This window comes from Pleurodeles waltl, chromosome 4_2 (assembly GCF_031143425.1).
Source record: "Pleurodeles waltl isolate 20211129_DDA chromosome 4_2, aPleWal1.hap1.20221129, whole genome shotgun sequence".
NCBI classification, from domain to species: domain Eukaryota; kingdom Metazoa; phylum Chordata; class Amphibia; order Caudata; family Salamandridae; genus Pleurodeles; species Pleurodeles waltl.
Genome location: NC_090443.1, coordinates 606,037,823 through 606,182,001, shown reverse-complemented (window position 1 = coordinate 606,182,001; position 144,179 = coordinate 606,037,823). Strand labels below are relative to the sequence as shown.

Here is a 144,179-nt window from a genome sequence, read left to right as displayed (position 1 = left end):
CAGACAATAATCTGGTTGTTGTCCCCAGTTTGATAAGACAAAATGGGAAGGCAGAACTTTTTCAGTGACAGCAGCTAAGCTCTGGAATTCTCTTCCTCGCCGCCTTACCTGCCTAAAGATGTATATGCCCTTTAGAAAGGCTTTATAAACCTGGCTCTTTACTCTGTAAGGAGAGAAACACTAACTGCATAACTTAAGCCAGTCTTCAGCTGAGGTGTACCTCAGGATTAGCCATTGCACCTTGACACCTTGGGGCATTTGGGCGCTCATATAAATTTTCTTCATTTCTTTATACTAGTTTGTCTTTGCTCATATGATTTTGAATTGCTTTGGGTATATTAACCAGTGGATTAATCTACAGGCTATTGAATTACATCTAATCCTGACTAGTTGAGTTTGTAACTTTGCAAATCTTTTAATAAACATTTATGGTTTTGAACTTAAACATTCTGGCCCTCATTCTGACCTTGGCGGGCGGCGGAGGCCGCCCGCCAAAGTCCCGCCGTCAGGTTACCGTTCCGCGGTCGAAAGACCGCGGCGGTAATTCTGACTTTCCCGCTGGGCTGGCGGGCGGTCTCCTTCAGACCGCCAGCCAGCCCAGCGGGAAAGAGGCTTCCACGATGAAGCCGGCTCGGAATCGAGCCGGCGGAGTGGAAGCTGTGCGACGGGTGCAGTTGCACCCGTCGCGTATTTCACTGTCTGCGCAGCAGACAGTGAAATACATGTAGGGGCCCTCTTACGGGGGCCCCTGCAATGCCCATGCCAGTGGCATGGGCACTGCAGGGGCCCCCAGGGGCCCCGCGACCCCCCCTACCGCCATCCGGATCTCGGCGGTCCGACCGCCGGGATCTGGATGGCGGTAGGGGGGGTCAGAATCCCCGCGGCGGTGCAGCAAGCTGCGCCGCCGCGGAGGATTCAATGGGGCCGCGGTACACTGGCGGGACCCCGCCAGTGGTGCCGGTCCGACCGCGGCTTTACCGCCGCGGTCGGAATCCCCATTGGAGCACCGCCGGCTTGTCGGCGGTGCTCCCGCGGTCCTCCGCCCTGGCGGTCAAAGACCGCCAGGGTCAGAATGAGGGCCTCTGTGTCTTACTTGTGGGGCCAAATGTGAATCACATAATTGAAATGTATCATATTAGATGTCAGTCGGAACTACAGGGTCACCAGAAGATGATTAAAAAAGGTCATAAATTGCTAGGGCACACCAAAGCAGTCCGTCCAAGCCCAAATCAAACATGCAGTATGTTAATAAGAGTCTTAGGCATGTCCTGTAAATGTAATAGTTTTACTCTTTCCAAGTCACAATCTATCCAAAGAAAACAGCTGACACGTGTTTCATCATCTAGACATGTTGGTGTAAAGAAAAAAATAAACACATACACACAGCTTAATGATTTCTACACAATCTCTTTTGTTTTGATCCCACCTCTTGAGCCTGACTCTTTCACAATAGATGAGCATTTTTCTGCTGTAACACTGCAAGCACACATGTATGCTCTCACCTTTTCCTCTTGTGGTCACTCAACACATTTGTGTTCCTAACAAAAGGGAATCCGGTGCAAAAAGTTTTCCCGATGTGAATCCCTGTTAGTGCCATTACACCCAACTGTATATGTTATATATTGTTTTCTGTACACCAACTCTTACAGCCTTGAAAAAATCTAGATGACGATTACTGTGGTTGATTGGTTCCAGTAGACACCATCTACAACCTTGTTGGTTGGGTGTAAGCTACCAGTGTGGCACCCTTGGAACAATTTTTCATTGCACTCAAGACATTCTTATCTCGGGATACTATATGGACACGTCGAATGTGCGAACATAATAGCATAACCACCTATCTGTATTTTGTTGAGGATTAAAAAAGGCTTTGCATCAGAATGTGCATAGAGCAAAGTTCCCAAACACTTTCCAGCTTGGGAGAAAGCTGAGGACGTTCAGGTGTTCAAGAGCTAAGTGGCTTAGGAAGTTGTTGCTTGGACAGAAAGCAGACTGGTGTTCATTGGTTTCATATATACTATGCTAATTTATATAACTTGCACTAGCTAGGGTGTTTCTATGCTAATGCACTGGACACCAACTTTAACCCCTCTGAGACTCCCCACCTGTGTTCCTGTTGCTCCAGTCCTGCCCTTTATCAGTGCTCTGTGTGAAGGGTGGCCTTTTGTGTCAGATTTGGGTGGGAGAACTGGAATGGAGCTTCCTGCAGGAGTAGTAGGATCTACAGTATCTCCTCCATTAGGATTGTGTAAATGACCTTTAGACAAATTGTTTATACGGTCAAGAGCTTCTGACAAATTCAATAGCTAGAGATATTGCTAATGTGAGAAACTAGTCAAAAATGCCTGGCAGAGATTTTGTTATTGTAAAAAGCTTGTGACAAATGCAAAAGGCAAAGATCTTGCCATTGCGACAAGCATGTTGCAATCACAGTAGGAGTGAAAAAATGTATATGTTGAAAAACATATGAATACCAAAAGCACTGATTGTGTATTTGTCATTTTGTGGGTAGTATTTAGCTGTGTGTGAATTAGAGTACTTTGGGGGCATATGAGAGAAAAGTGCAGTGCCACTTTTCTTGCGCTCTTTACCGCCCTCCTACCGACATGGCACAGGGTAGGGGGCAATAGCATCATTTTTTATGATGCTTTTGATGTACACTGCAGAAGTAGCACCAAAAATTTGGAGCTACTCCTGCAGAGTACATAGGGGCCCATTATAAATATTGGTATGCCCCCTTTTAACACCTGCTCTGAGCAGGCGTTAAAAGTGCTGAAAAAATGGTGCAAGGAAAACTCTTAGATTCCCTTGCACCATTTTTTGCCCTCCCCCCCCAACAGGGGAACGCCCCCCCTTGCATACATTTTACCTGGCGCAGGCATAATGTGACGCAAGAGTTGACAAAGTGGTGTAATGCAGGCATTGTGCCACTTTGTAAATATGATGCGGGGACTTTGGCCATCTAACGAAACATTAGCATCAAGAAAATTACGTTACTGTGTTGGTAAATAGGGCTCTTAAATATGCCCCTTTATATTTTTCAAGATGAAAGCTTAGATGGACATTGGTTTAATAAGTGTTATTAGTGTGTGTTGATGAATTATGATTATGTAGCCGAGAGCACCTCCTTTGGTAAGCCTTGCTCTACTCCAAGTAGCTACTGTCAGAACAGAGTGCTATATGGGGTATTTTCGGGGGCAAATTTACTAATATTTTGTGCTGAGTTTGAGTCACAAAAATGATGCAAACCTGCGCAAAATGTTTATCTTGAATTGCCATTTCAGTGCAAAACTTGTTTTGCGGTGGAAAGTTGCCTGAAATTAATCCAAAACAGTACTTTATGCTGCTTTGCGTTACTTTGCATCAACCTCCCATATCCAAGGTGGGAAAAGTTTTAAACTTGGGTTAAGCATAGTACCTTGTACAGGAAGGGTAACCTTCCAGTGCAAAACCTATAGTAGACATAGACACCTTTGCACTATTGTGCAAAACTGTTTGCCGCTTACTAGACAGCTTAATTGTGCCCAAGAACGATGCCATATGTTAATCATTAGCACTTTACTGCTATCTCCTTCTCATGCAATGCAGTGCAGCAACTTTGGTAGCTGTGCTGTGTTGCATGACTTCTTTGTAGATATGGTCCTTGGTATTCTGTTCCAGTCCACCAGTTAAAGAGGCTCAGGAGTAAATGACACCAATTGTCACCATTTAGATACATTAAATTTTGATTGCCCTAAACTCCCATGGAACCACTACGCACATACAGGAACTTTAGTTATTGCTTAAAGATAGTAAAGTTTCAGCCAATGTGAACCAATGGGCCACTGGATGGTTTATTTAGAAAGGAAAACTGTCTCATTTACAAAATATTATGGTTTAGTAAGCCAACAATTTTTGTAGCATGCATGCTTGAAGCTTAATCATAACCAATGCTTGTCTTGAAGCAAATAACTTGCTTTTGGACTTGGCCCTTTCTGCAGGGTAATCCCAAGATTTTTTGCCTTCAGTCCTCCAATTTTGCTGAATTTCTTTTGTTGGCCTTGGGACTCTGTGCACCTAACCAATGCTAACCAGTACTAAAGTGCCTGTGCTCTCCTATTGAAACATGATTGAATTGACTCCTACCCAACAAGCATATTTAATTTACTTGTAAGTCCCAGGTGAGGTGGCACTACTGGTGTCTAGGGCTTATAAATTAAATGCTACTAGTGGGCATGCACCACTGATTATGCCTCCCACTTAAGTATCCCGTTAAACATGTCTCTGGTCTGCCATTGCACCCGTGTGTGCAGTTTTATACTGCCATTTCGACCTGGTAAAATAAATCTTTTGCCAGGTCCAACCTTCCTTTTTAATACATATAAATCACTTCTAGGATGGGCATGGACAGCGCAGAGGGCAGGGTGGAGCGTATTGAAATGGTTGGACATATATGTTTAAGTTTTACATGTCCTGGTAGTGAAAAACTCAAATTCATTTTTCACTACTACAAGGCCTACCTCTCCCATAGGAGTTACCTTTGTACATTTAATGAGCTGTAACTTCCAAATAGGATGAATGGAATACTTGAATTCATCTTAGCCACTGGTAGTTACTCGGGCCTCATCCCAATCCATCGTAATTTTGCACACCATGCCACCTTAGTATGGACCCAGCGATATGCAAATCGGTCTTGTCATTTGTTAGAAATTGGGTCTCTAGTTGGCAGAAGTATGCATCCTGTCCAAGTAGGGACAACAATCTTAGTCAGGGTAAGTCAGTTACACACCATTTTTCGAACCTGTGTGGATTGTTTTTGTGTGGTGTTTTCACTGTTTTACTGTTCTAAGTGTGGCACAAATACTTGACGTATTGCCTCTAGGTTAAGGCGGACTGCTCTGTGGCAAGCTAACAGGGCTGTTGAGTACAGGTTACTTTCAGGTTGTTTTATGCCTCACCGTGATAAAGATTTTGGTTGCTGCTTTATTTATTTATTTGTACTTATACATCACGTCAAACCCAACAGGTATCCACACACTAAGGGGCATATTTATGAGCACCTAGCGCAACTGGAGGGTCACTTTATGTGATGCTCTAGTGTCGTTAACCTCTGCTCCAGATTTACAAGGAAGTGTAGCTCCACTTTTTGTGGTGTTACACCTCTTTGTAATATGGGCCCCCTCCGATGCAGTTATCTGCATCAGAGGGGCGTGTAATGGGTGCTGCTGTGGGTGTGCCACAGCAACACCCATTGCATTTTGACGTTGCTTCAGATTTACAAGATTTCGTAAAGTTGAGGCAGCGTGAAAATCTAATGCCACCCTCCTTGTTTTTTGCTCTTTCTATGCGTGCTGCAAAATGCAGCACGCATAGAAAAAGCAAATTGCCAGAAATTATTGTTTATGTGCGGAAGGTGCCCCTTCCTGCACATAAACAATCATTTGAAAATGACGCTTTGGCACTTCTGTGCATGCTGCACTCTGCAGCACACACAGAAATGCCAAAGCTCCATTAATGATTGTTTATGTGCGGGAAGGGACACCTTCCCACACATAAACAATCACACCCCTCAACGAATACATCCTTGCACGATCGTGCAAGGATGCCTGCGCTGGCAGCTAAATTTAGAGCCAGCACAGGGGACAACACAGGGATGCGCAGTATTCACTTAAATACGGCGCATCCCTGCGTTGTGAAAATGACGGAGCGTGGCGCTGCCAAATATGGCGCAGCATCGCGCTCCGCCATTTTCCCATAAATATGGGCCGAAGTGAGTGAGTAGAAATCCCTCAGCACAGGGCTGCAGCCCTAACTCAGGGACTACCTAGTCTGACCTAAATAGCCAAGTTTTGACTGCCTTATGTGATTCCAAATATGAATCCAGCCTTCTAATATACAGCGGTTGCATATTCCAGAGTCTGCCCGCTGCCACTGAGAAGGCTCTCCTCCAACCTGATCTTCCCAAATGTTGGGATATGCACATTCTAGTTGCCAACTGATCTCAAGTCTCTACTGGGGGCATACCTAGTAAGAACGGATCACAGCTGTCCAGAACCTGTCCATTGCAGTGCCTTATGCACAAGGTGTACTGCTTTGAAACTGACCGGCTTCCTGATTGGGAGCCAATGCAAGGCTGTAAAGCCCTCCCTTACCGGGTCGCTCAGAGGGAGCCCACAAATTAAATGCACTGCCCCATTTTGGATCAAATGCAGCCTATTTAGGAAATACTGGACAACATTTAAATAAAGGGCATTACAATATTTCAAGCGTGAGACAGTGAGTGCCAGAACTACAGGAACCCTAAGCTCCTCAGGATGAACTGCAAGATCCTTTTCAGCATTTCAAGGATCCAATGGCATGTCTTCACTGTTTTACTCACCTGAGACTCAAAGGTCAATTCATGGTCAAAAACCAAGTTATTTACTTCCTTTACAGGAATAAGTAATAGGTTGCAGGCCTCAGGCCACCAGCTAGTATTCCAAATAGGTCTAGTAGACCCCCAAAACAGAATCTCTGTTTAGTCACCATTCATCTTAAGCCAAATTTGCTTGTTCCAGCAACTGATCTCCGACATGTAAGACTTAAATCTTGTAGCCACCTATGTCCAATCCTTACCGATTGGCACAAATATTTGTGTTTCATCTGCATAGCATGCCACCTGAAATCCCCAAGACTTTATCAATTGTGCCCATGGAGTGACGTACAGGTTAAACAGAATAGGACTGAGGGAAAAGCCCCGTGGCACCCTGCATGGCAGCTGAAATGGAGGTGCCCTAAAATGTCCACAACTGACAATATTCATCCTGTTCCTAAGGAAGGAGTCAAGCAGCTGCATAGCCCTTCCCCTCAGTCCAGCCTGCCGCAACCTACTCACCTCTAAAGATGAAGAAACTGTGTCGAAGGCTGTGGACAGGTCAAGCATAATGAGAATGACTGCATCTCCTTGATTCACCTGACGACAGATCTAGTCAGAAGCTGATAGTAATGCGGACTCCATTCTGAAGCCATGCTGTGATGAATCTATGCATTCTTTCTCACCCCTAAAAAAGGACAATTCCTTGGTCAGATGTTTTTCTAGTATTTTGTCTGGCACTGGTACTAAGGAGATGGGTTGGAGATTCTTCAAGTAATTTACATCTCCACTCGGTTTCTTTTTCAGAGGGGTGAATGATGGCTTCCTTCCAGCTCTGCAGATATTCCCCTGTGGTCACCACCTCTTCAAAGATTATCTCTAAGGCCTCTGCTATTACCACATGGGGTCATTTGAAGCACTCTTGGTGGGCAGGGGTCTTCAGGTGATCCTGATCTAATTTGAATTAACCGAGAAACAGTCGCTTGTGTGAGAGGAGTGAAGGCATCTAATATATTCCTGTTGGATTGCTCAGATTGCCGGTCACCCAGAGTCTCCTCCCTCTGGGGCTCTTTTATAGCTGGGAATTCAGAATGAATGGTAAGGATTTTACCTCTAAGGTATCCAGCTACTTTATCACAGAACTCCTGTCAGTTCTCTAAGTCTAGTTCAGACGGTGGGGATGATAGGACCTTTACTGATTTAAACCGTTCACTTTGAATAATTATAGCCCTGCTAAATTTCTGCTAGAAACTGGGGTCGATTCTCCGTCTCCTTTCTTACTTGCTACACTGCCTTTGCAGGTTTTTCAAGTCATCTGTAAACCACTGCGCTGAGCATTTTTGCTTCTTCCCTTTTTTATTTCTCTGACAGGTGCATAAACATGAAGTGTGGCCTGTAGCCAATCTTTAAAACTTACTGCAGGATCGATCTTCCTATCCCAACACTCCTGAGCATTCCAGCCAGTCTCACTCTAACCCCCTGCTTGAGAGGCTTTCCTAGAGACCACGGTCCCGCCAGCTGTTGGGTTTTTTACAGTCTTCCCAGAAAAAGACCCAAATATTGCCAGATGATCAGAACAACTAACAGGCAAGCAGTTCCCAACACACACAGAATCACTATTTGTAAATATACTGTCTAGCATGTGACCTGCAGTATGTGTAGCTGTGTCCACGATTTGAGAAAATCCTAAGTTCTTCATCAGGTCCAAAAAAAAGGTAACTTCTTTTTTTCCCTCTGTTTCTAGGTGCAAATTAAAGTCCCACAAACATATAAGGTTATTTTTAGTAACGTCAGGACCTATTATTTGGTACCAGTGTTCAAGAAACTAAGCAGACCCCCCTAGGTTCCAACGTGCACCTTAACTCCTGATGAATCACCAGCACCCCTCACACCCTTTCTCTGTCCAACCTGACAATAGCATACCCCTTGGGAACCGCAATCACCAAGTCCGGGCCTCAGTCTTCCCTTATCCAAGTTTCAGTGAAAAATAGACAATTTAGGCTGTTGTCACACATGAAGTCATTAATCTTCATACTATGTTTCGGCATGAACCGAGCATTAAGCAGAGAGAAAATTGAGTGTATTTATTGCCCCACATGCTCACAAGATATTACTATCTTGTTTTTTAGCTGAACTCTCCTCCTGTCCCCATTCCTTCTTCTTTGTATACCAGTTGCACGCAGGACAGCAAAAGCTCTCTGTATACAGGGGGTCCCATTTATCACAGGCCCCCTGAGTGGTCAATGGACATAAATCCCAAATCTGCTTCCTGGAAACCGAAAACTTCATGTTACCTTTGACCAAACCGGCATCCTCCCTGGCAACGTCCTGGTGTGGACGGGCAGAGATGGGCTTGCCTTAGGTGCGTCTTTGGCACACTAGCGGTACGCCTGCTGTGCATTTCCGCACATCAGCGCACCTAAATACAGGCCTGGTGGTCATGTGACCCAAAAGAACTAGTGCAGTCCAAAATAGCCACCACACCAATCACTAATAATCTGGCTCTAGCAGGCCCACACAGAATGCACAAAACATGGACTCCTCACACTGCCAAACAATTAAAATCCACTCAAAAAAGACCCAGAATCAGACCAACATAAAAATAAAGAAAATATTCTGCCTCCCGGGAGCTTTCATACGTTCACCAGTGGAGTCTGTGCATTGGCGCGCTTAAGTACAGGCCCTGTGGTCATTTGACCCAAAACTGGTGTGCAGCCCCCCCCCCCCGTCTCCTGTGGCGCATCCAGAATGGCCATCACACCATTCACCGATAATCGGGCTCTAACAGGCCAACATAGAATGCATAGAATGTGGACCCCTGCGCGCTGCCAAACAGTTTAAGTCCCTTAAAGATAACCCAGAATCAGACCAACATAAAAAGAAAGAAAGTGTTCCACCCGCCTGGGGCTTTCACACACTCACTGCTGCTTGAGTAGGGTTTATCTCCCCCCTCAACCACTAACCCAATTTCTTACACTCACAATGCCATTTCTTTCACTGGCGAAGGTAAAAGTGAATGTCTGTGTTGTACTGCAAGCAGTGGCATTTGACAGAACACCTACCTGCAACAGCAGTCTGAAATGTTAAAGCCAAAACCTCATGGAGGCTTAGAAGTGAACTGTGTTTGAACTAGACTATTTTCAGTTTGTTGTTGCTAGGAATATCAACAGCCATGCGGTACTGTCATCCTTACTATATAGGAGAGAAACACCTATTCCACGGTGACACAAGAAAAATCTTTCCAATATGAACTTTAATATCAATCCCCAAAGTAGGGCCAAGGGCTGGGAAAGGAAAACAGAAGTCTGTGTTCTGTTGTTTCCAATGTATTTGGGCTTCAAACTCTAGTGTTTGTCATTGGAGGTTATCAGCCAAAGCCTTAAAAATTGTAATTCCTCTGCTGAGAACACTAATTGATACTGGGAGAAGAATGAATTAATTGTGGTTGGCTCTAACAAGCATCCACAAACTTCTAGTCTTGTTAATTCCATAGAGGTTGAAGGCCCATGATTCCACAGGAGACAGTGAATGAGGGATTCAGGCTCATCAGCAACTGTAACTCTTCTATTCACTGGCACAGCTCTGTCCTTGTGATTCTACCGCATTTTTTCCTCTTTTGTTCATTCCAGGCCATATGGGATGTAGATATGCTAGAGCAAGCTCTCTCCTCAAAACCTATTCCACTTATGTGCAAGAGAGCTGAGCATTGTGTTTATCTTTGAGATCAGGACAGCTATGCAACTTTCTGGGCAGAGTAGCAGTTTATTTTCTAGTCAGGGAACAGTATTGGGATAGAGATGTGGACTGAGGCTTGGCCCCTTCTTTGGCGGAAAAGCAACATTTAATTGTATCCTTGATATAGCACTCTCCATTCAGTTGGTGCTTCACAGTTTAATTTGAAGCCAAGGGAACTACAAACTATTAGTCTTGGAAAAACAGTACTTATCCAGAGCCGTTCAGAAAGTGTGCCACTCCAAGTATGTTCAAACTACCAGAACAGAAATAATCTTCACAGAGTTTGACAGGGAGAGGTATGACGTGCAAATCTGCAGTGTGAGAGGATGTACTTCCAACGTGTGGTTAGACTGTTTTTCAGCAGATCTGAGAACTGGATGTGGATCTGGTCTCACAAGCACAAGAGTCTAGAATTACAAACTGGTGCCTGTTCTGGCTTAAAAGATTTTTAGGTTAGTACTGGGCCAAAGACCAACCTTCATAGCTCCAACAGGAACATAACGATTTGTACCCTTCACATAAAGGTCTACAGTGCTCACACAGTATAGTACCAAGTGGTAGGGTGGCAACAAGGGAAGTTAGGTTAAGAATAGAAGGAATCAAAGCTACTATAAGCTTGGAAGCATCTGTGGAGAAAAAGCTCCTAACCTATGGTGCTTCCGATCTGATAGTCTCTTTCTTCGCAGAAATGTGTTTTATCAGATGCAGGGGACAGTTCAGGCTTTACACAGGCAAAAGTGTTATGGGGTATTGTTACAAGTCTAAGATGCAACCAACACACTGAGGAGGCAGAAGCACTCTCTAGGTGCAGGCCTCGAATTTCTAGGTGCTGACTACCATTGAGCAGAGGTTGCTCTTCTTAGAGGGCAGAGATTCACACATCGCAAAAGCCCCTCCATCTTCTTTTAGGCTAAAAAGGTCCAAGGATGGCTAACTAGAGCTCAAAGACACATGCAAGAAAGTTATGGGTACTGCCCCTGTACTCTTTCTCCAACCACTAACCCACAGAGGAAGGATTCTGGCAGTGTTTCTTTTATGTCCTGACATCTACTATACCATATCAGCTTGTGCTCTGATATCACTGTTCTTTGCTGTTAAGTGTATGATGGTGGAAATGTTAAAGTAATCATATCTGCAAAGTATCTTTTGGTTGCTCAGTTGGACATGACGTGGGTGAAAGACAACAATACTCCTGCTTGGGGGAATACAAAAAACGATGTTCCTCCTTATGACCCTGGTAGTCACCAGACCGCCAGGGTCATGGTCGTGGACAGACCGCAGCCAAAGTGGCGGTCAGACTGTGACATTATGATGGTGGCGGAGCCGCCACAGTCCAACCGCTGTCACCACCAGGCAGCCGCCAACCTGCAGCCTGGCCGTCCTGGCAGCTGTACGAGTAGGATTACGAGTAGCCATCTGCCAGCCTGTCCATGATGGTTTACATTGCCATGGAAAGGCTGGCGGAATGGGGTACTAAAGTGGCCCCTGGGCAAAGTGCATGGGCAGTGTAGGGGCCCCCATGCACAGCCCATTGCGCATTCCACTGCCCAAATTACAGGCAGTGGAATGTGTGGTGGGTGCAGGAGCTGGCTCCATTAGGAGCCGGCTGCAATGTTAAGGCCCTTTTCCCCGCTACGTCGACAGGCGGAAACACTGTTTCCACCTGCTAGCCCTGCGGGGAACTCCAAATAGGGCCAACGGGGTTCAGGCCACACAGATGGCCTAATGGTGGGAAGAGTTTGAATGAGGCACTATGTGCCCCTTTTACCTTGTCAATTAATCAGTTTAGTTTACCTCTCATGACCTGAACAATAAATTTAATAATTCCTCAAGAGTTAGAAAATCCAAGTTACTACAGTGCAAAAATCTCAATGAACATCCAGTTAGAGCTGTAGGTAAAATGGAAGTAGAAACAATGGCCCATCAGAGCTTTATTTTATGCTGGGCAAAGATTCACAAAATGTAGAAGAACTGATATACTCTGCCAGGTCAAAATGCTATAATAATGATGAGCAGGAGGGCCAGAAGGCCTGCAAGTACTTTCAGGGATGCTACACCTGGAGGGAAAAGCACTGACCAATGGTCAGTTGCTCCCCCTGCCCATAGGAATACTTCCATCAGTCATGGGAATACTCCAGTGCTGCCAGGTGTAAAAATTAATTCTGTAGGATTTGGAGTCCAGATCACCTGCAGCCAATCCTGGTCTGTTCTGCTTTGCTTCAAACTAGCGGAAAATGACTCAAAGGAATGTAGCACTCCTAGTTTGAGTAATTAATTTATTAAGGCACTTCCCAGATATCAAAATAAAACACACGGAAATATGAAAATGAGCATTTAACTTGAATGCAATAAAACGTGTAAATGCTAAAATATCGCAGTTAAAAAATGTGAGGCATAAAAAGGTGCGATTAATATATGCAGTGAATATATATGTGCACACCGAAGCCAGATAATTAATGATAAAAATGCATCACCATGGGAATCGAATCCAAAATCATCCTTGCCAACATCAAGCTGAGGAACCCTGGACAGCCGAGTCAGGAGAAACCTTTCCCAGAGCGATTATGTTCTGGGCAGTGCATCCACCACCAAAATGAGTTCCTTCTGTCTCAGTGCCATGCTTCCCCACCTTATATACCTTAAACAAACCCAAGAGGAAGGTTCTTCAAGTAAGTTATGAAATTCAAGCGCTGGCTGTACTCAGTCTGCGTCGGGAACACGCAAAGGAACAGGCCCTGCCCCGATGCGCATTTCAGAGACAGAGGAACAGTACTGTTCCATAATGAAAACATTGAAAACATCCCCAAGCTGAGATGTGGAAAAATCCTGCACCACCAATGAGATAGTAAGCACATGAAGCTAAACTAAGCACAAAATGAAGTCAGTGGTCAAGATGGAGTCAGTGGTTAAACACAGATAGTATTATACTCCACCTTTTGACCAGTGACTCTCATAACATACTGGTCTAAAAGTAACCCTTTTCGGTCTAAACATTGTAAGCTGATTAGGTATGCACATTATTAAAATTCAAATCACTATCAGTACTCCACCTAGAATAGTGCGTAAATACCGAAAATCAGGCAACTAGCTAAATACCCAGACCCATCACCCTTTTGTGTACATCTTGTTTTGCTCCTTTCACCAATTCATGTAAAGCATCAATGTGCAACTGAAAAGACGTGGAATGGTTTGACAAGTTAAAACAACACATTCTCAAATTCTGAGCAGCCATGGTCATGCTTCAGGAGCAAGTAGTCAATGGCTCTTTTCTAGTGCCTTGTTTATCTAACAATAATTCAGACAAAGCAATGGAAGTATGATTAATACTCTTGACCAGCAAACATGCTAACTTGTTAATAACTCGAGGATTATAAACAGCTAATCCTGAAACTCCTTCAAAGAAATACTTAAGCTTACATACTCTGACTGTGATAATACCTGAATTTCAGAGTCACATTCTTCACTAAATTGAACTGCATCTCTTATGAGTCGCGGATATGATACAGAGTGAGATGGAAACATCATAAGTCTTAACCACGTAAAAGCACACGGTTCTCCAGTTATATTGGCACAAAATGTATGTATAGGTGGTGTTTCCACAAGAGAACAACCACCCCATCAGTAGTTTAACATGCTTGATGTGACTACCAGCAGTCACGATGTTTTGGCAAGACATGCTATTATTCAGGTTTTTACACATTTTATCATTTCTGTGCTGACACACTACTCGTCGTTCGCATGGGATCTCTTGAGGAGGCCCTGTTGTTGCTTCAAGGTGCATTTGAGCACATTTTCCTATTTTGTGAGTGTTGCAAGTTAAGTTGTAGCAGACACCGCCGCTAGTAATGTTGTAAGTAATCACATGTATTATGTTATCCCATTTTTCATCCGTTACCTCTTGGCAAAACTTACAATATTCGTAGGGGGTGAAGTGAGTCAGTACATGACTTTTTCTACTACTTCATCTTTGTTGCTGGCTTTAAAAGGTTGCAGCAAAACGCTGTCAGGAGTCGGTATGGTGACTAAACATGTTGAAATAATGTCAGCAGTACTTTTCGTATTCGTTGTGCAGAAATCAGATCTGTTCAACATAGTATGCGCCGAATGAATCCACAGGATCTAATTTTGATGCAGTTAAGGTGTTGGTCGGTGCAGTTGGTCAATCACTTTGGAGCTAAGGGATTTCAGTCCCTCCCAACACCACATGGAGATGCCCTAACACCCACCAGGTAGTACACACAGCACAAAGACACCTTGCAGTATGATCCGTAAAAGAGACAAGTATGATCATTCTTGCAAATAACATTTATCAGCTGGTACGTGTTCCCACTTTTCCTGTCCTGGTTTCATGACTAATAATATGTGGTCCCTGCCTTTTGCTATAACTTCTGCTGGTTTAGGAAGATGATTTGGGGATTCTGATTCTACGCATACCTTAGCAACAGGAATTTGTCAGTTGAGCCAAAACCTCCCTCCCGCTGCACTGTAAGAAGGGCTGGGGCAGTCCCTTTTTTCACTATTCCTGAATACACTGGCATATTGATAACCTGAGCACTTCTGTCTCCCTGTTTTATTATCAAATCAGTATGTCTGATGTTTAATAGGATGGCCTTAAGTTCTCCTTGGTAGTCTGCATTGATCACTTCCCCCAAGAGCTGAATACCTTTGAGTGCCAACCCAGATCAAGGAGCAATCAATCCGAAGTGCTCGGGGGGAAGTTGTATTTCAACACCTGTTTCGAGAAGTATCATGTCACTTGGTTTCAATCTTTACATATTGAAAGCATGTAAATCAAGACCTGCAGATTCTGGTGTGGCTCAGTAAGGAGCTAAGACTCCTGGTTGTATCTCCCAATCCAGGATAGTGTTTGTTGCTACATGGGGTTGTTTCTGAAATGCTGGGGTCAACATTCGCAATAAAAGGGTCTCTGGATTAGTCAAAGGTCAATTATTCAAAATTTGGCGGGCTTCATTTAAATGCTCTTTCCAGTTTCTCAAAGTTCCATCAGATAATTTTCAAAATTGCGCTTTCAGTAAGCAGGTCATTTTCTCAATCAGTCCAGCAGCTTGTGGGTAATATGGAATGTGAGAAATCCACTCAATATTGTGTTGTGAACAATAATCTTGCACCAATTTACTTTTAAAATGTGACCCATTGTCAATCTGGATTTGGAGTGGGACTCTGTAATACAACACTAACAAGTCCAGAGTTTTGATAGTATTAAACTGAGTAGCTCTTTTGCAAGTAACCAGAATAAGTGTCCACCACTGTGCAGGCGTATTGTATTCAGTAGTGGCACAATGTAATCAATCTGCCATATCTGCCCAGGAAAATTCCCACTTCTCAACTGACCTCTGACAGTTTGCAGGACAGATCTCCGTTATGTGTGTTGACAAACAGGACATTGAAGAATGACTGTTTTGATGAAATCTAGGGGAATGTGAATCCCTCTGATCTCTGCCCACCTATTAGTGGCCTTCTCTCCCAGGTGTCCACATTTTTGAAGCGCCCACTTAGCCATCCCCACCAAGTCAGAATCCTTTTTCACCACTTCTGCCTCTGAGATTTTGGCTTTATCGTCTGCAAGGGAATTAAACCATCATTCTAGTGAGTCGGTGGGATAGTGGGCAGCTGCATGATAAACAGTAACAGTACTTTGCTCTAACATTTCCCAAGTTTCTTGACAATTTTTTTGTCCTTGGAATGTATTTGCCAGTTATGTGCATGCCATGTGGGAAGCCGGCTGGCTAACACATTGGCGATGGACCAAGAATCAGTATAAAGGTGGCATGTCCCAGGCAATTCTTTTTTCAGAGCCTGTTATACAACATACAGCATACAATTGTGCATATTGACTACTCTTCCCTTCTCCTGTAGTGGAAAGCAACTTCTTGGTGACTGGGTTATATGACACTGCCTTCCAATGTCTTTTGGCCCCCACATACTTGGCTGACCATCAGTAAATCATACATGCTTCCTATCCTCGGGGGACAAGGATTCAAATGGCTAACCCACCTCACTGGTGACTCTCTTATCTCTGGTACCTCCTGCACCTTCTTTTCATCCTGCATGGGGGCCTGTGCTATCTGTTCATGCAGAGCTGCTGTCACTGTTGGAACCACTCGGGCTTTGTCATGTATGTATCACTTCCATGTTGTTATACTGGCTTCTTGTGCATGTCCTATCCGGTGAGTTTTAGGCAAACTCATCACCCACTGCATTATTCGAATCTCAGGTCTCAGAATCACGGTATGACCCAGGGTCATTTGCTCAGTATCCACTTGAGGCCAGTAACACACTAGTAACTGTTTCTCAAAGCGAGTATATTGCTCTCCAGCATCTGGTAGCTTTTTAGTCCAGAAACCCAGGGGCACCCTCTTTCTTTCCTGTTTTTGTCACATGCTCCAATTTGCATATTGCACCTGAATGGTTACATGTAACTCAATGTCTCCTTCCTGTACTGACCATAAGTCTAAAGCCTGTTGAATTACCTCCTTTGCCAATTCAAACGCACACTGCTGCTGCTCTCCTCATTCAAGCTCACGCTTCTTTCTTGTCACTTTGTACAAAGGGGCCAAAATCTGACTAAAGTGCAGAATATGCTGTCTCCAAAAAACAAACAATCCAATGACTCGCTGAGTCTCCTGCTTCTTACGGGGTATGGCAAATTCTAATATCTTTTGTTTTACCTGCAGCAACTCCTCCCTATGTCATTGATTCCACTGGATTCCTAGAAACTTCACATTCTGAGAGGGTCCTTGCTTCTTATCTGGATTGATAATCCACCCTTTTCTCTGCAAGAGTTCAACAACCCTGTCCAACTGAGTGTGCACCTGTTCTTGTGTCTCTCCCTGAATCATCACATCATTGATATAATGAGACAATTGCACCCCTGGAAGGACAGATATTTCATCCAGATGTTCTGCCACCAGCCGGTGCCAGATGGTGGGGCTATGTACATACCCCTGGGGAAGCCTTAACATCTTAAATTGTCTACCGCTGTGGGAAAAGTAGAATTGCTCCCGACTCTCAGGGGCCAATGGAATGGAAAAGAAAGCATTGGCAGTATTATTGAAAGGGTATCAATGTTTTGTACCCTTTCAATTAAAGTGATGGTGTTAGGGAATGCTGCATCCTCACAGCGTAAGGGCCATAAAGGATTATTCCACTCAGTGGTGACTGGAGCTACCACACCTGCCCCTATCAACTCCTGTATAGTCTTAGTTATTTCTCATGCCCTCCTAGAATTTGGCATTATTTCAAACAGACCACTTTGGTTGCTGGGGGCACCTTCACTGGGGGGGTATCTTTAGATGACCCATCCTCACGGCTGCCACTTAAGTGTATCGCTTTAATCCAAATTGATAACAACCATCATCCAAGTATAGAGTCATCCCCTTCAGAATATCAATTCCCAGTATATACTCTAGGAGGGGCACAAACAAACCAGTGTATTCTTTTTTAGGCCTTCTCCCTATTTTCATTCGAACATTAGTCTGCACTGTGGAGGTCTGCTTTCTACTCAACTCTGTGATGGTGTAGTACTGACCTGTGGACCGTTTTTGATTTCCATAAATTAAAGAGGCCTCTGCCCTTGTGTCCCCCAAGGTCCAAACATTTTGAAAATTTCTATGTTTCCAATGAATTTCTAAATCAACATGGGGTCTGTTACCTTTAGGAGCCCATCCCTGTACTGGAGCTTGGCCTGTTTCCTAGTCTGATTTACACAGTCTGGATATATGGTCTCATATCTGCGAGGAGATTCCTCTCCTTCCCTGTGTTCAGCAGTTACCCATTCAGTGTCCAAATCTTCCTCCTCCTTACCACGTGAAGAAACATTTTTCTTCCTCTCTTTTCCTTCCTCCTGCATCTGTGACTTGCCCTGATGCAATGATTTGTTGTCCTGCTTATCACTTTTCTGCTGCCCTCCTTTCGGTCTTGTCCTAGCTTACGGTACATCTCCCACACACTCTTAGTACCTATCCCATCTATCTGCTCTTTGTTAACACCATCCTTCACCAGCACCATAAACATATCTCCCCTAGATATCCTGTCACTGTCGTGCGACCCTCAGACCTTAAGGCTCTCTCAGGTTTCATACAGTCTCCGAGCTTCTCTAATTCACAAACTGCCTCCAGCACATCTTTTAAAGGATTACCTGTCTGATTGATTAATAGAGTCATCATCACACATTTGTAAGCTGGAGGAGCAATGCAAATTATCTTGTTTCGCACAGAGTGGTTCGTCTAGCAGATGGTGAGCATCACCCAGAAAAATAGCAGTTTTCACTCCCTCGTCCGTAATTCTCTGCATTGCGTCTCTTAATGTATACCAAGGTTTATCATTTTTTGGCCAGTCCGATTCTGTAGGATACTTATGGCTACATCCTGTGACGGCTAGCTACAGAAGGGTGCTCTGTGGTTCCCCTGAAAACCCCTAAACTGCTCCTGTACAGGGGGATCCAGAGGCTATTGTATCAAATAATCGCACCATCCATGTAAGAAATGTTTCCCCAGATCTCTATCTGAATGTGTCTATTATGTAATTAACTTTCTGTTGTATATAATTCTCTACAGAATCCATAGCTGCGCCCCTGTAGCGGGAATTGTGGTCCCTGCTGTAACTTTTGTGTATGTATGGGCTAAGCCTGATCTATTTTCTGTTCACCTGTCTGAAGCTGGCCCCCACCTCTTTGAACAGACTCTTCGATGGAATAAAAAAAAAATATTGGTGGAATCCAAAATATTGGCATCCCAAACATCAGGGCTCCAATTTAGTCCTGCTTTAGCAATGGCTAAATGAACTTTCATTTGATTAACTCTACCTCTGCGTTTACTGTACTTGTATTGTGCAAACCGGATAGCTGCTTTCTCTGCGACAGACTGAGTATCAACTCTATCCTGCAGTAACTTATTCTGACAGGACAGCATGGTTACATTATTTTTGGCTTCAACTACCTGCCTCTCCAACTGCTGATTTTCTTGTTCTGACTGATCACAATTCTCATGCATTTTTCTATAAGCAGATAACAGGATCCAGCCCCACCTGCCTAAAATACATAAATCACATCCCCTCTCTAGTGGCACTGTTTGCAACCAAAGTAATACTGTTTTTGGTTTGGCATCGACTAGACATCCACTCCAATTCTCACATAACCCTGATCCCCATGACCACGTATTCGCAAGAACATCATAGGGTGCTTTTTCCCACCCTCTAACATCATTTGGCACCTGGGAAACTGCCTTTGACTTTTTGCCAAACATTTTCCCTTTTAAATCTTTTACTGCATATCCTGCAAACGACTATGCCAAATTGTTCTGCTTTGCTTCAAACTCAGAGGAAAACAACACCAAAGAATGCGGCATGCCTAGTTTGAGTAATTAATTTATTAAGGCACTTCCCATATATCAAAATAAAGCACACGAAAATATGAACATGAGCATTTAAGTTGAAAAGGAGGTCCTTTCCTGAATGCATAGCTGTACCAGAAGCCATTTTATTTGCTGGTTGTTGCATCACTGCATGAGAGTCACTGCTGAGATCTGGTGATTGGGTTGTCCTGCAAATTATAATAAAGAATTACCTCAGCTTTTTTCCAGTTTGGTCAAGAAGGAGGACAGAAACAGTGCCTCACATGATCTATTACCTTATGCACACAGATTGACATTAGACTTAGTTATCTTCTTCTCCACTACAGGTAAGGTGACAGAGACCACCTGAGTCTCTAACATTGACTACATCAGGCTGCACTAGCTGGCCCTCCACCCAAGAGGAAATGTTTTCCAGGCAGCACCTATAGCCTTAAGATCACCAACAAGGATTAACTCAAAGTGCCTCTCCCAAGTGGGTGAAACATCAACTAAAGCTTGACGGGACTCAAGTTCTGTCAACTAGATGAGCAAAACCAAATCAAGTTACAAGCTCACAATGTCTGGAGACGGTTGAGATCGCAACCAAATATCAATGTAGATGCCTGTTACAATTAGAAGATATGCCAAAGCCCTCATTGAATGCCCAGGCATGTTTGGAGAAGGAGGACGATGAAGAGAAAACAGGCTGAATTCTTTGGAAAGACAGGACATAGGAATGTAGAAGATATAAGTTTAATGAAGCAGAATACAATTACCCCTGTTCAGCTCCTCCTTCCTAGCAACTGTCAGGCAGCTTAGCTTCTCAGAATCTACACACTGAATTTCAGAAGTAGAAGCATTCTAGTTGCCTGGAAACAGCATCACTGAACTAGGGTAAACTACAATACAGAATATAATATATCTAGAATACAACACATCCCCCTTCCTTAATAATATTTTCTCCCAGAATAAAATGACACAAAACTTTAAAAGGGCTATGTACAAATGTAATCATCTAACACCTTGGGTCTGGTCTCTATACGTGCTCTGAGTTCTCTTTTTACCTTCCTCCTCTCTCTACATCATGTTCTGTTAATTCACCACCCAACCTTAACAACTGTTGTTGCTCCATATCACTCTAAGCAGACACCCTCCTAGCATTCCACCATTTGCCATCTGACAATTTGATATTGTTGCCCCTCACTTCCATCACAATTTTCGGGGAAGATAACTTGGAGCAACCCTTTCTCACCCAATTGTCCAGAGATACTCTCAAGTAACATCCCTGACACAATTGTCTTGCAGCCTTTCTTTATCTGTTCATTATTTCTTTGTCCGTGGGCAGCTTGATAGTTTTCAACTCTCTCGCACAACCGTCGATAGTCAAGTTTTCTCTGACCCAACCTGGCCATACATGCTGGCACCGCTACAGTACACTGCATTTTACCTTTGGGTAAACAAAAAGGCATTTCCCCGGTCACAGAAATAAAAGTGGTTCTGTAGTTCCATAGCAGATCTTTGACTTGACATCTCCAACATACATTGTTAGAAATTACCAATTGAATGCGTTTCCCTAATATTTTTAAAACGCTCAATTAGACCATTCTCCATGTGATGATATACTGGGGTTTTACAATGCGTGATTTCCCACCTTTTGAGAAATGTCTCAAACTTCTCAGACACAAATTAGGGGCCAACATCTGTCATTATCTCTGTAGCGCATCCTTCCCTATGAAAGATATCCTCACAAAATGCAATCCCGATACTCGACATCATGACTATGGCGTATTTCTCACTCACGTTCAAACCACGTATATTAGCCATTGCAATCCTCTACCATGGATGTTTGGGCAGTGCTACAGGACATATGGTTGTTCCCTGAACCACATGTGACTTATCACTACAAGGACAAGGAATGCAATCTCACACAAATTTGTCTGTCCATACCCAGCCACCAGAAATCCACTCGAGCTTTCCTTTTCATTGCTGACATGCCCCTATGTCCTTCATGAAGCAGATTTAATAATCTTTCCCTCAGTTAAGTAGGGACTACCAGTCTTATCTCTCCTCACCACTACTCCTTCCACATACAACTCTGCCTAGACTTTGTTTTAACAATTCCAGATCTTGTACCAATTTCCAACTGTGCACTTTTGGCAATGCTTCTATCAAACTCACAAATATTGGATCTTCCAAAATGTATTCCTTTAAACTCATCTTCCCCAATTGTCCCACAGACATCTGTCACGTCCGAAGTCATCTATTAATCCTCTTCATATTTTTTATTGTCTTCTAATGGAAATCAGGATAGACAGCATTGATGTTCTTTACACCCAGCACTTACCTCACTCATGTATTCCTGGAGGCGATACAGCCACTTTGCTATTCGAGGTGTGGCTTTTCCAGTACCTGTTGCAGTAAAGAGATCTACTAATGGTGTGTGATCCATTCAAAGTTCGAAACTTACACCCGATACAAAAGTTAAAAAGTGCTGTACTCCCCACCAGCAGGCCAGTGCCTCCTTTTCACTCATAGAATACATGTTTTCCGTCCCTTTTAATTTACATGAAGCAAAAGACACACTCTCTCTTTACCTTCATGAACTTGCATTAGGACCGCACCTAGGCAATGAGTACTGGCATCTGGCACTGTTACTATCTTATTGTCAGGATCAAAAGGATTTAAAGTTACGGCTTTTGCTATAGTCATTTTCACCCCATCAAACGCTTGTTGGCATTCTTTTGATCAATCAAATTTTGCAACCCTTCTTCATCAGTTTCAGTACAGCTTGAACCTAATCCGTATAATTTGCATAATATTCTGTGGGAGCAAGAAACGATCTCAGCTGGTCTTTATCTCAAGAAGAGTGAGCCCTCTCAATGGCTTCAACCAAACTGTGCTTTGGTTTAACCCCTTCATGGGTGAGTGTATGCACCAAATTTCGACTCCCTTTAGGCTAAACTTGCACTTCTCCATACTTATATTGTGCCCCGATTTTTCCAACGTTTGCAGCATATTCCTCAAAATTTCATCATGCTGGCTTTTAAATTCACCCCAGATACATTCAATACACCCTGCATTACCCTCTGAAAGACAGCTGAGACAGGGGCCAGACCAAAGGGCATGCAAACAAATTGGAACTTTCCTTCAAGTATAATGAATGGCATCAAATGCATGGATCCCTCCTGTAAAAGCACCTGATGGTAGGAGCTCGATAAGTCTAACCTACTGAAACAAATTCCTCCTATTACACATGCTAAAATTTCATTGATACGAGGAAGGGGATGGCGATCAATCCAAATATTATTGTTTAGATCTCTTAGATCAACACACATTTGAATATTCTCATTAGGTTTTTTTGTAATAATGATCTGACAAACCACTCCAAAGTCTCCATAGGCTTGATTATTCCATCATTGCACAGCCCTTGTAGTTCCTTCTTCAACATGTCCCTCAGGTCAAGTGGAAGATTGTGCACCTTGGACTCCACCCCCTGTTTCAGCATGATGCAGTGCTCAAATTTCCTCAAGCAATATAACTCTTTCCTAAATAACTTAGGAAACATATTGACCCATTCACTCACCTCTTGTGACATTGTTAACAATACCTGCTTGGGTTATTAGGATTAGGAATTATGACTAAAACACATTGCTCTTTCCACCCCAACAAAGACCTTCTTTTCACAACCTCATATACCTTTCCTTTTGCTTTTCTATCCCAAAGTCTAATTCCCCTACAAAATAACCTAGAATTGGCAATTCACTTCAACAATAATCCTCTGGTTCCATTTCAGCGGGACATAATTCACCAACTCCAAGACCTAACTATGTTAGTTTATCAATGAGGTAAACAGAGAACAGGAATCTGCTCAAACTTGCACATCTCTTCCATTCACCTTGACCAAGCACATGGGAGGACGATAACTGTCACCCCTCTCTTTGGACACTTCATTCAGTGGAGGTTCCATTCCACACACCACCAATATTCATACATCTTCTTCTTTACTTTTGCATGAAATACCATCATAATTTGCTGTTTCTTTCTTTTCTCCAAATATTCCTTTTTTTTTTTTACTTTGGTAATTCTGACATTTTACAAACACTATAAACATGCCCCATCTTTTTACTCTTATAACCCTTGCTTTTGGCAGAAGAACAGCGGTTTATCTCAGTTGTGTCTTTCACACTTCCACATCTAAAACAAGCCTTAATTTTTATCCCCTCATGATTTCTCCCCTTCTTCTTGTTTTCAGATATATATTGTGATGTCTTTCAGTCAACACGTTTTTTTATTGATATACATACTAAGGCGGTCATTATGAACACAGCAGTAAACACCGCTGACCGTCGTGCAACGGTGAACAGAAGACCGCCATTGGCGTTGAACAGAAACCCGCCATATAATGAACCAAAAACCAGATTCCGTCAAAAAACACCAGTCCACCAGTCTCCGCTAGGACCCTGTCGGCGGAAATGCTGGACCTCCCACCCCGCCACCGCTGAGCACACCCACATACCGCCCTCCAAATAACGATGCACAAATCACCTTGGCGGTCAGTGGAAGCCGAATGACCATTGGCGGTGCAGACCGCCACGGGCGGCAAGTGGACCCAACAGTAAGAAGTGCACACATTGGATAAGTTAGAAACCCACACACCTGACACACTTCCACAACACCATAAAAACACTCACATACACACCCCACAATCCGTTGCAACTAAAGTAGGCCAACGAAGACAGAGAACACCAGAAGCAGACACCGAACGCCACAATACACAAGAATCACACCAAACCACAGAAGAGCACCCTCACTGCGATTCCACCCCCGACACCATTCACCACACCTACCATGTCACCCCCCAAACATCCACGCTTCACAGAAAGGGAGCTAAGGACCATGGTGGATGAGATCCTGAAGGTGGAGCCACAACTATTCGGGGCTCAGGTGCAGCACACACCCATCGCCAGGAAGATGGAGCTATGGCAGACCATTGTCAACAGGGTCAATGCAGTGAGACACCATCCACGCACCAGGGACGACATCCGCAAGAGATGGAACGCTCTGGGGGGGGAAGGTCAGGGCCATGGCATCCAGGCACCACATTGCAGTCCAGAAGACTGAGGGAGGACCTCCACCAGCACCACCCGACTACACTGACTGGGAGGAAAAGGTACTGGCCATCCTGTACCCTGAGGGACTCACTGGACTCACTGGAGGAATGGACTTGGATAAGTCATCTACATTTACCCCATAGCCATCACACCTGGAATGCATGCACCACCCCACCCCTCCAACACCCACCAGGACCAACACCCCACCCAGGCCACAGGCACTGAATCCACCACCCCTGCATGCTCACAAACCCACTAACAGGCCCACATCCCTCCCCCTGTGCACAGCCACCCACCCCTGAAAGGAAACACAATGGCCTATAACAACCACAATGCACCTCCACATCCTAAGTTAAAAGCACTGTTAACCCCACTAAAGCATCCTGCATGGTCCCAAAGTGTGTAAGCTGCACAAACCCGCCAAGGACTCTGCACCACATCGGACTATGCGAATGTAACAGACATGTCCATTTCCCCCAACAGGCACCACCACCCATGCCACCCTGATGGACAGGACAAGGGGTGCCAGTGCCCTCCTGACACTGTGGATGGAACCCTGGACACTGATGAGCAGGTTGGCCCCTCACACAGTCCTGGACTGTCACCATCTAGCAGCCCCACCCAGGATACCACTGACACCCCTACCACCAAGCCAAGAACATCAGCCCAGGGCAACTGTCCACACACCTGTGTATCCAGGCCACAGACTGATGGAACACAAGTACAGAGGCCACAGTTACCCCCTACTAACAGGCAGGAAGACGATGGCCCCAGTACAAGTGGCACCACCAGACCTGTGCAGGGGACACAGGCACAGGGGGCTAGGCCCAGTGGGAGGGCATCAGTGGGCCAGGGGGGAGGCCACAGGATGGGTGCTGCAGCCCAGGACGTGATCGCTGAGGTCCTGGGGGTGTACCTGCATACCCATGACAGATTGGCCCAGATAGTATCCACCCTGGAGCAGAGTCAGAGGATGCAGCAGGAACACCACCAAGAGGCCATGGAGCAGTGGAACATGCACAACACCACAATGGCCAGCATAGCAGGTGCGCTGTTGCAGCATGCACAAACCCAGCCTGAGACCCACACAGTACAGGAAGCCCCCACTACAGCACAGGAGACAGACCGGACAATGACAGCATCAGCAGCAACTTCCCAGGAACTACCCTCAGAGGAAACACAAGGAACAACCATTTCATCCCCTATAGGTCAACAACAGGGGCCCAAACGGACACTCCGGCCAAGATATGAGACTGGAACACCTGCGAAAAACAATGTCCCCTCAAATAAGTGACTGCAACAATCTGTCCACCAACTATCCCACACAATCAACCACCAAACAGTGCTAAAAATGTAAGCATTGGTGGACCTACCAATACTTATAACAAGGCTACCACCATGTTGGCATTTAGGATAACCACCCATGACCAGCTGCCATCACTGCAATTTGCACGATTCAATCGCTGCACCAAATAAAACACATATCACACCTATAACACTGTCACCTGTCATAATGTGTGAACAAAGTGAAGAATGGATGCAACTGGCTGAGAACTACTTTATTTGTCCCTGCGTAGCATGCAAGTACCCACTCGCCTTACATGTTGTTGTGCCTAAATATGTTGAGAAAAAGAACCACTAGTATTCTGTCCTATGCAGACCTGGACACAGTTGCAATTAGTACATTCAAACCCCCCCTAGATGACAAGGCACACTGACAGTATGTGTCACAAGCACCAATCTCAGCCCTTAGTCCCACATAATTACTGGAAGTAGAGTTGTATCAGTTGGGTCCTGGAATTGGCATCTTCCCCTTCCCCATCATCACCATCACTCTTGTCCCCTCTTTGAGGAAGCTGGTCTGGATATACAGCACCCTCCACCTCCAAAAGGGGGATAGAATTTCTCACTGCCATGTTGTGCAGCATGCAGCAGGCCACCACTATTCTACACACCTTTTCAGGCCCATAGGCCAAGGAACCCCCAGAGATTTGTAGACAACAAAATCTAGCCTTCAGGAGACCTATTGTACGCTCTATCACCCTCCTAGTATGTCCATGTGCCTCATTGTAATTCCTCTCTGCATCTGTCCCAGGATTCCTCACTGGTGTCAGGAGCCAACGCAAGTTGGGATAGCCAAAATCACCTAGAAAAAGGTGCAAAACGGAACTGTCATTGACAAGCCTCAGAGGCAGACAGCCTGGCTGTCTGCTAGGTGGCAGTTAGTGACAGAAACACCTACCTATGATCCACCCTCTGTCCATCTTGTGTCACACACTACTGTTCCTCAGCACAAAGGAATCATGAACTGAACCAGGGAACGTGGCATTCACATGTGAGATGTACTGGTCTGCAGTACATACCAATTGAATGTTCATGGAGTGAAAGTTCTTCCTGTTTCTGTACACCTGTTCACTGACTCTTGGGGGGCTTATAGGTTTGTCTATGCCATCGATGGCACCTATAACATGGGGTATGTTGGCAAGGGCATAGAAGTCTGACTTGATGGCAGCGAGGTCAGTTCTTTGGGGAAACCTTACATAAGACTGCAGGTGTTGTACAAATGCATTCAGAAATCTTGTCAGTATCATGCTGAACATTGGCTCTGAAAATCCAGCAACCATGCCCACTGTCACTTGAAGAGAGCCCGTGGCCAGGAAATGGAGTGCAGAGAGCACCTGCACTTCAGTAGGGTTTGCATGCAGATTACGATTTGCTGGAGTCAGTACAGGATCCAGTAATGCACAAAGTTCGAGAATAGTTGCATGGGTGAGTCTGTAATTGATTATGATGTGACGCTCCACTATGGTCCGCATATCCACAAGTGGTCTGTACACCGATGGGGCCCTTCCTCGCCACAAGGGTCTGTACCTAGGGGGAATTTGAAACACGTGTGAGGAAGACACATACATCGGCACTCATTGTCAATCATTGAGCACTGCTGACTTGATTGTTGGGACCCAAATGCTAAATGTGTTTGAGATAACATCAACTAGACCATAATTATTGATCAGCGTTTGCCAGGTGTGGTATTATTAATGGCCACATGCATAGGTGTGTTAGGTGAACATTAGGGCCTGCATTGTGCATATAGCAGTATTATAAATGCGCAGTTATTGGCAAAATGACTGCCCCCTGTAATCCAGAACTGTCGTGGTGGAAGTGACCTCATACCGCTAACGGTTGATGTAACAGCGTAAGGTGGTGTTTACCGCTGTGTGCACAGTCATTGGTTAACATGGATGTCAATGGGGAATCCTAGCATATCATGATCGCCGCCAGCAGTGACGGTGCACACCACCGGGGTACGTACATGAAGTTGTCACCCCCAACTTCCCTGGACTCCCTGATCTCGTGCAAGCAGGTACTCCACTGAGTGTACTGCTGTGTCCTGCCTCTGGTCATTGAAGTGGCTTGTGTTGCAGTGGAAAGGGCCCTGGCCTTCACCCAAGAGGAATTGGAGAGGCTAGTGGACGGGGTCCTGCCCCTGTACGCTAAGCTCTACGGACGGCCAGAGGTACAGGTGAGTCGGGGGATTGTGGGCAATGGTTGTGTGTAATGGATGGTGTTGGCAGTATATATGTGTGCACCTCTGACCCTGGATGGGCCATGGTTCCTGACATGCTGCGTGTGTATGTGCTGTTAATCTGTTTGTACTGTCCGTCCCGTAGTGGACATATAGCCAGTTGTATATGTTTGCCAAGTGCCTGATCTCTGTGTTACATATCTGTGTGTCCCTTTTAGGTCAGCGCCCACCAGAGGAAGGCACTTTGGCATGCCATCGCCAAGGAGGTGCAGACCCTGGGGGTCTACAACCAGCGGAGCACCAACTGCAGGAAGAGGTAGGAGGACCTGCGGTGCTGGGCAAGACAAAGCTGCGAGGCCAGCTGGGGAAGTCCTCCAAACGGGGTAGGGTGCCCGTCGGGCACTGACTCCCCTTATGCTACGCATCCTGGCGGTGGCGTGCCCAGACCTGGATGGGCGCTTGAAGGCTGCACAGCAGTCACACGGGGTGAGTACACATACCACATTTTTTACCCTTGATGGATGTCTGTGTGTGCATTCGGGTTTATGCTGCTTAATTGCAGGGACTCTGACTGATGTCCATCTACATGATGGCCACCGTAGGGAGTAGGGGTGTTTGGGTCAGGTCTCCTACACGTCGGGTCCTTAGGTTGTTTAGGGAATGGGTGTAGAGCAGGGTTCTGGTCACTAGTCAGGGGCATGGCCATGGGTATAGTGGATAGTGCTGCCTGCTGGAGGGTCTTCTGGGTGGGTGTATGTGTGAACCACAATGTTCACTCCTTTCAGCTATTTACAAGTGTCTCTCCAGTTTTGTCTCCCCATCCCTGTTCTCTTGTGTTGTTTGTGTGCATCAGCATCATCTGGCGAGGGAGCTGAGGCACCGGTGAGTGGGGATGCAGCAGCCCACGGATCCTCAGAGGCAGAGTCATCCGACGTCAAGGGGACCAGTGGGTTGGAGGGCGAAGGGAGTACCTCGGGGAGGCAACTACCACTGGAGTTAGTGGCTTTGATACCTCCTCCAATGGGGGCTTCCTGGCTGTGGCGGACCCTAGTGGGCCCACCCCTACTGTATCATCTTCCACCACCCCCCATGCCATCACCGCCCTCCCATTTGCTCCCCACCGAGTTGCCCGTGCCCGCTCACCCAGAAAGGTAGGCGTCTCCTTCACCCCAGGCACCTCCTCCCCTGCCCCAGTCAGCCCTGCTGCCCTCACGGAGGAGGGTATTGACCTCCTGAGAACCATCTCTGTAGGGCAGACAACCATCGTCAATACCGTCCAGGGGCTAGCATCAGACATGCAGCAGACCAATGCCTATCTGGATGGCATTCACAGTGTTGTGTCTGGCCTACAGAGATCTTTTCAGGCTCTGGCCTCCTCTTCGACGGCAGCCAGTTTCCCTGGTCATTCCGTCCCCCCTCCAACCTCCTCGACCCGTTCCAGCACCCCACTCCCTTCACCAGTCCAAAGCACACATTCTGACACGCAGTCACACACCTCAACACACCTCAACACACAAGAAGCACACTTCTAAACACAAGCACCATACCTCCCACCACAAGCATTCACACAGCCAACATACACATGCACACACAGCAACATCCACTTGCCCCAGTGTGCCCACCTCTTCCGCCTCCCTGTCTGTCCCCTCTACATGCACATACCAGGCACTGCACCTTCATTCACTGTTGCTGAGCCTATTCCTGCACTCACCACAATAGCACACATCCATACATGCACCCCAGACACCACACTTGCACTCACCACAACTACTTTAGTTGACACATGCAGCACACTCACCAGACTTGCAGACACCCACATAACATACACTCACACTGGCAGCCTGTCTTCTCCCACTGTGTCCACCCCCCCCCTCCAAAAACACAAATGCATCAAAACACCCACCCATCACACATCCACCACACCTCAGCACATTGTCCAGTCACCTTCACCCACAACACGCACCTCTACACCACTTACGTCCACACCCTCTGCCTCCACTCCCACGCCCTCCTCCAGGTCCAACCCAATTGCTCCGAAAAAACTTTCCCCTTCCCATGCTGACCTCTTCCAACCCACTGGCCCACCCCGTCTTGTCTCTAAACATGCGCAACTCCTTGCCCTTTCCAATCCTTCCACTTCACAGCCCGCCCCTGTCCGCCCTTCACATTCTCATGCCCCTTCCCCAGAGAGGAAGAAGCCCTGTGCTGAGCCAATTCCATCTGCCTCTACCTGGTCCAAGCACACACCCCTACCTTCCAAGGCCAAACCCAAACCCCCTCCACCTTCCGAGCGCAAATCCAAGACCCACCCTCGTTGTAAATTCCCACCCCCTGCCCCTGTTCCCTGAGGTGCCTGGTCGCCCCATTGTTGCCCCTATAAGGTGGGGTACCGTAGCACTTTTGGTAGTCAGGTTGGGGCCATTGTAGCCCATGGAACTCTAGCACTATGGACTGGCCATTGGCCTTACTTGACAATCGTTTGCTCAGAGAGCTGCATTAAACATTTACGTATGGCCTGTGTTTTGCCAGCACACTCTTGATCCCCGGTCTCTCGTTTCATTGTTTGTGGGTGTGGGGCATTTGCATGTACTATGGTCAGGTTGGATTTGCCTTGTGTCGGGTAAGTACCTCTTGCATGTGGGATTTATGAGTTGTGCTGCTGTGAAGGATTGTGGGAGCCTTGAAGGGTGGGTGGAGTGGGTGGGTATGTAACTGTGCCCTTTCTTCCCTTGTTTCGTAGGTTGCTGTACTTACCGTCGTTGTCTTCGTCAGGGGTCACAGTCGTGGAGTTATATGGCAAGGAGAAGGGCTGGCATGATCTGCAGGTCTCTATCCATGTCTGCTTCGGCATGTTGTGTGAGCCTCTGGTGAGTGTTTCCTTATATTTGGTTAGTTTCCACCTGACTTTGTGGTTCCCACCCCGGAACTGACGGCGGTCTAGTGGTTCATTATTTGATGGGTGGGTTGGGCCTTTCCGTCGGCCTGTGGGCGGCCTCTGCCGTCGTTGTCGGCACTCCTCTACTGGTGGTGGGTGTTTTTCAGGATGCCTGTGTTTCAGTTGGTTCATTATTTGGCGGTCCGGACCGCTCCTCTGTTGGCGTTTTTACCGCTGCTGCTGGCGATGCAGTGTTTCCCGCTGTGTTCATAATGAGGGCCTAAATTACACACTTGTTCACTCAGCCCACTATAAATATTTCCAAGAATAGTGCGTACAGAGATACATACACACAATAAACATTTCCCAACCTAAAACTCAGCCAGATATAATCTCTGGAAAAACTGTGCCTATCACTTGGTATTTTCCCAAAAGTAAATGAACAGATTGACAGGCAGTGTGCCTGTCACAGAAGAAACCACGTCCAGCATGCCTGTTGCTGAAGACACAGTCACTTTTAATTGAAGTTGCCTTTTAGAGACTCCACCACAGAAACCTCCTTTATAAGTCAGAAGCACTGGCCAGTAAGTGGTGTGCCTGTCATCGTGATCTGACAGGCAGAGTGATTTTATTCTTCACTGCAGTGTGCCTATCACTGATGTCAATACATATGCACGTCATCGCACAATTTAATTTTTACAGAAAATGCTCAAGATACAGTCGCTGGAGTGGTGTAGGTGCAAACAAGTTCCAGCTCTCACAGACACAGTAGCACATAACACGTGTCTGCCAGTTGGTTATTTTCTGTGTCTGGACTTAAAGGCCAAACCCAACCCCACCCGGCAACACTTAGACGTGGAAGTGTCTGACGTCAGTAATGCATATTCTGCAATTCTGACTTGAACAGCACACAAGCCTGAGAGAGAGCTTCCACAGTTTTAAAAAACACCTCCAGAAATGGTGAGTCCGTTCTCTGTTGTTCACCCTGAGGCCCGACTTTAATGGTCCTTCCGAATGTGTAGAGTATGCACCCTCAGCAGCACCATAAGTGGAAAGCCAATGTTCACTTTCGCTGATCAAGTGGTCGTACTTTGTTTAAAATAGCAGTCACCTTAGTCACTTCACATTATCCTTGGCTTCCTTCCCTCCTCCAGAGTCCTCTTCTCTCAACCCATCCTTGACGTCAATTTTGGAAAGACATGACACACAAATATAGAAGATATAAGATTAATTAAGCAGTATGTAACAATCCCTATTCAGCAATTCCTTCCTGGCAACTGTCTGCCAGCTCAACTTCTCGAAATCCACACACCGGATTCCAAAAGTGGAAGCATCACAGTTGTCTGTAAACAAAATCAACAAACTAGGGTAAGATACACTACAGAACATAACATATCTAGTGGTTTTACGTGTACCTGGGGACAATAAGTTAAATGCTACTAGTGAGTTACAACACTCATTGCACCACCACCTAAAATAGCCTTGTAAAACATGTCTCAGGCCTGCCAGTGGAGCCTTTAGAACAGGTTTAAACTGCCATTTTGGTCTGGCAATATAAACCTTCTTCCAGGCCTAAACCTTCTTTTTTAATATTTGAAAAAAATAAGGCTCATTGTGTAGAGTGCATGGTATTTTAAAAATAGGGCATGCGTACTTAACTTTTATAGTGACTCTTCATGTTGTTTTTTTACTGCTGTAAGGTTATCACTCTCATAGATGACCACTGGTGTACGTTAATACCATAAATAAGTGGTAACTTCAGTTTGGGAACAAATATAGATATTCTGTTTACCTTCCAATGAATTTTAATTTAAAATCCCCTTTAATAGTAAAGTCACATTATAGTTACTATTCTGAAAATGCCAGTTGACATTTTCCTACTCAAAATAAATCTGTCTTTCGGCCTGTGTCCAGGGTCACATGACTGTGAATGTTTCTCCTGTGGAGTTTGTGTATTGCTGTTTGTTGGGAGAACAAAGGCTTAGGTATAAGGGGAGTGGGTCTTCCTAACAGGGTGGGTGAGAGCTGTGCCTTGCCCTGATTACACTTAAAAGGACCGTGCCAATAGCACACACAAAGGAACTTGACACAAGTCCTAAATTTTTCACACTGGAAATTTTGGTGCGAAACTCAGGAGAAGGGGAACAACTTCTCAGAACTGTTTTTGGGAATAAAGGTGGGCCCCAAGTTTGAATGTGGCATCTTTAAGAACCTTTCATCAGAAGACTCTTGGGCATGTGGAAGATTCAGAAGTTGTTTGAAGAAGAGAGACTGCCCTGCTGATGGAGAGATTGGAGTTGCTTGCTTTGAACCCAAGCAATCCAGAGTGACTCTAAGGATTGATAATAGATGCGTAATAAATTACGTTTGTGTGTGCTCCACTATATGTTTTTGTTCTGATACTAACTGGTTTAAGTTTCTGATTCCAGTTTACACACCTTGGCAACAGATGTGCTTTAGTGTTTGAGCACCATTATTGATTTAAGTGAACTGTAGGGGTGTGCAGCTAAATGAAGTCATTGTTGCCTTGAGTCTTTTGACTGTAAGGGTCTGTTGGCTGGCACACCACTTACTGGCCTGCAACGGCCATCTAGCTACCACCAATTGGACGTGTCTGGACCTGCCACAGCCCTGCTGCTGGCCTTTGCTGTAGTGAGTCCTGATCACCAAGAGGTGCCCCTCATTTCCTGGGCACTTGGTTGGAATCAGTGACCTCTTCATGGTGAAAATCAACTGTCCACCATGACTGCCAACACAAAGCTCCAGCAGGACTGGATTTTTGCACAGACAGCGACGGTCCATGATGACCAGCAACTCAAGACCTGTACTTTGCACAGACAGCGACAGCCTGCAAAAAGCACCAATGCAAAGCTCCAGCGATGACTGGCTCTTTTTGCTAAAGCAAAGACTGTTTGCACCACTAAACCTGCTCTTCGTACCAACAGCATCACCCTTGTGGCCACCGCCAATGTGAATGATACCCTCCTCGCCATTCTTGAGAAGGTAACTCTTCAGTGGGACTGACCCAGTCCCGGTATTCGACTTGTCATCCTTCTCAGTCGGCCTGAACTTGTGACTTTCGCTCTGTGTAGTGTGGATAGATGACAGTGAGTGGCCATTTGCGCTTAGCATATATATATGCCTAAATTGTGGTGGAAGTTGTACTTAATCCATATTTGTTTTATTCAGATTTGGTAAATCAATGATGGCTGATCTATCTTTATTAGCACTTTGTTACATAAACTAACAATAATAGTGATTCCTATTTATGTTTCTTTAGTTTATTCTTTATCTGTATATTGATACAAGCTGACTCATTGCATGCGAGTACCTTTTAAGTCTCCTTCCACCAAATCACGGGTTAGCAGATTTTGCTTGAGAATGTTTAGCTTAAATTCTCACCAATTAGCATGTTTGGATTCCTCACTTTGCCCTTGTTTGCACTGTGACACAGTTGTGTTTCACCAAAAAACTCACAAACACTTATGTCTTAGGGAGGCGTACCATGACATATGTTTTCTTTCTTGTTTTTTTTTTTTATTATGATTAATTCCAGTAGTCCTGTATTTATTCAGGTCATCATGAAACCCCCCCTTCATAATTGGTCCTGAAGATGGTCTTGCGTACTGTTGACCTAAGAGACCAAAACGTTGATGCTATTCCACTTCTCTCAGGTGAGCTGCTGTACCTCCGAACTGAGGACTATTTACATCATTGGCATCCCAGGGAATGAGAGAATGGACGTTCATTTATTCATTAATCTATAAGACTTTCTTAGGAACTCTAACTCAGTGCTCTGGATTAATGTGTGTTGGGTTTTTTGTTGTTATACCCTATAACTAGCACACACATATTTGATAATACAATGGATTGATTTGATATAATTTAGTGTACACCTGTTTTTCCTTTTTTTGTCATGAGTGATGCTTGTTCATGGAATCCTATTCATTGGACTGAATATTCTTCTCTTTTTATGCTCTATTTTTACTTAAATCTTTAAAATTGAATATCACCTGTTCTGCTGATTGGATTTTGTTTCTTTTGCTGTCATTTTATTTATTAACATTTACTCTATATTTCTACATTGGCTTGGGATTTTCCTTGTGTTGTGTTTTCACTCTTTATTGTTTGGGTGCTGCATATATACTTTACACATTACCTCTAAATTAGCCCAACTGCTTTGTGCCAAGCTACCAGATGGTTGGTGACTTTTGTGGTTCACCCCAAAACGGCTAGTGTTTTTATTTGAGTGGGACTTTCACTACACTCAACTAATAACCCTGTTGTTTACAGTGATGCTCTGGATCAGTGGTCTTTAACCTTTTGACTTCTGTGAACCCCCACTAAATCAGTTCTGGAGTCCAGTGACCCCCTTGAAGCATTGTTGGAATCAGAGGACCACCGCTGAGTCATTACTGGAAGCTGGTGTAAAGCAACTTCAGTGGTTGAAACTGTAAAACAACACATAAACAAACATTCCAACAAATACACAAACAAGAACATTTCATCAAATCCTCAAACAATTCTCGAATAAAAAAACGTAATGGGGTAATTGGAGCTTTTCAAAATTAAATTGAGGTCACTTGCATGGGCCCACAAATTAATCAGAGGATATCAAGTTAATTTTTAGCCTCCAATTCCAAATTCCTTCATATTTACAAAAATGTTAAGACTTTGTTTTATATTTTCCTTTTTATTTATATATAATTTATTATTCTCTTAATATTATTAATTTTTCTAAGCAGCCACGGACCTCTGAGTAAGTGTCAGGACCCCTCGGAGTCGCTGGACCACAGGTAAAGAACCACTGCTGTAGACAATCAAGGTCTCTGCATTGTGGTTCTTCTGTAGTTGCCTGTTAGCTACTTCTTTATGCTGGCTGTCCTAGGCACCTCAAACGGATAAGGTTGAAAATGCTCATTGCAAAGGTGCAGTGTCCACAAAATTGCACCTGTTTGCTGCCAGCATTTGCCAACCTGAAGCATTTCTCCCATTTGGAAAAATGCTGGGGTACAGTGGGCAGCAGCACCCTCTTTACCCAGATATGTGGGCAAAACTGAACAATGGCTTCACCACCAGTTCAGACCACCTGTTTCATATCCCATGTGTATCCAACACACATGGCATTCAGGTGTCTAGGCAGTGAGAAGGAAGAGCCATGCAAGGTCACTAGAAACATCAGAATTTTCCCTGGAATACGAATGATCTTGAGCTGTATTTCAGGAAGCATCAGGAGGTATGGCATACTATTGATGACTCGGCAGGTAGTTAGGTGCAATACTTCAAACCCTCCCATGCCGAGTTTAGTTCGAGGTATGGGAAGTCAGGCAATTTTGTGTTCATAAAGGGTCGAAGCAGCCTGGTGAAAGGCTTCATGATTTAGATGAATGCAATACATGCCAGAAGCTGCCAATTAAAGTACAATTCCCGGCTGTCTTTAAATGCTCATGTTATTTGGGGATTGTGGCTTCTATCTTGGATTACTGCGTGTAACTGTCCTCGAGGATGACGGCATCCTTGTTAAGCTACCCTGTTACAATTTTGCTGAAACTAAGACTCTTGTTTTTGGACTTGTGAATCGTTTGTGGGTAACTGTAATTTCGTCAAAAGATCACTGATGATCAGGTTGAACACACAGACGTATTCTGGAAATCAACACATTTTGAAAAACAAACTCTGAATTCATTTGTGAACATTTGACTTTAGTAGTTAAAGACGTTAGGATTGCTTTTAGTTTTGAACTTTAGAAGAAACACGAAGCTTCTTACACCAAGATTACTAATAGTTATGATATGTATATATTGATGTGTATCTAATGTACGAGTAGCATTTAGTAAGTGATACATATGCTGCTAAGGATAGAAAGAAATATTAATTAATGGTAATTATTTTCCAGTTGAGCAAGTGACAAGTTAGAGCCTAATCAATCACCTAGGCACATAATTATATTGTGAACAGAGAAGGACGCATGTTGATCACATAAATAATTACTTAAATCTTCTTGTGCTCCAGTTTCAGGAAACCCAGTTTCTTATCAAGAACACAGAGAGTTGGTTATATAGAGATGCCTTTAAAGTATGTACTATCACTGTTAAAGTTAGATATATAACATATGTGGTAGATTGCTAAAATATATTTTCTTGCCTTAAGATACACTTTCTGACCTGCAGTCGTCGGTGCCCAACAAGCAACATGCTTCTAGTGTTAATCGAATAATATATTGTGTATAACCTTTGGTGGATGCAGTGAGGTGTGGAAGAGAGTATTGCTCTTGTTGGATCCAGAATACAAGCTTTATGACAGTGTCTTAGGGCACTTTGAGGCCCACAGGACCTCTAGGTTGATGTTCCCGGAGACTTCTAATCCACACAAACTATAGCTATTTGTTCCAGCATGGAAATAATTTGCTTACACAAGCTTCAAAGAGTAGCCTGTGTACATGTTAGTGTGTTTTAGTTATTGTAGGTTTCAATAATTAGGGGGGTGATTCCCAAAGACATATCCAGCTTGAAACATCACTTGATAACCAAATTTACTTTTCTTTACATCTAGTCAGAAATCCACAAAGAGAATTCTAGTGGGTTTAAATGTAATGAGGAAAGTGGAGTAATCTGCACTCGTAAATTCCACTCAATGGTTGGTAGACAGTGTGGATAGGTATGGTGCACCCTGGAGGTTATGGAAAACAAACACACACACATATATATATATATATATATATATATAGAGAGAGAGAGAGAGAGAGAGAGAGAGAGAGAGAGATTCTCAAACCTTCCGAGCCTTCCCTCCCTGGAAATAGTCAGTGATTTATTCTTGACAAAGGCGGAGGTAACTGCCCCTCTAGGGTCGGAAGGGGAACTGATCGCCCCTACTCTTGTTGGGGCTGTAAAACATGGGCTTTCCTTACTGGGAAGTATGTGATGGAGAAAGAAATGCCGGAAATTCTCCGCAAATGGAAAACTCTGCAGAGGGGGACTAGGAGCCCTATGGAATATTCACATCACATTCCCTGAAAAACTGCACCCTGGCAGATTTCTCCAGGCATGCATATGGGAATGTTTGTGAATATGAAAAAAAATTCAACTTATACTCAGCAGAGATCCATATCTCTGTCTGTCCTTTTCAAAAGGATAGGGGGATTCAGGAATACGGCACATAGTATGCTGGTTTCACAGAAATTCTATATCTTTGTTCCTTTGTGCATCTCGGCCCTAATTTAGTGAAACCATCTGGTAGTCTGGTGCTCATGAATATCGTGAGTAGTTCTGCTAATACCAGCATTTTGCCATCCATGTCCCTGCTTTACACACATTTAACTTCCAATGCAAACGACCAGTTGAATATTGTATAGAGAGTGTCTGAAAATGTATAAGGAGATGCAGTTTTCTCTGGGTTTGCAAAATAGCGACATGTTTATTGGGAGTGGAAAGTAAAATCATTTGCTTAAAACACCGTCAAAATTTCAGAAATAGTTGAAAAACAATGTATTCCGTAGTCTCATTCCTTCAAATGTACTTTTACACTCTTGAGATGCAAAGCTTAGCGCTAAACAAAACCTCATAATTTATATATGTCCCTACTGATTGTGCATAATAGCTTACAGTGTATCACAGGCTGGAAATCGAGACTGAACACTATTTATTGTTTAACAGGCGTGGTTTGATCCCACTGTGAACTATGAAAATGTCAAGCACATCTGAAAACAAATCTAGAAGAACACAGACATTTTCAATTGCCCAAGAAAGCAAAAAGTAGGATACTTTGTCTACAAGCATTTTTTGGCATTTTATTTCGGATATTACAAATATCGTGAGACACTGACAGTTCAAGAAGAGTAACATTTCTTAATGACATGCAATTAATTGACTCGGTGCATGCATTACTTGGATGCTTAAGCTGCAACAGAGATTACTGACATGCACTCATATAGTGTGCAAATAGTCATCAAGAAAACTACTGTGACTACAACAACTACAAATTATGGGCAAATTCACAAAGGTATTAGCTGCCTCACAAAAGGAATTCTAGCACGCATAAGTGGTTTCAATACTGTATTGAGAAATCTACAGTGGAAAATCTTATGCAAGGGATTGTATGAGTGAATTACAAAGCAAGGTTTGCCTTGTAAATTTGTGAATACCAACAAACATATATGTTTGTGTTCCTCACTAATTAAAATCTGAGCCTTTCCCACCTTAGAAATGGTTGGAAACCTACTCCAGTCAAGTCCTGGAGTAACTGCCCTTCCACCACAGGAAAGAGATAGGCTCAATCCCCTATTTGTTGGGGAAGTAGAACGTGGAAACGTTTTCCCAGAGGGGGGAAAAAAAGAAAATAATGTGCTTTTGCGCATGCAATGTACAATTCCGCACAAGGGAAACAGACGGCTTTTAAAACATCAATCACAGCTGCAATAGGATGACTAAAAGATTGTGCCTGAGGTGCCATTTTGTCCATCTATTATACTTGTTATGTGAATGGCAAAAAAAGTGTAAAAGTGTATTTTTCTGTATGAATTTTGTCCAATCTTTTAAAGGTAAATCAACACACAAACTAACTGTAAGCTAAAGACAACATTTCTGTTAAGTTAAATGAGACACAAAAAGGTTTATAGACATAGTCATGCAACAGCAATGTAAGAATACAAGAGCATCCCACTGGACTATCCCTGAAATGAATAAGCAAAACATAGCTTGTGCTTTCCGCACAAGACTCCAGTATCACCACCTATCCTGAAAAAGGTTGTGATTTGTAAAAATGTACATCCAGTACTTCTTATTGCCATTAAAGATCCTGACTGAAAGTCAACTAGCTGTTTCACCTATGGGAGGTTGCATGTCAGAATATAGTACAGAAAATGCTTGACATAATTTAGTTCAGAAAAATAACAACCCATTTAGTGTAGATGTACTAACAATAATTTCAGCTGGGTGATCTTTCTGGAAACAATATTTAGCACAAAATATTTACATCAGATTATATTCTAACTAAGGTATCCTCATACCACATCTTCCTAAAAGTACTCCTGCATCATTTCCTTTTTTCTTGCTGATACAACTCTCTTGTTGATCGCTTTGGCAATTTGCTGAAACTATGATGGCCACCCTACTTGTGTATACATAAATAGCACAGAATGGTCATTCTGAGGAGAAGTATGAGCCTAGACGTCAAGACTTCCACAGTAATTTTAAAAAACAATTTACAGGAGATAATTCTAAAAAACAATTTATAACCTAGAAAAACCTTTTTAAGCCAATCATCAAATCTCAAATTAACTGGTATGTTATCAAAGGTGCTCCAAAGGTGATATGGAGCAGTAAGAATGATATTTCAAAGTGAAATAGTAGCGCATCAATTATATGTACAGTGCAAATATCTACAAAGGGCGGGTATAGAAACTCAAATAAAATGGACCATACTCCATCTAAAAAGTTTTGCTATCTTTCTGTTAAATTCTTTCAGAAACCAGTCAAAAGGTATCAAATTGTCAAAGTTTTGACCCCTATATTAACTTGGACAAGGGTCATCATCATCAGGAAAAAGGAAATGTGTAGGAGACACTCACCAAGGTATGTAGCCAACACTGTAGATTAATCCTAAAGGTAGTATATGGCCCTTGCAGCAATGACATGAACAAATATCCCATGTGCAGTAATCACTCGCACATGCAGCTTTACTACTCTCACTGTGCTGTATACCCTTTGGAGCACCTTTGATAACATATCAGTTCATTTCAGATTTGATGGTTGACTTAAAAAGAATTATCCATGTTATAAATAAATTGATTTTTAGAATTATATCCTGCAAGTTGCGTGTTAAAATTGAAGTGGGAGTCTAGGCTCATACTTCACCCACAAGGACCATTGTGCTATTTATTTCTCTCATCCAGGTCCTAGGGTTATTGGGTAGTCCCTCATTTTTTGCAGTTACTTGTGTATACATGCTATTTGCTGATAATATTATGTCCACATTACTTGTAAATAAAGGTATGATATTTGACTATTAAAGTAAACTGATAAGGTCTTCGCCCGTGCTAGTATTGTGTACTTCTCACAAAAGTCAACTATATCCTTATTCCATTCCCTAACTTTAGATCAATTTCCTGACACATATTTGTCTTTTGTGGCAGGAATGTTTTCTTTTAAGTAAAATACATAGGGGGTCATTCTGACCTCCGCGGGCGGAAGACCGCCAGAAGTCCGTACCGCGGTCAAATGACCGCGGCGGCCATTCTGACTTTCCCGCTGGGCCGGCGGGCGACCGCCAGAAGGGCGCCTGCCGGGCCAGCGGGAAAGCCCCTTCAACAATGAAGCCGACTCCGGCGGAGTTGAAGGAGTGCGACGGGTGCAGTTGCACCCGTCGCGATTTTCAGTGTCTGCTTGGCAGACACTGAAAATCAATATGGGGCCCTGTTAGGTGGCCCCTGCAGTGCCCATGCCAGTGGCATGGGCACTGCAGGGGCCCCCAGGGGCCCCACGACACCCGTTCCCGCCAGCCTGGTTCTGGCGGTGAAAACCGCCAGAAACAGGCTGGCGGGAAGGGGGTCGGAATCCCCATGGCGGCACTGCTTGCAGTGCCGCCGTGGAGGATTCACTGGGGCAGGGGAAAACCGGCGGGAAACCGCCGGTTTCCCTTTTCTGACCGCGGCTTTACCGCCGCAGTCAGAATTGCCCCTGAAGCACCGCCAGCCTGTTGGCGGTGCTTCCTCCAACCCCAGCCCTGGCGGTCCATGACCGCCAGGGTCGGAATGACCCCCATAATCTATAAGTATTTTTACCTAGTTACAAAAAATATCTTTAAGGTCAAATTAAAAAAAACATACCTGATTTAAGCTTTCTTGCTCAGAGTTATTTAATGTACGTTTTCAACAGAGTTTTGTGTGTGAGTAAATTGATGCAGATACTCGTTTAATTAGGTGGCGGCTGCAGCTAGTTCTTCTTGCAAGACTTGTGGAGGGCATCAATGTGGAGCTAAGTAAACATATCAGCCTATGTTCATTCCATATTTCTGCAAATGTTGGATTGGTAACCAACTTCTCAAACCTACACAACTCTGATTTAATAAAGCATCAAAACATCTTTTTAAATTTAATTTCGACCCATTTGCCCACTTCTCTATTCCAATACTTTTCAAGCTTTTTGTCAGGTCCTTTGTTAGGGTATTATTGGATAAGTAGTCATTTTGTTGTATCCTTTTTTTTTACTACCACTCCTAAAATACTCTAACATATCTTTTAGGCATCAGAGTTCCATTGATACAAACAGTTATTTGACACAAAAGAGTTATAATGTATTGGAATTTGTCAGGCATATGAAGAGGCACTAGCATTACCATGCATATATTCTCCCACTGACTGAAGAAGAAAGTGCATGACTGAGATTTACTAATGATGACCTTGACACCTGAAGTTGTTTTTACAGAAGAGGTAGACCGTAGCAGTAATTTTACGTTTTATATGTTTATGATTAAATGCAAAATATACTTATAAATGTATGCTCACTAGAGAAGTGCTCCTTATAAATGCTGCATAGGAATGTAAAATGTTTAGGTACATTTCTTGTTGAACTAATTATTTTACAAACAGAGTCAAAATCCTCTGAAAAATATAATCAGTAACAGTAGGGTACAGGAACATAGGAGACTTTGTGCAGAAGCCTGTAATAAAGGAAAAACAAGATTAGTATTAATATCTTCTATTGTAAATCAGAAGACAGCTTTACCACTTTCAGTCTTTCTCCTTACAGAAGCTGAACATATGCATACAAAAAACTATTTTTATGTTTGTTGCAACAAGTTCCAGAAGTAAATACATCTCTGAAAACATGTCTTTCTATGTGTTGGTATGAAAGTGTTGTGATCCAACGAAAATTGTGGACACTGTTTAAATGTGATTGTTTTGCCTAATTTACGTTACATTTTTTAATACATAATTTGAATGATTAGCTTTAAAAGTAGCAGTTTATAAGGTGCACAGAAAGACACTTTTTATAGACAGTAAATGTATATGCTTAAATATGTTTCAACATTTCTTTACATTTAGCTCAAAATAAAAATTATTTTTAAGCCAGTGAACATTCATGCAGGAAGCTGTAACTACTGATGTTATGAAATAGGGAAATTTAAAAATTAATTTCAAAAACGAAATGTTTAAAAAGCAACTTCTACTGTGAGTCTCATGACTGTTTGGAGAACAAATCTAGTACTTTACAATATGAGATCTGTCTATAAATACCTTTCTGTACGTCGAAAAGAATCTTCTGAAATACACCTAAATTGAATATTTTAAAAACATTTGATGTCTACCAAAATGTTACTATTTCAAAATTAGGGAGTATTAAGCAAGAGAGAAAATAGGCATCCTAGATTGTGGATGCTAGGCATAGGTAGGGATCTCTCTAATTATTTCTAGCCCCATTAAAATATATTATGCCTCACATAACTGAAAAGCATACCTCCTCTCATATTGTTTTAATCAGCTGGTGTCTTTTCTGCATGTACACCTCATTGCTAATTTGTTTCAGCCTGCTCCATAAAAAAAGTAAATTCAACAGCCCCTATTTAATGGCAGCACTTTACTTGCTCCTTAGAGCTCTGTAGTGAAGGGGCAATAGAGCACTTAGGAATCAACTGACAGACTGCTGCTGCTGTGGGAAGTATGTTTTACTGAGCACGTCAGACTTTTATTCGCTCATTGATGAGGAAGATATTTGTGAATATATTCAAAATGTGTTCTTGTTTTACCTTATGGAGTCCCTTCCACAAAATTTATGATAAAATCATGACAAAAACTGTTTGTTCCTAAACATGCCTGATTAAATCATAGCAGCGTATCTGCATTTTATGCACAGTAAAACCACCTGAGAGACCTAAATTCCTAAAATCAGTTTGATAACACCCACAAATGAAATGTTGGAACACAAATTTGCTATCACACTTTATAGTTGATACTTTTTGGGCCCTCAAAACAAGGCATTCACTACGATTAATTCAAATAGTACACAAATGGCAAAGCCTTATACCAAAAGTCAAGACATCCCATGAAAAACACATAATCTAACAAGCATCTATGTGCATATTTCGCCACCATTTTTACAGCCTGATTTACAAAAGCAGTATTATTCAAGGGGCCGGGAAATCTTTTTGGTAGTTATTAACAGGGATGGAGTAGGAACTTGGATTCGAATTTGACTTTGGACCCTCTAAATCCTCCCTGATCAATAACTACCTCGGAGTGCCGGCCGGTATGGATTATATTCCTTAAGTGCAAAATTCCCTTTAATAACTTCTGATATATGTACTTGACATTTTGATAGGCAGATATAAAAATGTATGCATGCTCCGTAATGTATCCCGATTCCTACCATTGTACACCAGCCCAACATCATTGTGGGACTGAAGAAGTGGCTGGTGGTCAAAATAAGGCTCAAATATTTAGGAGTTCTTGACATACATTTCAGTAAAAAGAGCAAGGTTTTGGAAATAAATTAATAGATTCATGAGGTTGGGCAGTTGATCACATAAAGCTAATAAAAAAAGACTGATCCAATGGACCTCATACCCATTTAGACCAAAAGGGGCCTGTAAAGAGTTAATACAATTAGAGTGTTGATGTTCTTTTTTTAAAGAGCAATGAGCTTACAAAATTCTGGACAAAAGTAAAAAACAACCAAGTGCACTTAGTTTCCATGTGCAATACAGTGCTTTCACACTCTGCCTGTTTTAGCCCCTCTCATTTCCAGGTAGTCAGACTATGCCCTTATTGTGTTTTCCAGCCCACTGCAATTTGATATTTAGCTAAGACCAGAGCCAAATTAATTAATCTACCAGTGACTTTCTTATATTTATGAGACACATATAATCCATGGTACAAGTTTCTTAAGTCCCCACAATGGTCTTATCAGTTGTTTCTTATACAGACTTCAAGACTTCTTTACGAACTGCAGTGATCCTGGGGTAACTCCATACCATGTGATAATAACCTTCATCTAATTTGCCACATCTGGGCATCTTATTTGGGCTTCCTGGAAGAATGTATTTGTTCTCTTAGGTGTAATAGAACCCTGTGTATGTGGTGTTTTGCCAGAATCATTCATTTCTGTATATTCTTGGAGTGTTCATTAATATGCAGCTCCGGTCCACCCCACTAATAGGCTATTAATATCAAGGGCCCATTTGTTTGTAAGGTTGGTCAGGGAACATTTAGACTGCTCCACCAATGCTCGATACATAAGTGGTACCACCTTTTTTTGTGGTGCATATTATTTTTATGGACTGTTCCTACTGGAGCAGGACCAAGACTGATTTGCATATGGCTGGGTCAAAACTGAGCTGTCATAGTGGACAAAAGAATGATGATTGAAATGCTAAACCGAGCATTTGCCAGTGGTTAGGCGTATTGCAAGCACCCATCACCTTTTTGTGTGTTTTATGCATTGCATTGTGTGACATCTTTGTAAATCTGCCCCAATACCTCCAGCTTCCATATTTTCTTTACCTTGCCCATTAAACTACAACTGGTGTGGAGGTAGATCTGAATACAGTCTCTTTTTAAGTGTGCCCAATGTTACCAATTCAGTACTCAAAAGTAACTTCTTCATGCTAGAGATGGAACTACTAAAATAAAAATTATATAATCGAAGATCTTACCATTGTATTTTCTAAGCACTTGAAAATCACACTCTACAGGAAATGTATGAGTAGCAGAAAAAATTAAACACTGAAAACCACTCATTTTCAGAACTTGGGAAAACACTGCATAACTCCTACTGGCATTCACGAAAAATAAACACTGAAAACAGAAATCCCCAACAGGACTAACATACAAAAAATGGGGAGCCCAGCCAACAATGGTGACTTATAGACTGGAAATGCATTATACAACACACAACCAATCTTTTGAAATATTTTTAATGGGCCGCTGGAAGAAAACCAGTACCGGAACAAGCATCCTCTTTCATTAAGAGATGTAAGAGCACTATAAAACAGATTGAGCAAATTAACTGGCAAAAACATTATAATATGTATAATGAACAGATCTCACACACAGTTCTGTTCTGTATTACATTTGAACTCAATTGTATACAATTATTTATTACAAAAACAGTAAGTGCAGTACCAACCTTGAGTCTTTGTCCGTCTGAAGTGCCAGTACCATTATATGTCATCTTTGGGCCTTTGACATTAATCCAGTAGGTTGCCTTGTTCTGTGCAATGGTAGCCCTAAAAACCAAAAAATAAATTTCACTTACATACAAAAAACAGGGTTTGCCTTTAATTATGCTATTTCTAATGTGTATATGACTTATTTATTCCCTCCATTCTTGTTATGAAATGTCAGTGGAGTTGATCATTGCTAAGGGAGAAGGAATACCCTTATTTGTCCAATCCTCATTTTCTGATTAACTCCCAAATAAGCCACACCTGATCATGTACGAAAGTGCTCTGAGTTGGGAAATGCATTTATTCTGGCTTTTCTGTAGCTCGTACAGACCTTCAAATTATTTGCATAGTACGCTTTGTGACCATTTTTGGATTGTGAATAGCAGGACAGCGATTATAAGGATTGCCCTTTGACAGTAGATGGTGTTCAAGCAAAGCAGTCATTAGCAGTACCTGATGACAGCTGAACTTTAAAACTAGCCTATGAGAACGTTACAAAGGAATATTAATGAAAGTTGCAAATATAATGCAATATTGTAGTCCTTAAGAGAGAAAGTGTACCAAAGGAGGTACATTAGGGTGACCAGACAGCTCCATGTCACCTGGACACTACATTTCCACTCCTGAACTGTGCTTTGCATATCAGTTCATTTTGGGAGCTGTAGTCTTGGTTTGTTTTGATTGAACCAATTGGACCAACATACAAGCAAAGGCCAGGAATGTCGATGTATCTGAAGTTTTTGGCTAGAATTCAGTTAGTTTTAAGGCAGGTCAGGTATAAGCAGCTCATCCTGTCTTGTTTTCTTCTTTTCTTTCTGGCGAAGAAGTCTTGCATTAGAAATGGGAAAATAAAAAGTCCATCTGTTATATTGCAACAAAAGAAAATAGACTGGGTCGGCGATTCACGCCTGACATTAAACACATTTGTGGTTACTGGTTTTCTAAGTGAGAAAATGCTTCAAATTAACATGAAATCATATTGCTGTCAAGGGTAAAGTAATAATTAAACATTCTACAATGGATATCATTAGAACAAGCAACACATTATATCAAAGTGAATTAATATGGAGTACATTTTTTAAAACACTCAAATATTGTAAAAATATGTTCCCGTCTCTGGACATAATGAAAAATAATTCATCAGTGTACTGGAACCAAATCACAGCATGAGAGTATAACCACCAATAGTGATGGGATACTGGCAACTCCATAATTTCCGACTTTTGTTGGTAAAGCCTAGAAACATCTTTAGCTGTCTGGCAGAGTTCATTTAATGAACAAAAGAAAGTGCTAAGAGAGGATATGTGGGTCGGTCCACCTCTTTGATTGGTTGCTTTGGCTTAGTCCTCTTCTCCTTTGGAAGTGTGAATGATATTTTGGATTATCCTCTGGAATATTTTCTGTTTACTATCATGGAGGCTCACAGAGCACTTCCATCGCAATGCATGGACATTTATGCCAGCTCCTAACTTTACGAACTCCTAGTCACATGCATACTCTCACCCCAATGGATAGCTCTACTTCTGCCTGTACTCCTCTCTTAATCCTGGTCCTACTTCTACCAATACCATTATCTTTTCCTATCTCATTCATACTTACTCCAACTCATACACCTTATTAGTATGCATATTCATTTGTGCATTTTCTCCTTATTACTGCTACTCTCACTACTTCTTACTCCAACTTTAACTAATTATTCAAACTTAAAATTCTACTTACATATCCACTTGCTCCTACCTTTCCTTCTGCTACTCTTGTAAGGACCTTTTAGTCCCTGAGTTGGGCACCCCTGTACAAGCTTCGTTTCATGGCTCATACCTTATTTTACATTTACAAGTATTTTTATTTATATTTTAGCAATCCAGCTTTTAGCAGTTGTTTTTATATATTTTACCTGCTGTTTCTCCTAGGAAGACAGAGTTCATGCTGCATGTCTAATCAGCCTTGTACTACATACAATCTGTATTTTTTGTACAAGGCTAGGACACAGAGGACATATGCTAACTTGTATTTCCCAGCCCCAGCCCAGGAGTCAGTTTCTATCAACAAGACACAGCATTACATCAGAGCTGCTACCCAAATGAGGCATGGTCATTATATAAACTGAACTTAGGCCCAACGGGGTAGAGGGCATTGCGGTCATGATCATCCTGGTTTAGCTTTGTTTTTGGCCAACAGCATTGCTGATGCCGGTGCGGAAATCTCAGTTTACAGAGGACATTGCCATCTACATCACAGGTAGACCCCTGCTTTTTTATTCAGTTATGGGGTTGGGACGAAACCTTTAGTTCAGGCCAGGCAGAGTGTTACAACCACTGTGCTCTCAGATTTAGACATAGGGTTTTGGTAGAAACATTTAGGGCCTCTAGAAACACGCAAAATGGTGGGGTTGTTTATCTCCTTCACTGTTGCTGTCAGGTTTGTTACTGTGCTCTGTTTCATCTGCCTAATTATCACAGCACATGCTTTTTATACTCAAAAATGGTTACTTCAATAAATGCATTAAAATCCATTTAGCATCTTGTGTTTCACCCTGGCGTGCATGAGTAACTCAGCAAAAGGGGTATTATATGTTTCCACAACTTCCCTGAGGAGTCAGTGTGTCATGTTTAGGTTGCAGTAATAACCTTTTGCCTCACCAAGTTGAGGCACTGGGGGCTAGCCAGATTTTAGGCCGACAGCTGTCAAGCAGTGTGGGGTGCACTCAGTCTCCCACACTCAGTGGTGGTGCTGCCTAAACGTGCAGTCCTATTACCAACACGGGAACCGAATAACACTACATCTATTTAAACCTACTCTTAATCCCACTTGGTCCAATCCAGCCAATCATCCTTATAATTACACCTGCCTTTATACCTTGTTACTAAACTTTAGCCAACTTGTCTTCTTTTACATCTCTTTGTGTCTTGTATATTACTATATTCTAGTTTTGCATAGCATGAAGAGGAAGAGTTTAATGTTATCCCAACAAACTGTTTGCAGGAGATTTCAAATACAAATAATGTCACAATGCAGCAGGACCGTACGAAATAGGGCACTATGTTTTATCAGAGTGCACACTGAATCAAGGAGATTTAAATGCAGAAAAGTGTGAAGGGGGTACTCCTTACTTCCCCTATGCGCTAATCAGCTGAGAGCCCTAAAACCTTCCATTCCCTATGTACTACCCACCCCTGCCTCTTATATACTCCCTACTTCTCGTATGTACTACTCATCCTTGAGCCCTAAAATATCCTTAATATCCATATTTAGTACCCACCCCCAAACCTTGAAATCTCCATATACACTACCAATCCCTACTACAAATAAACAAACAAAAAACAATATATATATACAATTTTTATAGATTACTATTCCCTAATTAACATGTATTAATTTTCATGTAGTTTTTTCCCAATAAATACTTACATTTAATTCATAGTTGATATTGATTACTCTTAATATTTTAGGTGACAAAGCCTTAAAACTATATTTTAGTGTATTCCTACACGCATACATATGTACATACATGTGAATTCATTTGAACATGTGAAATCACTCTTACACTTTGTAGTAAATACAGTACTTGATGCTATTCACCATTTCGAGTGCAAATGTACTACAAAGTATAAACTTGAATGTCTCCGCCCCCCAAAAAAAAGAAGTGGAGCTAAACTGTGTGAAGTCACTACAGCCAAAACAACCCAGTTTAGTCCAGCACTTTACATCCCTACCATCATTACTTTCCATAGTAAGATATGGTGCGGTGTGGTGCTAGACTTACTTTAGATCTGAGCAGGACTAATTTACTATTGTTTTCGGCCCTTTTTGTCTGTAGTGACTTTAGATGATCAGATTTGTGAATGGCAGTGAGTTTACTATTTTGTGGGTGTGTGCATGTTGCTCCCTTAACACCTCTCTACCTCCCCACAAACTGCTCCTTACTCCTCCATAAACCTCTTCCATTTAGCATTAAGTATGCCTTTTTGCAGCCACTTCACCTGGTCCCTCTTGCATTTACTGCTGAGTAGTAAACGCACATGTGAGGCTCTCCCCATAGAAGAAAAAGGAGCATTGGAGGGGGAAATTTACACTCTAGGTGTGTGAAAAGCATTTTCTAGTTCTTTAGTAGTGCTACTGTAATCCTACTAGATCTACTACAAAATGCAGTTTGTGAATAGGCCCTGAAGTAGTTACCTGGATGCAGAAATCTGTTGGCAATGTGTGCTATGCATACATTTGAAACATCTTTCAAATAATTACCTCATTTGGATGTTGCTGATGTTACCCTGGGGAGGTTTCCAGTTTATTGTAATTGAAGTCTTTTTTCCATCGTCTATGTGGCTTGCAGCATCCTGTCAAAAAAGAAAAAGTAGTTATCATTCAGTAGTTCAACAAATACAAGGATGAGTCTACAATGACCAGACTCACCAACCATTAGCACATGTTCACTATTATTTGTTAGAAATGTTTTTTAAAAAAGGATTTCAGATATAAGAACGTGAAAAAATCATAATAATATTTATGATCACAACATTTCATTATACATTTGTGTAATGTAATTGTTCATTTGACTCTTGGTCATCCGACCAATACAAGCTCATTTGATTTTTTTAAATTATATTCTGGAGAATGACTTCGAGGTTTCCAAGAACACAATTGCTACCCAGTGCTTAATTTAACTTAACTGCCAGCACTTATTTTGTCTCATCAAACATTTCCCAAGAACAAGAAGGAAAACGCACAAAGGAGTAAGAAGGAGGGAGAGATAGATGGAAAAACTAGTGGTGAGCGAGTCAACAATTTAACAGGGTAAGCCGAGCCAGAACTAAACCAAGGATCTGGCTCAGATTCTAGAGCCCTTGCACAGGCCCAGTCCTGAAAATATTTTCTATGTAAATCATACAACAAACATCACGTAAATATGATGAAGTCTCTTTCAAATTCAAAGGTATTTTGTTAGCGTGTGGAAGTTTCATCATGAATAGGTCATATTATGGCACTCTAATGAGATATTAAGTTAACGTTGATCTCTTAGAGAGAGGCTAGTCTCTCAAAAGATCCAGGTTAGAAGAACAATCAAATTGGGTGAATGTGAAAGGCTGTAAAGTTGAATGCGCAGTAGGAATGTATTTATCTATGCTTTTATCACCTGACTGCAGGTCTTTTCTTTAAAGAAATCCCATTAATAAGAAAGGTGTAGGTTTTCAGAGACACACTGAATATCCTATCTTCAAATGGGAAACAGGCTGGAACTGGATCTGGAGGCGGTGTTTCTTTTTCTATTTCCATTCCCCTTTCTCCCTAGTGGATGCAGGGTCAGATAATCAGTTAAAGTCTGAGCATGCATCTATTGGAGGGGGATGGGTAAAAGGCATCTGCTCCTGTGGAAGTTTGTTTTAATGGGTAATGTTCTGACAGATTTAAGTGCCTAAAAATACTTATTTCCACCCGAGCAGAATGGCTGAAGGTTTAGATTTTAATGCCTTAGTGGCACTTATGGACAACATGCAAAAAGAGTTAACCCTTACCCTAGATGAAAAAAAAACTTAAGAGAGGAAATGAAAAGATCTAATTTTGAGACCCAACAGCTCATGGACAAATTAAATAACTTTACTTCTGGAAATACCGCAGGGACTAGTGGGGTTTCAGGTAAAACCTTTCCTACGTGTACCTCAGAAATATCCACAAAAGTCATTCATTCCATCCCCCCCACCATTCCCCTGGCCCCACCTGAACGTTTTAGTTGAGATCCTTACAAGGCGCAGATATTTTTAACCCAATGATCCTTACACTTCCTTTGTCGTCCCGTTATTTTTACAGAGGATGAGTCAAAAACAGTGTTAATTTTGTCTTATTTGAGTGGAGATGCGGCATCATAGTCCATGGCTTTGGTGTCACGAAATGACCTTATATAATATGATTTTGAAGTCTTTAAAACCGAATTCCTTCGAATCTTTGATTGCAGAACAATTTCCCAAGCCACAGATAATGAATTACGAGACTTAAAACAAGGTAATAGGGATTTTATATCTTATCTGGCCCAATTCAACAAATTAATTGTGGAGACTGGTTGACCCAAGAGCAAAAGGGCTGCATTTTTTTACTGAGGTTTACGAGAAGAACGAAAAGATGCGCTAGCCCAAATTCCAGATCAATCTACTGATGTGTCAAAATTAATTGATCTAGTTTTGTAGATTGATCATCGCCTATTCGAAAGAAAAGCTGATCGCAAGAGAGAATTTTGTCTTATCCCACCACGTTTCAATAGGAGTAATGTGGAAAGTATCAAGACCTCTGAGGTACAAGCGGAAGAGCCAATGCAAATCAGCAGTGTTAGAGGTCCCCTGTCTAAAGTGGAAAAGGACAAGCGAAGATCTAAGAATCTACGTCTCTATTGTGGGTTGTCTGGGCATTTTGTAAGAGAATGCCCAAAGAAGCTTAAAAAAGATAATTCAGGAAAAGAGAAAACTCATCTTCAGAGAAAAGAAGCTGCAGGAGGTTTCAGTGATGACTGACTCGGGAGCTATGGGAAATTTTTGCAACATCCAGTATGCCACAAAAAATGGAATACATTTTGTAAAAAAGAGACTAGCAGAGCCTGTTCGTGCTGTGGATGGAACAAACTTGTCTTCAGGCCCTATCACAGATGAAACTGAACCTATAGCTCTGAAAAATCATCTAGGACACCAAGAAAAGATATCTTTCAGTTTCATAGATGCTCCTCAATTTCAGCTCCTCTTGGGCTTACCGTGGCTTATGGAACACAACCCTGAAATTAATTGGGAAAAGAGGACTGTCCAATTAAAATCAAGTTACTGTTGGACGCATTTTTATGGTCCTCAATAGATTAGTAGTGGACCAGCTCCCGCTCAAGTTTTAGCTACTAAATCCAATGCGGTCTGTGCTCTGGAAAAGGTTGTCATTCTCCCAGATTATAAAGAACTGGCTGCAGTGTTTGACCAAGCAGAGGCAGAGAAGCTACCTCCCACACAAATCTTATGATTGCAGGATCGAACTTGATCCAGGTGCGAATCTACCTTGCAGTAGAAACTAAGGGGGTCATTACGACCCTGGCGGCCGGCGGTATGTTGGCGGTAACACCGCCAACAGGCTGGCGGTGTTCCGCCAGCAATTATGACCGTGGCAGAAAAGCCACGGTCATACCGCTGGCCCCTCCACTTTACCGCCAGGATTCCGCCGCCATTATGAGTCCCCGACCGCCAGCCTGTCCATGGCGGTACACACCGCCATGGAAAGGCCGGCGGTAAGGGGACTTGGGGTGCCCCTGGGGGCCCCTGCACTGCCCATGCACTTGTCATGGGCAGTGCAGGGGCCCCCAGGCATAGCCCCATTGTGCATTTCACTGCCCGAATTTCGGGCAGTGAAATGCGCAACGGGTGCTACTGCACCAGCTGCACATCAGCATTGCCGCCGGCTCTATTACGAGCCGGCTGCAATGTTGATGTGACATTTCCGCTGGGCCAGCGGACGGTAACACCGTTACCGTCCGCTGGCCCAGTGGAAATGTCATAATAGGGAGACAGAAATACCGCCGGCAATGGCGGTATTCTGTCTCCCGCGGCCTCGGCGGTCTTTTGAAAAGACCGCTGAGGTCGTAATGACCCCCTATGTCCTTACTGAAAAGGAGAACAAGTTCCTAAAAGAATATTTGGAAAAATATTTGGCAACAGTTTTATTCATCCCTCTCAATACCCAGTCTCTTTCCCCCTTTTTTTCATCCCAAAGAAGAATAAAGAGTTAAGAACTTGTATAGATTACAGAGCGTTAAATCAAGCTATGGTGAAGAATCGATATCCCCTGTCCTTGATTTCAGTAGTGCTAGTTCAGGTAAAAGACACAAAAATCTACACCAAAGTAGATTTTCGTGGAGCATACCATTTAAATCGAGTTGCTTAGGCCAAGAAAAATGGAAAACGGCATTCCGCACCCGGTTTGGTCTATACCAGTACCAAGTGATGCCTTATGGGCTATGTAACGTACCAGCTGCTTTCCAGCACATTGTGAAGGATGTTCTGAGAGAGTCTTTAGATCAATTTGTAGTAGTCTACATTGATGATATTTTAATCTTCTCCCAGAATTTGTGAGACCATGTAGATCATGTGAGAGCAGTTCTAAAGAAATTGCTGGAAAATAACATATATGTGAAGTTGAAAAAGTGTGCATTTCATGCGAAGGAAGTAGAATTCTTGGGATTAGTCTTATAGGAAAATGGAGTTTCCATGGATCCTGCTAAAATTCAAACAATCCTGGATTGGCCTTCTCCTAAAACTGTGAAGCAGGTGCAAAGTTTTATTGGCTTTGCCAATTGCTACCACCAATTTATAAAAGAGTTTTCTAAAAAGGTGGTCCCCATTACAAAACGTTTGAGAAAAGGAGTACCCTTCAATTGGTCAACTGATGCTGAAGAATCTTTTTAGTTCCTCAAAAGAGCCTTTACGACAGCCCGATCCTTCTCCATCCCAACCCTGAGGAGCCATTTTTTGTGGAAGCTGATGCCTCCGACCAAGCGATTGGTGGTGTATTGTCTCAGAGGCACAAGGAAACATGTCAACTTCACCCAGTGGCATTTAAATCCAGGAAATTAACTCCTCCTGAAAGAAATTATCCAATTGCTGACAAAGAACTATTGGTAGTCAAGGATGCCTTTCAGGAATGGCGGCATTATTTATTAGGGGCTCGTCATGTAGTCACTGTGTTCACTGATCATAAAAATCTTCAGTTTTTAAAGTCTGCTAAGACATTAACTCCAAGGCAATTGAGATGGTCCTTGTACTTTGCAGATTTTAATTTTACCATTCCCTATCGACCTGGTTCTGCCAATGGTAATGCAGATGCGTTATCAAGAATGAGTAATATACCTGAAGGCAGAGAAGCTGAAAAGATTCCAATTAGTCCAGCAGACAAGTTTGTTTGTACCTTACAATTTTCCAAAATAAAAAGGAAGGTTCGAGAATCCATGTCTGACCAAGAAATTTCAGTACTGGGCCAACAAAAAAGAAGGAAGAAGGGTTTTAGAAAATCTTCCTTTTGTTGAAAATGCTTTATACTTGCCAACTTGTGAGTTGCAAGAACTAGCACTACAGGCATGTCATGATGATCCTTTAGCTGGCCATAAAGGAATTTTGAAGACTACCAAATTAATTAGGAGGTATTTCTGGTGGCCGCCAGGATTCCTCAAATAAGACAATACGTTCAAACCTGTGATAAATGCCTTCGGGAAAAGGCAACACGATTAGCTGCTGAAGGTGAGCTTCAGCCTCTTCCCATATACCTGGCACACCATTAGTATAGATCTGATTGTAGATTTACCTTCAAGTCAAGGTTTTGACACCGTCCTAGTTTTTGTAGACACCTTTTCTAAAATGAGACATTTAATCCCTCTGAAGAAGGTTCCTTGACCCTCTCAGTTAGCACAGTTATTTTCACAGCACATAGTGAGAGCTCATGGCATTCCGATGGTTGTAATCTCAGACCGAGGTCCCCAATTTGTTTCCCAATTCTGTAGGGCCTTTATGAAACAACTTGGAATAGACTCACGTTATTCTACCAGTTATCATCCGGAAACGGATGGACAGACAGAAAAAGTTAACCAGGAGGAAGAAGAGTCATGACAACGCATGCTGGAACCACGCATGCCTAAACAACGCGGTCAGAACAATGACTGCGTTGTTACCACGAATGCCTTTACCACAAATGCCTTAACAACGATTTTTCATTGTAAAAGCATTCCTAGTAAAGGCATGCGTGAACAGCATGCATGGTTCCAGCATGCGACACCCCCCACCCCAACCACCCACCCCTAACACAATCGTACCCGAACACCCCACCCCCACCCCTAAAAACAATTCTACCACTACCCCGACCCCCACCGCTAAAACTTAAACTACCCCGACTCCCGCAACCCGGCCCTAAAACTACCATGATCCCCCTGCCCCGCCAAAACCTAAACTACATAGACCCCCCCACCCCTAAAAACTCAAAATACCCCAACGCCTCACCCCCACTCCTCCTCAAAAATTAAAAATACCCTGACCCCCACTCCACCCCTAATACTACCGCAACCGCCCCAACACCCTAAAACCTAAACTACCCCAACCCCCACCACAACCCACACTGCCCCTAAAACTACCATGACCTCCCAACCTCCTAAACCACCCTGAACCCCCAACCCCTGCCAGACCCCGCCACCCCTGCTCCTAAAACAACCACAACCCCCTCTAAAACCTAAACTACTGGATCTCCCACCCCGCACCTAAGAACTAAAAATACCCCGACCCCCCACCCTTGTCCCTAAACCTAAACTACCCGACCCCCAAAAACGAAAAATACCCCAACCCCACCCCTAAAACTACTGTGACCCCCCAAAACCTAAACTACCCCGAGTCCCCACACCGCCCCTAAAACTACAGTGACCCACCACGCCCCTAAAACCTGAACTGCCCTGGCCCTCCATCCCTGACCCTAAAAGTACCCCAACCCCCACCCCCTTAAAATCTAAACTACCCCAACCTCCACCCCGCCCCTAAAAACTAAAATAACCCCGACCCTCCACCCCGCACCTAAACCTAAACTATCCAGACCCGCCACCCCTAAAACTAAAAATGCCCCCACCCCAGCCCCTAAAATGGCCCCAGCCCCATTTACCTGATCACATCCTCCGGCGAAGCCGACTGCCATCTTCTGTGCCTTAACCACGCATGTGCGTTGTTCAGCACATGCGTCGTTAAGGCTCCGAACAAAGAGGTCGTGGTTAACAAAAGCTATGTTCCACTTTCGTTGTTCACAATTTCGTTGTTCGGGAGTCGTGTTTCCCAACCAGGAGATAGAGCAGTACCTACGCTTATATCTCCTGGACCAAGATAATGATTGGCCAGATTTAATTTGGACAGCAGACTTTATGTACAACAGTGCTATTCATGCCTCCACTGGTTATTCTCCTTTCTATCTGAACTCTGGTAGGCACCCAAACATTATCTTAGGAAGGTTGGGAGGCTCGGTCCCAGCTGCAAATGAATTCAGTAAGAAAATTCAAAAGACCTAACAATCCGCTAGAGAACACTTGACCAAGGAGAAGGTCTCTTCCAAGAAACATGCTGACAAAAAGAGGAGAGGCAACCCTGGTTACTGCGAGGGTGAGAAGGTCTGGCTATCCACTCAACATTTACATTAAGAGGGAACAAAAAATTCCAGCCTAGATATGTAGGACCCTTTAAAATAATGAAAATTGTAAATGCATTAACAGTCAAACTTGCCTTGCCCCCTCAGATTAAGGTTCATCCAGTATTCCATGTCTTGCTACTTAAAATAAGCCCTCCTAATTTTAGGACAACCACCCCTCCAGATCCTATTCGAGTAGATTCATATTTAGAATATGAAGTGAATAGAATTTTAGACTCAAAGTTTAAAAAGGAACATCATATTACCTCATTGATTGGAAAGCTTTTGGCCCAGAAGAAAGGTCCTGGGAAGCCTTCCAGAATGTGCATGCTCCAAGGTTGATAAAAAAAATTCACAACATTTTCCCCAACAAACCTTCTGTGGGAAGGAGTTCTTTAGGAGTGGGGGACTGTCAGGAAAACTATTGCCAGTGTTGTTAAGTTCTTCCCTCAGCAAAAACTATTCCCCTTTTCCTTGTACCCACGTTGGTTGCAGCGGCGTCCTCACTCCCTGTGGCTCTTGCGGAGGCTGTTCTTAGAACTAGCTTCTTCAGGTTAACCTGCCACTCAAGATGGGGTCTGCAAATCCTAGGGAGGTCAGCACTCTAATGTTTGTACCTTAGTCTCGTGCTGAAGATTCCATCCAGCGGTTTCTCTCTGAGAGCCCTGCACTTCAACTGCCATCCTAAGGAGAATGAGCAGTGTTCCTGAGGCACTTTGTTTCATAGAGAATTCTTCCAGTTTTGAGTAATTAATTATTTTTCTTGTTACGGTGTGCAACCAGCTACTTTTTCAGTTTTGAAGAAGCTGAATTTTTTCCTTCTTACAACAACTGGCTATCAGCTTTCTGAGGAGAATTCATTTTGGCTTAACAGAACTTCAAGCAACTGCAGGAAGGAATCCTTTTGTATGATTTCCAGACTTGCCAATATATATATGTACATATATATATAATTATATATATGTACATATATATATTATATATATATGTACATATACACATACATATATATATATATATATATATATATATTCCAGAACTCATTGCTTTGCAGGCTTGTCAGTCTTAGAGACAAATCTCAGTGCTCAGACTAATTTCCAGAGACTGTGACTGAGAAAACTGAACCTTAAAAAGGAGTTTTGGTTCCCTGTAAAAGACATTAGTAGTTTGTATATTTGTGAACTTTTGAACTGTTCTCCAGAAAACCTTGGAAACCTCTGACTCCTGGAGAAAAGAAGATATTAAGTTAACATTGTTCTCTTAGAGAGAGGCTAGTCTCTCAAAAGATCCAGGTTAGGAGAACAATAGAATTGGGTGAATGTGAAAGGCTGAATAGTCGAATGCGCAGTAGGAATGTACTTATCTATGCTCTTATCACCCGACTGCAGATCCTTCCTTTAAAGAAATCCCAATAAGAAGAATTGTGCAGGTTTTCAGAGACACACACTGAATATCCTATCTTCAAGTGGAAAACACAGGCTGAAACTGGATCTGGAGGCGGTCTCTCTTTTTCTATTCTCATTCCCCTTTCCCTATAGCGGATGCAGGTTTCAGATAATCAGTTCAAGTCTGAGTAAGCACGCATCTGTCGGAGGGAATTGGGTAAAAGGCATCTGCTCCTGTGGAAGTTTGATTTAATGGGTAATCGTCTGACACAGCCCATGTGTGCAGGTTTAAACAGCCATTTCGACCTGGCAAAATAAATCTTTGGCCAGGCCCGAACTTTCCTTTCAAATATGTATGTCACCCCTATGGCAGGCCCTGGACAACCAGGGGGCAGGGTGTATTGTAATTGAAAAGTTGGACATGTATGTTTAGGTTTTACATGTCCTAGTAGTGGAAAAACTCTTAAATTCGTTTTTCACTACTGCAAGGTCTACCTCTCCCATGGGATAACATGGGATTACCTTATTACATTTAATAAGTGATAGCTTTCAATTGCTAGCAGATAGACATATCGAGTTTTGTGTCTATAGAATTGTAATTAAAACGTAAAGTAGGACTTTTAATCACAATTCAGAAAATTCCACTTTTAGAAACTTGACATTTTCCTACCCCAACCATTAGGTGGCTGCTGCTTGTATCCTAGGTCAGAGGACTAGGTGTAGTTGTAATTGGTCTTTGTGTGTTTCTCTCAGACAGTGAGACAAAAGAAAGCTAGGTGTTGTCAGGAGAAGCAGTCACCTACGACACTTGTACATAACAAAGGCACTGGCTAAGCACTTTTAAAAGAGTTTAGCACTAGTCTATTATTATCCCCGACGTTCTGGGGCTAGGGCAGGGACACAGGAAATTCTAAGTCCGGGGGGTGGAAACATCTGAAAGCTTCTCCTACTTCAAAATGTGGGTACCAGGTATAAATATTGCACCTAAGACCCCAACTCTATAGTACACCTCTGGACCTGTGAAAGACTGTCAGGAAGAAGGCCAGTGGAAGACTGCTGGGCTGCTGGATTGCTGCCCTGCTGCCCTCCTGCTTGGGTGAGAAGGACTGGACCTGCATTTTTTACCCAGGACCACCAGAGTGACTATAAGTGCCTGTCTCTTGTAAACAGCTCCTGGAGTCTGCCAACTGTGAGTTTTGTCCTGTCAAGTTGGGCCACCTCAGTCGGGGACCCCTGGAAGTGGGCCTTAAGGTGCTCTGCCAGCCATTGTATGGACCCAGCAGAATTGACGCATTTCCTCTGCTGTGCAGTGCAGTTCCCAGCAGATTAGATGCATTGCTTCCCAAAAACCACTCACCGGAGCCAGTGTGAGACAGTTGTTCTTGCATCACAAGCATCTTGTCAACGACATCCTCAGCATGACATAAGACTCCGCATTACAAGCCCCACAGCTCTGTCGGAACCACTGTTGCATTACACATCTTTGCTACAGGATATCGGAACGCTCCACAACCAGGATTTAAAGTACTCTTGTTTAAGCTGACCTAATGGGGTCCACGTAGCTGGCCACTGCTCTATCGTGGTTGGTTTGAATATGTGGTTCTTTCCCAGTCCAACACGACCAGCTATCCACACTTGGTGCTTTGTGCTTTTAGGCACTATTCTTACTTAATTCCTTAGAATTGCCTACCTCCTGTTCTACTAAATGGATATTATTTATTAAATTGTACTCTATTTTTCTAAATTGGTGTGGGATTTTTTCTTCTTTTATCTTTTCACTTTATTACGGTTTGAAGTGCTGCATATATACTTTATACATTGCCTCCAAGTTAATCATGACTGCTGTATGGAAAGCTACCAGAGGGTTGATTGTAGGCTAATGTAGGGTTTGCTTGCTGTTTCACCCTGACAAAGATTGCGGTTTCACTCCTTTCAACAAGTAACACCATTTATTACAGCATTGTACAATTTAAGGACCTCCTTACCTATGCATAAACACAGCTCTGTTATTTCCTCTCCTGTGTCTAGTTTCTATCTTTTCCTCCTCCTCCTCCCAGGGTGCTTCTGGTTCCTTGATTATTTTTCCTCTTCTTTCTCATTTCTCCATCATCTACACAGCTTATCCCTCTTTCTCTTTCCCCATCTTTCTTATTCTCTCGTAATACCTCTTTCTTATTGCTTCAGGGAAATTTCCCCTTTTTTGTCCTGTGTCTCGTCTCTTTACATTTCTACCATTCCTGCTTCCTTTGACCTTCTAAAATGTTCCATGCACAGCTCCCCCCAAAGCAGCTGGAAGAGTGAGAAATCTGGGAGTTATTTCTGGAGGTGGGCGAGTCAACAAAATAACCGGGAGAACTGAGTCAAAGGATCTGGTTTGGATTTCACAGCCTGTGAATGAGCCAGCCCTGAAAATATGTATTCTGTAAATCACACAAAAAACTGAAAATACGATAAAGTCGCCTCAACGTTCAAAAAAGTGTATTCCGTTGACATGTGGAAGCTTCGACACCAAGAGGGCCCATTATAGCAGTGCACTGAGAAGTACTTAATAAAAGTGAGAATTGCGTGCAACTGGTAGTCTGACCTCACATATTCCAAAGCAGTGGCGCCTGGTGGCATTTCAAACTGGTGGGGCATAAAAGTTGAGGCTGAGATTTACGAAGGGAGTGAGATAAGTGAGCAAGCTCAGCTATGAAGAGGTCACAAGCGGTAGCAGGCCAGACAAGCATTGCAAGACCCATTAAATGTCACAGTGACCTTACCTTATACCCCTGACACAAAGAAAATGCATAGATTAACTATAAATATCTTGTTTTCTATGCAACACATCCAACGCTGAGTGGTTGCAAACATCTGTGAGAGGGTGGTTTGATCAGGAAGCAGTCTGTGTGCACGTAGTTATTTTAAAAAATTCTATTAATTTCATCAAGCCAATATCTCTCCTCTCTGGGTTAATTTAAATAATGCATCCGTATCCCTTACTGAATTATGGGCCACATGTAGCAAAGGTTTTTACCCATTCTGTGTCTATGGGAAAAAGTGTTTGTACATATGGCCCTATATGTATTAACGGTCTTGGAAAATGCGTGCTGTCGCATCTGACGGAATTGTAAATACTTTAGGCATGCAGCGTGCTCCAACTGGAACTGTCAAGCTGTGTGAAAAGTCCCTTTTGCACCAGCGTGACAGCTAATTATGCATGGTCCCAGTGAGGCCAGTAGTCCCTTGAAGGTGTTCTCGAGAAGCGAACGAGGAATTCAAGTAGATACCTCTCTCTCACCTCCCTAAGTCAGAGCATTGCTTGAGTATAGTGCTAGGAAGAAAGTTAGCGGAAGAAGGCCTAATAGAATGTCATGGTAGGGTGGGATGTGGTGTGATTGCACAGGAGTGGGAGAGAAGCAACAGAAGTCCTTTTCAAAAATGTATTTGCAAGGTATCTTCCCAATACTGATTGTGCAACTGCAGAATGGCTAAGCAAGTAAAAACCTTTATTTACTGTGTCTGTGCTTTAAGAGTCTGATAATAGCTAAAGCGTGTTTAGCATTTCACCCTTCCATGCCCCTTGACCTCGTGCTTTTCACACCTCAGTGACACAAACACACCCTGCCAAACTAAGGGGCATATTTAAACTTTTTTTGTGCTGAATGTGCATCATTTTTTATTTTATTTTTACACAAAATCAGTGCAAAACTAACTCCATATTAGTTAAAGTCATCTTTTGGAAGTGGAAATATACCCTGCGTCTATAAGAAGCAAGGTAGGCATTCCCATGCAAAAAATGACTCTATGGCCTTAGCACCACATTTATCCCCCGTGCTAAAATCGCGCATGGGGGGAGGAGGGATCAAATAATTTTGCACCGTTATTGAACACCTGGGTCAGAGCAGGCATTAGGAGAGCTGTGGGCCTATTTCCCTGGTGGAACACTATGGAATAAGCCCAGACGTGCCATACCCAGGCCCCAGGGACACCCCCACCCACACCAGAGGGACAGCAGAAGATGGGGGACCCCATCCCAGTTAAGTATAGGTAAGTACAGGTAAGTATGGGCCACCCTAAATGGCACTGGGTGCAATGGCCATGCCCAGGGGGTCCTGCTCCCCTGTGCTGGCCATTGGGGTGGTGGGCATGACTCCTGTCTTTTCCAAGACAGGAGTCATGTGGTATGGATGGTTTTGCTTCAGAAAATGATCCTATGCTGGTTAGAGTCATTTTTTTTTTTACTCTAGCCTGCCTAGTGTCATTTTTGGGGGCAAAACCCTCTTTCCCATACCGCCACCCCCATCCGGCTAACGTAATTTTTTTTTACGCTAGTCTACCCTTTGCGCTGGCTTGCACCATTCCATAAATATGGTGCCCGGCTGGCACCGAGAATGGCGCAATCCAGTGCAAAACTTTTTGATGCAAAACTGCGTTAATGCAGGTTTGCACCAAATAGTATAAATATGCCCCCCTAAGGGGCATATTTATAATGCTCTAACGCCACTTTGTGCCACATTAACGTAATTTATTTTGAAGTTAATGTGGCCCAACGAGGCCAAAATCCTGTGCCGTATTTACAGAGTGGCGCAATGCATGCATTGCACCACTCTGTAGCCCTTTTCACTACATTATGACTGTGTCAGGCATAATGTATGCAAAGGGGGTGTTCCCCGTTAGGGAAGCTGAAAAAATAGCGTAAGGAAATCTATTAGATTTCCTTGCGCCATTTTTTATGGCATTTTTAATGCCTGCTCAAGAGCAGGAGTTAAAAGGGGGCTTCCATTCTTTAAAATGGGCCCCTATGTACTCTGCAGGAGTAGCGCCAATATTTTGACGCTACTCCTACAAAGTACATCAATAGCGTCATAAAAAATGACACTATTGCCCCCTACCCTGCGACATGGTGGGCCATATTGTAAATAGGGACCACACATGGTGGCGGTAGGGCAGCGCTAAGGGGCGCAGGGAAAGTGGCGCTGCACTCAGTGCAGTGCCATGTTCCGTAAGTCTGGTCCTAAGACTCATACATACAACTGACGTAGACTAACACAGCAGACACACGCTGGCAGAGATTAACACAATGCACACACTCGCACATTTAACAATGCGCAGAAGGAGCATTTGAAAACGTTTCGTAGTAAAAGAAGAAACCAGTGTTGATATTACTGAATGTGTGTTGTGCAGTCTCTCAAGGCACAGCTCGTTGAGCTTAGGAAGTTAGACTCACTGCTGCACTGCACTTACAGAGGAACTGTGATGCAGCCTTTTGGGTTATATGCAGTAGCATTTTACAGAATAAGCCAAACTCTACAAACATCCATCACACACACCTTACTTTAGAAAGATGGATTTTTCTGAAAATGGAGGTCTTTACCCTCTGGTAATCCTCGCTTCTTGAGATCTGTTAACTACCGCCACACTGACTATCATAACACATGTGGATGGAAGCTATCGATCATGCATTCAAAGTTTATCTTGGTTCAAACTCCAAATAATAGACAGGCGTATCTCATATTGCTGCGCCAGACTGCTGTGAACCACCACCTCCTTGCAGAAGGTGATGGCAATTCGCTCCTGTACAGTACATATGGCCTACAGAGAGGAGGCTGTTTACAGTGGGTTGTCCTTGGTAGCACCCCCCACCCTGCGTCGGTTGCAGGAATACCATCTGTAATAACAGAGGAAGAGGTGTGGTGCTTTCTCCTTATGTTGAATTTCATGCTGAGTGTCACTCAGCTAATGTGACAAAGGAGTGAGGCTCTTTCTCAGGGACCATGAATAACTCAAGACCCTGTGACATTTACATAATTCGGACCACTCAACAAAGCACACACACACAGTGACATAGACGACACACAGTAACATCATTTAATGTTTCCATCTTACCTTGCGCTGCCAACTGGTCATGAACATCTTTCTGCCAAAAGAAGAGATGATGCGCTGCTCTACCTCTGAGGTAGACTGTCTGATCACACTGTCACCAACGCGAAACCTAACCAATCCTGCTGCTGCTCTCATGCTGTTTTCAGCATGACAGCAGCATCAGGATTGGGTGGAGCAGGCTAACCCAGCGCTCCTTTTGTGACTCAGGGCCTGTGTCTCCAATCCCCTGGCTGTTAACACAGCTGCTGGATTGGAGCAGGCAGAAGTGCGCATGTCAGGCTGGCCATCACAAGACAGCCGGTCAACCCATCTTGCGCACTCCACACTTTTTGTGTCAGCCCTCCTGCTGCCAATCAGTCAGCAGGAATAACCCCCGACCCCACCCTCTCACTTGCAGGTGGCACAGCCAAAGCACATCATAAAAATGGTAATAATGAGCCTGAGACCATTTAAATGAATTTAGTAATTGTTGGTTTACTGCTGCACTCACAGCAGGCGGGGCAGCTCGCCTCTGCCCCAAAGGAGGAACAGCCGCTGTTCGAAAGTCATTTTTGGTGTAATAAAATCTTTGGAAAAGTCCGCACAATGTATCCATGTTTTCTGGTTCATGCTGTACAAATCAGCTAGCAAGTAGGCATTTATTTGTTTTTCCTTATGTTAATGCTTTGTTTTTACCTCTTGGTGCATTGTTCTGCAGTTCTTAAAATATAGTGCAAACTCAAACCAAAGGTAATTAAGTACTTTACATGACCACCAGTTACATGACACAAGGTCACGTGCATTTTTCATAGGCACAGTGTGATTAGGTAATCGGCCCAGAATCACAGGATGTCGAGTTGACACAGTGACTCCAGCCTAGTTCCTGTGTTCCAGAGGCAGCAGCTCTGGCTGTAACACCTCAGCCTGGGAACATGGAGGGAAGCAGACAGAAGACATATGAAATCTCAGCATATTATGAGCTTGAGAAAGGGGCAGGGAGTATCTGGCAGTGGGTCAGAGAGGCCTTTAATCTTGAGTAAATTAAGTGAGCCCTCCATTCTTTCAGTGGCTCTTGCAGACCTCGGAACTTGGATTCTCACCCCTCATCTGCATGAGCCATCTGAGGGGCCTGTGGTCGGTCTGAACCCGGAAGTGAGTCCCAAACAGGTAGGGTCTTAACTTTTTCAGTGCCCCGACCACAGCAAATGCTTCTCTCTCAATAGCACTCCACCTCTGTTCCTGTGGTTATAGCCTTCTGCTAATAAAGGCTACTGTTCGGTCTGAGTCCTCCTCATTTAGCTGTGCTAGAACAGCCCCTATGCCATGCTCTGAAGCATCTGTCTGCACAATAAATTCCTGGGAGTAGTCACGGGCCTTGAGCACGGGTGCCATGCACATGGCTTCCTTCAGAGAATTAAAGGCTTTCTGACAAGCCTCTGTCCAATTCACCAACCTAGGTTGTTTCTTGGAAGTGAGTTCTGTCAAGGGTGACACAATGGTACCATAGCCCTTGACGAATCTGCGGTAGTATCCAGTGATGCCTAAACAGGCTCTCACTTCAGTCTGTGTTCTAGGTGGTTGCCAGGCCTTGATAGTTTCAATCTTGGCCGGGAGTGGCTGCACCTTGCCACCACCTACTATGTGTCCCAAGTACACCACAGAACCCTGCCAAATCTGGCACTTACTAGCCTTGATGGTCAGGCCTGCCTGTTGCAGAGCCTGAAGCACCTGCGTGAGGTGGAGCAGATGTTCCTCCCAGCTGGAACTGTAGACAGCTATGTCATCCAGGTGGGCTGCACAGTAGGCATCCTTGCCAGCTAGGACCCCGTTAACCAACCGTTGGAAGGTAGCGGAGGCATTTTTCAACCCAAATGGCATCACCCAGTAATGGCCATCAGGTGTAGAAAATGCTGACCTTTCTTTGGCCCCCTCAGTCAGGGCGATCTGCCAGTACCCTGAAGTAAGATCAAATGTACTCAGGAACTTGGCAGCACCTAGGCTGTCAACGAGCTCATCAGCTCAGGGGATGGGGTGAGCATAAGTCCGTGTGACTGAGTTGAGACCCCAGTAGTCCACACAGAACCCGAGTTCTGGCTTCGCACCGGGGGCAGCGGCCTTCGGAACCAGCACCACAGGGCAGGCCCAGGGACTACTGGATTTCTCAAAAACCTCTAAATTCAACATCTTGGAGACCTCCTCCTTGATGCTGGTATTCACCTTATCCTATAACTTTTACATTTTGTTCTTCACAGGGGGACTGTCACCCGTGTCTATGTCATGAACACATAAGTGGGTCAGCCCAGGATTAGGGGAGAACAGGGAGGAGAACTGCTCTAACAGCTTATAGCAGTCTCCTATCTGGTTTAGAGTCAGGGAGTCAGAGAGAATGACACCGTCCACTGACCCATCACCTTCTTTGGCAGAGAGGAGGTCGGGGAGAGGTTCACTCTCTTCTTCCATACCCTCATATGTGACAAGGAGCATACTTATCTTAGACCTCTCAAAGTGAGGTTTGAGCCTGTTGTGATGAAGGACCCTTAGGGGGTGCCTAGAGGTCTTGAGGTCCACTAGGTAAGTGGCCTCCCCTTTACGCTCCTTGATCTCAAAGGGGCCAGTCCAGCAGTCCTGGAGAGCCCTGGGCTCTACTGGCTCCATCACCCAAACCTTGTCTCCAGGTGAGAACTCAACCAGAGTGGTCTTCCGGTCATACCACTCCTTCATCACCTCTTGACTGGCCTCGAGGTTACTCTTGGCCTGCTTCCAGAAGCGTTGGGTTTGGTTGCAGAGGGCCAGCATGTAGCTGACCACATCCTGGGGAGGTTTCTTGGGAGCTTTCTCCCAGCCCTCTTTAACAATGCTTAGAGGTCCCCTGATAGGGTGACCATAGAGAAGCTCAAAGGGGCTGAACCCCACCCCTTTCTGGGGCACCTCTTGGTAAGCAAACAACAGGCATGGTAAGAGGACGTCCCACTTACGCCTCTTGGCTTCAGTCAGGCCAATAATCATGCCCTTCAGGGTCTTGTTGAATTTCTCAACAAGCCCATTGGAGTGAGGATGATAAGGGGTGGTAAACCGGTAGGTCACCCCACACTCATCCCACATGGACTTCATGTACTCAGACATGAAGTTTGTGCCCCTGTCAAACACAACCTCCTTAGGGAATCCCTCACGGGTAAATATTCCCAAAAGGGCTCTGGTCACCACCAGTGCAGTCACTGTTTTGAGAGGGATTGCCTCTGGATAGCAGGTGGCATGGTCCAACAAAACCAGGATAAACCTGTTGCCCAAGGCAGTTTTGGGGTACAAGGGACCAACAATGTCGATGCCCACCCTTTCACTTTTCAGTGATATCTCTACATTTACTTACTACATTGTTGATCGTTTTGACCTCCAAATATCCAGATGAATATTATATATTTTTCTAAACACTGTGTGGTGTGTTTTGTGGTGCTATATTGTGTTATTGTATGATATATTGCACAAATACTTTACACATTGCCTTCTAAGTTAAGCCTGACTGCTCAGTGCCAAGCTACTAGAGGGTGGGCACAGGATTTGGATTGTGTGCGACTTACCCTGACTAGAGTGAGGGTACTTGCTTGGACAGGGGGTAACCTGACTGCCAACCAAAGACCCCAGTTCTAACAGTGGACATAATCATAGACTCTCAGTTTGGTTTTCTCTTTAGTAAGCTTCCGGAAATATGACTCCTGATAGCTCAGTATATAAAACAGACTGTCACAGTAGAGGCATTATAGGACAAGGCCTCAGGTAGGCCCTCGTTCAGCACTCACACTGCCTCCATCTTTCAGTACAACTCCAACCTCTACCATAGGAGACTCCTCCTGCATCCACTTATCATTGGGGAACTCAAACGGACTTGCTTCCTCAGGGTACTTAAGAGAGCCGATCCCACTCCTACTGGAAGTTGCAATGAGTCATTTTTATCTTGTCTCCCTCATGGTTGCAATTCACAATTGAAAAGAGCAGGATCTAACCAGTCCCAAGAGTCTGCAGATCCACAACCATTAAAGCCATTGGCTTCAGGGGACATGGAATTTTGGGACCATAGAGGTGGAAAGCAGACCCAAAGACAGTGGTGCCAGATTGCCAAAGGAAAGTGGCCATACTAGAGCTCAGCAGAGCCAGTCACCTCTAATAAACTAAGAAGTAGATGTCTTTAGGTTTTGCTGGTTTTAGAAGCTGAGACTGCGTACATTGTCAGTCTTTGATTTTAGCATACAGCAGACCCTGGTTTTCAATCATTCTTTCTAGGTCCAGCGTAAGCATCTTTAAATACTTCTTTGTGGGCTCTCTGCTTTTTCATTCGTTTGTTTCAGTGTCCTTAAAAAATCCTTGCTTGCTAGTGGTCAGTCCTTCCTCTTTGTCCCACCTGTTCCTCAGTTGTACACTTCCCTGGAGCATGGCCTCAATACTTGTACCCTCCACTCGTGCCATTGTAGCATCTGCTTAGGGTTGACTTTTTCATTAGGGTAAGAGCATTTGACCAGAGCGCTGGATGTTTTCATAGGCTCCAGTCCATTTCTGTGAAAAGGGCTATAAATCATGTTCTTCTCTGGTTATATGTGCTGTGCTTTCAAAGTCTGAGGTCAGGTGTTAGAGGCTGTTTGCTGGAGCGCCTATTTCCGCCCCCTGCTGCCACCGCATAAAGACCATCATGACTACAACTAAGTTTACATAACGCGCTGCCAATGCATAGAGTACATGCTACCATTACAACATTTACTGTATATTGCCCCAATTTAGGATGAGGACTGCACTTAATGCACAATGACACAATACTAGTTACAGACCTTTATTTTGCCTTTTTGGGTGAAAAGTTTTGATGCTTAAGTGTGGTACCCTGATGCAACAGCGCCTCCATTAAACGTGCAATGTAACCAGAACAAAACAACTTCATATTATAGTCACGTGGCAATGTGTAGGGAAGTAAAGCCGCATTTGGCATCTCTACTTCTAAAATACTGTGCAGGGGGCAGGCAGGGTGCCCAAAATGTGGTATTTATCTTCTGCACGAGCGAATTTCGGTAGAGGGGTCGCAACGTTGTCTTTATAGGGTAAGTAAGTGGACATCTGTTTGGAGAGATGTCGCTCTAATCAGGTACGCAGGGTGCCGATAATCTTTACTTTAGAACAATCTCTGGGTGGCTGGGCTGCTACTGTTGTCACGATCCTCTTTGACATCGGAGAAGTGATGCGCGTAATACAGACCGGCTCTTATTAGAAGTACAGTTACCAGAGGCGGAACACAGGGCAAACTGTATTCTTATTGCGGAAGAGGGCAACTGCTCAGGGATCTTTCTGTCACAGACCCGACTTAAATAGTTAAAACAGTGTAGCAAGCCACCTTTACTGAAACTCACAACTACTACGTAAAGGAATGTGCTGGTTATACTCTTGTTTGGCACTCTAACTGTACTTTTCCCGTAAGGATTTCTATTTTACGTCCCCCACTGTTAAGTCTTTCTGTAGGTGTAGAAAAGTTAATTCATTATGATGCGTGTTCCACTTTTGTCCAGGAGAGCTGGTCAGACCAGCCACTTATCTCTTCATGACATTAGGTCGAACAGACCGCTATCATTCAAGTACATTATTGTTTACGTACCTTACTAAATTGCTGATCTTGGAATTTATCTGTGAGTGTTGCCACTTCTTTCAGTTTGCTGTTAATTGGAATAGATGTTTGTAACAATAAGTCTATCTAAACCTGTGACTGATGAATTCACGAACATTTATTTAAGAGTATTTTAGTTCATTACTCTTTGATGACAGTGGTAATATAAGGTATTTTAAGACTATTAAAACATAACACTCTGGGTTTCTCATAGGTGTGTGTGGGTGTCATTTTAAATATATATTCGTTGTTATCCTGTCCCGGATACTGAACCACGACGGTGCCCTATTCCTTTTATTGCACTGAGATACTCGTTCACGTTTTCTTATGCATTATTCCACAAAATGTTCCTATATGCTAATAGTTCTTTCCCATCCAGGTCTGACCCTTTTGCTGGTCATCGCCTCTGGGAAATAATTATGAGTGTCATGCTGATTTTCCAACCTGTTGGTGCTTTCAGCACCTGCACCGTGCTCCCTTTTACGTTTTGTGCTTGATTATTAACTGAATGGGTCTCTGCCCATTAATGATGAACATAACCTGCTTTGTATCTGTAACCCAGGGCCTCTCGAACTATGCGACAGGGATGACTAAATTATGCGGAAAGAAAAGGCAAATAAGCAGAAGGTAAATGGAAGTGCTTTAGTTATATGCAGGGCCAGTGGAATTATGTGACAGGGAAGGACCAAATTATAAGGCAGGGATGACCAATTCATGTGGCAAGAAAAGTCCAATTGGGCATTAACAACGCTATTAGCTAACTCTCGCACGTGCAAGACCTATTGCATTGCAATAGCTTGTTAATATTGTTATGTGAGGGCGGGGGAGGATGCCATGTCTGCTATCTTTATGATTATGATTAACTAAGGCCACTGATCAAAATATAAGCAACATGAATCCAAATCGTACCATATAAATATAAAGAGAAGATGCATTTGTCTTTAGGACTCACAGCATTCTTACAAGTACTGATTGTTTTTAAGTTTATGCTTTATTGCTTAATTACTTAAAATCATTGCAACCGTACAATCGGAGACGTTAAGCAACACCATAAAATAATTAATGCATTCCTGCTTTCTTTGTGACTTTTAGTCCAGTTAAGCCCTGGGGCTGCCAGTGTTTATTGTCTATGCCAGTTGAGGGCTTGTTATCTTATCTTGGTCCTTTATGGCATGTTTTAAGGAATGTTCTGTTTTTAAAATAAATTTTGCAAAACAGGCCTTGTGTTGTGGAGTCAATCCTTTCAGACTAAACAGGATAGCCTGCTGGCATGTTCTGATACCATTGGTGTTAAAAATGTTTTTCAGATATAGCTTTCTCCAGGGTAATAGAGCGGGGCAAATACAAAGGATGTGTAGGAAGTCTGCATCGTCCATTGTTTGTGGATCTGAGCCATTTTGGTTCAGTCTCCAATGCAGGTAGCAGTCCGAGTATGGCATGTAGCACCTTTATTTTTAGTGACGTTTTTAATATTTTTGCAGTATAAGGTTGAGCTGTTGGAGCCTCATATGTGTTAATTGTCATCCAAGCGAGAGATAAAATTCTGAACTTTTCTTTGTCCTTGCTCCAGGAGAGCATCTTGATTTGTTTGTTTAGAAATTGCTTGAAATCTTTATGGGGTAAAAACCTTTGCCATAACTCCTCTGCCTGCAGGTGCTTTATGGCAAGAGCGATTCTCCTAAGTCAGGGGTTTGGGAATTCCGCCACGTTTATGTTGATTTCCTCCCAAATCAGTGCCTTTATAGTGTTTGGTTGGGCCAGTCTTAGCATCGATGTGTACTTGAGTAATAACCTGTCTTGAACTAATGTTTGATCTTGTAATCCAAATTCCACCCTAATCTGCGCTGACGAGGAGCTGTGAGGGAGGCATAAGAGAAGGCGAAACACCTTGCCTTGTGTAATGTTCATAAAATCGTTTAGTTTGCTTGGATATATTTCCGAACTGTATGTTAAGGCTGGCAGGAATTTTGCTTTTATCACTGTGAGTAGTGGACACCAGATTGGGGTTTGTATTTCTGAGGCCAGGGCAAGGACTGATGCAAGCAGTGATGCCAACCTTGCTTTCAAGGTGTTTAGGTGCAGGTGATGCGACCAGTGCTCCTGTAGCCAGATGCGGAAGCTATAAATACCTCGGCTTCTTTCCACGGATTGATTACCACAGAACCATTTAGTTTTCTTGATTATCCGTTTGCCAAAAATGATTACCTTGGTTTTCTCCGTGTTCACCACCAACTCATTATTGATTGATGGTGTTTAGCACTTTTTGGAGTTCTGTACCTGAGAGAGTCAGTAAGACGATGTTGTCTGCATATAGTAATGCAGTTAGGGGACAGCTGCCCAGTTTGGGAGGATGGGAGCCAATGATGTTTAGCTGTGGGCACAGATCTGCCAGGCAGAGGTTGAAAAGCATTGGAGCCAGGCACAGCCCTGCTTAGCACCTCTGTCTATCTGGATTCTGGCCTACACTCTTCAGTTGTTTCAAACTTTCACCCTTGTCCAATTTTCTGAATACAGAAGCTGTATTACTTTTAGCAGCTCTGGTGGGATTATACGGTTTGCTAGTTTCCCCCACAGCTTGTTCTGGTCCACTGAATCGAAGGCTTTGGACAAGTCCACGAATCAGGTGTAAAGGGCCAATTTTTGTTTGTATATTTTTCAGCAAGCATGGCTAGCAGTATCAGGTTGTTAGAAGTGCTTGCCGATGGCCGGAAGCCAGTTTGATTCAGAGGTATTAAATTGAATTTGCTCACCCATACTTTGAGATCCTCAGCAGGAGGCCCGCAAATATTTTTGCATCAACATCAAGCAGTGATATTAGTCGATAGCTGTCTGGGTTCCCGTAGGGGCCCTTCTTATAGATTGGGTGTAAAATTGCCCCTTTCCAGGAATGCAGAATTTTGTTTTCTGTGCTGCTGCCATTCTAAAGATTGCAGAGCAGGCCGGCCCAAAGGGCAGGATCATGTTTTAGTATTCCTGCTGGGAGACCATTTGGCCCAGGAGCCCCAGGAGCCTCTGTCTGCAGCACCATAATTGTTCCTCGACGTTTTGTACTTCGAAGGATAATGGCTTTGCCTTGCTGCTTGCAGTGGAAGATGGCTGCATTGTGTTAGGGCTGCCGTACAAGTTGGAGGTGTGTTCTATCCACTTTCTCTCTGGGACCGCACTACTCTGGTTGTCCTGCGCTCGAGCTGATTAACTATAGACCACAGCGACCGGCTGTTCTTTTCTTTGATGGCTCCCACGATTCTGATCCATTCCTGATCCATGTGAGCTTGCTTTGCTTCCCATACTGCTTTCTTGTACTCCTTTCTTAGTTCCTGAAAGGTACTCTGGTAGCTGCTACCTGGTGGTTGGTTCTTTAGGCGTCTGGCAATTTTGTTAAGTTGTTGTCTTTGTTGCCTTAATGTCTGCGTGACCAGCCATTTCTGCTCAGTAGTGGGTTGGCCCTCAATGGTTGTTTAGGATCCAGCTGGTTCCTTAATGATGTTAATGTGGCCTCCCATTTTGAAATTATGTCCTCCTGTTCCATTTGATCCGACTTTAAGTTGGCTTTCCATACTTCATTTTTTTCCATGCATTTGTTCGACCATCTTATGTGATGGAGGTGGCTTCCTGGATCTTGTTTGCCAATCCTCAGTAGTGGAGCAGCAAGAGCGTTATTGTTTGCGATTTTCATTGTTTGTGGGTGGTGGTCACTTTCACATTTCACCTCTATGCTGAAATCCTGGAAGTACTTGAAGATGCCTGTTGAGACAAAGGTGTAGTCTAGGGCGGAAGGTGACTTTTTGGCTGTGTGGCTTGGATTCATTGGGATGTCTTTAGGAAAGCTGCTATTTAGGGCCCTTAGTCCTAGTGCCTATAGGAGTCTGACCAGGGGTGATCACATTTGTTCTTGTCCTTGAAGGGCGATTCTTGTGGTGGGATTCCCAGAAGCTGGTCCAGGGCACCCTCCTGGGAGTTTCTTTGCCATTATTGGCCATGTTAAGGTTAAAATCACCCGTGATGATCCAGGGGGCATTTCCAAATGCCGTTTTTAGGGCTAGCAACTCTTTTTCTGTTGTGTCTAGCAAGTGCTGGTTACGCGTCATGTTAGGGTTGGTGTAAATATTTATTATTATTATGGGCATCAGTGTTTGTTCGAGCATCCAGTGTTCGATAATAATGACTAGCATATGAGCTGACTTCAGGTATATGATCTTGGCACTGAAAGATTTGCGTGTCGTTATGTGGATTGAGAGGCCACCTTTTGGGTGCCCTTTGGGTTTAGGTCTAGCTGCCAGGCTTAGGAATTCTTCAAATCCAGCTAAAAGTTTTCTGATCCTTTCCAGGATTCCTGCAGGCAGATGATGTCGTAGTTGTTCAAATAGGCTTCCAAGTTTGGGTCTTACCTGATTTTGCTGGCCCCTGCAATGTTCCATGATATTATATTTGTGACACACAGCTTGTTTTTGGACAGAGTTGGTCCAGTTGGGAGAGTTTTGGCAGTGCAACCTCCAGATCTATCATTATGCTGCAGGGTTCCGTCAGGAGTGAAAAGTGGATTTGTACCAGCCGCGTCCCTCATCTTGCAGTCCACCTTCCTGACAATGCCTTATCTGTGAGATGCCCTGGGTGATGGATATAGAGATCTCTCTTGGGCTCTCGGTGAATGTAGGGGATGCCCCTTTAGCGTGTTGCAGAACAGATTGCTGATTCACTGCTCAGGAGATAGCTGTCCTGAAGTTGTCCCTTTTATTGGTCTCTTCTTGCAGGGTTAGAAAGGAGGGGTATTTTGCTTTGCGAGTTTCCTTTATCCCAATGCCACATTCATCGAATGTCTCTGATTTGAGTGAGAGAGTGACCCCTGACCTGATTTTAGGCCGGGTTTCACTCTTCATGGCGCGCAGCTCCTCCTGTCTGCCTCCGTGCCCCCGACCTCGCTGCTGCTGGGAGTTCGAGGCCCTCCAACACCGGCAGGCATCGCCTGCGCCTCATCCCTGGTGTCTAGTGGTTGCCGAAAGTATTGTGTTTCTGTCCTGTAATCTGCCTTTTGTTTTTTTTTGTGCTGTTTTTCCTTTATTGTGCCTTTATTTGCTCTCTGCCTTTCTCCCTCTGTTTTTGTGCCCTTTTCTTAATTTATTGCCTTTTTTTCGCCTATTTCTCTCGTTTTCACCTTTTTGCGCTTTCCCTTTTCCCACCGCTGCATCCCCTGGGGTGCCGCCCACCTCAAACTCCCTTTTGCCCACCGATCCCGCCTTCCGCCTCCCAGCTGCTCCTCCCTCCCACCTCCCCTTCTTAATGGTGGTCGCTGCGCAGTGCACAGAGTTACCCCTGACCTGATTTTAGGCTGGGTTACACTCTTCACGCCGCGCAGCTCCTCCTGTCTGCCTCCGTGCCCCCGACCCCACCCTCACTGCAAGTTGGAGGCCCTCCACCACCCGCAGGCACCCGCCTGCGCCTCATCCCTGGTGTCTAGTGGTTGCCATAAGTATTGTGTGTCTGTCCTGTAATAAGTCTTGTTTTTTTTTGGCCCTTTTTCCTCTATTGTGCCTTTATTTGCTCTCTGCCTCTCTCCCCTGTTTTTGTGCCTTTTTCTTTGTTTATTACCTTTTTCAGCTTTTTGCGCTTTCCCCTTTCCCGCCGCTGCGTCCCCTGAAGCCTGCCCCCCTCGCGCCCCCATTTGCCCACCACTCCCGCCCCCCAGCTGCTCCTCCCTCCCACCTCCCCTTCTTAATGGCAGCCGTGTACCTGAGGCAAGCCAGTCTGCGCCCGTACCGCGCCCAGCGCCAAACCCCCTGCCCACATGCTCCCCACGCCACCAGATGTCGCTACAACGCCGAAGAACTCCATGCTCTCAACCCTGGCTGCCCCACCGCCTGCGACCAGGCCTCCCCGAGGTACACCCATGGACCCTTCTCCTGCCGGATGTGCAACTTCACCTGCACCCAAGCAACCAAGCACCACAACAGCTCCACCCACAACCACCTCAGCTGCATCTTCCTCAAAACCCGCTCCGTCCACAAGCACGCCGAACTCTGGGACCTTCTCACCTCGACCTACCCAGACATCACCTTCCTCACCCAAACCTGGATGAACCCCTCCTTGGAACCCGACATCGCCATAGCCATCCTGGAAGGATAGCAAGATTACTCGCAGAGACGCACCAACAAACTGGGAGGAGGAATCGCCATAGTCCACAGAAGCACCATCAGGATCTCAACCAACACCCATGACACCATCGATGCCACCGAACATTGCACATCCAGATTCACGTCAATGCCAACACCACCCTCAGAGGAACCCTTGTCTACCGACCCCCAGACCCCCGACCACAGTTCTGCGACGCCATTGCTGATACAATCAGCACCCACACCCTTGCCTCTACGGACTACATGCTCCTCGGCGACCTGAATTTTCACCCAGAGAACACCAACGACAGCAACTCCTCAGCCTTGATCGACAACCTCACCAACCTCGGTCTCAAACAACTCCTCACAACACCCACCCACTCAGCCGGCCACACTCAACACCATCTTCTCCGCCAGCAGCCACATCACCTTCACCCGTACCACGAAACTCCAATGGACCGACCACCGCTGTGTCCACTTCACCTTCCAGAAACCACTGCTCACCACCAACCGCAACAGACCCCTCGCTGTAGCTGGAACAAGATCTCGAAGGACCAGCTGATCTCCATCCTCACCCATGCCCCGCCACCCAACACCAGCGTCCCCAACACTGCCGCCCTCAACCTCAAACAATGGCTAGACGACTGGGCCAACACCCTGGCTCCACTTAGGAAACCACCCAACACCCGCACCAGCACAAAAGCACCCTGGTTCACCGCATCCTTCAGGCCTCCAAGTGGGAGTGCCGGAAAATCGAGAAGATTTGGTGCCACGAACAAACAGGGAGCAACCACGCCGCCCCTAAACACAGCCATCCGCTAGCATCACCAGCTCATCCGGACCACCAAAAGATCATTCTACAAAGGCCGAATCGACAACAACGGGCACAACAGCAAAGAGCTCTTCAGCATCATCAAAGAACCCCAAGTCCTGCTCCATCGAACCCCCCACACCCCCCCCCAACAAGACCTCTGGTACTCCCTCGCCACCTTTTTTCACCGCAAGATCAAGGACATCCACAGCAGCTTCGCCTCCCCGATCCCCATGACCACAGCGGCCAACACTAACCCCAATGCACCCAACCACACCAACCTCCTGAGCGCTTGGACCCACACCAACGACGAAGACACCACCAAGACCATGAGCACCATCCACTCCGGATCACCCGCTGATCCCTGCCCTCACCATATCTTTAACAAAGCCAGCCAAATCATCGCCCCCCCAACTCCGTACTATCATCAACAGCTCCTTCGAGACCGCCACCTTCCCGGAGTGCTGGAAACGTGCCAAATTCAAAGCCCTGCTCAAAAAACCTAAGGCAGACCCCGAAGACCTCAGGAATTACCGGCCCATCATTCTCCTCCCCTTCCCAGCGAAGGTCATCGAGAAGATAGTTAACAGCCAACTATCCCGCTTCCTGGAGGACAACAGCCTGCTCAACATCTCCCAATCCAGCTTCCGCAAGAACCACAGCACCAAGACCGCTCTCATCGCTGCAACCGACAACATCAGGATCATGCTCGACAAAGGTGAAACCGTGGCCCTCATCCTCCTTGACCTCTCGGCAGCCTTCAATACCATCTGTCACCATGCACTCCGCACACGCTTCGACAACACTGGAATCCACCACAAGGCCCTGGACTGGATCACATCCTTCCTCTCTGGCAGAACTCAGAGAGTCCGCCTCCCTCCGTGCCGGTCGAAAGCCACCAAGCTCATCTGCAGAGTCCCCCAAAGATCCACACTCAGCCCAACCCTTTTTAGCATCTACATGGCGTCGCTCGCCAACATCGTCCAATCCCACGGCCTCAACATCGTCTCCTACGCGGACGACATCCAACTGATCCTCTCACTCACTAAGGACCCCGCAACCGTCAAGACCAATCTCCACAACGGACTTCATGCCATCGCCAACTAGATGGAGATAAGCCGCCTCAAACTGAACTCGGATAAGACGGAGATCCTCGGCTCCAACCGATCAGCATGGGATGACTCCTGGTGGCCTGCCACACTAGGAGCTGCACCAACTCCCACCAACCATGCACACAGCCTCGGCTTCATACTGGTCTCATCGCTCACCATGACCCAGCAAGTCAAACCCATCTCATCCTCATGTTTCAACACCCTCCGCATGATTCGCAAGACCTTCAGATGGATCCCCATCGAAACCAGAAGAACGGTCACCCACGCCCTCGTTAGCAGGAGGCTGGACCACGGCAACGCACTCTACGGGAACAATGGCAAAGCTCCAGAGGAAACTTCAGCACATTCAGAACACCTCTGCACGCCTCATCCTCAACCTCCCACGCCACGAACACATCTCAGCCCACCTCAGAGACCTTCATTGGCTCCCCATCTACAAGAAGATCATCTTCAAACTCCTGATCCACGCTCACAAGGCTCTCCACGACGGAGGCCCAGCCTATCTCAACAAGTGTCTCAGCTTCCACGTTCCCACCCGCCAGCTCTGCTCAGCCAACCTTACCCTCGCCACAGTCCCCGCATCCACCATACCACAACCGGCGGCAGATCCTTCTCCCACCTCAACGCCAAAACCAGGAACTCCCTCCCAGTCAACCTATGTCTGACCCAGGACCTCCTGACCTTCAGGAAACATCTCAAGACCTAGCTATTCGAGCAGTAGCAACCCCACTGCCCCCACCAGCGCCTTGAGACCCTAACGGGTGAGTAGCGCACTTAACAAGTGATTGATTGATTTGGACAGTACTAACTGTGCTATCTCTGTGCTGTTAAAGCAGACTTCAGTACTTTCACTAGTGTCGCCTTTTTTTAGTGTTATGAAGGCCACGTATTGCAAATCCTTACTACTAATTGTTCCGAGTCCTTGGATTGCGCTGCAGATTCTCAGAAGATTGCCACGATTAAGGATGTCCCAAGGGCCCTGTGATTTGTAGGAACGGCCAAAAGTAAGGGTGTTAACGCCCCCAAGTTTCGGGAGTGTCAGCTTAATTCTTGATTTCACGCAGATTACGGTGTGCAGGGCTGTTGTAACTGCAGCATCTATGGTTGCCTTTTCTTCTGCTTCGGCTAGCACTTGATTCATTATTTTTTGTGTTGCTGGTGGTGTGGAGGGTTTAGGAAGGACATTTTTGATTTTGTAGTCCACTGTGAAGACCCCTTGTGATTGGGATCACTGATCCGCTTGCTGGGGCACTCTGGGTCACTTCCAGGGAAGGATACCTGTGTATGTGCCTTGCGTTGGTCTGAGTAGAGCTGACTATTGCTGTGTCCTTGTTCACATGTTCTTTTCCGGTGTGTCGTTGGGCTGAATCTACGATTTGTTCCACAACAGTCCATCTTCACCATTGATGGAAGCTGTGTGGTTGATTCTGGGGTTGTAGATTCTGGTGCGGGTAGGTGTCCTTTGTAGTTGGGTTCTAGTCCGTTTGAGTCCCCTATTGTGATTTTCGGGCCTAGTTCCCCATTGATCTTGTGTCCTGGTTGTCCTGTTTTTCCTTCTTCTTGCAGCCTTGTAGGATTGCTCCTGGGCTGTAAGGGCGGCCGCTGGACTGTTGTGGTTGGGGACTATGAGTCGCCTAGTTGGGCGGCAGTGTGATGCTTTTGGTTTGCCTTGGGGTTTCCTGCTGGTGAGCTGCAATTGCCGTGGCTGGAGCGGTGTGAGTACTTACGTTCCGACTACATTACCGTTTTATTGTGCATTTTCCTGAGGCGTTTTTTGTTTTTCCTGGAAAGAACAGGGATAAAGGGGCCATTTGTGGCTGTGTGTTCCTGGTTTGAGTCTTCGAGTGAAGATCCTAAAGCCTGTTCTATACTTGCTGGGCTTGCGTCCTAGGTGGGATGGATGTTCTTTTTTGTGGGTTGTTTGTGCCTTGCAGGCTCTGGAGGAGCTGCTTGACGTTTCCCGCTGGAGCAATTCCTTCTTTAGATCTGTCACTAAAGTAGACATGACTGATGGCAGTTCTTGAAGTTTATCTAAAATTGGGCTACAGTGACACTGGTATGTCTGATTTACCTTGTCAGCCTCCATGTGGGACTGTGCTCTTCGAATAAGCGTGTTTACCTTGTCCAGCGTATTGTCTATTGCCATTTGGTGGTTGCCAAATTTTACGGGATTTCAATTTGAATATCTATTTTGTCTGTGTTAAAGATCGTTGCATTGGTTATGGACGTCAGTGTGTTGTTTAGGGCTTCCCAACCAGTCCGCAGGGCATCCTTTGTGTCCGTGCGGCTGTGGGTTTGTGCTGTTTCAAGTGCCTGTTCCCCTATAGTGCTGGAATGTTTAACGCTTTTTTCTGTGTGTGCAAGGAGGGCATCCTCTCCCCTTTCCTCTGTACACTGCTCCTCTTCTTTGTTGAAGACCTCCACTAAGTCTTTCTGTGTAAGTGTGGCCTCCCAGCAGGGGGAGGTTAAATGTTTTGCTGATGCTGGTTCTGGTGATGCTGGTCCCGGTTTTTCCTGATTACCTTTTGTGCTGTTTTCATTGGGATTGTGGTTTCTGGGTGTCCCGCCTCCTCCCCTGCCTTTTATCACTATGATAGCAGATACAGGGGGTTCCCCCTTTTGAGGTTTGATGGTATGCTCGAGTGAATTGCCCTGGGTAACATGGAAGGGTTGAATGTTTAACGCGCTTAGGATGGACAAGTCTGGCATGGATTCTTGTGCCGTTTTACTCGGGGGAGCTGTTTCCCAGGAGGTGCCCAGTGTAATTGCACGGTCGCTGAAGGATCTTCCGTTTGGCTGTGGTCTTGGGAATGTTTCTCCTGAGAGGGGTTTGTGGCAGATGTTTTTCCCCCAGTGGTGTAAAATACTTGTCAATTCCTTGGCCCCTGGTGCTTCGGCACATCCCTTGTCCCCGCTAATGTGCTCCGGGGGTACACACGTTCGGCTCCTCGAACTCATGGGGGTCGGCCTCTATTGCTGTTCGATGTCTCCTAGCATGCTGCATCTTTCCTGCACCCTGCTTGTTGGGCGCTGCTTTCTCATTAGGTTTTGGAACCTGTCGTGGGCACTCAGGAGGAGGGAGCTGCGTGTTCTCATAGTCCTTTGCTGCTCTCACCCACTCTAGGTGTCTGTTGGTCGTGTTGGTTGTGGCTGATAATTTTGCTGCTGTTTGCAAAATGGTATCTGATGATGTGGCGGTGCACGCACCTTGATTCCTGGAGTGCGCCCCCCCTCTGGGCTGCGGATATGCCAATTGGTGCCGCTGGATGGGTCGTCTGAGCCTCGGGATCAGTATCCTGCTATGCCTTGCTGGCTGCTGGTTGCCCTACTGCGCTCCTGCCGTAGCCCTGGTTGGGTTCATGGGGGCCTGGTGGGGGGGGTGGCTGGCTGGCAGCTGCTGCTGGTGCTGTCTGGACCCTTCTGGATCCTGCTGAGCCCTGCTGATGCCCTGCTGCTGCCCTGCTGCGATCCTTTCATAGCCCTGGTTGGCCCAGGGCCCTGGTTGACCCTGGTCCATCCTGGTGGGGGTTTGGAGGGGGCCGGTTGGCTACTGCTGGTTCCTGTGACCTGGTCCTGGCTTTCCTTTGTGGCCTGGGTAGCCTGTATGGCCCAAGACTGGGGTGCCTCACCCTCACACTCCCTTCCTCCTGCCCCTGCCGTGCTCTGCTCCAAAGGATGGGAGGCTAGGGGCTGTGGAGGGGGCTTTGGAGGCTGTGTGGCCCTGTTCGGGGCTGTTTGGATCGGACCGCAGTGTCCAGCGCAATCCGATCTGCTTTCCTTGCTGCGCTTGCGATGTGCAAAGTGCTTCCGGTTTCTGCTCCGTGTGCTTCCGGCTGACTTTTAGCCATCACCATATGCAAGCAAAAAGGTAGTAACTACAAAAAACTTTGCAAATGTATTTATGCAAATGTGGTGGATCTGTCAGCAACAGACTTCTTTTGCATAACTATGCAGCGTTCTTTTGGGGGTACTTGAGGCTACAGATGAGCAGACATCACTCACTCACTCAGTTCAGCTTTATTTCGGTCCTTGGCCATTAAAGTCACAGTGTTAAAATACAATACATAAGCAAAGTAAGAAATGCGATTAATAAACAGAAACGTTTAAAATACAGTGTGGGTGTGTTAAAATGACAATATAGTGATTTCATAAGAATCTTGAAGCTATAAATTTGAATGATAATACAAATCATCACATAATAAGTTAAAAGACCCTTAACGTTCAAATAACACATTAATTATGCCTAAATGCTATAATAAGGTGCTCTGTGTAAAAAAACAGATGGTCATTTTCTAAGCAATCAAGTTGTAATGATAAAAGGTTGGCCTCAGCCGATAGGGGATGAATACAGAAATAACTTTTCACCAAATTGGCCAGCACTCCCATAAGGAGCTTGGAGATCGAAAACGCAGGCATTGAGCTGCACTGCAGATTGCGCAGTTGGAGCCACGGGACCGTCCACAACAAGTGACAAGGCTCGGGATGGTCGTATTTTTGGTCATTAATGGTCATTAATCAGCCTCCACGGAGCACCTAGATTTTGGGCGACACAAGGAGCACCAAGATTATCAGGAGCCAGGAGTCCTAGGAGCAGAATTTCTCCATGGAGGCTCCATATGTCACCTCTGAACTTTATTCACTGGCTATTGACCTACTGACTTTGTCCATCATGCCCATCATGAAGCAGCCTGGTGGTGGGTGGAGGCGACGGTTCTCTGTAAATATCAGTGGGAGGAGGTAAGTGCCTGCTACTGTCTTGTTACTATTTGGCTACTGTGAGGTTGGCTGGGTGGCTGGCACATTCTGGAACAATGTGGAAAAAACAGCTCTCATACGGACGCTGCTTCAGGCTATAGGGTTATAGGCTGCCATATCATATATTATGTTGTTGCATCGTCTTACAGTATTATCTGCCTTTCTATTTGCCCCTGCCCTGCCTGTCATATGTAGCTCTCTTATGTGGCTTTCTCATTAAAATGAGTGTTGACAATCTCTTTAACAGGCTTAATCTGACCCATTAGACTAAAGGAGGAGCCGTGTTGTCAATTTCTCCAGCTGTCGTAGGGGTGCTTGTGTGTTTCACGTTTGGATTTGGATTTGCTCGTTTCTCTGCTAAAGGGCCACTTTACGCAGTTTCCCTGTCATTGCTCTTGACCGGTTGGGCCGGTGGGAAAAGCCAACAATCATCACAGCTGTTGGGGGCCACTTGGGGCGATAGTCCCCTACCCAACTATCTCTCCCTGGACCTGCAGTTGAGGGCCATTAGTGCTATGCACACAGTGCCACAGTCCATAAGGCAGAGGATCTGGGCTGGGCCACACCCCATGGTTTCGATTTCCAATCATCAGACTGCGGTGAGGGTGGTATACCCTTGGCCCCTGGCCATGTTCATATTGACGTCTCAGATTTTTACTAGTGACAATGGTCAACTGAGAGCAGACAGCACTCACTTCGTCTACAGACTGAGCAAATATCAAGGGCAAATCTCAATTTCTTTGTACTGAATCCCCTGATTTAAGAAACATCCTCTTGAAAGAGCAGTAAAGAGGACCCTATGGTATATCTCTCTAAAAAAACCTGATTTGGCTGAGTGAGTGTCCAGAACTGGCAGAGTGGGTGCAAAGAGGTTTTTGACTGGTAAGAAAAATGAGCGGAGCCCGGACATGTGCTCTGCAGTGACACAAAAGAAGGGCACTGACCTGACGAGATATGGAAAACAAAAATCACAAAGACGGTGAGGAAACTAAAGGTCACAGCAAAGTTAGTCCCTTGACGACGGGTCCTGGGACCTGCAGCAGTTTTCAGAGAAAATATAAGCTCCTCCCATGATCCCTCCTGCACCTGAAAAGTTAACTGTTCCTTGTCCTCTACCACTAATCCTATACAGATGAGGTGCTATTACAGTATATAATAAGTGTAGGGCTCTTCACAAAACTCAGGAGCATTTTCAGGTGGACACTCTCATGGGCACAAAGTAGAGTTCATACATAAAACCCATTGCAGATATGCCCAGCCTATTTTTTTTTTACATCAAGACAAATCAAAAGGTGTGGAAAAGGGTTATAGGCATGACCATAGTTAAAATGTGTGAGTAGTCCATACCAGGCCATGTTTGTTTGAAAACAGTGATGAAGCTGTTGCAAGTCATAGTTTGTCCATGTAGTCCAGCCTTAATGCAGCACAAGACTCAGAGGGCAAAAAGTGAGAAACTGATCAGAAGCCATTGTATGGTATACGCAAGGCAAACCAAAGCAAAAGCTTGAAAAGCGACTTTGGCATTGGCACATTAGGTAAGGGTGAAAAAGAACAAGACAGAATTGGGTCATATGTGCATTGGGACAATGGTAACAGATAACAAAAGACCATAAAGGGCTAAGCGCAACCAAGAAAGAACTAAAAGCAAGTGCCTGGTACTTATTCCCAGTCTTTTGGTTGTTGCTTACGCAAGGCATCTCCAACTTTTACCACCTTCTGGTACAGCACCCAGTACTGTTTGGGTCTCAAAGTGTAGACACCCTTTATGAACCAGATAAGACACTGGTCATTGCACTACTAACTTGTCATTTTGAAGGGTCACAAAACTGAGTGACATTGGTGGTGGAGTATTACGGTTGTTGTTTTTTTGAGTGTAGGACACCCATTTTCTCATCTAATTTTCATCTCACAACCTTTTTGTATACAATACAATAGGAATATGTGAACCACACAGCTGCTTCTGAGGAAAAGTCCCGGTGCGATCAGAAAAGCCTGCAGACAAATAAGCATCCCAACCGCGGGCAACAGGCCTAAGCATTAAAAAGAAAATTAAATTCTTCAGGCATCTCCTGAAGGGAGATTCAGATGGGGCAAAATCAAGAGCATTTGTGAGCAAGTTCCAAAGTTTCACTGTTAAAAACTCAAAGAATCTTCTTCCTCATTTAGCCTTGCAGACCCTAGGGGTATACACATGTTTTAATGTACTAGACCTCAAGGACCTGCCCTGCCAGTAGGCCTTAAGTCTTCTTCTTAGGTACAAAGGGACGTTCTGCTCCAAAGCTCCGTAGGTGAAAATGAGTGCATTGAATTTGATGTGGCTAGCAATAGGTAGTCAGTGCAGATGGCGTAAATACGCAGTTAGAGACTGAAATGCTGGAACTTTAAGGATAAGATGTGCAGCTGCGGGTTGAATTTTCTGCAGGCGGAGCTGTAGATAGGCTGGCAGACCCAGATATAGACTATTCAGACAGTCCAACTTTGAGATAACCAAAGCATGGACAATGGTTTTTCGGACCGCTACCGGAACTAGGTGTAGCATCCTCCTGAGAGACTTCATAATTGCAAAGCAGCTAGCAGAAATCCCTTTGACCAGTTATTCAAAAGACAAGGCAGTATCAAATTTGAAGCTCAGGTTTCTCACACAGGAGGATCGACCAAGAGGTGCACCAAGCTCCGAAGGCCACCAGTTAAGTGACTCAAGGTATTGGCTAGTGCCAAAAAAGAGGATTTCCGTCTTGTCCTAATTAAATTTAAGGCAACTATCACTCATCCAATTGCCAACTGACTTCAGGCACATTTTGAAACTGAATGAGTCCGCTGCTTCATATTGGAAGGAAAGAAGGCACTGGGTGTCATTAGCTTAAGAAATCACCTTCAGGCCCCAAGATTCTACCAGGTTTGCCAAGGGTTCCAAGTAAACATTAAAAAGGGCAGGGATCAAGGTACCCCACAACCAGCAGACGTAAAAAGGGCAAGCAATACTGTTTGAGACCGGTCTTCAAAATGAGATTTAACTAGGCCCACCCCTGCCCTTGGATTCCAATATTCTTCAGCCTATTGAATAAGATAGGGTGAGAAACAGTGTCAATTGCTAATGACAAATCCAAGAATACTACCATTGATGCCGCATTCTGATTATGATTAGTCTTAATAAATTTGGAGACCTCCTACAAGTCATGCAGCAGGGAACGTTGTCCACCCTTAAAACTGCTAAACACAATGCATAAGGGGGGCTGAAGAAGAATCTGACTAAAGCTTTGTTGAATGGTGAGAAGGTCCAAATCAGTCCCTATTAGAAATGGGGTTATTCGTTTGGGAGGGGAGGTTTCCCCACCAACACAATATGATCAGGTCATAACATCATACCAAAACAACTCTGCTCAACCTCTTGTGGTACGGAAACAAAAAGTGGGTGATACTCTAGTGTAGTGTATGTCAATAGCAACCAGCATCAAAATATTTTAAAGTCAAGAACATAATATAAAACATTTCCAAAACAATTTAGAAAAATCATAAGTAATAAGCAAAAAGACACCAAAATGATTAAAATTCAAAAAAGAAAACCGTAAATAGGATTTTGCATGCTGTAAGCCAGAAAGCACCACGAAAAGTACACATTGAAAGTCAGTTTGCAGTTGACCTGGTCCTAGGTGCAACTTGATGCTGACAGCAATGGAAAGGAGTTCAGTTAGGCTAAACAGGTCACAACTATCGAAGTCTTTGACTCCAGCTTCTCCTGTTGGGCAAGGCAGGATGCTGAAAGCCAGCGAGGCTTGAAATCCTAGGCCACTTTCAAGCTCCTGCAGAAACTATCAGTTGTAGCACCAAAATCACTTAGGGGGGCATAGCAGAATTTCATAGCCACTTAGCTGCTTTGCTATTATGATAAATGTGCCACCTCCCCATTGTTCAATGTTTACCTTCAGACATAGTCATTTTTTGGAAGGCAAGGCTGGAAAACATAACTAGTTTCCTATTCCTGCAGGAGCAATGTACCTTCTCTAGCCACTCCTCTTTTGAGATTACATTTCTTTCCCTCTGCCAATGGTACAACTGTTTTACTCCTGCTGAGAGTATGAGCAGAAAATCTAGGGCGACTGCAGGACAGAGAAAAACAGAAGACAAGAGAAAAAGAGCCAACACATTATGTCATGATATCTGCTGGCCTTTTACCAACTATCGGATGGCAGAGGCCAATTCAGAAAAGGAGAAGAGAATTGGAGTACATGTTACAAGACATCGAGGAAAGATTTATCGTTGTCTCCACTTACCCACTGGGCAGAGGGAGTTGAATCCAACTTAACCCCTTCGCTGACAGGCCTTTTCCCCCTCCTCTGCCAATCATTTTTTGGCTATTTGGGGCAGTTTGCGCTTAGGCAGTCATAAAATTTTGTCCACATAAGCTATCCACGCCAAATTTGTGTCATTTTGTTCCAACATGCTAGGGATTCTAGAGGTACCCAGAGTTTGTGGGTTCCCCTGGGGGAGACCAAAACATTAGCCAAAATACAGCTAAAATTTCATTTTTTTCAGAAAAATTAGACAAAGGGCTGCAGAAGAAAGCATGTGTTTGTTTCCCTGAAAATGGCATCAACAAAGGCTCACCATCTTCTCAGCTTTCTGGAACAGGCAGAGTTAAACCAGAAAGCCACATTTTTCAACACAATGTTGGCATTTTACTGAAATACACCACATTTTGACTATTGTTTGTGCTTTCAGACTCCTTCCAGTTAGTGACAGGAATGGGTGTGAAGCCAATGCTGAATCACAGACAGCTAAACATTTCTGAAACGTAGAGAAAATTCTTAATTCAGCAAGGGGTCATTTATGTTTTTCTACAGAAAGTAACAGCTAAAATAAAAAAATATTGAAATTGAGGTGAAAAAAAAGAGATATTTCTGTACACGTTTTCTTCTATAACTTTTTCCAGCTATAGCAGATTTTTTAAAGTAATATACAGTTACGTCTGCTGGACTCTTCTGCTAGCGGAGATATATAGGGCTTGTAGGTTCATCAAGAACCCTAGCTACCCAGAGCCAATGAGCTGCACCTTGCAATGGGTTTTCATTGTATACCTGGTATACAGCAATTTATTTGGTGAAATATAAAGAGTGAAAAATAGGTATCAAGGAAACCTGTGTATTTACAAAATGGGCACAAGATAAGGTGTTGAGAAGCATTGGTTATTTGCACATCTCTGAATACCGGGATCCCAATACTAGCATATGAATTACTGGGCATTTCTCAAATAGATGTCTTTTTTACACACTGTCTTACATTTGAAAGGAAAAAATGTAGAGAAAATCAAGGGGCAATAACACTTGTTCTTCTATTCTGTGTTGCTCGGGCAAAATAAAAATGGTACCTCACTTGTGTGGGTAGGCCTAATGCCTGCGCCAGGAAACGCAACATGGGCACATCTCATTTTTACATTGAAACCTGACATGTTTTTTGGAAAGTGCCTATCTGTGGAGTTTGGCTTCTAGCTCAGACGGCACCTAGGGAAACCTACCAAGCCTGTGCATTTTTTTAAACTAGACACTTAGGGGAGTCCAGGATGGGCCACTTGTTGGGCTCTCACCAGGTTCTGTTATCCCGAGTCCTTTGCAAACCTCAAAGCTTGCCAAAAAAGTACTTTTTCCTCAAATTTCGGTGATAGAAAGTTCTGGAATCGGAGAGGAGCCACAAATTTCCTTCCACCCAGCATTCCTCCAAGTCTCCCAATACAAATCATACCTCACTTGTGTGGGTAAGCCTAGTGCCCGTGACAGGAAATGCCTCAAAACACAACATGGACACATCACATTTCCCAAAGAAAACTGACCTGTTTTTTTCAAAGTGCCTAGCTGTGGATTTTGGCCTCTAGGTCATCCACCCCTAGGAAAACAAAGCAAACCTGGACATTTCTGAAAACAAGCCACCTAGGGAAACCCAGGATGGGATAACTTGTAGCTCTCTCACCAGGCTCTGTTACCCAGAATCCTTTGCAAGCCTTAAGGTTTGGCCAAAAAAAACACTTTTTCCTCACATTTCGGTGATGGAATGTTCTGGAATCTGAGAGGAACCACAAACTTTCTTCCATCCAGTAGTTCCCCAGGTCTCCCGATAAAAATGGTACCTCACTTGTGTGGGTAGGCCCAGTGCCCGTGACAGGAAAAACCGCAAAACACTATGGCCCTCATTACGACCCTGGCGGTATAGAACCGCCAGGGCCGCGGCACGCGGGAGCACCGCCGACAGGCCGGCGGTGCCCCGCGGGGCATTCTGACCGCGGCGGCTTAGCCGCGGTCAGAGAAGGGAAACCGGCGGTCTCCTGCCGGTTTCCCGCTGCCCCCAAGGATTCCTCCAAGCCGGCGCAGCTTGCTGCGCCGGCTTGGGGATTCCGACTCCCCCTCCCGCCATCCAGTTCCTGGCGGTTCTCCCGCCGGGAACCGGATGGCGGGAGGGGGAGTCGCGGGGCCCCTGGGGGCCCCTGCAGTGCCCATGCCAACGGCATGGGCACTGCAGGGGCCCCCGTAAGAGGGCCTGCTTGTATTTCACTGTCTGCATAGCAGACAGTGAAATACGCGACGGGTGCAGTAGCACCCGTCGCACCTTCCCACTCCGCCGGCTCGATTACGAGCCGGCTTCATGGTGGGAAGGTCGTTTTCCCCTGAGCTGGCGGGCGGCCTTTCGGCGGCCGCCCGCCAGCCCAGGGGAAAACTTGGAATGCCGGCCGCGGTCTTCAGACCGCGGTGCGGTATTCCTGTGGCGCAACTTTGGCGGGCGGCCTCCGCCGCCCGTCAAAGTTGTAATGAGGGCCTATGTGTACACATCAAAATGATCAAATACAAAACTACCTGTTTTTGTGGGGTGGGGGGCACCTGCGTTTTTGATCCTGGGCTCAGCAGCCATCTAGGGAAACCTACCAAACCCAGACATTTCTGAAAAGTAGACACACGAGGGAGTCCCCGGAGGTGTGACTTGCATGGATCCCCCAGTGTTTTCTTACCCAGAATTGTCAGCAAACCTCAAATTTAGCTAAAAATAAATCCGATTTTTTCAATATTTCTGTGTGCGATCACTGCACCGGCATGAATTTCCAACCACCCAACGTTCCCCTCAGTCTCCCGATAAAAATGATACCTCACTTGTGTAAAACATTGTTAGGCTGACAAGCGGGTAGCATTTTTATTGGCATAGATGCGACAATGCTTGGTGGTAGGAATTTTGTGGATTCCTGCAGATTCCGGAAGGTTCCATCACAAAAATGTGGGAAAATGTGTGATTTCAAGCAAAGTTGGAGGATTGCAGAGCATTGTGGGTTAGACAATGGTGCGGGGTGCATGTGATGCACACCACCCGGGACTCACCCAGATGTTTCGTTTTCAGATGTGTCTAGGTCTTGTGGATTTTTCTACCAAAGTCAAAAAGTGCAGCCCTCACCATTCCAAGTGGGACGATTTTGAGAGTTAGACAAGCTCTCATGGCCCCAAAACCCAAAATAATCAAATGCCCCATTTCTTGCTGTGGGATAAGATGTTTTAGTGTGCGGGAGGAGAGCTGAAAGACTGTTACCCCCTTCAGTTGGGGTGGGGGCATAATCATGCCCATACTGGTTGGTAGCCACCACCCCACTATTTTTTTTTTTTTTTATTCCCTGGCATCTGGTAGGATTTCTGCCCCCCCTGGGGAGTGGATTGGGGTAATTGCCCCATCTGCCCACCGGTGAGCAGACCAACTTTGTCCCCATTTATTTGGGGTGGGGGTATTGCCATACCCCACCCTCTTTTAAAAAAAAAAAAAAAAAATCTTCCCTAGTGTCTTGGACCTTACAAAAATAGGTTGATCTGCCCCCAAGGGGGCAGAAATGGCCAACAGTAATGTGCCCCCATGGGGAACAACCTTTGCCCAAGGGGCTGCTGCGCCAAACAAAACACACACAAACACCTATCCCTGGTGCCTGAATGGTTTGTGCCCCCCGTGGCAGATCGGCTTAGTAGAAATAGGCTGATCTGCCCCCAAGGGGTGCATAAATGGCCTAAAATATATTTGCCCCCAGGGGAGCGACACTTCTATAAAAATGTTTTTTTTTTTTTAAATCCCTGGTGCCTAGTGGTTTCTGCACCCCTTGGGCCAATGTGACCCCAAGGGGGGGAGAAATGGCCTAAAATCAATCCCTCCCCCAGGGGAGCGACCCTTGCCTAAAGGGGCTGCTCTCCCTGTTTAAACAAGAAAAAAACAATAACAAAAGATCCCTGGTGTCTAGAGGTTTCTGCCTCCTGTGGGGGCAGATCGGCCTAATTAAAACAGGCTAATATGCCTTGGGGGGAGGGGAGGTGGGCAGAAAAGGCCTTTAAAAAAATGCCCCCCAGGGGACCGACCCATGCTCAAGGGGTCGCTCCCCTTTATTGTTTATATCAAACAAAACAGACATCCCTGGTGTCTAGTGGGCATTTCTGCAGTCCGATCAATTCACGATCAGGCTGCAGAAATGCTCAGAGGGACATCAAAGGAAAGGCCTTTCCTTTGATGCCTCTATGCCATCCCCCACCACCCAATCAGAAGAGAAATGCTTGCGCTAATGGGGGCGGCCTCTGATAAGGTCAGCGTGCGATCGGGCACTTACGTCATCAGATGTCATTAGGGAGAGGTGGGGGTCTGGGGTGGGGTGGGGGGGGGGGGAAACTCAAGGGAGGCTCGCTAGCACTCCACCCATGAGCCCGTCCCAGGATGTAAGGGTTATGTCCTTGGTGCCTGAGCACTGCACCCAAGGACGTAACCGTTACGTCCTTGGCGGGGATGGGGTTAATATAACTCTAGTCACAGTGGTTTCAGAGCTCTTAGGTGTAGCTATTGTCAGTATTAGGAGCTTGGAAGCCCAGTGAAACGCACCAAAACACCCTCCGAATTGAAGAATAGCTTTAATTGAGCAACACATGGGTCAATACACTTGCCATGGATGGTCATTTAGTCGAACTGTAAGGTAAGAGCATTCTGATTCTCTGTGAACAATCACATGTTCAGAGTCTAAGTACAAAGGGCCAGGATTCCTTAAAACCTGTGGTTGCAGCAGTGAAATGACAATTGATTTTCTTTAATAGGTTTAAACATTATTTTTTGTGATTCAGAGTCTTACAGTTAATATATTTATGAGAACTTACCGCAGAAGCTGTGCACTTCAGTGTCTGGGCTGCAGCACCATTGATTACAAAAGTACCAAGTGGTGTATCCTTTGTAGAATCTGAACGTGCTTGAAGAAGAAACCCTTCAAAGATCTGTGCAGCTGTGTTTCCTTTGATGGTCACTAAAATACAAGAGTAAAAATGTTTATGAATCCTCATTTGTTTGCTTGACGGCAAATAACATTGTGGCTCAATGTCATCCACTGCAAGACTCACTATAAAAGGGTCCATATTGCAGCTTCACTGTGCACGTTACTTATGTTGCTATTCTGTGCCGCTATGACAAACTTAATATAATTGCTAACTGTAGTCTATTTCTCAACAGAAGAAGGTAGTGTGGACTTGCCTGTGGATACATGTGTTCATTGCAATGCAGCTTTGCCAATAAAACATGATTTTACTTGTAATTAGTGGGGTAAGCATACTGCCGTATTTAGAGTACCACCCATAACATACATGTTTACCTTTTTGGTACACTAAATATCTAGTTCATTATCATACCTTTTCTGTGATCTTTTGGACACAAGGGGGTAGATTTACAATTTGATGAATGTAGAACATGGGCCAAAAAAGCAGTTGATGTTCTGTATTTCCTATGTTGATATCAATACAGTCTAAGTAAGGTTGCAATAAAGAGAGTGTGCTCAATCAATTAGACTGACTAATGTCTGATTTTCTAGCAGAGTATTTGGCCATAGGAAAAGCCCAATGCCATCCACACTGAACTAGAAAAATAACAAATGCTGGTGGTGTTGTAAATGCTCTCCATATAAAAAGATGCTCTCTATCTAAGGACTGAAAACTACCCACAGTTCCCTACTTCTGCTTTGCATATATAAGTTAAATGACAGCCATGAAGCATGGTCCTATATTGCCATTAAGATGTCAAAAGGTTCAGATTACATAATTAACCACAGTCTATTATGTGTTTATATATTTATTTTGGTGCGCTTAACTAGAAAGCAATTTTTTTTCTAAACAGGAAAATGTTGATTGTAAACAGTTAGGTAAACGCTGGCCTATGCTATTTTCAGTGTATTGAAAAGAAGAGAGGGGGAGGTAGCAATAGGACCAGACTCCAATTAGAATGTTCAGCTGTCATGAATTTTATACTTTATGATAAACAATTGAAATTATTTATACTGGTGAGTGGGACGATTTTCTAAATACTTTTTCTTTTCAATTAATTTCTGAGAGCTCATATTATTAATAAATTGTCTAATGACCATACCGCAGCTGTAAGCTCAAAGGATGGGTGGAAATGCCTTAGCCTTTTGTAAATCAAGGCTTTGGTATTCAAGACATTCTATATTCAAGTCAAGACAACACAACAAAGAGAGAAGGAGAAAGAATGGCTCTTGGAGCTTAACAATAAAGGAACAGGAAGAGGTTGACAGCTTAAATCTATGGCTCTACAGAGTGCGACTCTGCATCTCCACAACCAGTTCTCAGGAATAAGGACACTTGCAGCAAACCTGGCTGAATTGCCCACAACGGACTGTCATCACCCACAAAATGATACAGAGGATACTGCTACTTATGAAATAGTGATATGTGGGAAGAACAGTAGTGTAGCTAGTAGTCCTCCAGTCAAAGACCAAGTTCTTTGACACCAATGTTAAAATCAAGGTCATCCGGTATTAGAAGTATGCTAAACTTTCACTCAATCAAATTACAAGACAGTAATGACCAATCAGAAAGAACTAACAAAACTGCTGACAAGTATCCAAAGAAGTAAAAATTGTGAAAAGTCCCATTAGAACAGACCACAGAAATCAGGGTAACAGAAAATATACCATTCCAAACGTCACAAGAATTGAAGCCATTTTGGAGCCCCTTGACCTGAGAAACGTTATACAGCTTAAGTGAAATTAGTCTGAAGGATGATGAAGGCGCTAACATTTAAACCATGAAGAGTAAACCTCTTTCTGGTAGCTTATGTACTGCAAATTATATGGACAGGAGGTAAGAAGTGGTACAAACTAATACATATAATATAATACAATATAACATTTATACATCTGCTAAAACTAAAAGAGCACTAATAAGTAAGTCTTTTGAAATAAGGGTTTTAAAGGCTATTTTGCTTTTTGATCTAGAATGGTGTTAAATTAACTGAACATGCGTTAAAATATTAGATTGGTCAAAAGAAATTGATCGTCTCCTTTAAAAATATGTTGCAAGAAAACAGCAAAATCTATCACAACAACCGCCCTCAATAATTCCTCTTGTAGATGAGAATTGTGCTGGGACTAAAGGAAATGTGAAGTTTAGAATCAAAAGCAACCTACATTAAGATAACAATAAACTAGCAACAAGCAATAATATCAGATACACTATATTGCAATACTATTAGAACAAAGAAAGCACCTGGGGAAAAAATTAGCTGCTTAGCGTAACCAAAAAACAAATCCACCTCACATTGAAAATGGAAGAAGTCAAAATGCTAAGGCGGTTATTATTGCTGCAAGTAAATTTAGTAGCGTGGATTTACATTACCCCACACAAAAAAGCTCCAGAGGACACAGCATTGATATGAAAGCAAGAAAAAAGATACAACACTTGCTTTGCGCCTTGAAATTTAGGCAGGTCTACAGCAGGAGACAGGTATTGATCAACTTCTCCTAATCTTTACGTTTTGTGAAAGTCTGAAACTTACACTCCTTCTTTAAGGTTATAGCTCTTCAAGATGCATAATCCTACCTATGGCGAAAGTGGAGTATTATATGGTGCAGCTGCTTACTGTGAAATAAAGGCACAACTCTGCATTTGATCCAGTCAGGTTCATCTGTAAAATCTTTTTTTTTTCTGGGTAGCTGTGGCTCAGAGAAGTCAGGCTTTATCAAGTCAAGAAGTGCAAAGCATATAGAAGTACCAAAAGAGTTGAATAAGAATTTAAATGCAACACAATAAAAATCTAACACAAATTGGTAACAACAGGTTGCATGTTTATCTTTAAATTGACATCAAAATGACAAAAATCCACTAAGAGTTCCAGAGTTATGAATTTTCAAAGAAACAATAAATCACAGTTTTCTTGACATGCAATAAATCATTCTAATTTATCTTGACTTGCAGTTTAGGGTTAGCCACAACAAGTGACTTGAAAAAGTCAATATGGGCACTCTTATGAGCCAGTCACACTGACCAGTCAGGTACAGATACCTCATGGATTCAGTAGTCTCCCATCCATTTCTAGAACCGATGGGTGAACCACCATAGAAGTCAAAGGAGGGGTCCTGATGGAAAGGATGCAGAAGGCAGAAGATGCTTAAGGATGCTGAAGGTGCTGAACCAGTGCAGAGGGTCTTTCTGTGGCCACCCTTTGTTCCACAAGCACAGGGGGGCAACTTGGGCCGCAGGGGTTGACGTCCCTAGTTGTCTTGGTGTAGTCCAGCACAAAACCAGTTGCCACTGGTGTACTGGTCTCCAGATTACATCACAACACGGTGTTTCCTTTAACTTGCAGTAACTTCCTTGCTGGGCAACCACACTGCACTCTGATGACTCTCCAGGTCCAACAGGCTGGGGTGCAACGTTTTAGGGTCAGTCTTCAGTCTTCCAGCTCGATGTCAAGCAGCAGTTAGCCTTCTTGGCACTGAGATCTCAAGGGTGCAAGCTTATCAGCTTTTATGACCCCGTGACTGTAACAGGGAGTCAGCCAACTGACTCTTGTATAACCTTCTCTGTTGGTGCTCAGAGACAATTTTCCCATGAGTGGGACACCAAAGACAAAGTCCTTTCTTTGCTAGACCAAGATGCAGCAGGTGTAGTCCAACCTTTGGCGCAGACTCTTTTTGCTGGGTCCGGGGAACAGCAGTACATTCCTATTACAGGCCTTTCTCCAGTATTGACATGATCTGAGGCCTGGGTGCCACTTTTATGCCCAATGTTAGCCTAGGGGGATGTGGCATAACTAACCAATGAGCTTCCAGGTCCCCTCCTGCCTGAGAAGTGTGGCATCTAGGTAGCCCAGAATGTACTATTCTGTCGACTATTAACATGGCAGAACCCTGTCTTGGTATGTGACGCTTCCTAGCCCAACACAGAGGCTATATGCCCTCTGAAAAAACATTTTGACAAGGGCGTCTCCCTCTCTGCCCAATATGCCACCCTGTCTGCTAAAACAAAAGAGTAGCCCCTTCCAGGTGTGACAATTATTTGCTCTTCAAAGACGGCTTCCCCTTTGAAGCTCACCTTTTGGGCTCACACCCACTCTGTTCATCATGCCAGGAGGAGGTCACACCTCTTCCTCCTGCAGGTCCATTATGTTTTTCTTCCAGAGAGTTGTTTTCACCTCTCCCCATGAGGGCAGACGTCTGTCTCAAGGACAGCAACTTGTGTGCAATTATACCTGGCTACTGGAAACTTTGGTTAAGAAAGTAGCAACTTTCCAAAATTGCCATTTGGGCAAAAGTTACATTACATTTGACTTGCGCAACAAGTCACATTTAATGCAATGATTCGTTTGATACCTTGAGGTACCATATTTAACAGTACCACTTGGAAGTTAGCACTGCTGATTTGTCAGAGTATAACTTGCCAAGAGGACAAGTATCCATTCTACAGTAAAAGCAACCATGTGCGGTTTTTACTGTCAGGACATGTAAAGTTAATAAAATGGTTGTATGACATAACCATACATGCAGGAACCACGGCATTTGTGGTTGCATGGTAAAAGACTGTTTGTGGCTAAGGCTGCGTTGTTTAGGAAGTTTTCCTCATAAAATACATGTCCTTTTGAATATAATGCACCCTGCCTTTAGGGCTCAGTAAGCCTGCGTTAGAAATATTGAAAAGAAAGGTGTTAGAAATGGGGTATTTGGTTGGCAGTCAGGTTACCCCCTGTCCAAGCAAGGACCCTCACTCTATTCAGGGAAAAGGAGCTAATCCCTGCTCACCCCCTTGGTAGCTTGGCACGAGCAGGCAGGCAGGCTTAACTTCAGAGTGCTAGGTGTAAAGTACTTGTACCCACATACACAGTACCTTAGTGAAAACACTACAAAATGACAACACAGGTTTAGAAAAATAGAAAATATTTATCTAAACAAAACAAGACCAAAACGACAAAAATCCACCATACACAAGTCGAGTTATTAATTTCAAAAGCTAAAAAAGAGTCTTAAATCCTTTAGTATCCAGTAAAAACACTGTTAGCGTTGAAAAGTACCCGGGCAGCGTCAAAATAAAACATCCGGGCGAGTATGCGTCAAAAAAGGCTAGCGATGCGTCGACTTCTCACCCGCAAGCGAGACCATGCGTTGTTTCTCCCTCTATGGTTGGGTCGGCGTGCGTTGTTTTTCATCCCCGCAGGGGAGCGTTGCGTCGATCCGGGCTGCACTCAGGTCAGGGCAGGCGTTGTGTCATTTTTCTGCGCCCAGTAAGGTTTGCATCGAAAATCCTGCTGAACGGTCTCAGCAAAACCACGCTATGTGGGTTGCGACGTTATCAGTCTCCGTCAGCAGGTGTTGTGTTTCGTTTCTCCAGCTGCTTGCGTCGATCTTCTACCCGCAATGCCAGTGGCGTGTCATTTTTCAGCCATGTCTCGGAAGGTGTGTCGATATTTTCCCCGCACAGCGGTCTGTGAGTGGATTTTCAGTCTTGGTCTGCCAGCTTTGCCTTTGAAGGTCCCAGGAACTGGATGGAGCACCACTTGGCAGGGCAGGAGTCTCAGTAGAGAGTCCAGGTGCTGGCAGGAGAAGTCTTTGATGGTTCTGAGACTTCAACAACAGGAGGCAAACTCAGGACAAGCCCTTGGAGATGTCTTTGTCCCCTTGCACAGGCAGAAGCAGCAACTGCAGGATAGCTCCACAAAGCACAATCACAAGCAGGGCAGCACTTCTCAGCTCTTCTCCAGGCAGAGGTTCCACTTGATGTCCAGAAGTGACCTAACGTCTGTGGTTTTGGGTGCCCTTCTTATAACCATTTTGGCCTTTGGAGTAGGCTTACTCAAAAGGAAAGTCTCTCTTGTTTGTGAAATCCTGGGTTGCCCAGGCCAGGCCCCAGACACACACCAGGTGGTTGGAGACTGCATTGTGTGAGGCCAGGCACAGCCCTTTCAGGTGTAAGTGACCACTCCTCCTTTCCCTCGTAGCACAGATGGCTCATCAGGATATGCAGGCTACACCCCAGCTCCCTTTGTGTCACTGTCTAGAGAGAGGTGCAAACAACCCAACTGTCAAACTGACCCAGACAGGAAATCCACAAACAGGCAGAGTTACAGAATGGTTTAAGCAAGAAAATGCCCCCTTTTTAAAAGTGGCATTTTCAAACACACAATCTCAAAACCAACTTTACTAAAAGATGTATTTTTAAATTGTGAGCTCAGAGACCCCAAACTCCACATGTCTATCCGCTCCCAAAGGGAATCTACGCTTTAAGCATATTTAAAGACAGCCCATGTTAACCTTATGAGCGAGATAGGCCTTTAAACAGTGAAAATCGAATTTGCCAGTATTTCTCTGTCAAGACATATAAAACACAATAGTATATGTCCTACCTTAACCATACACTGCATCCCTCCCATGGGGCAACCCAGGGCCAACCTTAGGGGTGTCTTACATGTAAGAAAAGGGAAGGTTTAGGCCTGGCAAGTGGGTACACTTGCCAAGGCGAATTGGCAGTTTAAAACTGCACACACAGACACTGCAGTGGCAGGTCTGAGACAGGATTACAGAGCTACTAATGTGGGTGGCACAACCAGTGCTGCAGGCCCACTAGTAGCATTTGATCTACAGGCCCTGGGCACCTCTAGTGCACTGTACTAGGGACTTACCAGTAAATCAAATATGCCAATCATGGATAAACCAATCAACAATACAATTTACACAGAGAGCATATGCACTTTAGCACTGGTTAGCAGTGGTAAAGTGCTCAGAGTTCAAAAGCCAACAACAACAGGTCAGAACAAGCATTTGCAATGCAACGGGTCTCGCGTTCGCTCATGTTAGAGCTGATAGCGTTGTAAACTCCTAACTCGACTTTTCACCTATCGGCAAAAGTGCATTTATGTACGTAAGCCGAAAAAGTGCATTTAACTATGTAAAGCGCTCGACTTCTGCCAAGCGAAATCGTGCTAGTAAATTAGAGAAAAAGTAGTCCACGAGCTGGACAGAAAACAGCGAGCCTCGCATGTTTTCTGTACTTGGTTGATGCGCTCGAGGACATCTAGCCACCGGAAAAGGCATGACGTATGCATGCCTTCGACTAATGAAAGCAAGCAGATTTTAATAGGCAAGCCCACTAACCAATGAAAAACACTGACGTGACGTCGACAGGGCTCCGAGCCCTTTTCTAAACCCTAAAGTGTCTCGCTGCGATACGCATGCGCGAGTGCATGCAACACAGGCTCGACCCTAAAAAATAGGAGGCAAAAAGATTGGGGATGACCCTGCATAAAGAAGTCGAACAGAAGGTATGCACTTTGCCATTGATTTAAATGGCAAAGCCAAGTTTGCAATTGAAAAACTGCTCTGATAGTCAGCAGTGGCAGGCTGGAAGACGTGCTTTGCTCTGTCATACTGGTGGTGGCACAATAATTGCTGCCTTTGAGGGACACTCAACATACAGGCCCTGGTACACCTAGTACCATATCGTAGGAACTTCTAAGTAAGTTAACTTATGACAAATGTGGGTAAATCCATTAGTCATATAGTTTTTAAGGGTCAGAGCACTGACACGGAGGCCTGTTTGGCAGGACTCAGTGCACTTTCAGAGTTGAAAAAACAGCAACATCAGCCTAAAAACTTAGTGGTGATCAGGCAAAAAGAGACATTTCTTTGCACTGGAAATTTCAAAGATTTGTAACAATATCAGATGCAGCACAGAATATACAAGTGGCAGGAACGCTGGGGGCTTCAAATAAGTTGTCAAACCACTATTCTTGAAAACCTAAATAAAGAAAATCTGGTACAAGGGCAAAGTTCCTGACGAAACCTGGACAAGTCAACACTCACAAGAGAGCTGAAAATCCATAAGAGACTGAACAGTAAGTGTAAGAGGATAGCTGCCCATGGCTGTGGGATAAGACCATAAAAGAGGACAATAAAATGTATACATTGGAAAGTCCCAAAGTCTAGTGTCATGTTAATGTCCTTGGGGGACATCGAGCAACACATATTTTGGAATTCCAACTAATTCATGCTCCTGTGATGCCATACAATACTAAATTATATGTTAAACTTTAACAGGGTAACACAACAACAGTTGAAATATCTCTTGGCCGGCGCACTAAAAATCCTTAAGAAGACATTGGAGAGAGAGACTAAGTAAGAGGTAGAGATAGAGATTGAGAGAGGGAGGGTTGAGAGAAAGAAACAGAATAGACAGAGGTCAAATAGACAGAAAGTGTCCTTTCCTGGTAGTGCCCTGCAATGTGACGGCCCTGGGCAATTGCCCACTTTGCTTATTCCTTAAAACGTCCCTTCCTAAGTCCAAAATGCTTCCAGCAAAACGCAATCAAGCCCAATGAGGTTGCTGGACCCAAATGAAGATATCAACACTGACACAGTAGATTTAAAGTAGGAACTTCCCCAGATTGCAGAAAAGTAGGACATGAGTGGCTATATAAAACAAGCCATTGACAAATTCCATAGTTCTGGCTTTTTAGAGTGCTGGCACAGAGGTATACAACATATGGGGACACATTTACACACAGATCATAACATACAGTCATTCAGACCAACTCACCTAAACGTACTGATTTTTAGAAAGTTCAACAAATTACAACAAACACAGGAACCCTTGAAAACGACCCTCAGACATACAGAAAACGTGAGCAGTTCCAACAAACAGGTCCAAAACATTAAGGAAGCATTGCACACACACCTAAGTAACGAGGTACTGGAAGGGTCATATAGCGATGCCCATCAGCAGAGCACAGGTTGATGTTCATCAAGTGAAGGAAAGGTGATATGGATGGGCACGAGGGCCACTGGATGATGTACACCATAGAAGCATGGGAAAATGTTTGCTAGGGCGCACATACTGATGGGCATCGGAAACATCACTGATGCAACAGAGAGAAGTACTTAGTGGTGCATATTAGAGTAGCAATTAATTATGCATCTCAAAGTAGAAATTGGGAATGTGCCCTATCTGAGCCCTGGGGAAGGTACCTCATGGGAGAGCAGGGTATCTTTCACTAGATAAACACTTGATTTTGTGCATAGGGGAACAATGGGTTATGTACCGCTTAGGGTAGAGGATGGTGTGCAATACTGGCGAACATGTTGTTGTACAAAGGGCATACATGCACACTGTAAGAGGCAACAGCACACTGTGATGCATAATCCAGAGCACAGTTGGCGGGCAAATGTAATGTTAGAGATGTTACAAGGTATCCCATTTCAGGCATGATGCGTTCCTCCAGACCTGTTTATTCGCAGTCGAGGAACTGTAGCATTTTTCAAAATGTACATGTAATACTAGATTTACCAGAATACAAATAAAAAAAATATTAATGCCGGGTAAACGTAGCTCACTTGACATTCTAGAGGATTAGAGAATACCATTTTAGCTTTTCTATTCGTGTGCATTTGTTTGTATGTTTAGCGCAAAGCTATTTGCAGGACAATACCATAATTAAAGAATTAAAGGGGTCTTGTGTAGGTCTAAATCAGCACAGACTTCTCAAAGAGGCACACGCATAAATGCACAATTAATGTATGCACAATTCACGAACAGGAACAAATCAACTTTGCATAAATTCGGGAGGACCCACAATGCGTTACAAATGTAGTCAGTCCTGGTTTTGGCTAGTGACAATTTATCTACTAGGTTTTTAAGCTAATAGTTATCTCGAAAACAAAATTGTGTTTGCTATAAAACAGAACCTCGGAGGTTGCTTTCAACACATGGGGGTACTTTAGCGGTTATCCACAAGGACAGATGGATTGAAAACGAAAATACCTCTCATCTTAATGTTGGACTTGCTTTGGTTTGCTGCTTTGAGTGTTGTTTCATTTTTTTGTGTCACACACTCCAGCAAATAAAGTTTACTTTAAATACTACTTTCACTTTTTCACAGACCATGTTTAAATTTCCGTACAAGATACGCATAAATTGTTGCGATCGGGTGTGCAAAAGACAAGATATTCACCAAACTTTGTTACCACCAGACAATGAACCTCCTGACCAGTCTTAATTGTAATAGTGCACCAATCAAGGTATCAGGTGCAGTTGAAAGATTAATGTGTTCATTGCTTTGGGCTGGGAAATGTTCGTCAAGTTAAATTGGAAACGCTGAAACTCGTGTGGGTGAATACAGAGTTTGGTGTCCAAGACATAATCCAATAATACACAGCAACATGATTACAACACACAGTACACTGGTGCCATATTGACAATAAGTAAAAGAATGTATTAGTTGAGCACACCCACCTGATACTCTACACAAGACTTTCATAGTGGGAAACAAAGTACCACTAAACGTCCAATGTCAGAAAGGTGGGAAAAGTGCTGTAGCACAAAATGTAGTATTTCCTGTGATGTCAGAAACATTAAGGTATATGCTACAGTATTGATTGATAAGTATGAAATCTGAAAGACTAAGTTACAGTGATCATTTATATGGGACAACGTATTCAATTTGTTAATCGAAGTATTAATAGTTTTGTTGTAAAGTGGTGCACTGACAACTCGTATTAATGCACATTCACTGTTGGGTAGCAACTTTGAGGGTTGTGGTATAGCTCTTAAATTTCATGTATAATCAATGAATTTTTTTCTATGTTATATGTTATGCTGTTAATTAGTAGTTTGCACTAAAATGATAATGATTTTCTTGAAAGAAGTATTTTAAAAGTTACATGCAAATGTGGAAAAGGTGGTACTCTACCACAGTTCTATGAATGAGCTAACAGTCATTTCATTTTGAAATGTACTGTAACAATGGTCACTGCCAAACCTTATTAATGATGAATTCATAATTAGAAAATGGTATATGTGTATTAATTGCATTAAGGAATGTGCTGTTGCGATTCATTTCGCTTAGCCTAACTGAGGCCGGTAAGGCCCTGTTTCTTGATTTTGCAGAAAATGTTTAGTCATTCTTGTTAGGGACATTCTTTCAGGACCCATTCTCATGAGAATGCTAGGTTGGTAATACATATTGTACTGTTTTAGACATAGTGAGCTTGGGAAACTAAGCTTGAGCATAGCACATCCCGAATCGTGGAATGAACAATGATTACATTTGTTTCAACTCATATGAATGACCAAAGATGGCCGTTTCTCACATGATGATGGTGAGAATCCTTACTGATGTTGGTCCACACAGTATGTGTCGCAAAACTCTATCCACTGGAGAATCACACCTTTTGCATCAAGTGGAGTGATGGGTGGACAAATCAACTTGCATTATTAACTATAATATAGAGTTCCATAGTTGGATTTGGAGCAGTCGAGCGGTCTAGCAGTCTCTCTGTGGTGGTTCTCTTCTTGCTTTCCCTGCAGCAGATGTTCCCACTCTCGCTGTTTGCTGAATCCATTGAACCCTGAGAGTACTCTCTGGTCTTACCCCTTTAAATGTCTTTCTGAGACTTAGAATTTTCCTGACCTAGAAAAGAAGACTCTTGACCCTGCTTCTGAGATGCTGCCGTCTTCCCTTTTTAATTACTTTTTGCCAACTTTAGTCACCTATGACCCCAGATTGCCATTTTCCAAATTGTTTTTGTCCTTGCTGTGCTTTTCGTCTTTTTGCTCACATGTGCTTAGCTCAGTACTTTTTAACATGTATTCACTAATTAGTAGGGTTACCCCTTATTCAGGATATTAATTTCATTAGCTAAATGATTAACAGAATTAGACGATTGTTTACTCCTTTTCAGATATTTGCATTGCTCTTGTGCACTGCGGTCACTGAATGCTTAGCATTCTTGCTGTTACACCATTTAACCTTTTTTTAGAAGATTTGGACAGCCTTTTATGATTCTGTAGCTTTATAGTCTCATCCTGACAATGATTTACAATGTCTTGAGTCTCAAATTGTAATTAACACCCTAGGACTTTATTTCAGGCTAGAGCTTCCCTTTGTGGCCAAACTGCTTATACAGTCCTTTGAATTGACTGTTGTGAAGTTTTGATCCCTCTGTCTCCACACCCTTACACTGGGTGAAAAGATTAATCGTCCCTGTTCAGAGCATTATCCTGAGAAGGACAATGCTCCAGCAAAAGTTTGGGAGGGATCTAAGAAGACCCCCATTAAGCCCAATATTCCACTTTGATCAAATAAGCCAATAAGAGACATCAACATATGTCAATGACTAGATGGCAGGAGGGGGCATGTCGGTCACTGGGAGGCTTATTCTTGAAATAAAGATTTCTTACATTCAAACAAATGCAAGATGCTTTTAGACAAGGCCACAAACAATTCTCACAATGCAAACAATTAACTCAGGTGCCAGAGAGAACTAGTTGATAATCCCTGAAGTGTCTTTAGAGACAGAAATAATAGTAGGGTTCCTTAACATAGCTGGTGATAGAAAACTTATCACTTTTTTGTATGCAACATTGCTTCAGGATAGCATTGGAGACATGGAAATAGGCGCAAGAGAAATGGGCACAAGACTGCCAAAAACTCTTAACTGATTCTAATTGGAGGAATGCCTGTGAACAAAGTAAACACATCTGGTATTTAGTCAGAATATTGGAAACAAATATCGCGGGACAAAATATCGAGGACAAAAATATTGTCATGGTAAGTTTCTATGGGTAAGTACATTTTTACTATATATCTCCATATATATGTAGATTGATGGTATATAATATATATCTTCAAGGTACATAGATATGGAGTTAAGAATAGTAAATCTATACTTACCCATTTGCACTTACCTTCTCGATATTTTGGTCCTCGATACATTTTACACACTATTTTGTTCACACAATATGTGTGTTTCCGATTTTCTGTCAGTGATCCAACAAATCTCGCCAGATGTATGCTTCAATTTCATTATCTCCACAGAACATTTTTCATCCCAAAACAATTCACCAGAATTTACCAGAGTAGAACGTCAGCATGCCATAGGTGTGTAACACCAGTGACAGGCTTCTTTCATACGGTATGGGAGTGTCCTTCGGTGGCCAAATGCTGGGAACAAGTTGTGGAGAGCTAGTGGGCAACAGTTGGGGCAGTGCCTGTAAAATCCATCAAGCAGTGTTTATTAGGGATGTTTTCCATAAAGGAAATCTATAGCTAAAAGTGAGGTTAGCCAAGTGGGGTATGGTGCTAGCTAAAAGGCATGTAGCAATACAGTGGACAATCCCCCTAACCCGAAGTACGAGGTATGGGAAAAAAAAGACCCAATTGAATAGGCTTTAGAAGGCAAACAAATATATGAAAGCCACTAGAAGAGATGAACAATGAAAAGATGGATGTGTAATCAGAATGGGCTGAGATGCTTACAAAATTGTTACACCTTCCCAACAATAGAACACCTTGGCATACACAATATACAAAACACAAAATGTACAAAGTAGCTCATTTGGAAGATCTGCACTTAAATGCGTGCTTAAGATGGTTATGTAATGATAAAAAACAAAACATGGTGTGTAAAAAATACAACATGCAACATTATATTTGTTAATGAATTCAGTTACTGAAAATAACATTTGAAAAAATCGACCAGGATTATGTCATTAAAAATATGTCAGATGTAGGGCAGAAAAGCTACAACATTATGAAGCATTACGCTTGCATGAAATTCTACTCAACCGTTTAGCAAGCCACTTACTGCACATTGTGCATTCACATATGCAGCTGTTAGACGTCAGTTAACCACAATATTAGTGATAACAGAAGTGACATCAGGCACACTTTGAGCTTGATGACTTCAGCATGTTTCACTCTTGTACCTGACCAACCATACTCTCCAATTTACCACAGAGGAGCTTGGGAAAGGGCAGGGATTGAGAAATGCAGCAGATAAATAAGGCTTTTAGACTCCTATTTACTTTCTGTTCCTATCGACTAGCACAGGCAAGATCAGGATTACGAAAGTGAAGGTAGCAGCTGCTACCTTTGGCCACCCAAAACTGGTGTTCATGAGAATAGGATCGATGAGAGATGTGGCCTCATACAGTCTAAGAGACCCAACTGCATGTGGATAGCAAAATCTTCATTGGGGAAGGAAGGAGGGGAAGGTAGTAAGGAAGAAAAGGCAGGGAAGGAGGGATAACATTCTCCCTCCTATTCAGGGGCACATTATGGCTCATCCCTCCATAACTAACTATACTTTCATATGACACCATCTGAGTCCCAAATCTGTAACATTCAACGGTATGTGGCTCTATTGTGATTTCTTAAAGTTTAAGATGACTTTTGGATTTATCTACAGAACACCTCAGTAGAAGAAACTGAAAGAACAACTCTTTTTCATGTCATCATGAGTCTCTTGAGAAAACAGAATCCGGTGTCAAACAGGTATGATATGTGAGTTTTCTGAAATATTTTCCTCTAACAAAGCAATACAGCTGGACAACTACTGGCTCTAGATTTGTTGAACCTCTGTGGTAAAGACGCATCATAAATGGCTCTGTCCTTGTGCCAATAACCAGGAAATGTTCTTCAACTTTAACCAAATGCGAGAACAGTGTACTATAAAGAGAACTATTTGAAAATTAAACACATAAAGTTAATATCATGGTGCGATGGAATACAATGTTCAATAAATAAAGGAAGAACTTTTCATACTAGAAGGTCACAAACTATAAAAATCCAGAAAATGTACGTGCTTAACATGTATAGCCTTACAAACCCTAAAGATGGGTCTGCATCTATTTGCAAAGATAATGAAGGCAGGAATTCCAACTGAAACAATTCTTAAGTTCTCTGTCCAATATGAAACAATGGGCACTTGGAGTGCAAAAATTAGTGCTGCTGTAGTAGATTGTTGTTTATGTACTTTCACATGGCTTTATGAATTGGCTCCAAAACACCTAAAATGGGACTAGATTGTGAATAGGCAGGACACATGCAAATACATTTAGTACAGATAGAAAGGACTGTGCCTTCTTTGCACTTTCACTCATAGGGAGTTGGGAGTTTCAGGGCTATTCACAAAGGCATGAAAAAGGTACATAAAAATTACTCATATAGTACTATTTCCTATACTCATAAAGGTTTGTGTGACTTGGCCCCAACAGTATAACCATCTTGGCGAAATGTTTCGGGCCACAGGAAACCTGTCCTGTGGAACAGATGTTTGATCAACACAAGTCATTGAACCAGGCTTGAAGTCCTGCAATAGAAATTCTGGAACTGGGCCAGCTGTAAAAAACGCAAAAGCAGCCCAACTTTTCTGTGAGGAGCAGATGCCACTTGCAGTAACCAGACTAAGGAGTCAGATGAGTAGCAATTAAATATGCTTGGGAATGGATGTTGAAAATATATATACACCTATTAGGTGGAATAATTGGACAAACCACAAAAGAACTGCCAGATGCATTTTAACTAACTTAATTACTATATCATAATAAACTTGCACTAAACCTTCTAAAGGGCAAACATGCTCACAACACAGGGTGTGGAATGGCAGGAAACACAAAAGAAAAGAGAAGAATACATCTCCCTTACTAGAAGCCCAAAGGAGGCCAAATCTGTCAGAAAGCAATAACCAATTTAGTCCAGTTCCAATGGGAGGTATGTAGGTTTCCACACTTCTCCAAATCCACTACCAACCATACACAAAATAATAAGCTGTCTAGCAGAACACCATTGACAAGGGGAAAGGGATAAGAGAGAATCAGAGGCACCAGATATGATATCATCCTGCTGACTTAACATTCAACTGGTTATTGCCTTCAACTGGAGAAATGCTGACATCTAATAGTAGGAAGAGATCTTTAATGCCTTATCAACCTTGCTACAGCATGTAATATCTAAAGTGCAGATAATGTAATGTCAGAATATTTCTGTAACTTCAACTTTCTAAGTCTGATGAAATGCAGACTTTTCCTAGAGCTGAAAGGTAAAAATTATCTATGAAATGGATGTCAAGATTATTCAGAGATGGTATGGCTCGCTCACTACATACAACTACTTTCTTTCTGGTAAAAACACACACTCCACACTCTAGTTTGAAATACTTTCAATTGTAATGGCTTTTGTGAGGAATTGGGTTGTTGGTTGCCTTGGGTAGGAGCCTTGGTGAAGCCACAACCACATTGCTTCTTATGGAAAGGCACAAACAATCCCAGGTTAACCTGTGTTCAGCACTCTGGTAGCTTGGCACAGAGCAGTCAGGCTCAACTTAGAGGCCATGTGTAAAGTATTTGTGCAACACCTCAAACAGTATAAAAGTGAAAACATCACACAAAAAGATTCACACACCAGTTTAGATAAACAGAGCTAAGTTTAATAAATAAAACAAGACCAAATCGACAAAAATCCAATCAGTAGTACCGGAGTTATGCATTTTTAAAGAATAAAGTGAAAAATAGTGCCTAAAAGCATAAAGTGCCAACTGGGGATATCTGATCACACTGGACCGGGTCACGGTAAAAAGTTCAGTTGGACTGCGATGAAGCACAGGTCGAATGCAGTCCCAGATAAACCTTATCAAGTTTTGTGGCAAGAGTCATATGCGCTTTGGGAAGGGAGCAAGGAGAGCATCATAGGCGGTGGTCGACATTGTACGAACAGTAGGCCAGGCATCATGCATGAGTGGGAGTTTCACACTGGCATCTTCCATGGGTGAAAGATGCTTGGCAGGTGAAGAGACGTGCTAAGGCCGGCTCATGCTGAACGTTGGTGCGAGTGGCACAGTCTTGGTGCAAAGCTTGATTTAAAGATCGCCGAGCCACACCAATGATCCCGGACCCGAGGGGCAGAACTTGGGGAGTCAAGAACTCTCTGTAGCGGTTTCCAGAAGCTGTTGGCGAGCCTTTATGTCCCCGAGGATCAGATCAGGAGGTCAGCAGACTAGCTCTTTAAGTCATTCTGGGGTCCTGGGTTCAAGATGAAGGTGCAGGTCCAGTTCTTCTTCCCCAGGCAAGAGTATAACAGGCAGCAGGTCAACACAGCATGGTAGCAGTTCTGCTAGAGCAGCAGTCCAGCAGAGCACCAATCCTTGTAGCAGCACAGCAGCCCTTTTTCCTGGCAGAGTAAGTGTACAGAAGAGTTGGTGCCTGAGGTCCTCCTTTTATTCACTGGTGCCCTGGTTCTGGAAGGTGGGAGAAGCTTCTAGACAATGGTTTTGAAGTGCAAGGAATTCCTGCCTTCCTTGCTCTGGCTCCAAGCTGCAGTGACAGTGCAGGGCAGTTAGGCTCTTTGTGTGAAGGCAGAGCACAGGCTGTTTAGTTACAAGTGAGGCTGTCCTCAGCTCCGCCCCACATCCTGCCAGCGGATGGCCCATTCATGCATACATAATCCCTCTATTGTGTGACTGTCTGGCGAAGTATTCACAAAGTCTGTCAGTTACACCCAGTCATGTGACCCAGGCCAGGCTATAGGCACAAAAAGGCTAAGAACAGAATAATGCAAACCTTCTGAAAGTGGCTTTTTTATAATTGATAATTTTTTATAATTGATAATATGATCTAAAACGTGACTTTATCATTAGAGTTCTTCACCACTATTCCAAGGATACCACATATGACACAGCTACTAGCTCCCAGTTGGAAATTACAGCTTATTAAATGCTATGAGGAATTCCCAATGTTATCCTATGGGAGCAGTAGGCCTCACAGTAGTGAAAAACTAATAGAGGAGTTTTTCACAACCAGGACATGTAAAACTTAAAAGTACATGCTCAAACTTTTAATTACAAAGGACCCTGCCTCATGGGCTATTTAGGGCCTACCTTAAGGGTGACGTATATGTAACAAAAGGAGAGTTTAGGCTTGGCAATGATTTTTAATGGCAAGTCAAAATGACTGCGCATACGGCCTTTGCAATCGCAGACCTTGGGCATGTATAGAAGGAAAAAGGGGTGGCACAATAACAGCTGCAGGCCCGCTAGTAGCATTTAATTTACAGACCCTGGGCATACATAGTGCTAATTTACTAGGAACGTACAAGTACATTAAATATGCCAATTAGGTATAAGCCAATGTTACGTGTTTTAAAGTGACAGCACAAGCACTTTAGCACTAGTTAGCAGTGGTAAACTGCACAGAGTCCTAAGACCGACAAAAAATTATCTAGCAAACATTGGAGGGTAAAGTAAAAAAGGTTTGGGGATGACCCTGCAGAAAGGGCCAAGTCCAACAGCTTCATAAACTGCAACACATCAACACACATTAGAATGATTAAGTTCAACTAGTAATGAGCAATCACTTTCCCAACCTATATATCACCAACTTAATAATATACAGGTATCAAAAGAAAAATGTGCCAGTCATTGAAGGGATGATGATGCTTCCCCTTCCTTGTGATGAATATCAAGGTGTGTGATGATATGAGTTCATAATCCTTCAAAGGTAGTTTTTGAAACAGTACTCATCAATAGCGATTACCTCCACAAACACTAATGGATTCCTAAGTATACATCTCTGTATCCTTCAGATTTCTGTTGATTTCAAAGATGATCATAAAATAGTTTCCAAGGTTTTAATTAGATCTAACAAGGCTCTACTTGCAGCAACAATATACCTTGATTGCCTAGCAACGATACTCTGAGGAACTTATACTATGTGACTTCAAAATGAACTGTGCCATTTGCAAATCTTGTGAGAGTCCCTTGATTTCATGAACATGCAGATTCCTTTGTTCATGTGTCGAGAAATGTGCGTCCAATGAAGACACAAAGACTCTTTCCAAACAGTGCCAATAGTTTGTGCACACAACCACTGTATCCTGCTTCGTAATGTGTACCATGCCAGACAGTTGGGAGTGTTGTGTCTCAGTGCTTGTTGAGCACAAACATGTGAGCTTGGGCCACAGATCATGCCAGAAATCAGTGTATGGTCAGACCTCGAGACAAGATCAATTCCAAAGCCTAATTTATAAACTGCACAATTACATGAAGCCAAGATTGTTTGTGGGAAATGGTATGAATTGCCTTTCATCAATGGGCAGTTTAAAATTAAGGAATAGACGTCTCATGAGCATAGCCTGTTTTTGCCACCCACAATTTAAAGGTACCACATCTCATTTTGTTTGATATAAAGCCAGCCACTCAGACAATGTTATCTCTAAAGAGATAATGTAGCTTGTTTAGATTTTCTGTCCTATCACATTTCAGTAGAAGGACTTAAGGATATTTCCTCATTGTTTTTAAATTCAAAGATTATAACTGTAGGGCTCTTCAGTATGACCTATCAAAAAAGCCAGGATTTGAGTGCTTTCCAGAAGGTTAGTTGGCTGGAGATCAGTTGGTATGAGAAGGACAGTCCTCCTTTTCATTGACACAGGGTATGAGGAACTTAAAACTGATGTGAGAGGCTGTGCTGAGAGCTCTTGCAGTCCTGCCAGTCGGAGAGCAGGTGTTGTGCCAGGCACGATGGGTCATGCACAAAGTTTGAAGATAATGGACTTCAAGATATGCGGTCGACGATTTACACTTGTATGATTGCACCTGTCATTTATGTACGTTTGTGACTTTCCTAAATTCACAAAGAATTCAAAGATTATTCCTAGAGGTATTTATTTCAGGTGTTCCTAAACCTATTTATAAAGTGTAAATGCATGTTTTGTGAATAACTGGTGTGAAATTACACTAATAACTTACAGTATTTATGCACTAAGGTGGCTTGTGTGAATTGGGCATCAAGTAAGGAATTTTAATTTTGTTCTATCTTTTTTGTTTGTCTACCTTTTGATAGAAGAGGTTGTAAGTGCATTTATCCCAAATCTCACTTTTGGCAAATATCTTGATTAGATAAATACATGAAGGGATTTGATTGTATTCTTTCCATGGTGATGTGTGGTTTTACCTCCAATGGTGTCTTGAGTTTTGTAGACCGTTTTATCTACGGTTATGCTGTAAGGCGCAGTTGATGTTTGTTCAGAGGTATCATGTTGTGGTGTCATTGAGACGCAGGCGGGTTCAACCTTTCCATTCCTATAGGACAGCACATGCATAGGAAGTCCACAGGCAACAAGAATTAGTGTCTGGAAGACTGGAAACGTCATCTGCAAAAAACATAAGCATGTCATTGGCATCTCATTAAAGAGTGATTCCATTTAGAAATAATTTGACATACATTAATTTGTTTAGCTATGGAACAAATAGCAAATGTACCAGTCAGTCATGACTTGAGGCAGTCATTCATAGTGTCTGTGATTTGCGAATATCTATATACCAGGTTCATACCCCCACACTGCCCTTCCTTTTAAACAATTTAGCAGAATACCTCTTAGTGATAATATTAACGTATGACCTTCAAACAGCATCTGAAGATCTACCTCCTTTTCACACCCCAAATATTTCCAAACTGCTGCTTGGCAAAACTCCGAAACCTACTAGAGTGCCTTTTTGATGTTATCTAAAAGCCAGGAATTAAAATAGGTATTTACAATACTTTTGGCTTTGTGTTTCTTAATAATCCAGGCATTCGATAAGACTTATCCATCCTGGGTTTTCAAAAAAGGGTTGGTGAAGCATGTGCACCACCAGATACATGAAACATATGACTGCTTCCACTCATGTATGTCGATTCACCAAAATGCCAGGAGTAGTGGAAGGGTGATCACACACCCTTGACCTTTAGGACCTCACAGGAAGTGACATATGACCTCTGACCCTCAATCTTCCTAGTAAGTGTTGCCACATGATCTGAATCCTAATGACATCACATTTATTGACATCCCTGAAGTTCCATAATAAATGCATGTTTAACAAAATAACACAACATAGATAAATGTCTGTTTTATGGCTAGTTGTATTAGGGTAGTGACATGATATGCAGGGGGATCATTAATCATTTCTCTTACTATTATTTAAACATTTTTATGTTCATCTGAAGAAGGTATAGTTCCACAAAATACTCAACAGCACTTGGAACCTAAATTCTTTTTTTTTAAAACCTACATGATTTAATAGTTTCCCCTTTTGGATACTGTAATGAAAAATTTGTTGATAAATCAAAGGGAGAGAGAAAATAGATTTATATTTTTAAAAGTAGTTAAATGTTCAAGTCTTTCATGGAGAGAAAGGTCAATTTAACCTGATGTTTCCCAAATAGTTGACCCCATTTCTTCCAGAATGTGCTGCTGGTGCCCCCATATGTAAAAAATTACCTTGATTGTTGTAAGTCCAGTATGTTGTCATGGGCACTCTCGATATGGATGCCCCTTTAGTCCAGAAATTACATACAGTATGCCACTGTCAGAATTTTGCCACTGGTGACGTATATAAACCATGGGAGAACCTTATGTAAAAAAATGTTCTCTATTATGTCAGGGGCAGCATTTTGTAACGAATGTCCCCATCCTATGTATCATAGTCAGCCTCTTGTATGCCAAAAATTACCCTCAATGTGCCTGTACCAGCATTTTGCCAGGTGCCCTGTATTCTAAGAACACCCTCCAGTATGCCGGTGCCATCATTTTTTCCTAGGTGCCCCTATGCAAAAGAATTACATCTTGTATGCCAGTGCACTGCATTTGGTCTTTTGTCAAAGGTGTCCGTCACGCAAATCACTTGCTCCAGTACGACAGAATTGCAATGGGTGCCTCTTTAACACAGGAATTACCTTCAGTATGCCACGTTCAAGTGCACGCTCACAAGCATTACACTGCATTCTCACTCATGCTAACGTAAATTCTCTCATTGACACTCTTATTTATTCTCACTAGCATGCACTCGCTCTTTTGTACTCACTCAGTTATGCTCACTCACTCTTCTGCATTATTGCTCACTCTCCTTCCCACTCTCGATTTCTCCCTCCCACTGATACTCATTTATTCTCATCCACATACTCTCATATTTTGCCATCACTCTTTCTCTCACTCACTGACTCACTGATAGTCACCAACATTTTGAGGTGCATTTACTAAAAAAAAAAAAACTGTAGTGCAATGCATCATAGCTACCAAGATTGATATTCTGAGTTGCACTAAGGGAAAAGAGTATTGCAGAGTCATATCTACTAAGATATGTTGCAACTGCTCTCTTCCCTAGTGCTGGTATCCATTAGGCAGCTTAGCACTATGGGCACGTTCCTATGCACCATTGTGCCAAGGTATGAGGATGATGTCTAGCATACATTTTTTACTTGAAGGATATTTTTTCAATACAAAATATTATGCTGCCTAGACAATCTTTACACACATTGGATGAGTGTTGTATATTGCAGCACACATGCATTGTGTAAATGTTAGAAGAAATTGGTGCAAAGCCATGTCTGACATCTTTAGTAGATAGGGATTTGTGTAAACAAAATCCTGGGTTGTAACATCGCAATGCCCATATAACACTCATGGCAGGCCGTATGATGCAAAGTAACACAAAGCAGCACACAGCATTACTTGCACTAATTTAAAGCTTTTTTCCAGCAGAAAAGTGTTTTACATGGAAAACTAACTAGTTTATCAAGACTTTATGCCAGTTTGTGTCACTTTGCATCCCCACAAAGCGTTCAGAAATCTGCTCCTCAATCGGTCATTCTCACTAATTGTCACTCACTTTCACACCCACACACGCTTACACACACAAACATGCACACACACACACGTTTCACTTTCACCTGAATTCACACAACATACATTTCAAAGCATTTTATTTTACTAACTTCAGTTGCTAGAGAAGGCCCTGTTCCAGCTCCTGCTGTATCTTTTATTATTATGCTAACAGTGAATCTAACACTATTACTCACTTTTAGCTTCATAAAAAGATGGGTTGAAAAGGAGGGTGGAGCCCAACACCTACAACACTAGCCTCCCCAGTGTTTTTGTCACTGATTTTGCCACCCTCAATGCCAGGGGTCACAAAAGCTGTGCCAGGGGTCATATGGGGTAATTCAGGGGTCGCAGCTGCCACCTCTGGCAACCCCCTAAATGATGTCCATGATTGCACTGGTCCCTTTTTAGGTCAAGCCTTGATGGCGTACATGCGCTGTCTGGAAGACCTGTTGTTAGGGATATAGGCATTTTTGTCCTGCCTGCCACTGCCTTCTACTTCCAATAGGTTGAAGGCAGTGTTGCTCTTGTTGTGCTGTATTCTAAGTGGTTTGGCAGCCGATACGTCACTGCCTGTACTTTGCCCAGGCGCACCGGCCAAGTACAGTTTACTTACGCCTCACATGTTTTTCTGTTGTTCAAACTGACTATTTTTCTTTGTTTCCTGCCTCTCGTGTTCATGGGCACAGTTTGTTTTTCGTGTTTGCCCATCACTGGGTCCTTACTTTGCTTAGTCAGTAATAACAAGTAGTGTTGTACCAGTTTTGTACATTTTTCTCATTATATAAAACATGAAATTGCCCTAGGAATGAATCCTCAGGCTCTCCGGCACAGCGGGAGAGCTGATACTACACTATTCACTGCACTCAGGAAACCTCGACCCATAATGCTTTGCAAGCATTCGTTTTACAACACATTTATGCCCATAACTCAGCCTGTGGTGGATCTATGGCAATGGGACCACCCCCAAAACATTTATAATGATGTGCTCTTTCTGTACAAGCCATCTTGTGGGTCGCACTAGGAGAGAGGGGGCCTAAATATCATAACCTCTGTAACATTTTTCTTTTTTTTTTTTTTCTTTTTTTTTTTTTATACAGCTGTGAGGTGGTTGTGTTATTAGGGAGTTGTTAGTATTCTGATAATTTGTCCTGGCCTGCAGACGTGTTATGTGCTAGGTATCGATAGAATAATTGTTCCAAGGTAATACTGACTTAGTTGGCTCAGCAGGGCCATCTAGCCACCACCAATGGTACTGCACCTTCTGCTAAAGAACACAATTTATTTCTGATAAAGGTTTAATGTATTCATAGAAACGTAGCTAACAATGCTTTGTAGGCATTTGTTTTACAACATTTTTGTGCCTATAATTCCACCTGTGGTGGTCCTAGGGCAATTGGACCCCGCAACAAAAAACATTCAGAATAATGTGTACTTTCTGTTTAGGCAATCTTGTGGGTTACACTAGGTGAGGGAGGGGGGCAAATATCACAGCCTCTTCCACCATTCAATATACATTTAAATTCTCTCATAGCTGAAACTTGTTTTTACAGTTTAGAGGAGTTTGTGTGATAAGGGCCTTGTTAGTATTCTGACAATTCTGCCTGGCCTGCAGAATTCAGCTACACGCTTCCTATATTAAAAAAAAAAAAAAAAACACACACACTTTATTTTGATAGCAAAAGAATAACACACTTTATTTTGCATAAAGGTTTAATGTATTCATGGAAACTCAATCCATAATGAACACGCTCCCCTACTTGCTTCCCATATTATTTTGCTTAAAGGTTTAATGTAGTCATAGAAACTCAGCCCATAATGCTTTGATGGCATTTGTTTTACAACACTGTTGGGCCCCCCTACATGCCTCTGTGCCCAATGGCCATGCCCAGGGGACAGAAGTCCCCTGGGCATGGCCATTGGGCAGGGGGCATGACTCCTGTCTTTGCTAAGACAGGAGTAATTTCCATGGGGGTTGTGCGTCGAAAATGGTGCAAGTCCGGTTAGAGCCATCATTTTTTACTCTAACCTGACAAGCACCATTTTTTGATGCACAACCCCCATTTTCCCCTACGCCGGAGCTGACTGGTTAGAGTCATTTTTTTTTTTTTACTCTGACCAGCCCGCAGTGCCGGCTAACATCAATCCATAAATAAGGCGCCCACCTGGTGCGTTGGAATGGCGTTAGCCGCCGGTAATTTTTTTGATGCAAAGCAGAGCCGGCGCTGGTTTGCATTAAAAAGTATAAATATGGGCCTTAGAGTGATGTGCTCTTTCTGTTCAGGCAATCTTGTGGGTCACACTAGGTGAGAGGGGGCCCAACTATCATAACCTCTTCCACCACTCAGTGCATCTTTAAATTCTTTCATAGCTGAAACATTTGTTTTTACAGTTGAGAGGGGTTTGTGTTATAAGGGCCTTGTTAATATTCTGATAATTATGCCTGGCCTGTAGGTGTGTAATGCTGATTTCAGTGGCTCGACAGGGACATCCTGCTGCTACCACCAGTAGTACTGCATCTTCTGGTAATGGCACCTTTAACCACCACCAGTGGTACTGCACCTTCTGCTAATGAATAAACACACTTTCTTTCTGATAAAGGTTTAATGTATTCACGGAAACTCAGCCCATAATGCTTTGCAGGCATTCGGTTTACAACACATTTGTGCCCATAACTCAGCCTGTGGTGGTCCTAGGGCAATGGACCCACCCCCTAAACATTTAGAATGCTGTGCTCTTTCTGTTCAGGCAATCTTGTGGGTCACACTAGGTGAGAGGTGGCCCAAATATCATAGCCTCTTCTACCACTCAGTGTATATTTAAATTTTCTCATAGCTGAAGCTTTTGTTTCTATAGTAGAAAGAAGTTTGTGTTATAAGGGCTTTGTTGGCATTAATATTTTGAGAGACATGTTCCACCTGCAAATATGTAATGCACTACCCTTCACTCAAAAAGATAATTGATTCCAAGGCATTACTTATTCAGTTGGCTCAACAGGGACATCTAGCCATTATTAGTGGTACCACATCTTCTGTTTTAGATTCTACAGGAACATCTAGCCACGACCAGTAGTGACGTCTACGGCACAGCACCTTTGTGTCACTGACTCCACAGTTAAATATTTAAAAGGCCTGCTAGGACAGAAAATGTGTAAAACACTATGCCCTCAAGGGGCTGATTATATGCTTACACTGCAATAATCATTATTATTATTTTTTATGTGATTATGCCCGCTAGGGGCTGAATATATGTTTATATGACTATTTTTCCTCAATATGCTATTTTTACTGTGGTGCTCTGTAGGGGCTGTTCAGACCATTACAGTCTAATGGCAATTGTATGAAGGAATGCACAAACACAGTTATTTCTGATAAAGGCTTAATGTGCTGCATGGCTAAATATTTATAAGTTCCCAAATGCAAGGGTGTCATTATGCTTTACGACACCAACAGCTCAAACTCTCGCTAAGGCGAGACCTGTTGCATTGCAAATGCTTGTTTTACTAGCATGAGAGGCATGCTTGTGATTCCACAAAACATATTGAGGACCCCAAACAGAAATGTAATATCAATTTTCCCCCTAGACATTAATGTATCTGTGCTCTCTAACAGCAACATTCATCAATGACCTAGTTGATGACATGCAAAGATACAAACAGTACATGCATAACTGGTCCTAGCAAGACCGCCATCAATTTCTGCATATGTTATGTGTCCCAGTGATCCCAGCCAGGATACACATCAGAAACCTCAGTTTGATAAATGTTCAAAGGCCCCACACAGTAGTAAACTGTATTGGCCCCATACACCAACAGGCATTAATCACCCCATAAATACTCCCCATAATGACATTAAAGATCCCACGCAATGAAGGGCATAATGATATTTCTTCGGTAGGAAGTCTACGTAATATTTTTAAGTTGTAAAGAAATTCATACCGGATACATCCAAATGCAAATCCTTATTTACAGAACAACAACATTCCATAGGTTTTGCTTCATACAGCATCTTTTATTTGAAATTTCATCAGAGAACCACAACCAACAACTGCAAAGAAAATCTTTTTTCTCAAAGTTGTGCAATTTGGCGTTCTTCATGTATAATGAGATTTTGATGAGATATAAATCTTCATAAGATGAATTTTCAGTGCCCAATTTTTCTTTTAAAAACAGCATAAAGCTCTTCCCCTCTTCCTGTTTTACTCCATTTCTTTCACTTTTTTGCTTCTGTCGAATGGCACACCTCCAGCTACCTTGCAGATGGTCTGCAATTAATGCATCAGCCGTTAATAAGCTGTGAAAGAGGTGCTTGTCTGTGACTGGGAGGGAGGACCTGCAGCATAGGAGATTAGTCCTGCACAATGCGTCTTCAGGGACATGGCCGCCTTTACATATGTTAATAAGGAATGTGGAGACCTGTGGATAAAAAACTATGAATATGTGGAAGCAAACCACGTTTGGAGCACAGGCTTCTAATATGGCCTTTGTTTATTTCTTCCAATAAATCTAAAGTGCGCACACATCACCAAATCAGGGGACAGAGCCACTGAGAAGAGTATTATTTGCCCAAAATCAAACAATTTTGTCTAGTTTAATACCCAAGATTGTTCAGCATGACTGCTTGTTCCTAATCCTATTACTTTACTTCTGCATTTGATTTTGATGAATATTCCATAGGAGTGAGCCCTCATCCTCCAAGGTAATATCCCATTCAGGTGATTATAAATACTCCCAATCTTGTACAAAAAGGTGGGGATAGATGAATAACTTCAAATGTTGAATTCCAAAGAGCATTTAGCCAACTGGAGAGGTCAGGATTAAAAAAACATGTTTCCTTGTTAAACAACATCTGGGGGGGGGGGGGCAGTGGTTCTGATAGAAAGAACAAGAGCCTACCTTCCCAGAAAATGGCAATGTATTGTGGGCCCTGCCAAGATTTGAAATTAATTGTTCCAGGATATTTAGGTAAAGTGATAATGTCAGGATTAGATGTCAGGTTTAGTGTTGGTGTCTGCCCACTATATTGAATTGGTCACCTTCTTATGTCCTATCAAGATGTTTTATTTTATAGCACATTGTTGGAAAATGGCCCTCTCTGCAGGGTCACCCCAAACATTTTGCCTTCCTCCTCCTCTTTTTCTCACCTCGTTTTTGCTGGCTTTCCCGACACTGTGTATTTTACCACTGCTAACCTGTGCTAAAGTGCTTGTGCTCTCTTCCCTAAAACATGGTAAGATTGGTTCACACACAAGTGGTACATTTAATTTACTTATAAGTCCCTAGGAAAGTGAACTACTTGTGCCCGGGGCCTGTAGATTAAACACTCACTCACTGTGGCACCCACTCCAATAGCCCTCTAACCATGACTCAGGCCTGCCATTGCAGAGCCTGTATGTGCAGTTTTACTGTTCGACTTGGCATCTAAAGCCCCTTGCCAAGCCTTAAACTCCCCTTTTATTAAACATATGTCACCCCCCAGGTACGCTCTAGGTAGCTTTTAGGGCAGTATGTAAAAGACAGGGCATGTACTTTTAAGTTTTACATGTCCTGGTAGTGAAAAACTCCCAAATTCGTATTTCACTACTGTGAGGCCTAACCCTCTCATAAGATATAATTGAAAATTCCTTATTACACTTTTAAGCTGTAGTTCCTGACTGAGAAGGAGTGGCTAGGTCATGTTTAATATCACGGGAATGGTTATGATTTTTACTGGTAAAGGGTAAAGTTAGATTTAAGAATACTATTTTAGAAATTCCACTTTTAGAAAGTGGGCAGTTTTCTGCTCTTACAGCTCTGTGTGCCCGCAGCCTGTCCCCAAAACATGTCTGGAATGGGTGACAGCTACACTTAGTGCATTCTGTCTAGACAGCAACATACTCAGGAAGTGTAGGTGTGTCTGGGCATTCATCTGCATTCTGGTGGCTCTTCCTGGGCAGGAAGGGAGGGGAGAGCTGACACGCCTGAATAGGCAGTGCCTGTCACCACTCAAAGGGCTGATTACCCCCTACTGATAGTCTGTAGCCAGGGCTGGGAAGAAAGGACCTCAGTAGACTTCAAAGACCCTTCTCTGAAGTTTACCCCACTTCAAAGGCACAACTGGGTATAAGAACTGGGTCTCTTACCCCACCAAATCAGTACACTTCTGGACCTGCGAAGACTGCCAGGAAGAAGGACTGCTGTGCTGGTTAAAGGACTGCTACTCTGATGGATCCCTGCCTAGCTGGTCTCTTGCCTTGCTGATCTGCCCTGCTGCCTGCTGTTCCCCTGCCTGGGTGAGAAAGACTGCACTTGCATCACATGAACCCAGAGTGACTTCAAGGGCTTACTGTCTTGCCTCCTGTTTTCTGAAGTCTCAGGGATACAAAAGACTTCCAACAATCCTGCTAGAGCCTGTGGACATATTGCCTTCACCGTTGACACCCCACTACCATATCACTGCTGATGTGAGGATCTAGGACACTGCACCGCCAATGACAGTGTCACTGCTGCAAAAATTAGAGAGCCGCATTGCAGACTGCGTGACGCATCGTCCCCTCTGCATGGCCTGGAATTGATGCATCGCCTTCATCCTCCGGATCAACGGCAACATATTTCTTCACTGTTTTCTTCACCACAAGCCTTCATCCTCCGGATCAACGGCAACATGTTTCTTCACTGTTTTCTTCAGCGCAAGCCCTGATCCTATGCATCAACATCCTTGCGCCACTCAGAACTGAAGCATCTCAGGGACCAAGGTGCTCTTGCTCAGCCGGCCCTTCGTGGGTCTTGTAGCCGGCCTGCGCTCTATCACGGTTTTGGACTTTGACCCTGTCTAGCATGACCAGATAGCCTTGGTTGGAGCTTTTAGCTTCTAAGCACTACAGTTTCATTTATTCCTTAAAAATTTATATTTTGACTTCCACTTATTGAATGAATTTTTGTTTTTTTGGTCTTGCTTTGTTCATTAAATTAAGCTCTATTTTTCCAACCTGGTATGGATTATTTTTGTGTAGTGTTTTCACTGTTTTACTCTTTGAAGTGTTGCACAAATACTTTCCACATTGCCTCTTAAGTTAAGCCTGACTGTTCTGTGTCAAGTCATCAGAGGGTGAGCAGAGGTTAGCTTCTAGGGTGTATCTGACTTACCCTGACTAGGATTGCGGTTCCTGCTTGGAAAGGGTGCATAACACTGCCAAACAGAAAGCCCAATTTCCAACACACATACAATCTGAATTCTACCTATTTCCTGGTCAAACGTCTAAAAAAATTAAAGAGAGGGGACTATACAACGTAGGCAGTATGCAAGTGACATCATGGCAAATGACATCACAGAGGCATGACAACCCATAACTCACAGGTAGTGACATTACAAGAAGTGACATCAGAGCTTAAGACCTCACAGGTGTGTTTAGCAGGTCTATCATGAGTACATTTAAGCACCTTATAATATTTAACAAATTTGATTTTGTGTTGGGGTTGTGCCAAAAAAATGACGCAACCCCGGACGCAATATCATTCTAGATTTATTTTTTTAAACTCTGCCACAAAGAAGTTTGCAACAAGGAGAAATGTGGCACTAAATCTGTTCTGCTTAATTGGTTGCAAAATTTAAAATATCTAATGGGATAAGGCACCTGTTGCAGAGATCTTTGTGTGACCGGTAAATCTACTAATAATGGTATGGTAACTCTGTGCATTAACATATTTGCTGAAGAGATATGTGTTTTGTCTAGTCCCAGTTTTGAATCAAAGTAGCTTAGATTAATACGTCTCTTTCAAAATACCACATTTAATGCACAGAAAGCAGACTTATTTTATGTAGATGAGTAAGTGGGTTACTTCTTTTAAGACAGAGATACTTTTGTTACTTGCAGTTCATAAACTGTAACCATTGGAATATAGCAGGATGTGCTATGAAGGACATGTGACTAATACCTTGTAACCCTCACTGTGTTCTGTAACAAGCTGTGTGCTTTTGTTTCCCTTCCATTGCTTTGCATGGAGCTGAGAGGCTTCAGATAGAGCCTAGCCAAGAAACTTGAACAAAAGGAGGCCTTGATAGCCCATTTTTTTGCCCCTTCTGGAACTTAAAGTAACAAAGCCCCCTTGCTTCATGCATGTTGCTTCTGCTGAGACCAAAAACGGACAAAGTGCAGACGCTGCTGAATGTGTCCTGGTGTCTGAAAAATACTACCCACAAATAGTGGGGTGGCGTAGGTCTCAAAGTGAGATGTTTTGTCAACTTCTGATGAGCAAAACCATTTGTCGCCATACGTCTCGAGAATGTTGCTCTAGTCGATCAACCAGAATATTTTCTTCATGGAAGAAGTGGTCTCACACACTAATAGTGTCATGCTTGATCCAAGACCATCTCTCCCCACCCTGGTAGGACAGTGCCACCAGGGCAGACTCAACCTCTTGGTAAAACCTATACCAGAGGGATTTCTTATATAAACAGACTGCTACATATAATAAGGGATCCAGATCCAAGTTAAACATACCTCCTGGACTACCGGTGCTTTTCACCTTAATTGGTGGTGCCCAGGGATATGGTTAAAAACACTCTAGGACAGTAATCAGGCCCTAATTACCCTAACTGTCTATTCCCGCAAACATTTTATGGCCAATCCATGAGACTAAAGCGGTCTGGGGCTTTCCTCAGGGCTGAGGATCGATATAATCCAAACCCAAGGTACAATATCCAAGGGACTAAAAAACCCTCAGGACCTACCTGGGTGGGAATCAAAAGATGAAAGTACCTAGACACCAGATAAAAGGACACAGAAAACAGATAAGATTTGTCATGAATCCTAGCTACTATTGGAGAGAGTTAAAAACTGACTTTTTAATATAGTCTCACATTATACATGTGAACATTCACAAGTTATTAGCACTGCAAACTGGTGTCGTACTGGTGATTGAAAACAATAGCATTCTCATTAACTTCTTATTATTGGATGTCTCTACATCTCTTAGAGAACCTTAAAAGAATCTATTTAATATATACATCCTAGCTTGCTATGAGAAGAGTAAACCCCTTACCCACTCTTTGGGGGGTAACAAGCTTCCAGTCTATAACAAAGGTGATGTCCTTTTTAGTCACACACTAGGGAAAACATTGAATTTGAAAAACTAGGCATAGTAGGTTTCCGGTTTATATCAGTAACAAGACTTTGGATAACAAACTAGCTATGTGACTGATTCAAAGGTGCCTAATAGGGGAGCTTCGATCCGCATTCTCCTGTTGTCACCAATATCCCCCTTTTTTGCTAATAGTAGCGCCCACTGTATACTTAACTTGAAGCAATGCGAAATAGATAAGAATCCCATCGGGATTAAAAACATAGGGAATTATCTGTTTAGAAGAAGTCACACTCTAACATCTTCAGCACGACTTAATATTAGGTCCCAAGAGAACTCTCTCGGACCATATGACGAACCCGTTGACACCACACTCCTACTGTACTCACTTCGTCAAAAGGCTCATCATGTGATATCACCTAGAAAACATTGCTGCCAGCCGCTTGTCCACTATCCATACTGTCGGAAAGCATATTTCAAGACTCCCTGCAGGAGCGGGAAAAATGATGTCTAGGCCGGGCAGCCACTTATCCGGCTGCACATCATAATTTGCACAGTTGTGCCAACTGGTGTGTGCAGATAACAGATGACGCGTTCTCTTTCCTCCCCAACCAAAGGAGGGAGGAAAGATTAGTTAGCGGAAGCGCCTCGGCCAGGCAATCTTCATATATTCAAGTCCCCTGTTAGTCAGGGAGTGTATCGCTGGACAACGCCCGTGTGGCGGCACCAGTTTGAAGCCGGACTACCTCCGTACGCAAGGCATGATGGAAGTTGTAGTCCAGGCTGCTCAGTCCCCCAATTAAATCACACAGTGCTTCGTAATGTGCTGACTGCCGTTCAAAGGACTGTGTGGAATAATTTGAGGTAGTCCGAAGGATATTTCCAGGGGTCTTTATGATTGTTAATTGAATCACACGATCCACCTGCAAGTACCTCGCTCTTTGAGCTCTAAGAGGTGCATTTGGTGGAGATAGAGGGAGGTGGGTGGGTTTTACATTAAAGATCCTACACCCTTTATTAACTTCTAATCCTTTTGTAATAATGGCCATAGCACCTCATTGTTAAGGCCATTCACATTGGTTTGAAGCTTCCATACCCATTGTTGCTCGCACCACAGCAACTTTTGGCTCATATTCTGTTTTGACTCTGTGAATCTCTCTACCACGTACCACTCAATATCATCAGCGGCGTGGTTCATTTTGATGTAATGATTCGTGAGTCTTGCTCAGTCGTGTTTCCAGCATATCATGCTTCTATGTTCGCAGACATGTGTTCCTACTTGCCTGGTGGTCATGCCTATATATTTTAGGTTACACAGCTACTTTATCATATAGATTACATTTTTACTATTGCAATTGGAGAAATTGTTCAGCAACCATGGGGTCTTGAGACTGAGGTCCAACTTTGATATCTTTTTAGTGCAAGGACAAACACTGCAGTTCCCACAGGGTGCATGACGTGCCAGTGGGGATAGGTTCCAGAAAGTTTGTTGACCTGTGGTAGGTTTAGTTTTTCTTGGTCATGTGCAGACCACTATGGCGGTCATTCTGACCGCGGCGGTCGCCGCCCGCCAGACGGTTCCCACCGAAAGACCGCTCCGCGGTCAAAAGACCGCAGCGGCCATTCCGGCTTTCCCGCTGGGCCGGCGGGCGACCGCCAGAAGACAGCCGGCCGGCCCAGCGGGAAAGCCCCTTCAACAATGATGCCGGCTCCGAATGGAGCCGGCGGAGTTGAAGGGGTGCGACGGGTGCAGTGGCACCCCTCGCAATTTTCAGTGTCTGCAAAGCAGACACTGAAAATCTTTATGGGGCCCTGTTAGGGGGCCCCTGCACTGCCCATGCCAGTGGCATGGGCAGTGCAGGAGCCCCCAGGGGCCCCACGGCACCCGTTCCCGCCATCCTGGTTCTGGCGGTGGACACCGCCAGAAACAGGCTGGCGGGAAGGGGGTCGGAATCCCCATGGCGGTGCTGCAAGCAGCGCCGCCATGGCGGATTCCCTGGGCCAGGGGAAAACCGGCGGGAAACCGCTGGATCCCCTTTTCTGACCGTGGCTGTCAGAATAGCCCAGGAAGCACCGCCAGCCTGTTGGCGGTGCTTCCGCCGCCCTCCGCCATGGCGGTCATGGACCGCCAGGGTCAGAATGACCCCCTATGTCTCTTATGCTCCTGGCTTTTTTATAGGCATGCATGGGTTGCTCAAAAGGAAGGCCTCCTGAGACTAGGACCCTCCACTTCTTATTGTTAATTTTTTGTAAGTGATTTGATAAGGGACTATAGGGGTAATTATGACCCCGGCGGAGAGCGTAAATGTGGCAGTAATACCGCCAACAGGCTGGCGGTACATACTGCCACATTATGAGAATGGGGGGTTGGCTGAAGCCTATCTGCCACTTCTCCATCCATACCGCCATGGGAGTATCAGCCGCCGGGCCGGAGATATCAATTTCCAGCCCGGCACAGTACCGCTGGTGGCACTATGAGCCTGCCTCCAAACATGGTTTTCGTGGTGTTAGCAATGCCACGAAAACCATGGCGGTAGGCCCTACCGGTGACAGGGAACTCCTTCCCTGTCACCGGTAGATGGCTCCCCCACCCCACCAACACACACCTGACGCCCCCCTCCATTCAAAGCCCCAACCCCACACACACACTAACCTCCTCACCCTGACAGTCACATACACCACCCCTACCCCTGATCCAAACACACCCCCGTCCCCTCCAATCCAAACACACATACCTCCCACCCGCCATACATGCACACACCCACAGACATGCACCATGCATACACCCAATCACTCACACTGGCATACGCACATTCACATACACTGGCATACACACATACTTTCAGACATGTTCGCACACATTCTTACACACAATCACACTGACATGCAGACAGGCACCCACTTCACCATTCTTACACGCTTTAACTCATGCATACAACACAACACACACAGACGCATTCACACACTCACTCACACATTCATGCACAAACTCACACACACACCCTGCCACCCCCCACCCTGCCACCCCCGCTCCCCTGTCGGAAGCCTGACTTACCTTTAGCAAGGACGTCTTCCGGCAGAGAATGGGAAGGAGCGCTGCTACCGCCAGCAACGCCCCGCCAGCAGAACACCGCCAGACCGTATCACAGGTCATGATACGGCTGGCAGCATTCTAATGGCATGGGGTGCTGGTGGTAGCAGCGCCACCTTACTACAATCCGCAAGCATGAACACTGTTGGATTTCCGCCCTTCTTGTGGCGGAAGTCCGGCAGTGCTCATATTATGGCAGACGGATGATAACCGCGGTGGCGGTATTTTGGTGGCCGTCACCGCTGCAGTAGGTGGTTTTTACCGCCAAAGTCAAAATGACCACCTTTATGTTAAAACGCAGATCAACTTCTCTGTTGTGGGTTTTTTGTAAGATTATAGTAGCTGCTCCCTATTATTGTTCAAAGCTCTTTGGTATGCTTGTTTGATCAAGTGTGATGGATAGTGTTTCGCTTGTAATTTCTGTGTTAATTTTGCAGTATGTTTATCATACTTTTGTCTGTCAGTGCAGTTCCTTCTTAGCCCTTGGAATTGGCACACTGGTAGATTCTCTCTCAAAGAGTAGGGATGAAAGCTGTCAGACCTAAGTAGGTTGTTCCTGTCTGTTGATTTGTTTTATACCTCTGCTACTAGCCGGCCTTTCTTGGCTTCTATTAGTAAATCCAGAAAGGGCAGTTATTTTCTGCCGATGTTGATGGTGAATCTTAAATGGGGATTGAGGGCATTCAACCATTCTGCAAACTCCAGTGCTTCACTTCTGGAGCCTTTCCAGATCAGAAGGACATCATCAATGTATCGTTTCCATAATCTGATGTTTTCCAAAAGTAGATTGGAGGATTGTAAGACATCTTCTATTTCAAAGGCATGGACATAGAGACGTGCTAAACTAGGGGAAAAGGTATTTCCCATGGATGTCCCGTGTACCTGGAATAAGTATTCTCATCCAAACTCAAAGCAGATACGAGTTAAGGGCAGATGTGCTAAATCTAGGAGAAATTCAGGGGGTATCCTAGGATTCCCAGGGTACTTGACTGAGTATCTCTTCAATTACTTCAAGGGTTGTTTCCTGGGGAATGTTGGTGTATAATGATTCAACATTTAGGCTAATCAAAAGTGCATTCTCCTCATTAAACTCATATTCTCCAGAAGTTTAGAACATCCTTAGTATCCTGTAACTAGGTGAGTATCTTCTTTACTAATGGTTGAATAATCTGTCACAAAACTGTGATAGAGGTTCCAACACTGAACCAATTCCTGAGACTATAGGTCTTCCAGGAGGGAAGGGTTTTTGCCTATTATGTATTTTAGGAAGTATGTAAAAATAGGGCATTTTGGATGCGGTCTGTAATAAAAAAAAAAACGACCTCTTGTTTTATGATCCATCCATCCATGCTCTGGCCCTTGTTAACCACAAAGCTTATTTCTTCCTTAATGTCAGGGGTGGGATCCCTGTTTAGACGTTTATAATTGTGGGTATCATTTAGGAACCGCAAACATTCATCATGATACATTTGTACAGACGTTATTACGATTGCTCCTCCTTTATCTGCAGATTTTATCACAATGTCCCTATCAGCAGAAAATCTACAGAGTGCTCGCATCTCTGTGTTACTTATATTGTGAAAAACACCTAGTAGTGCATCTTTATGTTTGTCAATCTCATAGTTGACAGCTTTTTTGAAGGCAAGCACTTCTGGTGGCACAGTGCTTGTGGGTGGTGTGAAGGTCGAGGTCGAAGTTTATAATCTGATTTTTCGTAAGAAGCCAGCCACTTCCACCTTCAACTACAAAATATAGTTTCTCGGGATGGGTACAAATACATATAATTCCCTATGTTTTTAATCACAGTGGGATGGTTTATCTATTTCACATTGCTTCAAGTTAAGTATACAGTGGGAAGCAACAAAGGGGGACATTGGTGACAACAGGAGAACCCGGATCGAGGCTCTCTTATTAGGCACCATTGATTCAGTCACATAGTTAGTTTGTTAACCCAAGCCTTGTTACTGACATAAACCGGACGCCTAGTAGGTCTAGTTTTTCAAATTCTATTTTTTTCCCTAGTGTGTGATTTAAAAGGACATTGCCTTTGCTCCAGACTGGAAGCAGTTTAGCCCCAAACAGAGGGTAGGTTACTCTTCCATTAGCAAGCTAGGATGTATATATTACATAGATTCTTCTAATGTTCTCTAAGAGATGTAGAGACATCCAATATTAGTGTCTTCAGTCACTAGTAAAACACCAGTTTGCAGTGCTCATCACTTGTGCATGTTCACGTGTGTAGTGTAAGACTATAATAGAAAGTCCATTGTTCACTATCTCCAATAGCAGATACGGTTCATGACAAATCTTTTCAGTTTTCTGTGTTCCTTTATCTGGTGTTTAGGTACTTCCATCTTTTGATTCTCACTCAGGTAGATCCTGATGGGTTGTTTGTCCCTTGGATATTGTTCCTTGGGTTTAGATTATAGGGATCCTCAGCCCTGACGAAAGCCCTAGATTGCTTTAGGCTCATGAAGTGGGCAGAAACATGTTGGCGAGAATAGACAGCTAGGGTAATTAGGCTTCGATTACCATGCTAGAGTGTTTTTAGTCATATCCTTGGACACCATAAAGGTGAGCAACACCGGTAGTCCAGGAGGTATTTTTACGTAGATCTAGATCCCTGACTATATCCAGTATTGTTTTATATAAGAACTCCCTCTGGTCTAGGCTTTACCAAGATGTTGAGTCCGACATGGTGACACTGTCCTACCAGGGTGGGGAGAGGTGGGCAAGGATGAAGCATGACACTATTAGTGTGTGAGACCACTTCTTCTATTAAGAACATATTCTGGTTGATAGACTAGAGCAGCATTCACGAGACGTATGGCAACAAATGGTTTAGCTCATCAGAAGATGACAAAATGTCACACTTTGAGACTTCTTGGCAGGGTGGACAGTGTCCACTCTGTGAAAAGGTTGAGTATGCACTGTCACCCGCCTGTACCCTTGACTTGTGCACTGCCTATGTCCAAGGCCCTCCTTCCATCCCCCACATTTTCATATAATGGGTAAAAGGCAAACGTAGGTGGTTACTGGGTAGCATAGGCGTGGATACTGTTGTTTACCATATGTTAGAAAGGGGGTTTCTGGTTGGCTAGGGTATGCACTAAGCCCGGCAGACCCCCCCACTCTAGTCAGGGCAAGGGAGTTTCACGTCCAAGATAACCCCTGCTCACCTCCTTGGTAGCTTGGCACGAGCAGTCAGGCCTAACCCGGAGGCAATGTGTAAAGCGTTTGCACAACACATGTGACGCAAGATATACACCACAAAGTAAACACAACACTGAGCTATGTAAAAATAAACTGTATTGCACAAAACATAATTAGACCAAACATTACACGTCAGTAATACCTTGCTACCTTAGCAGTTGTCAGAACGTTACACAAGTTAGTAATACTCTGCAGGAATAAGCAGTTGTCACATTAGATCACGTAAGTACTCAGGATTCTGCAACATAAGCAGTAGTCAGGAATCACAGTAAATTCATAAAGGCATTTGTCATAGAAAATATCATAAAGGCCTTTAACCGCTTGGGTGCCCCGGACGAGGTGGTCTCGTCCTTGGCACCGGTTGCCCGTGCCGAGGACGAGACCACCTCGTCCGGCTATGGGCCCCTGGGGGAGCGCTAGCGCTCCCCCAGATGGCCGTGCACCCCCCTCCCCTGGGCAGAGATGGAAGGGGAATCGCTTCCTCTTTCACCCCGCGGTGTCTGATGACATCAGCGACCTCATCAGAGGCCTTCCCCCCGGCGCTGGAAGCTCAGCTCCGACCGAAGAAGAAATGCAAAAGCATTTCTCCTCCGATCACGTGGAGGGGGCAGAGAGGCATGAAAGGAGTGGAAAGGCCTTTCCTCTCCTTTCATGTCTCTCTGAGCATTTCTGCTGCCTGATCGCGATGCAAGGGTTGCTCCCGGGGGAGGGGGGGGATTATTATTAGGCCATTTCTGCCCCCAGGGGGCAGAAATTCACTAGGAACAATTTTTTGTTTTGTTTGGGGAGCGACCCCTTGGGCAGGGGTCGCGCCCGGGGGGGGGAATTATTATTAGGCCATTTCCGCCCCCAGGGAGGGCAGAAACCACAAGACACCAGGGATTTTTTTTATTTTTTTTTTATACTAACTCATAAGGGGAGCGGCCCCTTTGGCAAGGGCCAATCCCCAGGGGAGGCAAAATATTTGTAGGCCTTTTCTGCCCCCCTGGAGGCAGATCGGCCTAATATAATTAGGCAGATCTGCCCCCAGGGTGGCAGAAACCTTTAGACACCAGGGATATATATATTTTTTTAATTTATGTTTTTATGTATGGGTAGCGACCCCTTAGACAAGGGTCGCTCCCCTGGGGGCAAACTGTATTTAGGCCATTTCTGCCCCCCTTAGGGGCAGATCGGCCTACTTTTGTTAAGGGGCAGAAACCTCTAGACACAATGGATTGGGGTGTGTGTGTGTATGTGTGTGTTTTGTTTTGGGGGGGCAGCCCCTTGGGCAAGGGTCGCTCCCCATGGGGGCACATTACTGTTGGCCATAACTGCCCACCTTGGGGGCAGATTGGCCTATTTTTGGAATGCCCATCTGCCCCCAAGGGAGGCAGAAAGCCCACCAGAGACCAGGGAAGATTTTTTTTCAAAATAAGAGATTGGGGTTATGGCCATACCCCGACCCAAAATAAATGGGGCCAAAGTTGTTCTGCCCACCAGTGGGCAGATTGGGCAATTACCCCCGATCCACACCCCCGGGGGACAGAAAGTCTACTAGATGCCAGGGAATAAAAACAACAAAAATAAAATAGTGGGGCGGTGGCTACCAACCAGTATGGGCCTGGTTATGCCCCCACCCGAACTGAAGTGGCTAACAGTCATTCAGCTCTCCCCCGCACACTAAAACATCTTATCCCATGGCAAGCAAGAGGACATTTTATTTTTTTGGCTTTTGTTTTACATTTGGGCCATGAGAGCTTGGTAACTCTCAAAATCGTCCCACTTGGAATGGTGAGGGCTGCACTTTTCTTTTATTTTGGGACGCTGCCATGTAGAAAAAATCCACAAGACCTAGACACATCTGAAAACTAAACATCTAGTCGATTCCAGGGTGGTGTGCTTCACATGCACCTGCACCATTTCCTTACCCATAATGCCCTGCACACCTGCAACTTTGCTGGAAAGCACACATTTTTCCCACATTTTTGTGATGAAACCTTCCGGAATCTGCAGGAATCCACAAAATTCCTACCTCCCAGCATTGTCTCATCTATACCGATATAATTTCTGCTGCACTTGTCAGCCTAAAAATTTTTTTTTTCAAACTGCCCTTTTGGACCTACTTTGGTTCCGCCTCAATTTTGATGTGTTTTTGGCTCTTCCCTGTCACAAACACTTGGCCCACCTACACAAGTGAGGTATTATTTTTACCGGGAGACTAAGGGGAACGTTGGGTGGTAGGAAATTTGTCCCAGTGCAGTGATCCCACACAGAAATGTGGGGAACATGTGATTTTTTAGCTAAATTTGAGGTTTGCTGAGGATTCTGGGTAAGAAAACATTGGGGGATCCACGCAAGTCACACCTCCCTTGAGTCCCTCAGGTGTCTTGTTTTCAGAAATGTCTGGGTTTGGTAGGTTTCCCTAGATGGCTGCTGAGCCCAGAACCAAAAACGCAGGTGCCCCTCCCCCCACAAAAACAGGTAGTTTTCTATTTGATAATTTTGGTGTGTCCAGATAGTGTTTAGGGGCATCTACTGTTGCGAGCACAAGGCCTACCCACACAAGTGAGGTACTATTTTTATTGGGAGACTTGGGGGAACACTGGGTGGAAGGAAATTTGTGGCTCCTCTCCGATTCCAGACCTTTCTGTCACCTAAATGTGAGAAAAAAAAGTGTTTTTTAACCAAATTTTGAGGTTTGCAAAGGATTCTGGGTAACAGAACCTGATGAGAGCCCCGCAAGTCACACCATCTTTGATTTCCCTAGGTCTCTAGTTTTCAAAACTGCACAGGTTTGGTAGGTTTCCCTAGGTGCCGGCTGAGCTAGAGGCCAAAATCCACAGGTTAGACACTTTGCAAAAAACACCTCTGTTTTCTTTGAGAAAATGTGATGTACCCAGATAGTGTTTTGGGGCATTTCCTGTCGTGGGCACTAGGCCTACCCTCACAGGTGAGGTATCATTTTTATAGGGAGACTTATGGGAACGCTAGGTGGAAGGAAATTTGTGGCTCCTCTCAGATTCCAGAACATTCTGTCACCGAAATGTGAGGAAAAAGTGTTTTTTTAGCCACATTTTGAGGTTTGCAAAGGATTCTGGGTAACAGAACCTGGTGGGAGCTTCACAAGTCACCCAGTCTTGGATTCCCCTAGGTCTCTAGTTTTCAGAAATGCACAGGTTTGGGAGGTTTCCCTAGATGCCGGCTGAGCTAGAGGCCAAAATCTACAGGTAGGTACTTTGCAAAAAACACCTCTGTTTTCTTTGGGAAAATGTGATGTGTCCGCGTTGTGTTTTGGGGCAATTCCAGTTGCGGGCGCTAGGCTTACCCACATAAGTGAGGTACCATTTTTTATCGGGAGACTTGGGGGAACATAGAATAGCAAAACAAGTGTTATTGCCCCTTGTCTTTCTCTACATTTTTTCCTTCCAAATATAAGACATTGTCTAAAAAAGACATCTGTTTGAGAAATGCCCTGTAATTCACATGCTAGTATGGGCACCCCAGAATTCAGAGATGTGCAAATAACCACTGCTCCTCAACACCTTATCTTGTGCCCATTTTGGAAATACAAAGGTTTTCTTGATACCTATTTTTGACTCTTTATATTTCAACAAATGAATTGCTGTATACCCGGTATAGAATGAAAAACCACTGCAAGGTTCAGCTTCTTTATTGGCTCTGGGTACCTAGGGTTCTTGGTGAACCTACAAGGCCTATATATCCCCGCAACCAGAAGAGTCAAGCAGATGTAACGGTATATTGCTTTAAAAAAATCTGACATTGCAGGAAAAGGTTACAGAGTAATACGTAGAGAAAAATTGCTGTTTTTTTCACCTCAATTTCAATATTTTTTTTATTTCAGTTGTTATTTTCTGTAGGAAACGCTTGTAGGATCTACACAAATTATCCATTGCTGAATTCAGAATTTTGTCTACTTTTCAGAAATGTTTAGGTTTCTGGGATTCAGCATTGGTTTCACACCCATTTCTGTCACTGACTGGAAGGAGGCTGAAAGCACACAAAAACATCGTAAAAATGGAGTATCTCCCAGTAAAATGCCAAAATTGTGTTGAAGAATTGGGTTTTCTGATTCAAGTCTGCCTGTTCCTGAAAGCTGGGAAGCTGGTGATTTTAGCACTGCAAACCCTTTGTTGATGCCAATTACAGGGAAAAAAAACACAAGCCTTCTTCTGTAGGCCTTTTTTTCATTTTTTATTTTTTTTTAAATGAAATGTTCACTGTATTTTGGCTAATTGCTTGGTCTCCTTCAGGGGAACCCACCAAGTCTGGGTGCCTCTAGAATCCCTAGGATGTTGGAAAAAAAGGACGTAAATTTGGCGTGGGTAGCTTATGTGGACAAAAAGTTATGAGAGCCTAAGCGTGACCTGCCCCAAATAGCCAAAAAAAGGCCTGCCACCTGAGAGGGAAAAAGCTTGGCAGCGAAGGGGTTAAAAGGAACAGTTAGATATGCTCAAGCCAAAGTACCTGTTTCTGGTGAAAGAGACACTGCTAGTGCCAAGAATAGGAAGGTAGAGCCCCCGGCGCTCCTGTGCGCAAAACAAGGGCCACGTTCAACCCTTGAGGGAGAGGGGCAGTCGGCACCCTCTCTATTTCACCTGATGGGCCCCTCCTGGGGCCCGCGATCTCTGGGGGGGGGGGAAGGTCCACAGGCCTCCACTGGCCCTACCTCAAGGGGGGGCACTGAAAATTGCCAATGTTAAATTACAGGGCGATCGCGACCCTAAGGCAGTGGCCGGGGGAAAAGGAACTCCCATCCGCCCCCCGTGCCCTGCGTGGAATAGACAGCTGCCCGCGTCCTCGGGCAGCTGTGAGAAGGCAAATACGTTGGAGCAGGGGCCTCCGATGAGGCTTTCCCCCTGCTCTGGAGGGCGGCCGCAACCGGCACAGTGCGCGAGCCGCTCTCCTCTCTTCCTCCCGAGCTGACACCAATAACGGTGTCGGCTGGTGCCCTGGGGACACGTCTGGAAGCGCGCTTCGCCCCGAGGGCACGGCTGGAGTGCACTCACTCCTCTTTTTCTCCTTTTGGGTGCCCTGGGGGCACAGGATAGAGTGCGACACACTCCAATAATAAAATATGTACTCGGGCTGCGACGGTAATTTTGTCGTTCAAGGCGCGCTTTTAAAAAGCACACGAAGCAACACTTGTGTCTTGGGCTGCAGCAGTGATTTATTTTCTTCCAGCAAGTATGAAGGATGCGCAAGGGAGCCCAAGGAAGTGCTCCTCTAGGCGCTTTTCTGTCACCAGCAGCACTCCTCGTGGCAGGGTTCAGGGGCCACGGCACCCTGCCTCTGGGTACAGAAATGAAGACAGAGCACAGGGCTACCGAATCCAGCTACAGGCCAGCCCAAAAGTGGATGCAAGCAGTGGCAGCTCCTCCTGTGGGTCAAAGGTCAGCACAACAGCAGCAGTCCATGGTGGTCCCTGGTGAGTCATCTTAGCAGCCTTCTGTCCAGTTCCAAGAATGTTCAAAGAATGTCCAAATTGTGGGGAAACTTCCCCTGTACTTATACTCAGTTTACAGTGTCTTTGTCAAAGAGGAGGGGAGGGGGTTCCAACCAGTTACAACTGGTTCTGGGAGTGCCCCTTCTCTCCTCCAGCACAGGCTCCAAACATCAGTGGGGGGTAAATGATCCTATTGTGCGAGGCCAGGGCACAGCCTTTACAAATGCAGGTGTGCCCCTCCTCTCCCTTCTCAGCCCAGGAAGACTATACAATATGTAGATGCACCTCTGTGACACCTCCACCCTCCCTGTGTACAGGCTGACTGAAAAGTATGCACAAAGCCCCAACTGTCAGTCTGCCCAGACATGGACTAGAGTCAAGCTGCAAAAACACCAGAGTCATAAGCACAGATAAATGTACACTTTCTAGAAGTGGCATTTCTGTAATGGTAATAAAAAAATATACCCACACAAGTAAGCAGCATTTATTATCACCATCACAACCATACCAAACATGCCTACGCTACCCCTCATAAATCAGACAATACCCCTTACACATAAGGCAGGGCATTTATAATGCAATCCTATGAGAAGGCAGCACTCACAGCAGCGAAACACCAAGTTAGGCTGTTTGTCACTACTAGGACAGGCCACGCAACCTGGCACATGTCCTTCCTTCTACATACAAGGTATCCTGCCCGTAGGGCTAGCTAGGGCATACCTTAGGGGTGACTTACATGTAGTAAAAGGGGAGTTCTGGGCCTGGCAAGTAAATGTAGATGCCAGGTCCCTGTGGCAGAAAACTGCGCCCACAGGCCCTGCGCTAGCAGGCCCATGATAGGTTTGAAATGCTACTTCAGTGGGTGGCGCAAGCAGCGCTGCAGGCCCACTAGTAGCATTTAATTTACAGGCCCTGGGTATAGGGATACCACTTTACAAGGGACTAATAGGTAAATTAAATATGCCAATTAGGTATAAGCCAATCATACCAATTTTACAAGGGAGAGCACATGCACTTTAGCACTGGTTAGCAGTGAAAAGGGGCTCAGAATCATGTCAGCCAACAAAGGTCAGAAAAATAAGGAGGCAAAAAGCAAAAAGTCTGGGGAATGACCCTGTAAAAGGGCCAGGTCCAACACCATTGGTATTTCAGGTTTTGCGACTATTTCATTCCCTTGTTCAACTTGTCTCTCTAAAGGTGCCAACCGTGCGCAGTTAAGACACACTCCAGAAAGTAGTAAAGGAGTTAGAACTCAAACACAGCATGTCACCGTATTGGAAAGTTACGTTTTGTTGTATGTTTGAAAAACATCACGCACATAGACACCGTAGCTCCCTTCGTATTTTACCATCGCCAAAGGTTTCACTGAAACCTAACGTTTCGCATCGTCTTTCATTGGAAACTATTCACACGCCCTTGGTGCAGGGTACGTTAGAGGAGATGACACCATGCACTGTAAAGCACATCAAAGATGTGAACGCCCTGTAAATCCACAAGATCCAGGAACACAAAGCGACACAAAAGAGCCATTAGGGTCCTTCAGAAATAACTCACTCTCAGTACAGGATAGAAACTAGAAAGACCGGTTGTACAGGGTCCCTCGGGAGGACAAAACAATTAGAACAGAAATTACAAATGATCAAAGCAATTATTAATTTATCTTCTAAAATAATTGGTTGAAGAACAGAAATCCAGGCTCCCAAATGCATTCATTTGTTCACATCTTCAATAATACCAAATGGATTAAAATACGCTAAAGTTAAGTACCAGACTACATCATGTGGCCAGACACACAATTATACATTTTGGGGCTTTCATTTACCATTCCAATGCACTGTGGTATTTGTAGTGTTGATTCATTTCAGCTAAATTAATGGAACCAAACCTACTGAAAGCAATTAATAGTGAAAGGTAGGCATAGGACCGTAACCGATTTAAAATCGTCGGAGAACATTAAATGAAATGGTGCCCCCAAACTATCAAAGAGTTTTGCTGTGGTTAGATCAATAGAAAAGCACGTGCGGGTGAGTTTTTATCTGATAACACAACTTCCGAAATCCTGCGAAGCTAACACCTTAACTGTGATAAAGTGTAATTTACACTCAATTCACATCGAATGAGTGAGGGCGTGCTTCAGAATGCAGTTTCGGGGCCCTTAAACTATTATTTAAGAGGTTTTTTTTTTTTAGCTATGGAGAAATTAATGTGCCGACTATACATTGCAAACGTGATTGATGTGTTACGAAACAATAGTGAAACAGTGCAAGTAAAAGATGCAAACCCCCTACTAGAAGTTGTATATTGCACCTATTGTAAGATAAAGTTCCTGGAGAATATCCATCCAGCTCGTATCTGCATTGTTGCGCACTTACCTTGCGGTCCCGCTCCACGAGCCCTTGCTGTCTGCTGCAGGAAATGTTCTGAGCGTAGAGAAAAAAAAACTGAATCATGTTTTTCTCCAGGTGAACTTCCTGAGGCCACGTGACAACCTCTCGTTAGCGGAGCACGATCTCCCTGGAGAAAACACCTTTTCTTTCCTGCAAACCTAATTGTGCATCTTTCGACGAGTACTCAAAGCTTTCCAAGAAAACTCCACCCATAACTGTTAATTCAGTGCACGAAGTGCTATTAAAATAGCCCCCTCAGCGAAACTGTAAGAAGACAATTGTCTTTCAGTGAAAGAACCAAATAAAACATTGGGTAGAAAGGCAAAATATTAAAAAAAAAACGACTAATGTTGTTAATCAGGTAATGTACTTATCTAGTCAAATGAAACGTGCACTCTAGGCAATTTCCTGTAGGAAACTTGTCAACAGGTGACCTAATTTCTGAGTGCAGAGATGAGTGCTGCCGGTCACCATCTACCCGATCGTATCACGTTCTCCTTTTCATATATTGTTCCCTGGCTTGTACACGAGGAGAGCAATGGTAAGCAATACAAATTCGCCACAAACATAGATCAGTATAGTTGCTGTACTATACTAGCTTGTAAGGCGCGGGGGGGGCGGGGGGGGGGGGGTATGCGAGTGAGAGATGGACACAGAAGGAACAGGGTGAAGGAGCCAGGTAGGTAATGCCACGGTAGATCCTACGGAGGGACAGTAGGTTTAGAGGGAGGTCTAGAAAAAGGAAAACCTTTTAGTAGTCTAGCTACCAAAGCAAGGTATCTGTCAGAGTCCCCAAGTGTCCCTAAACTTGTTAATTGCTGCCCATCGAGCCCTTAATGTCGTTACAGTCAACTGCTTCAGAAAGCCATCTAGAAGGATTGTTAAATAGAGAGTATCTCACCCTCCACCGGAGTTAAAGACCTAGAAGAACATCCTTCTTTGAAATTAATCCAATGCCATGAGCAGGATTTTAGAATAGAGGGGCATCTAGAACACAGACTGATTTCTGCTAAAAGCTCTGGTGCCCTTCTCCTTTGGAGTCCACTCCCTCCATTTCCCAACTGACATGGCCAAATTGTGTACAGTTAGGCAACCCACTGCTCTAAGAGGATGGTGTCACGATCTCTCCTGCCCCCATTCCAGGCAGCAGTTGTGCTTAGTCCATATTGAGCACATGCACTTGACACAACATCATTCCATCATCCTCCTGGATAACAGGTGGATTCTAGTGTTTATATACCATTGCAGTATTTATGTTTTGTGGGCCGTTTATTCCTCTTCTGTTGCCAACATTTAACATTAATGACTTACATCCACACTGCATCAGCCTGTAACCGGTTTCTTGCTGTTATTGCCTGCTGGCCACGTGTTTACTCTGGCCATCCGCTCATGTACGTTTGCACGCACACAGGGCTCCTCACGTGCGAGGCCTGGGCCCTCTCGTGTGAACTAAGCTCAGCACGCCCACGGGGCTATTCATGGGCAAGGCCGGGGTGCGGTCCTATTTAAAGCACACCCAATGTCGACGCATGCTTTGCTTCAAGTTTCTTGCCGAAGAGAGTCTGTCTAAACCCTCAAGACGACGGCGTAGAAACATTCACACCTACGCTTCATGGGCCTCCTCCTCATCACAGCTGCTTTGCAGGTAGATACTACAGTTAAATCCCAAGGAGAGGGTAACAGAGTAGAGGGAAAGTTGGAGGTACACACATCCACAGTACTCAATAGTAGAGCCGTGTCTTGTTTTCAAGATCAATAGCTGACATCGTTAATCATCCACCCGAACATCACTCTACTTGCTGTTCGTGCACACTCTGGTAGGGAAGGATGGAGTACAGGAGGAAGGCCAATATTGTTTCTGCGAAGCCACACCGTGGGCCTTACTAGGTAGGAGACTACATTGCTAGTGTGGCAGATGGGAAGAATGAGGAATCCTCCATTGAGGGAGGAGGCTGTAGTGGAAACACCTTGTTAAAGCAACTAGATCTGTGAAGGGCTCTCTGCATCTTAGAGAAATCGGAGAAAACACCTGAGGGCTTAGAGACATGGTTTGGGGTGAAGAAAACACTCTGCTCAAATTGTCCGCCACTACATTCTCCTCCATCCACAGCAGGATTTTTCCGTGGGCTTATCAGAGGGGATGGAGTTAAGTGAATCTCTGCCCAAAATGTCCTTAAAAGATGTCTGCCCTGTGGAGAAAAATTTAGGGAGGGACACAGAGGAGCCAGCCACCCTGTTCTCTCCAACAGGAATTACAGAGTATATTCAGAGTTCCCAGATTTCTCAAAGCTTGTTTGGTACGCAGACTCCTCTTCCCTCCCCCTCTTCCCATCTGTTTCTTGCTAACCCTTCCTCCATGAACCAGCTTATGGCAGCACCCCAAGAACCTGGTGCTCGGATAAAGGTGGTGGATTCGTTGAATACTGGCTTTCAAGACTTTACTTTGCCCAACTTGGACCCAAACTTTTGCAGTAGAACCGAGCACCAGGTAAAGGGCCCTTTTCGCCTTCAGGGGGGCCTTTGTCGGCGTTACCTTCCACAGGACTACATTTGTTCAATAGTTCTACCTCCTTACAAGACTCTGTTTATTCTCATTTATGTATGAGCTCAGTTCAAGATCCAAGTGGTGTTTTGCCTAGTCAACCCCCAGATAAGGAGGTTAGGCTTTCTGCCTCCTTGAATAGTTTGGACAATCTGCTCTCTTCAATATTAAAACTTTTGGAGAAATTTGTAGGTGAGTCAGACTGCATTCTTGAATCTGTGACGGCTATTCTGAAGGAACTGACCAAAGATAATAAAAATCAGCATTTGCCCCTAGACCTTTTGGAGGCACGGTCAGCGTCACCATGGTTAACAAAGGATCAGGCCCACCCTAGTGGGGGACTTAGAACTGAGGCGAGCACACAAACCTCAAGACCTCATAGTAATTAGCAATGTGATAAAAGGTCTTTGCAGGAGAGTCCAGTGGACTTTATTACATTTATCTTCGATTCATCCAAGTTAGCACTAAGCAAGAGGAAATCCTTGATCAGCCTGCCCAAGAGATATTTCCAGTTTTCAAAATTTCATCTAATTCTAAGAAGGGCTTCTCGGACTTGCAACCTCCTTTAGAAAGAGTGGAAGGAAAGCATAGGAAAAATAAGAAATGTAAGAGGAAGAATTTTTTAAAAAACGAGATAAATCAGAAAAGGCCGATTCAAAGGTTTTTTTAAAAAGGCAAAAGAAAAGTACACTTTCCTGAGATAAGTGATTCTCCTCAAGTCCGGCTGGAGTCCTTAAATTTGGCTACTCAATCTACTCTGGAGCTTCACCCTACTTCAGGGCAGACACTTTCAACGTTGTCTTCCCCAAAGTAGCATGGAAGGGCCCCTGGGAGGGAACCCCTTTTTCGCCCCCCCTCTTGGGGGGGGGGGAGGTTCTTGCTTTGATTCCAACAGCTCCAGTATTTTTGCCTCCAAGTTCTTCGAGAGACTTTAATGACACCTCATTATTGAAGGGATCCCTTGTGGCGGGACACTATGGGGCTTCCCTTACTCTATATTTTTCCCAACTTTTTGATGTTGACTTAATTTTGAACAGATCTACCATGTTAACTTGTTTTTTAGATTCTAGTTGATTGAAGGCAATCCAAAGTGAAGATATTGCTTTGGTTTCATTATTGGATTCTGATGTAGGTTGTAAATCAAGGATTACATTTCATTGCAAGTGTGAGATGAACTTAGTTCTTCAAAATGCTGACTTCCAGCAATGTCGGGGTATTGAGGTGGTCCCTTTCTAAGGTTCTAGTTATACCGGGATGGGCATTAGGAGGGGCTGGGAAATGCCTGCAGATAGGCTAACATGCTTTTACCCAGCCTTTGAGGCTTACAGTCAGCCTGGCCATTATAGTCTAGGCCTAGGCTGGATACACAGTCCCTGAAAAACTCTTTAATGGGGGATAACAGGAAGATGTTTCTGTGAGAAATACGGGCTGTCCCTGAGTAAAGAGTCACTGATTTGGATGGGTGGAGTTGGCCCCTGGGCATCTTGGGCGAGGCGCTGGGGTCCAAACACCTATCCAGCCACTTTAACTAGCACAGGATTAAACATTTGTTCCTGAGACATAGCAGGGGTAAAATATGCTAAGGAAAAACTATTGTCCCTTAGCTCTCTAAAACCTGATTTGATTTGTCTTCAGGAGTCATCGCATGATAACTATCTAATGTGGGACGGTTATTATGTTATTGATTCCAAGGCTATCCCCTCTACAAGTGGGCATGCCAAGGGAGGTGTGGCCTGCCTGTTATCAACTAGACTTAAGCAGAATTTTGAATGTTTTAAAGATCCCAGTAACCTTTTTATGGCTTTATCTCTCCAGTTGCAAAATAATTCAGGTTCTACCTCTCTGCTATTGGTAAGTGCACATATTCCACCTTATTCAGACTATGATGCCCTGCTACCAAAGGTATTTTTGCATATAAAGAATGTTACAGTTAGTGAGTCTCTTTCCTCTATAGTCTTGGTAGGTGACCTAAATTGTGAGATATCGAACCATGCCATATCGCAGGTTCATGAGGATGAGAGAGAGACAGCCTTGCGAATCCCTGCTTGCCTTTTTCCTCCATCGATTAGAACAAATAAAAGAGGGAAACTCTTGCTTAAGCTCTTTATGGAAAGCGATTGTATCATTGAGAATGGAAGATCTTTATCTGATTCTCCTGCCTCTTTTACTCATGTTGCTCCAGGGGGAAAGGCAATTCTAGATTATGTGATATTGGGGTATGGTACCTACTCCTTGCTACTTGATCTAAAGGTTATAAACACTCTCCTTAGTGATCATAATCCTATCCTATTTACATTATATTTGAATCTGTTAATGAAGGGGGCTCGGGAGTTGGATCGGGCAACTCTGGACTTTGATAAAAGATGGGAAGGACCCAGTGGGACTCCAGAAGGATGTTAGGTGTTAGGGAGTCACTGGAATCAGTGGTTGTAATCTTGGATACCTGGGAAGGAACTGCAAAAGGTAAAAAAAATTATGAATCAGTTGTTAACCAACTCCCCCCGAGTCCCCCTAAAAGTGGCCAGGGGATTAGTCCGCGTCCCCAACTCACCCTAAATAGAGAAATAAATAGTTTGGTTCGGGCACAGTATTTAGACTATTCATGTGTAAGAAACTCCAGGGTGGCTCTATTAAAAAGGAGAAGGAAGCGTATGAAACTCATATCACAAGAAATGCCTGTAACAAGCTTTGGATTCTCCTCAGGGAAGCAGTAATAAAGGGGCAAGCTAGACATTTCTGGGCCCTGGTCGGGGAGGTGTGTGGAGCTAGAATTCAGTCCTCTTCCATTGCCATATCTTCTGCCCGGTGGTCTGAATTTATCGCCTCCTTGTATGCTTCAAATGGTCTGGTATTTCTTTGGCCCTCTAGGAGTAAGGAGATGTATCTATCTCCTTCCCGACAGTGAAAGAGATAGAGCAAGCTATTTGCTCTGTGCGCTATTCTGCTGCAATGGACCCCGATAATGTGCCCATTTTCGTAATAAAACAAGACATCGGCCTTTGGAGGCAGATTGTATATGTGGTTTTTCATAGGTGCTTCCTCTCTCGAAGTGTTCCCCCCTCATGGATTGGTTGCATCAATATACCTCTATTTAAGAAGGGCGACCGTAATTGCCCAGCCAGTTATTGGCAAATCGCCCTCCTAGATGCAGTAGGAAAGATTTTCGCTAAAGGCGTGCTCTCGAGACTCACTGATTGGGCAGAGGAGAATAACATTATCCCCCGGAGCAAACTGGGTTCAGGCGCAATTATGGTACAAAAGATAATATTGCAATGTGTAAGAAGTTGGCTCTGTATATACTATCTCAAAGTAAGAGATAGTGTGCATAGAGTCTAAGGGTTCCCCTTAGAGGTAAGATAGTGGCAAGATTAGATAATTCTAATGCTCTATTTTGTGGTAGTTTAGTCGAGCAGTAGGCTTATCAGAGGGTAGTGTTAAGCATTTGTTGTACACACACAGGCAATAAATGAGGAACACACACTCAAAGACTTTACTCCAGGCCAATAGTTTTTATATAGGAAAATATCTTTTCTTAATTTATTTTTAGAACCACAAGTTCAAGATTTGAAGTAAATACATAAAATGCAAGATACTCCACACAGGTAAGTCAGGAACTTTGAATTAGAGCAATAACATATACAGTTTTTGTTAAAATGGCAATAAGCTATTTTAAAAGTGGACACCGCAAAAATCAACAGTTCCTGGGGGAGTTAAGTATTGGTGAGGTTGTGAGGTAAGTAAGACACTTACAAGTCTCCGTTCCTGGGCATAGGCAACCCACTGTTGGGGGTTCAAGGCAACCCCAAAGTTACCACACCAGC

At 44.0% G+C, this 144,179-nt stretch overlaps 1 protein-coding gene across 1 annotated transcript; it reads right to left on the bottom strand.

Moving 5' to 3' along the window:
• Positions 1 to 38,321: 38,321 nt before the first annotated feature.
• LOC138293125 (putative ferric-chelate reductase 1) lies at positions 38,322 to 137,918 on the bottom strand. Its single transcript, XM_069232151.1, has 6 exons — positions 137,802 to 137,918; positions 111,936 to 112,134; positions 92,040 to 92,182; positions 50,330 to 50,421; positions 46,048 to 46,147; positions 38,322 to 42,583 (listed from the first exon to the last, which is right to left on the bottom strand). Exons 1-6 carry the CDS (start codon positions 137,877 to 137,879, stop codon positions 42,515 to 42,517), a joined length of 681 nt encoding a protein of 226 aa, XP_069088252.1. The 5' UTR covers positions 137,880 to 137,918; the 3' UTR covers positions 38,322 to 42,514.
• Positions 137,919 to 144,179: the final 6,261 nt, after the last annotated feature.

Excerpts from the sequence above, each read along its gene's own strand:
- LOC138293125 (XM_069232151.1), bottom strand. The coding sequence starts at position 137,879 with ATGATTCAGTTTTTTTTTCTCTACGCTCAGAACATTTCCTGCAGCAGA. Across the intron at positions 112,135-137,801 it reads TCGTGGAGCGGGACCGCAAG|ATGACGTTTCCAGTCTTCCA; the intron begins GTAAGTGCGCAA and ends TGTTTTTTGCAG. Across the intron at positions 50,422-92,039 it reads TGAAGTGCACAGCTTCTGCG|GATGCTGCAAGCCACATAGA; the intron begins GTAAGTTCTCAT and ends CTTTTTTGACAG.